The 144179-nt window shown below is 32.4% G+C and overlaps 13 protein-coding genes, 2 long non-coding RNA genes and 1 pseudogene across 33 annotated transcripts in view; 10 read left to right on the forward strand and 6 right to left on the reverse strand.

Moving 5' to 3' along the window:
* The first annotated feature begins 14423 nt into the window (after window positions 1–14423).
* On the forward strand, window positions 14424–19976 carry LOC100793360 (uncharacterized). Of its 2 annotated transcripts, none has more exons than XM_006576914.4 (6): window positions 14424–14686; window positions 15382–15528; window positions 16093–16172; window positions 16314–18152; window positions 18836–18983; window positions 19099–19976. In XM_006576914.4, exons 2-6 carry the CDS (start codon window positions 15390–15392, stop codon window positions 19830–19832), a joined length of 2940 nt encoding a protein of 979 aa, XP_006576977.1. In that variant the 5' UTR covers window positions 14424–14686; window positions 15382–15389; the 3' UTR covers window positions 19833–19976. The 2 variants fall into 2 exon arrangements, with proteins under 2 accessions (XP_006576977.1, XP_040870038.1); XM_041014104.1 differs by lacking the exon at window positions 14424–14686 and adding an exon at window positions 15055–15169.
* A 7030-nt stretch (window positions 19977–27006) lies between these two features.
* On the forward strand, window positions 27007–32054 carry LOC100793890 (GDSL esterase/lipase At4g28780). The gene is made up of 5 exons (XM_003520574.4): window positions 27007–27139; window positions 27370–27515; window positions 27693–27914; window positions 30984–31236; window positions 31822–32054. Exons 1-5 carry the CDS (start codon window positions 27007–27009, stop codon window positions 32052–32054), a joined length of 987 nt encoding a protein of 328 aa, XP_003520622.2.
* Window positions 32055–33213: 1159 nt separating this feature from the next.
* Window positions 33214–40254, forward strand: LOC100794405 (uncharacterized). 6 transcript variants are annotated; one of them, XR_001387556.3, is made up of 15 exons: window positions 33214–33460; window positions 33563–33622; window positions 33719–33835; window positions 33925–33998; window positions 34730–34832; window positions 36074–36116; window positions 36590–36652; window positions 37244–37473; window positions 37886–38006; window positions 38089–38189; window positions 38585–38698; window positions 38781–38951; window positions 39032–39175; window positions 39345–39435; window positions 39717–39858. XR_001387556.3 is itself a non-coding variant. In XM_003520575.5 (15 exons), exons 1-15 carry the CDS (start codon window positions 33285–33287, stop codon window positions 39880–39882), a joined length of 1815 nt encoding a protein of 604 aa, XP_003520623.1. In that variant the 5' UTR covers window positions 33214–33284; the 3' UTR covers window positions 39883–40254. The 6 variants fall into 6 exon arrangements, 4 of the variants coding, with proteins under 4 accessions (XP_003520623.1, XP_014629333.1, XP_040870039.1 ...); XR_001387555.3 differs by having other exon boundaries at window positions 39731–39782; XM_003520575.5 differs by having other exon boundaries at window positions 39290–39435; window positions 39731–40254.
* A 7696-nt stretch (window positions 40255–47950) lies between these two features.
* On the forward strand, window positions 47951–64473 carry LOC100796697 (CLIP-associated protein). Its single transcript, XM_003521279.5, has 21 exons — window positions 47951–48508; window positions 52779–52934; window positions 53032–53094; window positions 53443–53511; window positions 53675–53837; window positions 54662–54823; window positions 56310–56407; window positions 56712–56786; window positions 56864–56932; window positions 57017–57102; window positions 57182–57299; window positions 58247–58345; window positions 58430–58787; window positions 58927–60716; window positions 61217–61318; window positions 61523–61627; window positions 61800–61874; window positions 61956–62024; window positions 62143–62211; window positions 62828–62929; window positions 64063–64473. Exons 1-21 carry the CDS (start codon window positions 48176–48178, stop codon window positions 64222–64224), a joined length of 4323 nt encoding a protein of 1440 aa, XP_003521327.1. The 5' UTR covers window positions 47951–48175; the 3' UTR covers window positions 64225–64473.
* A 2668-nt stretch (window positions 64474–67141) lies between these two features.
* On the forward strand, window positions 67142–68805 carry LOC100794931 (two-component response regulator 24). The gene is made up of 3 exons (XM_003520576.5): window positions 67142–67624; window positions 67746–67988; window positions 68113–68805. Exons 2-3 carry the CDS (start codon window positions 67776–67778, stop codon window positions 68296–68298), a joined length of 399 nt encoding a protein of 132 aa, XP_003520624.1. The 5' UTR covers window positions 67142–67624; window positions 67746–67775; the 3' UTR covers window positions 68299–68805.
* Window positions 68806–77510: 8705 nt separating this feature from the next.
* Window positions 77511–78039, forward strand: LOC100795467 (two-component response regulator 24). The gene is made up of 2 exons (XM_014774304.3): window positions 77511–77657; window positions 77845–78039. The coding sequence occupies exons 1-2, from the start codon at window positions 77511–77513 to the stop codon at window positions 78037–78039; spliced, it is 342 nt and encodes a 113-aa protein (XP_014629790.1).
* A 16046-nt stretch (window positions 78040–94085) lies between these two features.
* Window positions 94086–94431, reverse strand: LOC102668899 (uncharacterized). The gene is made up of 2 exons (XR_413665.4): window positions 94291–94431; window positions 94086–94203 (listed from the first exon to the last, which is right to left on the reverse strand). It is a non-coding gene; the product is annotated as an uncharacterized lncRNA (long non-coding RNA).
* LOC100797225 (transcription factor PIF1) lies at window positions 94119–99940 on the forward strand. Of its 12 annotated transcripts, none has more exons than XR_005890780.1 (9): window positions 94119–94264; window positions 94390–94471; window positions 94553–95297; window positions 97650–97745; window positions 97834–97899; window positions 98000–98065; window positions 98317–98709; window positions 99115–99737; window positions 99821–99940. XR_005890780.1 is itself a non-coding variant. In XM_006576915.3 (8 exons), the coding sequence occupies exons 1-7, from the start codon at window positions 94359–94361 to the stop codon at window positions 99187–99189; spliced, it is 1554 nt and encodes a 517-aa protein (XP_006576978.1). In that variant the 5' UTR covers window positions 94280–94358; the 3' UTR covers window positions 99190–99193; window positions 99821–99940. The 12 variants fall into 12 exon arrangements, 3 of the variants coding, with proteins under 3 accessions (XP_006576978.1, XP_040870040.1, XP_006576979.1); XR_413659.3 differs by lacking the exon at window positions 94119–94264 and having other exon boundaries at window positions 94280–94471; window positions 99115–99193; window positions 99641–99749; XR_001387558.2 differs by lacking the exon at window positions 94119–94264 and having other exon boundaries at window positions 94280–94471; window positions 99115–99193; window positions 99641–99707.
* Window positions 99941–100072: 132 nt separating this feature from the next.
* LOC121174601 (uncharacterized) lies at window positions 100073–100889 on the reverse strand. Its single transcript, XR_005890782.1, has 3 exons — window positions 100713–100889; window positions 100518–100557; window positions 100073–100407 (listed from the first exon to the last, which is right to left on the reverse strand). It is a non-coding gene; the product is annotated as an uncharacterized lncRNA (long non-coding RNA).
* Window positions 100890–101262: 373 nt separating this feature from the next.
* LOC100795993 (espin) lies at window positions 101263–104245 on the forward strand. The gene is made up of 2 exons (XM_003520578.5): window positions 101263–102019; window positions 102448–104245. Exons 1-2 carry the CDS (start codon window positions 101408–101410, stop codon window positions 103717–103719), a joined length of 1884 nt encoding a protein of 627 aa, XP_003520626.2. The 5' UTR covers window positions 101263–101407; the 3' UTR covers window positions 103720–104245.
* Window positions 104246–109455: 5210 nt separating this feature from the next.
* On the forward strand, window positions 109456–113284 carry LOC100797046 (ankyrin repeat-containing protein ITN1-like; annotated as a pseudogene).
* Window positions 113285–114231: 947 nt separating this feature from the next.
* On the reverse strand, window positions 114232–119003 carry LOC100798835 (26S proteasome regulatory subunit 4 homolog A). The gene is made up of 6 exons (XM_003521283.5): window positions 118437–119003; window positions 117054–117299; window positions 116541–116710; window positions 116164–116380; window positions 115910–116050; window positions 114232–114497 (listed from the first exon to the last, which is right to left on the reverse strand). Exons 1-6 carry the CDS (start codon window positions 118917–118919, stop codon window positions 114414–114416), a joined length of 1341 nt encoding a protein of 446 aa, XP_003521331.1. The 5' UTR covers window positions 118920–119003; the 3' UTR covers window positions 114232–114413.
* Window positions 119004–125686: 6683 nt separating this feature from the next.
* On the reverse strand, window positions 125687–126416 carry LOC100306542 (uncharacterized). Its single transcript, NM_001249564.3, has one exon. It carries the CDS (start codon window positions 126353–126355, stop codon window positions 126041–126043), a length of 315 nt encoding a protein of 104 aa, NP_001236493.1. The 5' UTR covers window positions 126356–126416; the 3' UTR covers window positions 125687–126040.
* Window positions 126417–128872: 2456 nt separating this feature from the next.
* LOC100799886 (glycine-rich protein 5) lies at window positions 128873–129615 on the reverse strand. Its single transcript, XM_003521285.5, has one exon. It carries the CDS (start codon window positions 129531–129533, stop codon window positions 129186–129188), a length of 348 nt encoding a protein of 115 aa, XP_003521333.1. The 5' UTR covers window positions 129534–129615; the 3' UTR covers window positions 128873–129185.
* Window positions 129616–136736: 7121 nt separating this feature from the next.
* LOC100799357 (uncharacterized) lies at window positions 136737–139104 on the forward strand. 2 transcript variants are annotated; one of them, XM_006576918.4, is made up of 2 exons: window positions 136737–137009; window positions 137374–139104. In XM_006576918.4, the coding sequence occupies exon 2, from the start codon at window positions 137459–137461 to the stop codon at window positions 138944–138946; it is 1488 nt and encodes a 495-aa protein (XP_006576981.1). In that variant the 5' UTR covers window positions 136737–137009; window positions 137374–137458; the 3' UTR covers window positions 138947–139104. The 2 variants fall into 2 exon arrangements, with proteins under 2 accessions (XP_006576981.1, XP_003521332.1); XM_003521284.3 differs by having other exon boundaries at window positions 136760–137009; window positions 137423–139104.
* A 3039-nt stretch (window positions 139105–142143) lies between these two features.
* LOC100798307 (heat shock cognate 70 kDa protein 2) overlaps window positions 142144–144179 on the reverse strand; it is a 3020-nt gene continuing 984 nt past the window's right edge. The window contains exon 2 of the mRNA XM_003521282.5: window positions 142144–144138. Within this exon, the coding sequence (XP_003521330.1) occupies window positions 142391–144138 (1748 nt within the window). The 3' untranslated portion in view covers window positions 142144–142390. The remainder of the gene's footprint in view (window positions 144139–144179) is intronic.

A 144179-nucleotide genomic window follows, 5' to 3' on the forward strand; every position in this document is an offset into this window, starting at 1 on the left:
TACAATACCAAGCCTAAAACAATAGCTGAGGCCTAGAGTCTTTTTTTTTTTCTTTCTCTTTTTGGATTACATAGGAAATAAAGTGAAAACACAGACTAACAAACAAAATTATACCTAATGGATATGCTAATAGCTAGTGTTGAAGTTCGGCAGCAGTAGGGACTAGTCAATCCAACGCATTCAAAGCTAAGACCGAGGACAAATTGTTTAATTTACTGTATAAAACTATAATACAGTTCACAAAGACAAATTACACAATTTAATGTTCTGCCCAAAATGAGTGTGGAGGTAAATTCAGAATGTAATGCTACAAACTCAAAATAGGCTTCTTTTTTTTTGGATAAGTAAATGTTAATTGTTAGTATTTTGTTAATGGATGGAATCAAACCCATAACTTTTTTCTCTCTTCCTTCTTCTTTTACCACCAAACTTGACATTTTCCTCCCTCGAAGTAGGCTGCTGGCCGACTTCTCCAAATTCAATGGAAGTGAGTGGAAAATTGGACAAGCTGAGGCACCAGAATGAATTGGTGGGGACATGCAAAAATTCTCTAAACTTAAGTCATTAATGATCATATTAGAGTGACAAGATATTTAATGCGTATATATTATGGTGATATTCACTGTATAATTAGTTATATGTTGGCATGAGAACTGGGTTGAGATCCTTGGCCCAAGGCGCAGGACTCCGTTTCGGTAATTATACATTGTTTTGGTTAGAATAGCTACTCGCCTACTCTTAGCTAAAATATTGTTATATATCCTTAGTATTGGTGTTAATGTTGGTATCTTTGGGTTCTTTAGTATTTGAATTTGAGACTATTGCTTTGGGCACCCAACATTCTTCTAGTAGACCCAGCCAGCAAATTATTGTAAATTTCAAAAGTACTCCTATTAATAAATATAGGGATTCATAATTCGTAAGAGTAAGTAAACGAATTCATAACCCGTAACATGTAATCCATATACAGATTACAGTTTTCTTTTTAAATGTTTTACAAATTAATGACTCATGCAGGATTTAAATCTGTAACTTTCATATTATTAGCACGACGCTCAAAGCAACTGAGCTAATTGGTCACTTATGTTATAAAATAATTAATGTCGTCATATATAACACTAAATTTTTTAATATATATTTAATGTACATGTAAATTTACATAATAAATTTTGTGATAATTAATTTTGATCTAATAATTAATTTGTTTATATATATATAAATTTTTATGAAACCTATGATTTTTATTTAAAATTTATATATGCAAAAAAATATATTATTATATCAAAATTAATTGTAATAAGGCCAAAAACTTGTTACAATTAATTTTTATCTAATAATGTACTTTTTTACGTATATAAATTTTAAATAAAAATCATAGGTTTCATAAAAATTTATATATGTAAACAAATTAATTATTAGATCAAAATTAATTGTCACAAAATTTATTATGTAAATTTACATGTGCATTAAATATACATTAGAAATTTTAGTGTTATATATAACGACATTAATTATTTTATAACATAATTGACCTATTAGATTAGTTGGTTTGAGCGTCATGCTAATAATTTGAAAGTCATCCGTAAGTTTATGGATTACATAAACTTATGGAATATGTATTTGTAACTCAGATTATGAATCCGTATGTTTTAACAGGGATACTTTTGGAATTTTCAATAATTTTATGGGTGTATTAAAAGAATGCTGGTGCACGAAGCAATTTCCTGAATTTGAAAGAGTTGTGATATAAATTGGGCTTAAGTTTGGTCTGTAACAATTAAGATGAAGAGGCATTTAGGGTTGAAAATTACAAAATTATTGGAGGAAAAAAGGTGGGGGAATAGAAAATAAGAATAAGAGAAAGTGAATTTTAAAAATAATTGATGATATGATAATTAAAATGAGTGTCTCGCTATTTTTTGTGGAGTGTGAAATGAATATAAAGAAGTTAAGTAGAAATAGAACGAAGATATAATTAAAAAGAAATAAGGAAAAAGTGAGAAATGTGATTAAAAAGAAGCAAAAGGATAAAAAAAATGTAAAAAGGATTTGAAAGAAATGAAAGAAAACCAGTTACATTAAATCATTAATATATCCAAAATATATTGATTTAAGTTATTCTCGTGTATGTGATTGACGGAAAATAATGTTAGTTTGGATCTAGTCCATTATAGAGAAGCAAGTTGATTGAATTATTCCATGGCAAATAAACCTCGTCGTCTCTTAATCATACTTGGGCCAACGTTGAATGGGAGAAAATCTCCAATAGAAGAAACCAAGAGTTGATAATGGAACTAATAATAGAAATGTGAACACCTGTGATTGACGGAAAATAAACTCAGCTTCGTGTCCACATTATAAGGAGAAGCAAATTGTTAATTTCATCCATGGACAACCAAACTCCTTTCTTAATCTTACTGGGGCCAACCATTATTGTGTTCGCGAGAAAATTTTCCATTACAAGAAAGTTGATAGATCAAATAATACACATGTGAAACACTTGCTCTTTTGAAATTAAAAAAATAAAATAAAATCATTACTTATGTATATATATTATCATCCATTACCACTTGTCCACCTGTATGAGTGCTTCTAATATTTTGATCATATCTCACTCATAAACAGGTTCTAACTCCTAACATCATTTTTCCAGACGCGAGAAAATTCTTAATATTTATTTTAGGGAGAAATAAGTAATATAGCAAAAGTTAATTGCTGTAAAAATAGTCGAGACCGAACGTTACCTTGTGATTTAATACGTAAGAAATTTCTTATCATGAAGCAATTTATCTTGCCATTTAAACATTTGTTGATTATAGCATTACATTAAAAATAAAAATAAAAGGTATGTGGGGGTGAGATAGCAAAACGTGGGTAAGAATAAGAACTCTCCACAAGTTGAAATAAAAAATAAAAAATATCAACCCAAAATATCAGACCCACAGCCCAAAACGAATGAATTGTCTGAGTAAAGCTTCAAACAATAAAAAATATCAACCCAAAATAAAAAAGATCTATTCTTTCTTTTGATTAACTATTTTTTTACTTGTTTAAAGAAAACTATTTTTTTATTATATATTTTCTCTTTCTCTACTACATAACGATTTCTATACAAAATTTGACAGTGAAGTTGATATTATAAGATTTTATAAAAGAAAATAGTTTACATTATTATTATTATTATTATTATTATGAATATGTTATTAATTTAAATGTATATTTAAATAAAATTATATAAATTATTTTTATTATGAATATATTATTATTATCTTTAAATTCAAAATAAATCTTACTTATATAATTGCATCTGTAATGACATGATCTATATTGAAACTGTGTAACTCCATTGGTTATTATAATTTTTAAACCAGTCCCCATTAAGAAATGTCGCTTCTTTTTACTTTATGCAATTGCAACTTAAACAACTATCTATTCTCAAATTACCGTTTCTTGTTTCTTGCATTAGATTTTGTTTTCTTGGTTTTTTTTTACTGGGATCCGTACATATAAGACGCCTTTTTCTAGTTTCTTGTTAAGCAATGGTAGCTTAAATATGTGGGCTTTATAGCCATATTAACTTTTCGGCCCTAACTCACATCGATCAAAGCTGAATAGGTTTTTTTTTTCTTCTTTAATTGCGAATCGCCATTTCATATTTCAACCCCACAACATCGACAACAAAAAACTTTGTGTCATTATATCTATTATTTTTTACCATGTGTAATGAGAATATATGTTACAGCTAAGAACTTAATATATACAGTTATCCAGCTCTAAAAAATTAGAACTCAATTTTATTATTCAGTGATAAATATTTAATTATTAAAATAAAATTTAATATTAATGTATTTTCAATTATCATCTTTTTATCCATTTTGTAATTTATTGAATAATATTTCAAAACTGTAGTTATTTAAATAATGCCTATGTTTGACTTAAACTTTTTAAAAAATACTCCTTCATATTTAATATTCTCCTCATTCCATTTTGATTGATGAATCAAACTATAGTCTATAGCTCAAGTTTAACAATTGAAATTTTTAACTTTCCAGTCAAAAATTTTTTTAACTCAAATTTAAGTTTTTTATTAATGAACCGAATTAAATTAAAAAAATAATTATTGAATAAAATATTAAATTAATTTAAAATTGTTTCAGTTTATTCTCAATCCTGTTCAAATTTAAAAATGGGGATTAGAACTTTAAAAATAAATAAAAAAGTTATTATTACCGTTAATGTATCATGATTGACTTCGTTTGTCATTATCAGTACTTTTTTCACGAGGAAACACCATCCGTGTTTGGGAGCCTAAAATCACACTAGTTATTTATTTATTTAATATTTATAAAACATCTACATCTCTATTATCATCAACCCCAACTTTTTCCTTTTGGTTGAGGCTACTGTTATTTTTCCATCAATCGTTACTAAAACTTAATAATGAGCAAACGTTTTTGGAAAAACGACTATTATGAATACTCATTGGGTTGTTAATGATTTACTTTATGCTTCCTATTAACAACTATCATAAACAATTACTTAAAGAATTAATAAATATTTTCTTAAAAACAATAGGATTATTGAAATTAAATCACGACCGAATGTTAATAACACTTTTTCATAAAATAGTTTCGTTTTTAGTTTTCTTAATTAGTGAGTGTGATTAACTCAAAGGATTAACTTTTTGACTTGTAAGGTCAAGTTATATTTATAGGTGAAAAAATAATTTATCTAACGGAATAATTTGTATATAGCAAAATCCTATTGAGTTAGCGAGAGACATTCTAGTGATATTAGTCTTTAATTCAATGAGTTTGATATAAGATCTTTTATTTAAGACAAAAAAATTAATGAGCCGGATTAGTATTCTTATTTTTTTTATTAGTATCTTTAGTTCATTTCTTTTAATTTTCATCATTTATTAGAATTTTTAATTTTTAATGATTGAGAACAAAGGTAGTGGGAGCTTAGCTTTCAAGGATGAAAATGGCATCATAGCCTTAAAAAAGTTATAGAGAAAAATCTAAAGATTAGGAGTGAAGGGGCATGCGATTGTTGAAAGTGTTTATATTTAGGAGGATTAGGTAGGATAGGATTCAATGATTAATTCCATTGCTAAAAATCAATTAACAAGATCATGCTGAGATATTATCTCCTGTAAGTTACCAATTGATGCTCCGCACATGATGTTATTGATTACTCGGATTTGTTGACGAAAATCATTTTTTACATAAGAAGGCAAATATATATAGGTGACTTTTGGACCAAACATCATTTGTTAATTTCTCTACGTTAAGCCAAATAGTAACTTGGATTCAATGATCTTCAATCTCTTCTTTCTCTTGAATCCTTTGGAGTGGCTTCGTCTTCTTAACATCCATGGTTTCATGCTTGGTTGTTGTCTTCTCTCTGTACGTTGTCGGCAAGCAACATGCATGGCCACAAGCTGTCAGAATTATATGAAATATTAATATCATTTGTTTTAGGAATAAATATATGCAATTTGTTTTAATTTTATATATTATTGCTAATATAAGAATGTTATCTGCAAAAATAGAAAAAAAAAAGAATAATGTTATATTGATAAAACTGTATTCGATAAATTAAATTAAGGTTTAATTTTGAAATAACTGGCTGATAGTATTAATTATAAAACTCATGTTTTTTCCATTGGTTAAAAAAATAAAGTCATTTATACAATAAGGAAATTCCAATGTCATGAAAAACAAAAGGAAAAAAAAACTGTTTGTAATAATTAAATAAGTAGTTGATCTCAATATAATGTTATTTTTTCTTAGTGTAATATAAGGCGAAGTGAAAATTATTAATTAGACCTGAATTTTGCATGCAGATTTTCGGCTTAATTAATTGTTTGTTTTTCAATTAAGAAGACAATCATGTATACTTGTTGGTACATTATTATGCATAATAATTTATTGATGACATTTAGATTTAGTTGTTGTGTGGTATATAGTTGAATTATTATTAGACTTTAGAGAGCCATTTTTTATTGCATGTGCACCTTACACGCCACTCGTTGACAAAGTCAAGAAAGAGATATGTATAATATTGTGGCCCGTTCAAGATTTTCAGTGCCGATTAACGGCTAAGTTATGGTCCATCATTCTTTGTTTTCACTCACCTGTAAACCCCCCCAAAGTTTTTTGTTAATGTTTTGGCGCATTAGGGTAGGTAACATCAAACTAAAAATTAGGAAAAAAATTAGGTTCTATGTTTACTTGTTTCCATCCATCCTGCTTATCTACTTTGAATCAATATACGTTGTATGCAAAATAAATATCCCTTCTCCGTATAATGCTAATTATCGGCCAATCATTTATGTATTTGTGCTGTATGCCAGGTGCTGAAGGTTGAGGTGACCAGATTCTAGTATAATTTTGATCCATTTTTTTTATTATTATTATTGAGGTTTGTGGTTGGGTTGTAAAAACTTAATAGGCACTTTAACCAACAATGTTGGACATAAATAATAATAGTTTGTGTCTCTTAACCAAATAATTTAAGATTTAAATTATATTTAATCTTTAAGTATGAAATATATGGTATTGGAAGAAAAATATGCTCCTAACGAAAATTAATTATCACTTCTAATAGAGATTACTCCATATCAATATCATGATGAACAAATAAAATAAATAATTTAATTTATTTTTTTAGGAAATGTAGTAGGCAATTTAACGTTGAAGTCGATAGATGTTAACAAGAGTGACATATATTATATTAAGTATCATTTGTTATAATGATAAAGATAAATATATATATATATATATATATATATATAAAATTAATGTTGTACATATATTACATCTCATCTCATGTAATAAATGTGTATCTGACACTGTTGGCATGAGTGATATTTATAAGAGTATGAGATTATTTGAGTTCTATATGATATAAGGCCCATGACACATTTAAAAGAAAATATTAATTTATTTTGAAGTAAGACATTATCACTTTATTCTGGATCGAAGATCACTCATGCATTTTTAAGTATATTTATTATACCAAATTGTTTTCATATTGATAACATTGATTTCACTCAACATTTGATGAGTGAATTAATCTTTATTTTGGACCCTGAGGTCTTGTTAGACGTATTGAGCTTTGAGTTCAGCATGGAGCAATTGACTTTTCAAATGCGATGATTGATCATTTACTTTAAATTCTGGTTTAATTAATTTTGATAGAAATAATTTAAAAATGATTTGTGTTTGCATATGAAATTTTAAAAGTTGAGAAGAATCTATTTTGTTTGAGTGATGAAATAATATAAGCTTTTATTTATTTTTTATTTGTAAGCCTCGAACCATTTATTTTACAAGAACAAAATCAAATAAATTCTTATCGCTTGGAACGTCTAAGTGTTGAATAATTCAGCAAAAAAAGTCTAAGTGTTTAATAATTAAAAAACAAATATTATTTTTATATATTTTTCTTTCATAAGCAACATCTCATTAATTATTGATGAGTTTACATTTGTTTTACAAGGATTAAGATAATGCATGGTTTTGGCTAATAAGGGCAAAGATTCAAGTCTAACCAACCACAAGCTACTAAGAAACAAAGATAAGCAATCATTTTGCTTTTGGGTTGCATAATCGTTTGCTTATAAAAGTGTATAACTTTCCGATCCCATTGTTTATTAAAAAGGTAAAAACAAAAACTGTATTTATACAATAACTTTGTAGAATATTTGTATAACAAAGAAATAAATAAAATAAATAATGTAATGAATTTTTTTTAAAAAAAGTACTATATAAATAATATAATTATTAAAAAAGTGTACAACAACTCATTTGCTTGTTCATTCAATGATTAATTTTGCAATCAAGGTGTGCAAATATTTTTATTAGTTAGTTTAACAAATGGTTTTATCAAATCAAATACTTTTATTCAATAACATAATTAACATCTTTCAACATTTAGTTAAGACTTGTTTTAGACCAAACTTATTTTGTTGAGTTTTTTTCAGTTCAATCTAAAACTTAGATGTATAATTTTACAATGGACACTTTTTTGGCTCCCTGGATTGATTGCTTAACCCTTTACATAAAGATGATTGGCTTAACAAATTAAATAGCCTCTCGAGTCAGAAAGTTGGGCAACGGAAGTTGCTACTAGCCAGGTGTAGGAGGAAACTTTGTTGTATTATTAAAATTGTCGAGTGTAATTAATAGATGTTGCTTTTTTATTTTGTTCTCCCTGTGTTAAGGTTTCACAGTTATAGTAATTTGAACTTTCAAGAGAAAGAGGACCGTTGGAGCAATTATCACCAAGTCCACCTCATTGTTATGTAAAAAGGTCATAGTAGTTGGTGGTAGGTTCGGTCGCTACCATCCCAAACATGTACTGTGGACTGTGGTCATTCAGATTTTAACTACCCGCCAATTTCTTTGACAAAAAGCATTATCACAAGCACCAAATTTCTCGCAATTCATCAACTTGGGAGTTAATTAACGTTTTAAAAAAATTAAACTATGTAAATTACTAAGACCCTTCATCATTAACGTAATCCTAATGACTTATGACTTAATATATGCATACTTTCTTATAATAGAAAAAAAATAAATCTATTTTTCACATCTTTTGATCAAGTTTAATATAATTGTATTCAATATTTTTTCATTTTAAAACTAAGTATACGTCCTTCTTTCATTAAATAATTAAAGTGTTGAATGTAAAATTAATAAATAAAAAATAAGAGATTATATACAAATTTATTCAAGAATAATAGTTTTTGATTTTGAGATAAAAGTCATGAGTTTCATTCAACTCATTGAATAAAAGATTAATTTTATTCATAATATGTGACTATTATTAATTTAAGAAAATTTTACATATAAAAAAAAATTAAATTTTTTTTTTCTAATAGATCATTTCCACTTCCCACACATATGATTATATATGCTTTTGGTTTTCTATATTTTAACAATTTTTAGGGAAACTTCTCGTCATGACTCAAGAGTCCACGTTTACACACGCACCACAACGATAGGAACCTTCCCCGTTAGATCAGTGCAGCAGGTGTGATTTGTGTACTAAAATGAGTAAGGCCCAATTATTATATACTCAATTTGTCAAAATATTTAATTTTGTTTACTATAAGCTAAGCTAAAATATTCTCCCGGTCTATATTGTCTCCAGCTATTTAATTATATCACAACAGATTGTCCTGATTTTTCTCTTCGTATTAATTATCAAAAACAGGCCTTCATTATGGTGCAGACTAAGATAAAAATCTGGTACAGACTATATATCTTTTATAGTTATTTATTTGTTTTTTTTATCATAAAATAAATTTATTTAATAAAGTGTTTCTAGCATGACTCATATAATATTTGTATTTGAACTATATGAGGGATTGACCTGAGATGACTTACTATTTTTATTGTGAGCAAAGCAAAAAAAACCCAGCAGTTTATTATAATTATTTATTATCACACGTACATTATCAGGAAATTTTACGATTCATCTAATGATATATTAATTAAGCATTATAATTTATAAGTCATGACATAACTAAAAACAATATAAAAGTTCACACAATAAATTATTATTATTGAAGTTGATTTTTTTTTTACATAGATGAAAACGATTTATTCTTATTCAGTATAATGGTAATTATATATACTGTGAATGAAAATCACTCCTAACTAATAAAAAAATAAAAGACATGCATTTATAGAGTGTATGATATATGATATTGATTGGTCATCTCTCTTTGGTGTTCTGCTTTATTATATTTGGTGGAAGCGCAATAGAATTGGGAGGGCCAAGAGGTTATTGATAAAGCTCTCAGATAATGCTAGTATAGTTATTCATAAACCTATTGGGGAAGGTGTGTTGCTGAATCACAATGGCTATCCTTTATCTGTGGATTTCGTGTTAATCTAGGTGGTTGTTAAGTCTTTGTTGCGGAGTTGAAGGCAATTTGGTTTGGTCTAGGGGATTTTAATAGATTTGTCTGGACAATGCTTCATTGTTGGCTGTTAAGCTTTTGTCTAAAGGATGTTGTATGTTACATTCATGTTATGTACTCATTAGATAAATTCATTCAATTCATAGCAACGGAAAAAAAAAAAACATTATTTATAACAATATTTTTCAATAAGCCAACCAAGTAGCTCATGATATGGCAAAACACATTATGAAAAAAGATTTTATTTTCTGGGTCTTTGATTTTATTCATCCAAAAAAAAATTCACCTCGTCAAAAAAACTCAAATGAGTAATATATAAATGTTTGGAGATTAAAAAATAAAGATAAAAATATTACTTTGTCGCCTAACTGTATTTTTTGTTTCAATTTTATTTTCTAACTTTTTTAAAAAGGTTGCTCTTTTATTTCTCTCTTTTTTGTGTTTTTATTTGATCTTTTGTCAAGTTATTAGCTTTTTGTGTATGGTGGCAAAAAATGTCACAATTTTTTTAAGAAGTGTCACAATTTGCAAAAAAAAAATAGATATAGGATAATATGAAATGGAAAAATGATATAGAATAAATTTTAGAAAATAAAAATGATATCGAAAAATGGATAACTATTACAAGTATTTATTAAAATTTGTGATGTAAGTGTATCGTACAAATGACCGTTAACATAATGGACCTCTTTGTTTAACTAAAAAGAGAAATGTAAAAAAAGAGTTTAAAAAATGTTTTTTAAGAAGCAGACCATAAGATTTTTTTTCTTTTTTCTATAAAAGAAAAAAAAAATAATTAAAAAAAACAATTTAGACAAACATATCAAAAAATTCAAAAATTACTTATTTTATAAAAAATGCTTTAAGTAAACCTAAACACATGAACCCAATATCTCATAATTTAAGGGTTAACTTTGTTAAATTACTATTCTGTGAGAAAAAATAAATATAATAATTAATAATCATTCAAGACTCTCTCAAATTTAATGGGCAAGGATAACTTATTTTGAAAGCAAGTATTGTCAAATTCGATTAACTTAATAATTTTCTATAGACAATGAATTATATTAATTTAAATGTTTAATAGAAATTTTTTTAGTGAGTAAATTAAGTCACTTCTAATTATTTTATAAATTTTCATAAATTATCATAAATACTTTACGTAAGTACTTATTTGTAGTAGTACATCATAAGATTAATTTAAATACTATATGTTTTAAATTAAGAAAACCTACCCTTAATAACCCATTCTTATGAAATTAACTCAACAAACTTGTACTTATTGCAAATAAAAGGTTGAAGTCAACCATCGCTAGTCAATAGACTTGTTCTAACGTGTGATGCGCTGGTGAGTGGTGAGGACTTGATATGATTTATTTTTTCTTCGTATGACTTAATTGATATGATATTGGTATCGGGTGAGACAAAGGTGAATTTTGTCCTTTTTAAAACAAAATTAGATCGAGGTTTCAAATATAAGTTAATTTTAAGAAAATAAAACTTCGTTTAGTAGAATTTGTATTTTCGTGACAGCAATAACCTTTTTTTTTTTTTGCTTAACTTCTTAATAGAATAATTTCAAAAAGAAAATTTAAAAGAATCAATTTTAAAAATTTTCAAAATTAATTTTACTTATTTTGAAAGTTATTTTTATAAATTATTTTATCATCTTGTTGTTTTAGGATTTAGCTCATCAAACTACATAATCATTGCATAATAATCTCATTTTTATAATCTAAAACGTGCTTTCAGTATCCATCCAACTGATCACAGATGATCAAATTTCATAGAATAAAGGCTAGATCAAAATTTAGTATTTTAAACAAATTAAAATGACTTAGAGCATTTCTTACTCTGAATATTATCAGCGGTTCATAACTTCTTTTTATGACTTCTAGTCTTCTATTACTTCACATCAGCTTTTAAAAATTTAAGTAATTTATTTTTTTTAATTAAATGGTGCGATTCTTTGAAAGCATAAAATATGTCCAACAAGTTATCTCACGTATTACATTTCTTTACATCCTGAATATTTTTTTATTGGATAAAAATTGGCACTTATAAAATAACGATTCTTGCAAATGATTCTATGTCGTCCTTTTCCAATAGTAAATCTAATTAAAAACAATTAGTTACTTTAACAATCCATCTTCTTTTAATCAGTAAAAGAAACATCTTCTCTAAAAAAAAAAACAACCCACCTAAAAATAAGAAAGATGCTCTTACAAAGATTTTTTTTTTTAATTTTACATTTCATTACTTTAAAAATAGGGTACGTTTGGTTTAGCTAGAAAAGAAAATAAAAGAAATGAAAAAGAAAGAAAGAAAAAAAGAAAATGGATGATTTTGTTGGCTATTTGATAAGGGAGAAAATAAAAGAGAAAAAAAGAAAAAGATACTTTTTTTTGTTTGATTGGATAGCAAGTGCAAAAAAAAAAAACATCTGTATGAAATAACATAGATACCCTTAGTTAAAAAACTACAAATATGATTTTTAAACTAGTTATTAAGAAATAATAATAATATAATATTTTTATGATTAAATGATAGTGTAATTTTTTTATATTATTATCTTACAATATAAAATAATACAAAAAATAATAGTAAATGAACAACATCATAAATGATAAACAAATAACATAATGAAAAGTATCTTGACCTTAAAGTCAAACCCCAAAGACCATCTACATGATAGGAATAACACCTTGGTCATGGATGGATCTAAGAGTAAATTAAAGGGGTAGAATTTTTTTACACAGGTATTTAATATCTAATTTCTAATAAGTTTAACTAAAATATTTATTCTTAATTTTATGTATAAAACTAAAGATATCATTTACTAAAAAAATACACAAACATAAACTCAAAAACCTTTTTTCTTATATAATTTTTCTATATTAGTATTTTTAATTTTTTTTTTCCACATATATATATATAAAAGGTTTTTGGGAGGGACAAAGTACATCCGCCCTTGGTGTTTTTACATATGTTAATTGAGAATCATAACTTGTTTGTTAAAAGATATGATAATATATTCTAATTTTATATAGCTATTATATAAAATCAAATTTATCTTTAATTATATTTTTAGTTATTAGGTTTATCTTCAATTTTATAATTGTTATATGTATTAAATTTATTTTTAGTCATATTTTTAACTTATATATCTTTAACTTATAATCTTATAGATAAACGATGTTTAATGAATTATTCAAGGAAACAATTTCTTTTATTCTTAAATATCAGGCTACAAAATGATGGAAATCTGGCACCTGCGTGGTCGATTACAATTGCCCCATCAACCACGTAAACATAACAAACTGTTAAGTAATATAACGGGTTTTTCCGCCAAACAAAGGCTATATGGGTTATGTTCTTTAGGTAAGACAGAACCTTGTCATTCACTTCCTTGATCTCTCAATAATTTTAGAGTACTTTTAGGTGACCACCATCTTTCTTCCTCATTGTCATCTGCCTAATAACACCGCTACCTCGTCAGATCGGAACTCATCTTGTAGTTTTAACATGAACAATATTCAATGATGCAAATACATAAAACTACCCTAGGATGAAAAAGTTTGTTGCAAGAATACTTATTCATAAGACCCAATATATTTTTTCTTTCCTTTGTGGCACTTTGCCTTTTGTGTGTGTTCCAGATGATGAATAGAATTATCCGCATGTTTGGGAAAATATTACTTTACCTCGTCTAACCTTAAAATCACATCAAATATGTGAAAATGACAGCAGAAGAAAGAATTATACACATTAAAGAAATACAAATCCAAAAGATGTGACGCTGAAATCAACATACACTAAATTTGTTTTTTTTTTCTTCTCCCTCTAATTTTCTTTGATACCAAACATATCAAATATTTGATTTAAAGTGACGATCACAATATAAAATCATACAGCACCAAAAAAGAAATGGAACCTAAATACGTAATCATGCATGCAACAGCAAACATGGAACCTAATGTAAGAAATCCTACCAGAACAAGCATGCATATCACATAGCCAAGGAGAAACGTAATCAAAATGCAATAACAAATAAATTTGCTGAATCGAAAATTTACAATCTACATCCTTTTTTTTTTTATCTTTTCTTTTCATTACCCTTTTTGTCAGTTAGACTTGTGACTTAGTGCCCATTTCCACGACTTATTTGCATAATTTTGCTAGCTCAAGATAAATAAATACATTGCTCAAATCTTACATGAAAGGGAAAGAAGGAAAAAAAGAAAAACTAAAATAAAACAGTACAAACTACAAAGAAATCTCAGATACAATAAAATTCTTAAATCAAGAATCTGAATCTGAATCTGAATAATAAGAAGAGAGAAAACTTTCAGAAAAAAATAAAAACAGTACAAACTACAAAACAACGTTAGTTAAGCTCGATATTCACCCCGAAAATAAAACTTTCAGGAAGAATCTTCCTTTATGGGATAAACCGAATTAAAAAAGAAAAGGAGCATGGATTGGTTTATTAATGAATAATGAATTAATTAAGCAGATGAAGAGGAAGATGATTCTGCGTAATCCAAAAAGTGATATATATTATGAGCCGTAGTTCCAAAGAAAGCCTTTGAAGTCCGACAAACAGAGTCGGTGAACGACGCGCACAGCTAAACCACACCACACCACACACACCAACAACATTTCTCTCTCTCTCTCTTTCTCTCGCTGTCGCTTCCGCCACCGTCTCCGCCGCGAATGCCACCGTCTCCGGCCACTGCTCTCCAGGTCCGTTCTCTCTCACTTTTTTTTTTCTCTCTGCGCTTCTTCAGCCACTTTCTTCCCCTTTTTGCTTCTCCTCGATCTCGCCGCTCTCGGTTCCTCTGCGTTTCTCTTTCTAGATTTGATTTTCTCGCAGCTTTTCAATTTCCCCGACTGAGATTCCGCTTTCATCATTTCCATCTTTTTTCCGCTGTTGGGATTCGGGAAGAACAACCCCCTCTTAATATAGCCCTTTCAGTTTCATCACTGTGCTCTTTGTGTTGTGTTTGTTTCTATTCTAGCGATTCTTTTTCTTTTATTTTATTCTGTTGATGACGCAAGAGGTGATTTGATTTTTCATGTCAATTCGCTGTCGTATTTGAACACTATGGCTTATTGTGCTTCTCTTCTTACTCTCTCCTTCGCGCATGTTTCTGTTTACTGATTGAAAAAACACTTCAAGTTCACACTGTATCAGTTCTAGTAGCGCTTGTTCTAGTTGTTTTCTAGGTATCCCTAAATTTGATTGCATTAGTGTTTGGATCTTGTGGTTTTCTGTTGATGAGCTCTTATTCCACTTTTAATGCATTTGGCGTATGCTTTTTTTTTTTTTTGTGTGTGTGTGTGTGTTGTATTTCGTTGTTGTTCAGCTTACAGATCTAGGTGATTGATCTAGGTGTTGTGTAGGGATTGTTTTTAATCTAGGTGATTTGTGTGTGCAGCTGTTGAAATGAATGGAGTGCAGAACAGAAGGGTTCACAATGTTGAGAAACCTTTTCCAGGATGCCTGGGAAGAGTGGTGAATCTCTTTGATTTGACCGGGGGTGTAAATGGAAACAAGCTACTCACAGACAGGCCTCATCGCGATGGTGATCTCCCTCTTTCTCTGTGTTTACTCTTTTTGGTTTTTCATGTTGTCCTTGAGAGTTTTCTTTTTTAATCCCCCAAAGTTGTTGCTTTGCTTGGTAGAGGATTTTCTGGATGATCTGCTTGCTTTGGCCATATTGACTCTTTGGTAGTTGGTATTGTAACTGATGGTTTTCTTAAATTTGGTTTTTGGCATTTTCTTGTTAGTTTTGGGGTTTATTAGCGTGAAGGATTGAGGTGATGACTAAGAGGGAACGTAGAAAAAGAGTAATTTGTGGTTTGACTGTAGTTCCCTTTTTGCTGCATATAGTTTTTATTTGGAACATATTTCCTTTGGGTTTTCGTTGACCGAGTTTTGGATAGACGCATCTCTCTTGGTGATCTGTCTGATTTTATATATTCTTGGGCAATATGAAACCAGGCCGGAGGTTTCTCTTAATTGTCAATTGCTTTTTATACTTCCAAGTTGCATGTAATAATTGTACTTATGATTTATGCTCTTGAAATTTCGTTATGCCATTTTATTATCCAATCTCACTCTTCACTGAATTGTACCTGGATTGCAGCATCTTCACTCTCCAGAAGTCAATCAGATGTTGCAAGGATCATGAGTCCTACCTTGGGTGATCAGATAGAGGATAAGCTGGTAATTTGGAGAGGGATTATTTTTTATTGTCATTCAAGCTAATTGGCATGTGGAATGTTCTTTTCATTTTCAATTTGTTATATGATTTGTTGTACTTGTTTTTGTTTATTTACTTATATTCCATTTTCATGGACTTTGCAGATTGTTTCTGACTCAATGAGAGCTACAAATAAGAAAATAAATGGAACACCCATCAAGATGCTCATAGACCAAGAAATGTCCAAAGAAGTTGTTTCCAAGCACAACCCACCACCAAATGTAGTTGCAAAATTAATGGGGCTTGAAGCCCTCCCACAGGGTGAGCTATCTGTGGAGAGAAGCCATAGAGGAGATTATTCTCAACATATGTGTGGTCATTCAGGGACACCATTCAACCACTGGAACCTGGAAGATAGGTTTATGGACAAGGAAATGCTTCATGAAGTTCATCCAAACACAGAACAGATTGCTTATAAAGATATTTATGAAATATGGCTGCAATCACAGAGAACAAGCAATGTAAGAGACAAGACACCGGAGAGAGAAAAGTGGACTGAAGATGTTAATGGGAAGAAAATGGCTCTTATTCGCCAGAAATTTATGGAAGCTAAACGTCTGTCTACAGATGAGAGACTACGCCAGTCCAAGGAGTTTGAAGATGCCTTGGAAGTTTTAAGTTCCAATAATGATCTGTTAGTCAGGTTATTGGATTCTCAAAATCTTTATGAACTTCAGTCTACTCCAGTAGCAGAGACAAAGCGTATTACTGTTCTTAAACCTTCGAAGATGGTTGACAATGAAAATTCTGGTGGAAAGGGGAAGAAAAACGACAAGCAGATTAAGAAACCAGCAAATGTTGGTGCTGGATGGGAGAAATACAGTCCTGCATACTCCCCAGCCAGTCAGAAAATTGACGAGTTTGCAGTTCAACCTACTCGAATAGTGGTATTGAAGCCTAGCCCTGGGAAGGCACATGAGATTAAGGCTGTGTCTTCTCCTACTATGTCATCACCTCGAAATCTGCAGAGTGGAAATTTCTACCAAGAACCTGAGGATGATGATGATGTACTGGAATCAAGAAAAGTGCCAAGTCAAATTACACAACAAATGCATGAAAATCTGAGGAGCCATCAAAGAGATGAAATATTGTATTCTTCAGTATTCTCCAATGGCTATACTGGTGATGAGAGTTCATTCAACAAATCAGATCATGAGTACACTGCTGGGAATTTCAGTGATTTGGAAGTTATGTCCCCATCTCCAAGACATTCTTGGGATTACATCAATCGCAGTGGCAGTCCTTTTTCTTCATCATCCTTCAGCCGTGCATCCTGTTCTCCTGAGTCGTCAGTTTGCAGAGAGGCCAAGAAACGACTTTCTGAAAGATGGGCCATGATGTCAAATAAGGGTTCTCAAGAACAAAGGCATATGCGTAGAAGCTCTACCTTGGGTGAGATGCTTGCTCTTTCGGATATAAAGAAATCTGTAATATCTGAGCTTGAGGGTATTCATAAAGAACAGGAACCAAGTGAATCTGTTTCTTGTAGTCGAAATTTTAAAGCGGAAACATGTATGGATGGTTCTCCTAGAAACCTTTCTAGGTCAAAATCTGTTCCAACATCTTCTACTGTCTATGAAAATGGGCTCAACGTTGAAGTTTGTGATAATGATGCTGGCAAAGCACATGGGTCTGGGGAGCTGACAAAGTCAAAGAGTATGAAATCATCATTTAAAGGGAAAGTTACAAGTTTCTTCTTCTCAAGGAATAAGAAACCATCCAGAGAAAAATCTTGTCTATCTCAATCTGTTGATGAATCCCAATCCACTGCCATTGAAACATCAGATTCTCCAGTGAATTCATCTAGAGTCCTTAGGGATGATGTGTCTCAAAGCTTCGACAGTGGATCCATCGGAGAGTGTTCTCTTCCAGCTCCATATGAATCATCAGGCAAAATTTTATCAGATTCTATCTCTAATGGACAAGGTGCTGTACCACTGGAGGTAATAGCTTCTATTATTCTGCATATTTTGATCCACTTTTTTACAGTGCATTATGCAAATTTTCTTTCAATTTATTGGCTTAAGGTCACTCATTAATGCCCTCTAAATTTCCCGCCACCTCTCAGTCCCTTGTGTCTCTCTCCCCTTGCAAAGAAAGGGAAAGAATGGAAACAACAACAAATAAAGAAGGGAAAAACAGTATTGAAAACTTCTGTTTTTTTTCATTTTTTATCTGTACCAATATCTTGCCATGTAACTTAGTCTGTGCCTTCTCTACCTAATAAAATTAGTCCCTTAAAACTTATGTTACTATAGATATGCTTGCATGAGTTGGAGGCTGCATGGTGTACTGTTATGGAAATTGGATGATGTGGTGGCAGGTTCTATTTAAGCAAAATCTATTTACTCGACCAATTGTTTAGGATTTTCTGCTACTGCTGGAATGGTGAAACAAATGAAAACTTTACCTGGTTTATGAACGTCTGGGTCCTAATTGCTACTTGATAAATAATAGAACTAGCTTTTCTCAGTCAGCATTAGTAGTAGAGCACAGTACAACCTCTTTGGTTTCTTGTTGTTGCAGATTATGGAATGTTCTAGGATCATACATGTAAAATCTTGTTACCGAAAATTGGAATTAAATAGACTGGATGATTCTGAGACAGTTTTGTTTGTTTTTACAGGCTGGATTGACTCTGTCAAAGTCCATGGTGCCTGGGATTTCAAGCGAAAACCAGGATCAGCCCAGTCCAATTTCAGTTTTAGAGCCTCCATTTGAAGATGATAATGCTGTTGTCGAGTCCTTGGGCTGTGTGAGGGGTGGTCAGCTGGGTAATGCTTACTCCTTTCTCTCACTTTATTATTATTGCTTCTGTTTCAGGAAGTTCCTTTTTGATATTCCTTGCTTCTTTACTGTTTTATTACCTGACTGTGAATTTTTCTGTAGGATCACGGGTGTCTCTGAAGTCTAATTTAATTGACAAATCACCACCAATAGAATCAATAGCCCGGACCCTCTCATGGGATGATTCTTGTGCAGAGGTGGCAAGTCCATACCCATTAAGGCCCTCATCGGCATCCTTAGACACTAAGCAAGACTGGCTTGTCTTTGTCAAGAAACTTCTATCAGCTGCTGGAATTGATGATCAAGTGCAGCCCGGCTCGTTTTACTCGAGATGGCATTCCCTTGAAAGCCCATTGGATCCATCATTGAGGGACAAATACGCCAATCTCAATGACAAGGAGCCTCAGCAGCAACTCCACGAGGCCAAGCGAAGGCAGAGGAGGTCCAATCAGAAGCTTGTATTCGATTGTGTGAATGTCTCACTAATAGAAATTACTGGTTATGGATCAGAGAAGAATTACTTGATGGGTAGTAGGTTGTGCAGTGGGAGCCACAGCAGGGTCCAAGTCCCAGAAGCTGCATCTCCCCCATTGGTGGACCTCATTGTGGCACAGATGAAGGAGTTAATATCTAGTGCTATGAGTTCTGTTTGGGTGGTGGATTGTGGGGACAGTAACAGCCTGGTGGTAGAGAGTGTTGTCAGAAAAGAGGTTGTGGGCAAAGGGTGGGTTGAGCTTATGAGATTGGAGATGGATATTTTGGTGAAGGAAGTAGAGGGGAAGCTGCTAGAAGAACTTGTGGAGGATGCGGTGGTTGATTTGACAGGCAGGGCCTGAATGGTTGAAAACCCTGACATGGCTTTCCGCTTTGGCTTTGCTCTTTTTTATAATATATATTGTAACTCTACTATTGTTGTATTCGATTATCAACACAAGGCCCTACTTACTAATTTATTAAATGCTACTGAGAAATTGTTTCAACTTGCAGCTATTTCATATTAGTGAAACTGTAATATATTAATCACCCCATTCAGCTGCTCAAACAAAGAATAGAAGGAATTACACAGGTTATAACAGACCGTGCAATTAATCATGAATGCAAATTGGCTCGTGTTTAAACTTTAAACAATTGTTTATTGTTCAACCATTGAACACTAGACGTCTTTCCCCCTTTTCCTCCCCCACAATAAGAAAATAGATTTTGTTCTATGACTAGCTGAAATTTGGAAAGGTTAGAAGAAGTTTGTTAGTGTGGCGACTTGAAGATTCTATGGTCTCAAACTTTAACCCAGAAAAGGAAATCCAGATTTTGCAAATCCGGAAAAGGCTGAAAGAGAAAAGAACAGCAAAAGTAGATTGATACACATACACTGTAACAATCTACTTTGCATTAAGTGCGCAATCTAATTCAGCCCTATCAGTAGAGTAAATTAGTAATACATACACACTCGGGTTTTGAGTACTCAATCATCAACGTCTCAACTCTCAACGCCGAGTGTATTTGTATTATGTAGTCACGTAATAATGTCACACAGTCTGTCTCAAAGGGTACATACACACAAGCGTAGACATAGCTGTGGGCCTATGGTGCTGCACCATCTGTACAACCTGTATGGAACAGGACCCACCATAACCCTAAACAGTTCAATCTTCTCTTTCCTGTCTCCTCCATCTCCCATGCAATGATCTGCTGGCTCCCATTAAATCATGATTCATGATTAATGATGGATTGGATTCACAACCATGACAACATAACGCATGGCCAGACTAATAATGATGGTTTGTTTTTCCCTAACGTAACGATATTTTGTTCGTTCCTAAAACCATAGAACAAAGCTAAATTGAAAGCATGTTCAACTTGCTTGGTCTAATTGAATTGATACACACCTTTTTGGGATGACTGATACACTACACCATTACTAAGTTACAAAAACATATATTATATAGCAGCTACGTTGTCCAATCAGCTTGCCATTTTTGGCCCAATAGTTGTCTCCGATCTTATCATTAGGGGAAAACCTAAATCACTCTGTTGTGTTTTATATTTTGTGTTCTAAACTATAATAGAAGACATCTTGCATGTGCAAATTATGAGGGATTTTTTGTGTGTAAGCTTTCGGTTTTATATTTTTAAAATACATCAAACGTATGTGCAATACAGTGAAATAAAATACAAGGAAATTGTTGCTTGTTTTATTCATAGTATTATATAACTTTTCTATCTACTTGACTTCCATTCTTTTTTATTTTTTCTTCTAGCTATATCTTAATATAAGATTCTCCTACATCCCTACAACTCATCGAGTGTACTAAGAAAAAGTATGTGGTCCAATAAACGAGTCACAAGTTGAAACAAGTATCTCGTCTTTTTTCTTCTTTTTTTCCTCCCATTATCTCTTGTCAAGTCCCTTGTAGAATTTGTCATATTTGGACAAAAGGGGTCACTCATTCGCAAAACATTACAGTTTCATTGAACATGATAAAATGAGTACAAATTGAGGTCAACAATTGAATTTGAAATCAATACAATCATGGCATATTCGTGCCAAATTAATTTTGCTTGGCAAGTTGGCAAATTGTAAAACATTCCTTGAAAAATAATGATAACTAATCCAAGTCTCACGAATAATCAGGAGGAGATAGAGGAGGTGGTCAACTTGTATTATTTTTCACTCGTGGAATGCAATGAAAGAGAAATAGATCAAAAAGATTCTAGGGTGCATATGCTACGAGTCAGGTAATACATAATAGACATAGCAGCTAAGTCCGAGACCTGAATCACAATAGGACAATTATTTTCAAAAATGCAAAAGGATAGCTAGGGGCAATATTTGCCAACACTGAAGAAAAAGTGAGAATATTCCCTCATGGCAGCCAGTGGCAGGTGTTACTGTGCAAATTCTAACTAGACTAAAAGCCAAAATAAAGGCATCTTCAACTTAAAAAATTGAAGCATAGCCCAGAAATCCCGTGACAGCTCTATCTCTATTAGTCTGTGTGTGTTCCACACAAGATAAGCTTTTATTATATATATGATCATAGCATGTAGAATAATCAACTTCAGCCCATCCTTGAGATCCCAAAATTGCACAGAGTAAGCATGATTCTTGAAAGGGACTAAGGTTTCTTTCTCGCTATTGTCATTTCTCTATCAAATTAAAAAGAGAAAGAGATATGCCTCAGAGTGATACGGATTACAAAATGCTTTTGCTTTTTGTTCATATTAAGGACATAAAATGGTTTTTGTGTCTTACGTCTATTTGAGCAAATGGCTTGTCTTGGTGGAATCTAACACAGCAGAAGATGTTAAGCACCCAGTTGTGTCCCCAACCATTTTCAGTTCGGAACCAATTAGATTATATGGGAGTTACTTCAAACTTCAAAGACTCCAAAAATTAACTCCAATAAAGCTTTTCCAAAATTTATGCGGTAGTATAATACCAAATGACTAATATGACGAATTTCTCAGAAATTTAATGATAAAAAACGGGAAAATTATATAGTTCGTAACACATGCTTGCTACCTGTGCTTATTACCATTGTAATAACATTGGTCAAACCATTCATGATTCAGGCATGCTACAACAAACATGAGACAATGATAACCTACGAATTTAATTGATATCAAATTAAGAAAAAAATGATAAATAACAAATTGTAATAATTTGTACTCCAAAAACCTTCGAATTTAGAAGATTTCACAATCAATTAGCTCTTTCTCTATTATAATTTCTGTTATTATTATTTTTTCATTTTCAATTAAATTTTTGCACTTTATTTTAATTATTATGAAATATTTTCATTGAAGATATGATTTTCAATATTATTAATAATAAATTCTAAAAAATACTTTAATATAAAAGAAATTATTACTAATAATTATTATTGATAGTGATTAAAGCCAATTAAGGATGAATTTTGAGCACGTAAATTTATCAAAAAATTTATATGGATAAAAGAATGTCTCATCTAATCCATCTTTTCTTGAAATTTATTTGAGTTAAATTATAAATATTTTATTATAAATATGAAGTATTTTTTGTTTTTATTAAATTTAATTTCATTTTTATTTTTATGGTTATTATTAATATTATTTAATTAATATATACATTTACACAGTTTTAAAATATTTTGATTTTTATTAATTGTTATTTTTTTATTTTGACTCGGATATTATTTTATTACTTTTACTAACTTATTTTTTTTTATTAATCTCTACATAAAATCTAGATTCAAATATTGATGCCAAATATCTTCAATTTTGCAAATAATAAAAAACTACTAAGACAGGTCAAATTGCACATGTACCAGAAAAAATTTTAAAAAAATTGCACGTGCAAACAAAATGTTGGAAATATTGGACTAGCTCAAACCGGATCGAGAACAAGGGAAAGAGAATTCTGCACCTCCCTTATTGCATCCTGCACCTCCAAGTTTTTTAAAAACCCCAACCTACTCCTTTTATCTTCTTTCAATCCTCTACTTCCCTTCTTCCTCTTCTTTCTCCTGTAGTCAATGCAAGTCCAGATCCTCTCCTTTCCTATTCTTCTCTTCTTCTCAAGCTCAACTCAACTCAACTTTTCTTCCTAGAATTAGAGTTCCTATTTTGAGTTTTGGATCTGTTTCTAGAACATGCGTTTCGTAAGGATATAAATATTCTTAAGGAATGACCTTTTTTAAAGGAAAAATCTTATAGAACACCTTTTTCGTAAGTAAAAATAGCGCTTCTAGAACAACCATTCCAAAAGATACAAAATGCACTTTAGAAAGGCTATTATGGATTGCAATTTTTGCTTATGGAATGGTTCTTCCATAAGTTAAAATAGTGTTTTCTAAAATGCCTTTTTTGAAAGATACAAAATACACTTCCAAAAAGGCTACTTCGAATTGCAGTTGTTACTTTCAGAATGGGCTTTCCGTAAGCACAATAATGATTTCTAGAAACTCCCTTTCTAAAATATACAAAATATACTTCCAAAAAGGCTGTTATGGATTTAAAAAAATTGCTTCCAAAATGGTCTTTTTGTAAGAAAAATCGCTTATGGAAAGACTATTTTGGAAGCATTTTTTTGCTTTTAGAAAAGTCATTCTAGAAGCATTTTTGCTTATGAAAAAGCCATTTCATAAGTTTTTTTATAGTTAATAAAATTTGATAAAGGGAGAAGGAGGAGAAAAAAAAAAGAGAAGAGAAAGGTGAAGGAGCTTCTTACCTTCACGGACGGAGAAAGAAGGATGAGGGAGCATGAGAATGAGGGGGCGAGGGGAAGGAGGAGTCGTCGCGGAAGGGAAGGGTGTCGTCACTGTGGGTGTGCCGTCGAGGGAGATGTAGTCGTGGGTTGAGAGAAGGAAGATGTTAGGATTGGGAGATGGGAAATGAAAATTCCATTAAGGGTATTATTGTGTTTTTACTTAATAGTGAGAGGTGCAGGATACATAAGGAGATGCAAGATTCAAGTCCCTAGAACACATCAAAACAAGGAAGTTGGGCTCGGCCCACGTACACCTTCAATAGACGCAACAAATAAGGCCCAAATTGGTCACAATCATGTTTTTCCTCTTCACACCATTTTTTTTGTTAGCTTAATTGTATTTTTAGTCTTTTGAATTTAGGATAAGTTTATATTTGGTTCTCTAAATTTAAAATTAATCTTTAGTCTCTGTTATTTATAAAAAGTCTATTTTAAACCCTTTGTCCAAACGCCGTCTAAATGAAAAACATATGTTTGATAATAAGAATGTAAAATAAAAGTAGGTTTCCATGTGAACTACTCATAATCCATTAGCCCAAAATCTCTAAAAGCGATTGGATAGAGGGACTAAAACAAACTTCTTCTTCTTCTTTTTTTAAAAAAAATTTGGGGATTAAAATAATTAATTTTAAATTTGAAAGACTAAAAATAAATTTACCCCAAAATTTAGGAATAAAAATAATTTAATCCTAATTTTTTCTTTAACTCTGTTCCATATAAAATTTATTGTTCAGCATAAAATAATATTTATAGTATTATTTTAAAAATTTAATTAATTGTACCTATAAACATTATACTAAAAAATTATTTTCAAATTTAATAATAAGGCATAAATAAAAAAATTTAGTCCTACTCATTATTAATTTTTCCTATAATAATACTTTTTTCTTTTATAATAATTTTTTTTAAAATTTCTTTACTTATACACCTAATGTGTAGAATAGAGAAATTGTACGTAGTTGGTTTTTTGAAGAAAGAGAAATTGTAGTTGAAGTAAAGATATATTGAGAAATTTACAATTCATACTATTCTGAATTTTTAAAAGGACAGGTAAATAGTATTTTTTAAAATATGATAAAGAAAAATAAATGAAAGGAATAATTTTATAAAATTCAAATACTTTTTAATTATCATATCAAATAAATATGATAATACAATGAAGGTAATGTACCCAAGGACTCACATTAAAACTCCGTCAAAATTATGTTTTACCCTAATTTAGAGTAATTAATCGTAGGTTTTAACTAGTTATAAGCTTCATTTTATGGAGATAAACAGCTATTATTAGAAGTCTTAATGCAATATCCACATACTTGGTTAATGAATATTGAATGATACCATTAAATGGCATTACAAGGGGTAGATGTGCGTGAAAAGTGATGTATATGGACCCTCTTATAAAACGACCAAATTAAGAGCATATATTATATGCTTGCTCGAAATTAAAGTTCAGAAATTTTCAGTGTAATCAAGTGCACTTCTATTAGTGGTAGTAACTTGCGTTTCTCCTATGATGTGGCTTTTAATCGAACATTTTTTTAAGGTCTACATTTACCTTGGCCATTTATGCAATTCACATGGGAACTTAATTAACTTCATATGTACGTTCCTTTTAAAAAAAAAAAAACTTCATATGTACGTATCAACCTAATAAATTGAACTGTGTGTTTGGAGAACATACCCTTAAAAAGCAAGGCGCCTGGTGACAAAAATTTCAAGTCAATGCAGCGTGATTGTTACGCTTTGATTATGAATTATTAGAAAAAGGGACTGCAATGCACACCCCAAGCATTCAAAATTATGGGTGTACGTTCATCATTTGTCTTTTCTTTTAATTTGGATCCAAGTTTTAAAAGTTATATTCGATATGTTTAAGGATGAGTTTGTGTTATATTTCTAGTTGTCTCAATTTAATTCGGTATTTCATATTTTTTTTACTTATATTTTTCTTTTTTCTGATCATATATTAATATAGATATAACATTTTGCATAACATAATTGTTTATCGTAGATATCTTTCTTTTCTTCCTTCCTGCACAATTGCTTTGAGTAATTGTACGTCATGAGTGTGTGATCACCATTAGAATGAATGACCATGAAAATAGAGCTGGTCATTCTACATGCTAACAACAGTTTGTCTCTTGTGCTATTAATTGCAGATATATATATAGTTTATGGTTGGCAAAATATACAGAATGTATATACTAGAATAATAAGCAGATTCCCTTTTTGTCCATCACCATTATGTTTAAATCTGGGCAAGGCACACGAACCATCTTAAATGACACCAACGTTTTCACTTCTACCCCTATGTAACACGCCTTGGATTCTGCCCTTCTTTAAAAATATTACTAGTATCATGCCATTTTTAGAACAATCAGATGAACATGAATGGAGGTTCATTAACTTCCCAACGCATTGAACAAGTTAACTGGTGAGGCATATTAATTCTTACAAGACAAAATTAATGTTCACCACTAAAGTAGTAATTATAGTAAATTAATAACATATCAACAGTACAGTTATTATATAAGAAATTCTGGACAAAAAGAGAACAGATATTGCATAGGTATTCATTAATAATTAAGAGTTGTTGAAAATGTTGTATTTACATAGGAAAAAAGATAAAGTAAGAGGAATAAACAGTTATATAAAACCAATGATGCAAACCTAGGATTTCACTACTATAGTTCCAACATTTGGAAGAAGGGAATAATAGTGCTAACATAACTAAGCTCATGTCAATTAGTACTATAAGAATCATGCTGGTGCTGGCCACAGTTGTTGTGGCAATAATTGTGGTTGTTCCAAAGAGAGTAAAAGCAGTTCGAGCGTTCTTTGTGTTTGGGGACTCACTGGTTGACAGTGGCAACAACAATTACTTGCCAACCATCAGTACAAATTAATTTTATCACAATTTAATCTTCATCGTCATTCCTATATAATTTTTTTTAACAAATAATAGTGTTAATCCATGAATTGTCTTTTTTTTTCTTAATCACTAAGTCAACCTCATAATTGTATAGTTAAAATTAATTGTTTTCTTTTTTCACCTTCTCATCTATAGTATTAAAACATAAGTGGTGGCATATGAGGATAATGTTGATTTATATGGGGTGTGTGAATTTTGAATGTGATTTTAGGCAAGCGAATTGGGTCTGAACCCACTTTGCCTTACATGAGCCCAAAATTAAATGGACAAAAGCTTTTGGTTGGGGCCAACTTTGCTTCTGCTGGGATAGGAATCCTCAATGACACCGGCATCCAATTTGTAAAGTTCAACTGACTATAATACTAATTTCTTTGTTATATTATACTATCATATTATGATGCACTGATTTATTATTTTTGTTACCTTAATTAGTCCTTATCCACAAAACTAAAAATTTGCCACTCTTTGGAAGGGTGAAATTAAGGTTGTAGATGATTATTATATTACATTGAACAGGTTGGCATTATCAGAATGTTCCAGCAGTTTGAATTGTTTGAGCAGTACCAGCAACGGTTAAGTGCAGTTATAGGGGCTAAACGAGCGAAGAAGGTTGTGAATGAAGCTCTGGTGCTAATGACATTGGGTGGTAACGACTTTGTTATTACTCCGAGGTCTCGCCAATTCACAGTCCCTGACTTCTCTCGCTACCTTATCTCCCAGTACCGAAGAATTCTAATGGTAAGTGATTCATCTCTCCTGCTTATTTATTTACTTTGCCCTCTAATTCTTCAATAACATGATTTATAATGTGTTAACGATAGTTTCAATTTGTATAAAAAATTAAATAATATCCACGCATGCATTAATTATTAGTACCTGTCATACCCCATTTTTGACCCGTTTTTTAATTCTTTTTTCTCGTCTTTTAAGCCAGAAGTTTCCGTCGTTTCAGACGAAATTTCGACAGGGAGGTATTTTAAAATACCTCATTTTTGTTTCGAAGACGACCGTTTTTTTTATTTATTTTTTTTTTATTATTATTATTATTATTATTCTTGTTTATTATTTTTCTTCTCTTTTTTCTTTTATTAAGTGTTTTTATTATTTTCGTTTTTATTAATATCATTATTAGTATCTTCTTTTTATTGTTTTAGTTTTATTTTATTTTATTTTATTTTGCTGTTTTATATTTTGTTTTTTTTTTTTTTCTTTTCCTTTCCTTTCCTTTCTTTCCTTTTTCTTCTTTTCGGTCTTTTTTGGTCCAGGCCCAGAGGGGCGTTTCGTTTTTTTATTACCCTAATTCTGTCCTTTAAATACTGCATTAATTACTGTGCGTGTCAGGGGTGAATACAGTACCAATCAATCAGAGTGCCGGAATAGCCAAGCCACCACAAACCACCAACACAGCCTCCCTCAGGCCACCACCTACCACCATTTCACAAATCCGTACAAATCAACCACAAAAAAAAAACCAGCAGAAACAAAATCCAAAACACATTCAACACCACAAATTCGTATTCCATAACCACAAATCACACGATTTGTACCCCAATCATCACACAGATCACGGAAACCGAATCGGCATAAACCAAAATAATACGAATCCAGAACCATACACTACACGGTCCTAACTCACCAGTTACCAGCCCAAAACCATTTCAGCCCAGCCAAACACGAAAGAAAAGGGTAGGATTCTGTCCGTTTTGAGTTTAGATCTAGGCTTGCCGTGTCGAGTTTTTTTTGAAAACGAACCTCAGATTCATAATGAGTGAGTGAAGAGGGTTCGAGAGGTTTTTTTTTAAAAAAAAAGGGGGACTTGAGCTACTCCGGCACGGTGGCGCCGCCAGCGGCCGCCGCGCCGGGGGGTGTTCTTGGCCGCAGAGAACTTCGGAAAGGAGGAAAGAGAAGAGAGAAAGAGCTTTTAAAAAATGAACTAAACCGGCCCCCTAGCCCTTATATAGAGGCTGGACCGGTTCGGTTTTTTTCCTTGAACCAAACTGGTCCGATTCTCCCCTCTTTGGCTAGTTGGACTCATCTCTGGCCCACCTTCTTTTTTCTCTTCTTCTTCTTTTCTGATTTCTGCTCTCACCTCCCCTCTTCCTTACTGCACCCCCTTCTTCTTCTCTATTCTTTTTTTTTTACGCACCATATTTATTTTATGTCTTGCATTTTTTATTTTATGCATCATATTTACTTTTATGCCTCGCATTTTTTTTATTTTCTTTATTTATTTTCCAGCACCATATTTAATTGTTTGTCTTGCATTTTATTTTCCAGCTCCATATTTATTTTTGTCTTGCACTTTTATTTTCTTTTTATTTTATGTACCCTATTTATTTTTGCCTTGTTTTTTTTATTTTATTTTTTTTTCTTTTTTCATATTTATTTTATGTCTTGCATTTTTTTTTAGCATCATGTTTATTTTCTGTATTGCATTTTTACTTTCGTTTTATTTTATTTTCAGCATCATATTTATTTTATGTCTTGCATTTTTATTTTTCTTTATTTATTTTATGCGCCATATTTATTTATTGTTTTGCATTACATGCATTTTTATTTCCTTTTTAGCATATTTACTTTGATGCATTTGCAACTTTTAGTTTATTATTTGTCATTTATTTTATTGCCAATTAGAATGTATCTAGGTCCAATGTAAATAAAAATGAGAATCTGCACCGACACTCACATTTATTCTTATGTTTTCTGCCGAGGACGATAATGTAATTTGAACCGTATCCGAGGAAAAGGATCCTCATTTGATCCAACGTCATTTTGAGGGATCCGGCGCGTTTAGACTTATCTCTGCATAACTAAAGATAAAAAAAAAAAGTCAAAACCCAAAAACTTTCTATAATCAAAATTTCAAAAAAAGGGGTCAATCTTTATCCTTTCTTTCTTAATCAAATCTTTAATCAATCTCCAATCGATCAAAACCTTTTTTTCAATTTAAAATCAATCAAACTCACTTCTTTTATTTTCTTTTATGCCTTTTCGGCCTCTCTTTCTTTTTTTTTTTTTTTTTTTTTTAAAAAAAACTTTAAAATCAATCAAAACCAACCACTCGGCTTTTTACCCCGAACTACATGATTTTGATCCCATTCGGGTATGTAGGCAAAAGACTTTGTCTTTCCAAATCAATAAAAATAACAAAAACTTTTTTTTTCTCCTTTCTTTTAAACCTATCTCTTTAATCTTTTCACACTTGAGCATTTATTTCCAAACAAAATAATCAATTTAGCATAAAGATAAAATAAGCAAGAGGTTCCTATAGAGTACTATAGACGTTTAGGGTGCTAGTACCTTCCCTTTGCGTAACCAACCCCCGGACCTTTGATCTCTTAAAAACTAGGGTTTTTCGAGCTTTCTCCCTTTTCCTCGGAAAAATAAAAGATCGGTGGTGATCTCAAATTGCGAGTCAACGCTAATCAATAGCTTGATATCCAAAAATCACCGCGACAGTACCAATATATGTGATAAGGTTGACAAATAACCTTGTCCTTTAAGCAAGGGACGACTAGGATTAGATTCCTATGGAAAAACATCTATTGAAAAGCCAGTCCTTTAAATAAATCTCCGTATCGACCAAGAAATATCCCGGGTTAAAAAAAAAACTACTAGCATGCATGAGCATGATTTTGTTAATATAGAAATTAAAGGATCTTTTTACTATCATGATATTTTGAAAAACAATCAGATTTGAATGAAGTTATTAAAATACCAAGCCTTCTAATTCTCATAATATGTTGTGTAGCTCTCAATATCTTGGTGAGAGTTGATTGAATTGGCACTAAATGTTAATTAATGCAGAGGTTGTATGAGTTGGGGGCACGGAGGGTGCTGGTGACAGGAACTGGTCCATTAGGTTGTGTTCCTTCTCAGCTTGCTATGAGGAGCTCAAACGGGGAGTGTCTGGCCGAGTTACAACAAGCCACACAAATTTTCAACCCTTTGCTCGATAACATGACCAAAGATCTCAACTCCCAACTTGGTGCTCATACTTTTGTTTCTGTCAATGCCTTCCTTATGAACATCGACTTCATCACCAACCCCCAAAAATATGGTGGTGGATCAGCACTTCAACATCATCTAATTAATTTTTTTTTATTCTTAAGAATCGAAGATAGTGTTAGAAGATTTACAATAACTTACACATTTTGTTTAATCAACTAAATTAAACCCCCTTAATCATCATCAACTAATGAAAATGAACATCATCTAATTAATTTGCTAGTATATATCACTTAATTTCTGAATACCCTTTTTTTCTTTTATGAGTAATGTTTATATGTTTATGTGTGCTTATTTATCTTTAACACAATTGTTGAGAACTTGATAGGATGGGCCTATCATTCATTAGGGTTATTAAATAATTATGATATTATCCTTTTAATATTAGCTTTACTTTTATATTTTCTAAAATCCTAGATGATGATAAGTATATGATTGTCATTCATTAGAGTTATTATATATTGTAATATTTGCACTCTATTGAAGAATTAAGAAAGAAATCTGAAATTTATCTTGTTTACTTCTTTATAGTTTTTCTCTAGTCTTTTATGGTATTTTATTAGGAGTATTCTTTTATTGTGTTTTATTAGGAGTAGAAGTAGAATAGCTTTTTAGCACTTTAACAGAACTAATGCAGGTTTTGTTACATCTAAGATGGCAAGTTGTGGACAAGGCCCATACAATGGGCTGGGCCCATGTAACCCCTTGTCTGACCTGTGCCAAAACCGGTATGCTTATGCATTTTGGGATGCTTTTCATCCAAGCCAACGTGCACTTGAGTTCATTGTTGATGAGATCTTCAAGGGAACCAGCAACCTTATGAGCCCTATAAACCTCAGCACCATCATGGTCCTGGACTCAAACATTTAATGTAATAACACTTTAATTTACAGCGTGGTTATTTGGTATGACTCCCAAATACAGATGGGGGGATATAATTGCCCATATACTGTATGTGTGAATGTGATATGTTCAACAGTCAGTAATTCAGTATGTGTGTGTAAACAAAAATGTAGTATATACATTACTTATTATAATTATAGTTAGTTACATTGCTATGCTTTGAATTTCACCTCCAATGCATTAATATACACTAAGAAAATGGAAAACTTGTGAGAATTTTATTTAACATCATTCTATACATTTCATCAACTAGCATCTCTGCCTTGCTTTCAAAATCTCTAATGTTTGTTCCTTCATCTCGTTTCTCTTGGGTTGCCGCTACTTTCATGCAGTTTGGTCTGTGGTTATTGTGTCATGGGGGTTACTTTTTGTAAAACTTTTTTGTTTCTTCCTTTATTTAATATATATATAATTTTTTTACATATGTTTGGTGGGAGAATTGGAAAATTGTTAGACGATTACGTTGCATGTGACGGGTTGTTACAGTCATGCGAGTTCCTAATGAAAAGAGAAGTCAGCGACCTGGCCAATGAAGGTCAACTTTGAAGAATCGTTTCTAATTCAAGTTGGTTGTGGAGGCCATTCCAAGCCTTCAAATTAATGGCCACAAGGTATAAAGTAAGGTCAGCATTTCATCTTTATAAGGCCGATTTACATGTCCGTGAAAGATGGAAGATATACAGTGGATTCTAGAACAATGAAAGTATGAAACTATACATTCATCAATAAGAATATTGTTAAAAGGAATACGATAAATTTGAACGGGTGTGATTAGGAAAAAAAAAGTGTTAAAAGTAGCCCTTTCAAACCATATATCATATTCCTAAAGAGCCTCCTTCTCACATTCTTTCATTTTTTATAGAAAAATTTCTTTTCTTTTTTAATCATGTAATTAACATTATATCTCCTCTCACGTTCTTTTATATATATATATATATATATATATATATATATATATATATATATATATATATATATATATATTTTCCATACATCTTCTCTTTGTGGTATAATTATGTTTAAGATAGGATCTAATAATAAATATGGATACCCAACTCCTGTTGGTTGATTTTGTAACTTTAAAAATATAATATTAATACTATAACAGTAAATATAAAAGAACAAAGAAAAAATAATAGTTTAGCGTTGACCGTAGTAGACTCGAATTGTTGTTGTTGTGGTGAGTGTTTGGGCACGATGGCGGAGGCTCCTCCGTCTCTATTATCTGTGTGCATCGACGCTCTCACACAACAACTTCTCCGTCCATGCGATGATGATCTTCTTCCTTGTATCTACGATCTTCCTTCTCACTTACTCGACACCTTAATCACGCGTTTGCCCCCTCTCGCACTCCGCACATTCCACCACCACCTGTACCTTCCCTCACTCTATTATTATTCCACCATTTCAAATTTCAAACAAACGCTCTCTATTTTCACTTCTAACTAACCGTTTTCTACTTTTTGTTGGAACAGGCCATTCGACGAGGAAGGGTTTTCTCACGACGACTCAACCAAAAAGCGAAAACGCGCAAGGTTGGTTGGTTGCACTTGCACACAATCGAATGCATTTTATCTGTTGCTTATGGAAAATCTTGTTTTTTTTTTTTTTTGTTTTGTTTATTGTTTCAGGGATTGGAATTTAAATTCAGCTTGGCAGAGGTTGTTTCAGCTACGCTGGCCTGATCGCGTTAAGCAGATTCATAGAACGGATTGGGAGCAACTCTATTGGGAAACTCATTTGCAAGAGTATATATATGAACTATAAATTAAGTGTTGTGTTATGTTATGTTTGTCACTCAATGTTGGTTTTGTTCTAAATTTACTTGAAATGACAGTTGTTTAGATGAAGCAGTGGAGGTAGCACTAATTCCATCTTTTACTGGATATATTGGTGACATACAGATTTCAGGTACTATGATTATTTGCTTTTTCTTTTATTTTTTTATTGAAAATTTATGTCTGAAGTTGCCTTCTACTTCTAGCTTCGGCAGAAGTCTGTTCACTTTTGAAAGTTGTTGTAGAATGATTTAATTTTGCTTCCCCAATGACCCTGTTGCCGATGTTCTTTTTTTCCATGAAGAGATGTGATTGTCACATGTGAGAATGAAATGTTAGTATTGCTTTTCATTTTAAGTGTATAGATAATCTGTGAGGTTTGACATATTTAAGGCAATTCAGGATGCCATTGGCTGATGACAAAGAATTGTCAAGTAATATGGATGATTGGAAGTTTCATGAATCTCTTGATCATCCTTTTTGCGTACAGCTGTAAACCTTTGGTGCTTTAAATATTTTGTATGACATGCTCGTTTGGTTCCCCATCCGGGATCCACGTTTAATGCGAAATCACAAAAGCTACTATTAGTTGCTTTGGGGGTTCCATATCCAGCAGCGCCTAGCTGTTTTCAAACACACTAGACACCTACTGCAGTAGAGCTTTTGAGTGAAAAACCAAGTTGCAAAGTATTTGCTTTTTCATCAATCTCATTATAATGTCTGTATATTTAAGGTGTCCTCAACTTTGTGTGTAAACAATCTTATTATTGGGCTGCACAACCCACTTTTCTCTCCCTTTCTATTACTTTAGTCTGTTATGGACAACTTACTGAGTTTTCTTTACTTTAACCTTCTCCTTTTCAGATAGCATACTGAAATATATTGGCTTTGTGGGGAATACAAACCATTCTACTTGTGACCATTCAAAATTGTCTTACCATTGCCTACAATTTGGCAGCCATGTGAGGTGTGATGTAAAATTTAGTGTCATATTTTATATGGAAATGATTAGTTAGGGTTGCCTTTAAATAATAAATATTAAATGAGAGAGTCATGGATTTCATTTTTATGTTCTTGGATATAATAAAATACTTACTTTTCTAACAGCTAAACTTAAGTGTTGAATAGTTAGTTTCATCTTGCTTTCTTCATCAGTTTCAGATTCAGCTCACTAGTTAAGCTGTGTTTTCCATCAGTGTTGTCACCAGGTGATAAGAAGGTTGTGGTGGCTAAACCCCCAAACTGCATCATTTTGATGTGGTGAGGCAGTACAGTATATCATTGTAGTAATGTATATATTAAAGAAAAAACTAAAATACTCATAATGACAATTGACAACCCAATTACGATTTAAGTGCAAATTAAGTCATGACAATACTTTAAAAGCATAATATAATCCAATTTGACTAGAAATATAACTATGTTCACATCCAAATGAAAGTCGAGAGGCCAATCAAGTTGCAGTGGCAAATATTGGAGAATAAATGGAGATGTCATAGACCAACTCTTCTAAAACATTATTTGTTAGGTGAAGGCTCATGAATGGTTTTAATCTTACACCCACTCACTCAGGAGCCCTTTAGGCTACAAAAGTCCACCCTACCTTTGGGCAGTGATGATCAAACTCTTTAGGCTTTAATACTATGTCTCAGATCAACTCTCCTAAAAGCACAATATATTCAATGAGGGGTCATGAATGATTTTATATCTAACTGGATGTAAAGGGGGAAAATCAGTAGTTTTAGTCGAAAACAGATGTGGCTATGAATAAAGATCATGGAAATAACATGATAAAGGGAGCTTTGACTTCTGGATTGTGAGTCACACACAACAGATAAATTCAGATCCTGTTTTTAGGGTTTTTAGACCAGAATACCCCTTTATATTAGATATCATTGGCTACTGAGTGTTTTAAGCCATAGTGAATTAGCAAGTTATCTGAAATTGCAGGATCTGGTCCCATAGGTGCATCATCAAACTTGCTTCCCTCAGGCTATCTGAGGCAGTGTGGCTGTTTTCTGCCCTGCCTAGATGACCAGATGAACCACTTTTGACAACACTGTTTTCATTAGTTTAAAGTTTAATGTTGTCTTTTTTCTATAGTAACAATGTATGATGACTATAATCATGCTAGTATATATGTTATATATTTCTGCATTTTATTTTGTCCAAGTATTTTGTTCCTTATAACACTTTGTTTTGATGCAGTTGCCTGGGGCTGCAAAATGTTCTATGTACTGCAGAAACTAGTGTAAGTTGTGTTTTATAGAATATCACGAACAACTCCTTGAATATTTGCATCATTCATTTGGTTTTATCTTTTTTGGAGCTATGGCCATTATATTTTCATCTGGTCAAATGCATATGTAGCTTTTACAAGCTTACAACAAGTGTTAACAGTTACACACGTTTATTATATTTAACTTCTATGCATTGTCAGTGTTAGAAGTTTTACATCATCAATTAATCAACAATCACCGTTTGTATGACTTTTAAGGTAGTTATTATAAAAGGTAGCAAACTTACCATACATGACAGCTTATGATTGGATGACACTGCAAAAAAAAACCTTTACACGATTAGTGCATACACTATTTACTCTTTTTATATTATAAGATTCATAACTTAATGTAGTTTATTTCATTGGGCACTCTTATAATTGACAAATTTTCAATTGAAGTTCTGTCAGTAACACAGTCTGATGTCTTATACTCTGACTTGCAGGTTTTGTTGAGGGAATGCAAGCTACAGAGTCTGGTACTTAGATGTATCAGATCCAAGGAACAAGTAAGCTTCCTTCCTCCTATTGATCTGTATAATCCGTATTAAAGAATTTGTGATTTTGTACTTGTCTATACATATTATATCTTTCCTAATCTTTACTTAATTGTATTTTTTTCAAGTTTTGCTCATTCTGTGATTGTGCTAAAATGAGCTCAAACAATATGTACTTATGGCTTATGTAGCATGATACTAGTATCTTGGGCATAAGCTTTTTGGGCCATGTGTATATGGTTCGGTAACTTAGGTTAGTCATGTTCAAGTTACTTGAATTACTTGGGTTATCGCATATATTATATAATGATTGAAGTTAAGGTGAGATACCATGACCCTTTTATGCATAGTTTCCATAGAAGGTGACTAACAAGTAACAAATAGAAAAAAATATATTTAGCTCTAATATATGTTTCTCTCTCAATGGATCCTGATATGATTTATAAATCAAAGTATTCAGCACCTTTTGAGCTAAGAGGAGAATGTTTAAGTTTCATACTTGGTGAAGCACCTTCTAGATCTGTGTGTTAAAATATATTTTATATATCAATGGCTTGTCCAAGAATAAAATGCATCTTTATGACCTTGTTTATGGTTTCACAGATTGATGGATTATGCAAACTTCTTGCTCAACATTGTAGAACGTTAACGTCTCTGGAATTTGTTCACTGTGCACTCTCAACAGATTTTATTAATGCAATATTTGGCTCTTTAGTCATAGAGAGAGTACAAAAACATGGGATCCAACATTTGTCAATCATTGCCACAAGTTTTCTGGAACCATGTACAGTTTCTTTACCTAGTGGACTCGTGTCGTTTTTGTCTTCGGGAAGGTACATGGGCGTAAATTCACCTTTTTATTTTTTATTTTTTGTTTTATTGTTGGCAACTTTGTTCACACTTTGTAGCTTTAATGGTGTTTGACATGTTCTCTGAGTAATCATAACTACTTCAAAGACTTAATTTGATTTTAATATAACTAAAACTAAACAACTGCTGGTGCATCTTCTAATTTGATTTTAATATAACTAAAACCAACCAAATGCTGAGTGCAATTCACTAGAGCAATTTTACAAATCCTCTAAGTTTCGTAATTTCTTCAGGAGTTCCATTTTAATCATTTACAATCGTTTGCATAATGATTTGTTATGCTGTTAGCCGTATTTCACTTGCACTTATATAACTAGATAATAGCTTTTCTGTCTGTTGAGTATTTGCCTTCTTTCATGCTAATGCTGCTACTAGGTCCTTGTGCTCATTAAAATTATCTGAGAACCACCATGGATGGACTTTTGCCAAAGATCTTTTTGTGACTCTTCTCAATCTTTCATCTGGCATATCTGTCCTTGACCTTTCTCGGAATAGAGTAAGTTTTTCATCAGCGTATGCATTCTGCATTTTGTGGTTGTTATTGTAAGCTGACAAAAGTTCTATGCACATGCTTCAAGATATCAGGATGGCTTTTTTACTACAGGAGATCCTTGAGTGGTTCACATCTGTCGTTTGGAAATGGAAAGTCCTTGAAACTGTTGCGTGTACTCAATCTGAGGTAGCACCGTACTAAATATACATATATTTTTATCAGTATTGTGAGAACTCTTTAATAGCCAACTTTTATTGGCTGTGATTAATAATAGAATGTGTACCGAAAATGAATGAGGTGGTTTCTCTATAATTAAGTTATCTTTTTTCTTTAGGATATATAAGGTGGGTTGGATGGTGAAGGAAGAAGGGGAGAGGAGAAAGGTCACGGGTTCAATCTCCTCTGCTAACAAAAACTAACATTTGCCGATAAAAAAAATTATTTTTCTTTTGATACATCTTGGTGCAGTGTGTTAGTGTGAGCTAATGTAAAACAGTGTTGATAAGCTTGTTGCATTTATATTTTCATTGCCATCAGGGTTTGGTGAAGAAAAGATTTTTAATCTGTTTATATTCTTATAGGGAAAACAATTTAGGAAAAGATGATGTACAACATCTTAGATATGCTCTTGAACATGTGCCTAACTTGGAGGAGCTGGATATAAGTGACAATTCAATTGAAGATGAAGGAATCAGGTTAATTGTATTTCCTTTTCTAGGTATAGTTTGAAGACATGAAATTTAAGGAGTCTCTAATTGTGTATCATCAATCTTACAGGAATTTAATTCCCTATTTTGTTGGAGCATCTGAAACCTGTCCTCGCATAACTTGTTTGAAATTAGAGAACTGTGATCTGTCCTGTGTTGGAGTGAATCTTCTCCTACATTACCTTTCTACTTTCAAAGGACCATTAAAGTCTCTTTCTATTGCTGAGAATTACCTTGGCAGGTTTGTGTATAGCAATAAAATCTCATTTCAGCACTAAGTTCATCTCTCCATCTGTATTTTGACTGGGTTTTCTTATATAGACAAGTAGTTGAAGCATTGGGAAATTTTTTTCACACCCCAATCGAAGTACTTGACATTGCAGGCATTGGATTGGGTTCTGACGGTTTTCAAGAGCTTCAAAGTCTAATAAAAGAGGAGATTAAGCTGGTGAAAATTAATATAAGGTCAATATTTGTACTTAATGTATTGTTCTGTTTTAATGTAATGTTGCAAGTCACCAAAAAAAAAAATGTAGTGTTGCATATACAATCGCATGACATGTTTTCCTATTTGTTCAGCAAAAATCGTGGTGGGACTGAAACTGCCAAATTTTTGTCCAAACTCTTGTCACAGGCTCCACAACTAGTTGATGTGAATGCAGCCTGTAATCTTATGCCAATAGAATCACTGGCCATCATCTGCTGTGCATTAAAGTTTGCAAAAGGTGTGTTAGTGTTTGTTCTATTGGTGACCTCTAGACTCTTACATGCTGATAGGTGGTTGTAACTTTGTGATTATTAAGTTTGACTAGTTGCTAAAGCATGCCCACTAAACTCCCATTTTTCAGTTTGGCAGATGCTGGTAATATAATATCTTAGTCAAAAGAAGCAACTAACTTCAGCTAGAAGATTACTACTAGTTCTACCTAGGTGTTTACTAGAAGAGAGAGTACTTGATATGCTTTGAAGTCAATAATTTATGCTTTCTTCTGATTAACTGTTTTAGTTATCTTGCTTTAGGTAATGTTCAGCAAGTGGACTTGACAGGACATATATGGGACTATAAGCCAGAGCATGTTTCCCCTTACGCTGAATTTGTACATAATGGATTACCTATATTGGTTCTTCCATCACCATCAGTCTCTGCTGCTCCTCACGACCATGATCCTTAGAATTAAAATTTTGTGCGATTTCAATTTATGTTGCATGGCATATGCAGTTAATAGTTCTCTTTGTTTCTTCCTTCCTTTATCATTATGTATGTTAGCATAGTTTCATACATAATGCTTGCAAACATTTTATTGGCTGTACAGCAAAGTTAGAGAAGGGAAATTTAACTTGTGTTCATATTGATCAATTTTTCTTTTGTGTGTTTCAAGCAATGTGTTTTTTTAACCTCTATTTTTGGGGTTGTTTTTCTTCCTAGTTTCCCTTGTGTTTTGTAATTTAATGTAGTTTGTAGTTCATTAGATGCTGTGCAACAGAACATGGACAATCTGGTGTATCAACTATGAAGATGCAACGAAAATACTTGTTTGGGGTTACTTTTGTATGAACAGTTGTCATAGTGGTTCGGAAATCTACTGTTCATTTCTATTGGAATGATTACCCTCATTGCATTACTTTTGTTTCAAAAACATGTAACTGATTTTCAATCTCCCAAAGTTGCAATGGATCCCCTTCTGGATAGCAAATCAGTCCATAAACTGATTTAGAGCAAATTGCAATATGTCAGGTTTCAGGCTTGGATCCATTTGCATTGGAATGCTAGTTTCAATGTGGTATCGCTTTTAATACATGTGAATGTGGCCCTGCTTTGTTTTTTTGTGTTTTTTTTTTTGCGCGGATCGTTGAAGTCTTTTCTCTCCTTCCCAATACTTGTATTTGGAAATACTCATCCTTGCGTGTGATCTCAACGCATATTTGGAAAGTTTTGGAAAATCTAGTGGAAATTTCGCAGGGGTTTTGGCTTGGGATCAATTTACAATGACTGAGCATGCACCAACCAGGCCACCACCACTCATGCAATAATTGAATTGCTTCAACTAATTGATTATGACATTTTGGCTATTTAGGAAACTTAATCAGTGACAAATTGAATTTTTAAAGAACTAATTGTGTGATTAAATTCTTTTAAAAACTGATATGACAAGTGTAACATTTTTAGAAGATTAAATTTAGGGATTTTTCAAAGTTTTTAGTACAGTAATTATGTCGGAATCTAAGTTTTTTTTCCCTCTGGGGGAGAGGGATATCTTAAATGTTAGTGTTAACTTCAACATTCGTGCGGGTCCACCTAAAAGTAATTGGTTTCATAATAGACCTCATCTTATCCTTCATTGTCGGACCTGCATCATCACAGTACCAGAAGAAAGTAACCATCTTAGTCATTGTGATATGAAAATATGAAAAAGACATCCCACCCAAGAGGTGGTGGACAGTGTTGGGTCTTCTTGTTATAGAACGTTAAAGAACAGTACGAGGAAGCAGGTGTAGGTGCAGGTGCACTATGACAAATTTAATTATGTTCTTACTGTTGGCTCTCTCACTTCAGTTACGGTATTTCAATTTAAACATTCTTTTGTTAAATTTAATTAAACTAAGTCAACTACACAAGTACCTAACTTTTATGTGTCGTCCTTTTCTTTTTAATGTTTCATCTGTATTTTATGTACTATAATGTACTAGTATCATTCTTTAGCCACTCAAAACAACTGAATTACATGAAGGCTAAGCTAAGAAGTAGGAATATCAAAGGTCAATAAGGTGACTTTTGACCCTTGTAATACCATCAATGTGTAATTTTGATCTCTTAATTTTTTTCCCATAACAAACAAATCTCTCCATTCATGTGTCATTGTCTAATTACCAATATGGAAGTAACAAATAATAATAATTATATATGTCACATGATAGTGGACTGATTTAACATCTTAATGGATTCACTGGAAATTACAAATATAAAATGAGGTTTTTACATATATTAAGGGTGTGTTTAGATGAATAGTGAAAAATTTGATTTTGAAAAAAAAATAGTTAAATTGATTTTGAAGTGATGTAAATTATATTTGGATGTTTTTATTATAGAATTAAGTTAGGAATAAAATTTAATAAAAAAAATTATTCAATGTAAAAGTTATTTAAAGTTATTTTAACTCAGAATCAATTCCGAATTCAAAATTAATTATGAAATCTTTTATAACAATAAAATCAAATATGTAAAATTCAATTTAAAATTAATTTTGAAGTCAGAATTAATTTTCTAACGTAAAACCAAATACATACCATATAGAGTCTTTTAGTAATTGAACAACGGAGTAATATAGAGATGTGATATTACAAATAGGAAAATTAGAGAATTTGATTTCTGTAAAAGATTATTGAGGAATAATATTTGATTAGTCAATGGTATAATGAAGTCATATGATTTTTTCTGTGTTCGTTATATGATTATTTTATAAAGTCCATATTTCATGTATAAAGGTTTTGGATCACAACTTACCAACTGTATAGATTCTTAAATCATAAGGAATTAGTTTAAATATAGTAGACAAATGTCTCATTCCAATTTTACGAGATGCCACACAAAACTTTATAAGCTGGTGTCCCTACAGCTTAAAATACACAAGACTCCCTGGAACTCGCATCAGGCCAACCTGTAAAGATTGAAAACAACTTTTTTTTTTTTTAATTGAACTTGATCAATGTTTGCATATAAAACCTAATGACTAACGTGATCATGCAAAAGCGAAAGTGGACAACTCTTTTTTCTGAAAAAGAAAATCATATATTCTTTTAATTATTTTTTTTCCTAATCTTGAACTATGTCCAAAACGGGTTGTTCACAAGGCTTTGTCATGAAGCTATCCCTCTCTTTTTTTTCTTGGTTGTTTTCATCATCCAATGCCAAAACTAATCCCTTCTCAAAATCCGATCCATTTAACAAACATTATATAATAATGCCATTGAAAGACCCGTGAACAAACAATTTTTAAGTTTTTTTTTTTTTTTATCTGGTGGAACTTCTTATCTGTTTTAATTGGAGTCTTAAGCATCATTACGTTGAGAAAATGTGAAGATGATGCAATGAATCATGGGACCATCTTAATGTCTAGTTTGCACGCTGCCATTAGACGACAAGAGCAAGTGAGACTTTTTATTTTCCATGTTTTCATGTTTGAATAAATTTCTTAAAAATGATCACCTACTAGAAACAGTCGGAGATCATTCACACACTTGTCCCTTATAAAGTTTTCTTCTATTTTCCAATGATATTATGAACCCGTTTCAACTTGTCTTGGAAATAGAAGTTACACCACAATTTAAGAGATGTGAAATCTAACATCTCCAAACAACGTGTGAAAGTAGTATCCTTGTTTAGTGATGCCTTTATTTCAATTCACTCTCCAACAAAAGCTTGCTTTCAAGCCTAGTTTTATAATATATATTAAATAGTTCATCATTTACGCGATGGAAATCGGTTATTCTAGTGGTGTTGACTAATGAGTTTTTACTTCTAACTACTAGTTCTTACTAATGCGTTGAGAAAAATGCTGTATTTAGGATCCACTTTGTAACAGATAATTTAAAAAGAAAGATCGAGAAGGAATTATTACACTGCATTGTTGTTAAAAATGTCAAATAAAATAAGTAATGTTATCTAAGATGTTGTCCATTGAAGTTAAACTAGTTTAACGTGTAATAAGTTCACAAAACACGTTCCACAAGTTTATCCGATGGTAACGTGAAATGTTTTGATTATCTCAAAATCATATCTCAAATTTATATCAAATTGACAACAGGAATTAATTCAGTAACTATTTATATCGAACTGTTTCTTTTATTTTGCCATTAGTTTAAGTCCAATATGTGTTCCTGGACTAAACCCCAGTGAGATTTGAGTAATGAGGAATTAGGTGAGGCTCTTTAGTCACATGTTGTTGATAAATTGATGTCAACTATTGTCATCACAATTCTTACTTCTCATCAGCTTAATAATTATTTTGGTTCTGTAATAATAATTTTAAAAGTCTCGCGAAAGCAATTTGAAGAGTGAACCTTATTATGTGTCTGTAACACTTTAAGAATTGCTCCTTATTTTGGAAAACACATGCCGGTAATGCAATGCTGACATGCATCTAAAAAAGAAAATGTTATATCAACCCCGACAAAAAAATTGGAGTGACAGATTTGACAAAAGGTACAACTGTGAACAAATATTATTTGGAAACTGTTTTTTTTTTTTGTTAAAATGAGTGTACATGATTAATTTTATTAGGTGAAATATCATTTGTTGATTAAAAAAACTTGAAAATCATAGGGTTAAATCTGTTGATTCTATAAAATATCATTTTTAGTCATTTAAAATTTATTTCTTTTAGTTTAGTTTTTATAAAATTTCAAATTTTAGTTCGACTATATAGTTAATTAATAAATATTATTAAGTGTTGACGTGATTAATGGTGATGCCATAATTATGTCATGCTATCAAATATTGACATTATCAGCTTGTATGTCAATAAATGAATATGACATTAAAAAATATTAAACAAGAAATGATAATGTCATCATAAACTAAAATAAAAAAATAGCAAATTTTTAGGGATTGAAGATATTACCTTCCCCATTTTCAAGTCTCACGTAGATGTACAATTCAAATTTTCATTTGGTTCATCTAAATGAGAACTTACATTCAAAAATAATTTTATTAGTAGTTTTTCGTTGTTGTGATTTGATTAATTCTTCTTCTTTTTTTCCATTTCCAACTAAATTCTTTTTATATAACATCTTATAGATATATAAATCAAAATTATTTGGCCTCCTTTCATTCATAATCTAATATGTCAATGCTCATCTAAATCATATCCATGTTTGGATCTTCACTAAAGTTATTGTTACATTTACTTGTCTTAATGACTATTATCGTTGTGAAAATCATTTTTTTTCATCAACAAATGATATTATGATTAGATATTTTTAATAGTTTGTATCGTTGTGATAAGATATTTTTTTTTCTAATAAGTAAATTTGTTAAACCTAAACAAATTGTTTTTTCTCTTTTTTTCTGAATCAAAAAATGATTTTCTCAATAATTCATACATTGACTATATTTTTTTTTTATCAAAATTGTTAAAAATGTCCAAGAAAAAACTAATAATTAACAAAGAAAACAATAAAAAAGATATATTAAATTTTACTGACAATAACTTTACATATAATAGTTAATTATCAAAACATCATAGTACATAGTGTCAAATGATAAATTGATTGTTGGCAAAAATTTCTAGCATCATTCAATATAAGCACTACAAGCATAGTCTATCCTAATTTTTAGGACAATTCTATCCCATCTATCATATAAACAATAAATTTGGGCATTACCCATGACTGATAAGTTAGATTACAGGCATGATTCAGGGATGGAGCAAGAAGTTTTTATCTTATGCAGGTAAGTTAGAGTTGATCAGAACAGTTATTCAAGGAATTGTAAATTTCTAGATGGGGATTTTTTCTTTGCCGCAATCTGTTCTGGACTGGATCAACGCTTCGTGTCGTAATTTTCTATGGGGTAAAGCGGATATTGGCAAAAACAAGTCATTGGTTGCTTGATCAGTAGTTTGTTCTCTGAAAAAATAAGGGGGTTTAGACCTTTTTAATCTCAAGGGCTGGAACCTTGCGCTTCTTTCCCGTATCCTGTGGGACTTTCATTGTAAGAAAGATTCTCTATGGGTTCGATGAGTTCACCATTACTATTTCAAAGGGAGCGATGTGTGGAATTACAATACTTCTTCGTCAGATTCAGTTTTGATAAAGAAAATCATTCAAATAAGGGACTTTATTATCTCAAAAGAGTTAAATACGGAAGAGGCCAAAAAGAGGATTCAATCTTGGAGCACCAATGAACAATTGCTTGTTGGCAAAGTCTATGAATACATTAGAGGTGTCAAGCCTACTGTTAGTTGGTGTTCTGTTATATGGAACTCAGCAATCCCCCCAAGATGTCTTTCATTCTGTGGCTTGCTAAAAGGAACCGACTGCTTATTCTTGACAAAGTTGTTTTTTTGAACAAGGGTTCCCTTTGCCCTTTATGTTCAAATGAGGCTGAGTCAAATGCTCATTTGTTATTTTCTTGTAGGAAATCTCTCCAAGTTTGGGCTCACATTCGTGATTTGACTCCTTTCCGCAGGCGTTTCACTTCTTTAATTAGGGGCAGATCCACATCAGGTGTTCAAGGAAAATTACGTTGTCTGACTACTATAACAATTAGAGTCTACTGCATCTGACTGTCTAGGAACAAGCTGATTTTTAAAGATTATCAATTTTCTGTAATAGAGGTTATTAGCAAGATTAAGTTTCTTATATATAGACAAGTGCACCTGTTACATTTATTTTAACATCTTGATATAGGTCTTCTTGTATTAGGGAGATTTTTGATTTTTTCTAGCTGCGGAGTATATCCCGTTTATTGTTGTATCATTTTGAGTTTAATATAATTTACATTTTTCTCAAAAAATAAATTTGGGCATTACCCTTAATTTAGCCTCCACGCATCATGTACTCCCTTGCACCATCTTGTGATTCCCAAATGAGTTTATGCGGTTTTGAGTAGTGATTGCTTCACGTTTTCAGCCTATCTCATGCTAAGGTTGAAGGAAAAAATGTTTAGAAAAAAATGGGGCAACTACCGTCAAACGAGAAGGAAAGCAAGCTCATGTTGACAAAAACATCAATCTATTTATATGTGAGACATCAATTACACAGTCATGAAAATAGACATATGCATTAAAATATGTCACAGACAACGATAAAAAAATATCTTATACTGCTATTTTAACGGCTCATTTCTTATACTATACCCGCTGTCAAGACATTTCTTATAAATGTTTAAATTAATTACTGCTCGTCTGGTCATTAAAAATACACTATTTTCAAAATTAGTCTTTTTAGTTTACTACTATTATTTTTGTTAATCTTTAAAATTTAAAAGAAACAATGTATTTTTGATCTCTCATAAAAAATAAAATAAAAAGCATTCCATTTTATTAAATGAATAAAACTTTGAACAATAATTAAAATAAAAAGAAATATATTTTTAAAAAATGAAAACAAAAGAAGGGCGATAAAAGGACTCTGGAGTCTTGAGACATGACTTTTCTTGTGAAAATACACGTTATTTTGTTCATGTAATCAAACCTTTCTAAAATAAATAAATAAATAATAATCAGACATAGGTCGTTTGAGTGGATTGAGGTTACTAAGAATTAATTTTTTGTTTGGGTAATATTACTATAAATTAATCTATTTTGTCATCTCTATTCTTTATCAATTGTATTCCATTTCATAATTTAAACTATATTCTAAAAAAAGTTTTTAATTATAAAATGTCACTTTTAAATGCTGTATCCTATATTCATTTATTTACATTTTTTTTATACTGTTTTACTTTTTCCCCAGTCACTAACTCCACTACGTAATTTTTTATTATACTTTAAAACTCCTTTTTTTCCCCTGGGTACACGCACATCAATAATGCAGTGTGGTTCTGGTATACCAAAATCTCCTAAATCAATCATGATCATTACAAAAATCATTTTTAATTTTATTTTTTTTCTCTATATAAGTAGTTCCTTTTACGGTGCCTTAAGCAAATAGTAGCATTTAAAGGCGCTAGCAGCTCCACAAGTACTTTTACTATTTTACGTTTGCATTATCTCATTGTGTAGTTAAAATAGTAATTGGGAAATTTTTAGAAATGAATACAAACAGTATTTTAATGAATAAAAAACAGAAATTGGGAAAATTTTCATAAAAGTAATAAACCCTTGAAATTAAACAAAACCTAAAGGATAATCTATACCAAAAAAGAGAATACTAACTACCTAAACTTTGTAATACTTTTTTTAATATTAATTAAAATTGATTGAAAATCACTAATTTTAATGAATTACACTTGTTATTTAATGATTTTTTTCTCCTATTTTATAAGTGAGACAAAATCTGTGACTTTCACTAATAGTAAAAAGTGTCTAACATCTAAGAAAACCTAAAGGATAATTTAACAGACCTAAAGGAAGACCAGATGAAAAAAAGGACTGAACTTAGTCAAATAAGTCAATTAATAAATATTATGGTTTAGAAATTAGGTCATCGAGGATAATTTAAAATATGTTTGAATTATGATTATGATTAATTATTTTGGGATTGATTAATTTTTTAATTAAAGGGAAATCTGGAACAAAAGGATGGTTAAAATTTCAAGCACATAAGCAAGTTTTGATTTTCATTTCATTTCAAGTTCGTCTTCTTCCCCCGTCAATCTAGCCACTCCCTATCTTTCTCTCTCCTCTTCTGAATTTGACGGTTGCACCGCGTAATCTCATCGGATTCTTCTCTCTATCCTCATCGGTTTCAAACTCGCTCACTCTCTCACTCAGTCTTGTTCAGATCTGATCAAAGGAAGAAGAAATGGAGGAAGCTCTGGAACTGTCACGCGCCAAGGACACGAAGGAGAGGATGGCGGGCGTAGAGCGGCTGCATCAACTTCTAGAAGTTTCCAGAAAGAGCCTCTCCTCTTCCGAAGTCACCTCGCTCGTCGACACGTGTATGGATCTCCTCAAGGACAACAACTTCCGCGTCTCCCAGGGCGCTCTCCAGGCCCTCGCCTCCGCCGCCGTCCTCGCCGGTGAACACTTCAAGCTCCACTTCAACGCCCTCCTCCCCGCCGTCGTCGACCGCCTCGGCGACGCCAAGCAGCCCGTCCGCGACGCCGCCCGTCGGCTCCTGCTCACTCTCATGGAGGTACTGTCCCTTATCCGTATTTAATAACTCGATAGTGATAGTAATCGAGTGTGGTTCTTACTAACTGGTAGCGGTAGGGTGCTGTAACTGCTTAGGAATATTTATTAGGATAATAATGACTTCGATGTATCGGAATTGGTCGCTGTTTCGCTGTAACACGGCGACGAAATCGGAATTGGTCGCTGTTTCGCTCTTGCATGACCTGTCTTATGCTTCTGGAGAATGAGAATCGGAATAATATCGCGAGATCTTTAGTCGTAGGATCTCTTGCTGGTGTGATTTCATCGTCGTCTGTGTTTGGTTTCTCATTTAAGATCCATATATAGAGCAAAATCACGTCAAAGACAACGCAACGCAAAAGCAACTATTAGTTGTGTTAGGGATCCACGTCCAGTAGTGTCAAACGTGTGTCCAAACATTAGATGAACCTAAAGCCTTTCAGATGCTGCGTTTTTAAATTGTGGTGTCTTGAACCCAAATGAATTAATCTTTCACCGGTTAATTTTTTTTATTTGACTTTAGATTCTAGAGGAGCATTAAGAAACATGTGACAAAATGTCTGCAAGTAGCTTCTGCAGAAGAAGAAGCTCGGGGAATTTCTTTTTTTGGATTGATTTAGTATCCGTGAAAATAAAATTCATAATTTCTGATTGACTCGTTTGTAAGCAAAACCAGATTTAAGTCTGTTAGCAGTTAATTGTAACTTTATAAGTGAATGCTTTGAAGATAACTGATATAACGCTTTGTTAACTTGATAATTATACTTGAAATGTTTGAATGTGAAAATATGCACACAAAAAGGATCCTCAACCTCAGTTTTGCTTATATAGATAGTACAAAAAATAGTTCATGGTGAAGGCTATAGCCTAGCCTATGTTGACAGATTACAGGACAGCTTCTAAGAGCTTCTACAACAAGCTACAAATATAAAACATTAGCAAAACATTTCAAACAACAACTTTAACACTCCCTCTCAAGCCGGAGCATATAAATTGTGTGCTCCAAGCTTGGAACATATAAAGTGGATCCGAGGACCTCTCAAGGACTTGGTCGGGATATCTGCAAGCTGTTTGTTGGAGTTTATAAATTCAGTACTGATTTCTTTGGACTGTAGCTTTTCCCGAACAAAATGGCAATCAATCTCTATATGTTTAGTTCTCTCATGAAATACAGGATTAGAAGCAATATGAAGAGCTTCCTGATTATCACAATACAACTTCATCTGTTGAACATCACAAAATTTTAATTCTTGAAGAAGTTGTTTAATTCACACCAATTCACAAGTAACAAGAGCCATAGCTCTATATTTTGCTTCTGCACTTGATCAGGCAACAACAATCTGTTTCTTGCTTTTCCAAGAGACAATATTTCCTCTAGGGGATACACAACATCTAATGGTGGATCGCCTGTCTATGGGACAACCTACCCAATTGGCATCACAGTACCCACAAATTTGGGCATTTCTATTATCTTTATACAACAATCCCTATCCTGAAGTCTTTTTGATGTATCTAAGAATGCGAACCATAGCATTCCAATGGTCAATGTGAGGATCCTGCATAAATTGACTGACAACTCCGACTACAACTGACAAATCAAGTTGTAATTGTGAGATAAATGAGTTTTCCAACCAGCCTTCTATACCTCTTTGGATCTGGAAAAGGTTCACCTTGATATGACATTAACTTCTGATTTGGATTCATAGGACTATCAATAGGCCTACAATTAGTCATACCTGTTTCTTCCAAAATGTCCAGAGCATATTTTCTTTGTGAAATGACAACACCTTTCTTTGATTGAGCCACTTCAATACCAAGGAAGTACTTTAGGTAGCCAAGGTCTTTGGTCTGAAAATGACTGAATAATTGTTGCTTTAGTTAGGAAATTTTGGCAGCATCATTCCTTATAATAACAATGTCATCAACATAGATAATTAGATAAACACACTTCTTGGGAGAAGTATGACAATAAAAACAAAGTGATCTGCTTCACTTCGCTTCATTAAAAAATTCTGAAAAATATGACTAAATTTTCCAAACCAAGCACGTGGTGATTGTTTGAGCCGATAGAGAGATCGACACAATTTACACACCAAACTAGACACCCCCTAAGCAACAAAACCATGAGGTTGCTTCATATAGATTTCCTCCTCTAAATCACCATGGAGAAAGGCATTTTTTTATGTCTAATTGATAAAGAGGCCAATGACGAATAGCTGCCATAGCTAGGAAGAGCTGAACAATTGTGATCCTGGCCAAAGGAGAGAAGGTGTCACAGTAATGAAGGCCATAAATCTGAGTGTAGCCTTTGGCAACCAACCGAGCCTTAAGTCAATCAACCTCACCATTAGGTCTGACTTTAACAACATAAACCCATCAGCAGCCAACTGTCTTCTTCCCAGGAGGAAGAGAAACTAATTCCCATGTGCCATTGTTCTCAAGAGCCTGCATTTCAACAATCATGGCTTGTTGCCAACCAGGATGATCGAGTGCCTCTTGAACATTTTTAGGAATAGTAATAGAAGACAAGGGAGAGTCTTCTTTTCATTTCATCCATAGAGTCATATATTAGGAACTTCTTTAATTCTTTAACAACAACTTTGGCTATGTGTGAGGTCATATCGTGGTTAGTCTGTTTGAGAGAAAATGCATGGTTTGCTGAATCAAATAAACTCTGGATGTCATTAGCAAAAATATCTTGAGCATTTTTCCAAAATGAACAACAAGTCTTGAAGGATTTGAGTATTTCCAACACATCAGGTTCTACTGATTGCCATAAAACAGTGCACAATTGAGAAGTCAAGTGGCTTCCACTGATTTCTGCTCTCTGATGGAATTTCACTAGTTTCTTTCTCCAAATGATCATAGTGCCCTTGACCAAGGAACCATAACTCAACTGAGGCAAACCAAGATAGATAATTTTTCCACTTGAGTTTCTGAGTAGTAATAGTGGGAGTTCTAGAGAGAGGAGAAGGAGTAGAAGTGAGAGTGGAATTTGTAGATGTCATTTTGAGAAATCAAGGACAAGTATCTAGTAACAGACACATAGCACAAAACTTGTGGAAACCAGGGACAGAGGTGTACAGACCCACTATCCAGACAATACCAAAACGACGATTTGATGGCTGAAACAAAGCAAGAAGAGGCCGGCGACCAAAACCCAGGTGTTGTGTTGGAGTTCTGGTGATTGGAGACGGGCACATGGGATGCATGCGCTTGAGAATGACGTGGGAGCGCGTGTTGAGATGCGTTGAAAGAGACAACCCAGATTTGGGTATTGTCTGGGATAGGTGCGACAGCGGTGGCTGGTGGCAAACGACGGCACTGGTGACAATGGCCGGCGATAGACAGAGATGGAAGTGCAGAGCAGGATTGTCCCACTTTGATACCAACCTGAAATGTTTGAGTGTGAAAATATGCACACAAAAAGGATCACTTCGAAACCTCCAGGGTTGGGACGCGTTGAAAGAGATGACCTAGATCTGGGTATCGTCGGGGATAGGTGCGATGGCGGTGGCTGGCGGCAGACGACGACACTGGTGACAATGGCCGGCAATAGACAGAGATGGAAGTGCAGAGCAGGATCATCCAACTCAGATACCAACCTGAAATGTCTGAGTGTGAAAATATGCACACAAAAAGGATCCTCAGCCTGGCCAGTGGATGGATGTAGATCTATGAACAGTTTAAACAGGAAACTATTTAAGCAGAGTAGTTTGTGTTTGGTTTCTTGCATGGCATGAATGTTGGCATAAGCTTTTGGTTTATCTCTAAACAATTAAGTGGAGTTTCACATGGCTAATCTGTGATCAAATTTATTTATCTATATGACCTTATTATAGCTTGAGTGTTTCTTTTACACTTCCGTTCTGTATCTTTACCTAGGCTATGTTTGGACTAATGGAAGGGGCTGGGAAATAACTTGATGGCATGATGCTAGGTTCCACTTATTGGATTGCTTGAGAATGGATTGGAATGGAACCTGATGGAGTGCATTCCTTTCCATCCTATAGCCCTCTTTTCTTACCCACCAATTTCTGGAGTAAGGGACAGAACTAGTCAGCATTCCAGTCCATTCCATTCCACTCGTCATTATCCAAACTTAGTTTAACAGTGAAATGGATAATGCTTCCGCATGTATCTTGGTGTTTATTGTCAAAGAGTAAAAGTGAAGTAAATATGTCCTGATTGTAATTTTGAAAATGATATTTTTTTAGTCCTTGCGTTTTGCATTCATTTTGGATTATTATTATTATCATTATTATATGCAGGTTTCTTCTCCTACAATAATTGTTGAAAGAGCAGGGTCCTTTGCTTGGGCACATAAAAGCTGGAGAGTCAGAGAGGAGTTTACACGAACTGTCGCAGCTGCAATTAATCTATTTGCAGCTACTGAGCTTCCACTTCAACGAGCTATCCTCCCCCCTGTATTGACTTTTACAAATAAGCAGTACATATCTTGTGTACATTTAAATATTCTCGGCATGTGATAATAACTCCTTCCAAAACTTGATTGATTGTCAGGTTTTGCATTTGCTTAATGATCCAAATCCTGCTGTTAGGGAAGCAGCTATTTTGTGCATTGAGGTAAGCATGCTTTATCTTTCAGTCATTTAGTATTTTGTATATATTGGCTAAAGGACTCACTTGCATTATCATGTTACTTGCCAAAAAAGGGGTTCATGCCATAGCAATGGCTAATTTCAATTCTTGAATTTCTGAGCCAAAAGTAAAGAATTGCTAATATTGCATGTTGCTTTTCGCCTTATGTTAATCTTAATGGTGTATTGAGCATTTTTATAATTGATATCATGATGCCGTAAAGAAAAATTGATTTATTATGTGTTCACAGTCATACCTGAGGATGGTGATTACGGATTTAAGATAGGATAATGTTATTGTTAGTACATTTCTTTGACATTGTCATTTTTACAGGAGATGTATACACAAGCTGGACCTCAATTTCGTGACGAACTTCACCGCCACAATCTTCCTTCATCTTTGGTAAATATAAAACACTTTCCTCATTCATTGTTATTCAATATATTACAAATGCACCAACACACTTTTAAGCTCATGAATTTGGACCTTTGCCATTTTACATTTAATTAGCATCTACTGTGACAGTTTCTTATGTCTTGTTCATTGCATCATATGATGGTTTCAGGTGAAAGATATTAATGCCAGGCTCGAGGGAATTCAACCAAAAGTTCGCTCTTCGGATGGTCCAGGTGGATATATTACTGGGGAAATTAAACATGCAAGTGTTAATCCCAAGAAAAGTAGTCCAAAGGCTAAAAGTTCCTCAAGGGAGAACTCTCTTTTTGGAGGTTAGTACATTTGTAATTCTTCAATCATACATGTTTATATTTTAGTTTAGTATCAATTCAATTTTATACATGGCATTATGATTTATATCTTTGTAATTTCCTTCTCATACTGGCTCTATTTACCTTACAATTTTCTCTGTAATTAAAATTTACTAATTTGAGATGAGCTGCATAGTTGCCACTATACTGGAACATATTGTCAAATGTTTAAATAATGTGGAGTTATGGACCCTATGGAGTTTGGACATGTTTATTTTTGACATCACATTTTTGTTTGAGTTTAGATTAGTTTAAGCTCCTTTCTTTCTTATCATTAAACTAAACTTTGATATCACGATGTTAGAATTTTTAGCTTTTGATTTTAAGTGATGCTATTTCAGTTAGCACTAATTGTGGTGATTTTGTTTTTCTGTGTCATTTTTTATTTAAACTTCCGCATATTGTAGCTAACATGTATCCTTCGGTAATTCCAGAAGTTAAACACACTTGATCTTTGGGGTGCTACCTTTAATTAGATGTTGTCCCTTGGATCTAACTGTTTTTAGTTGTCATTTGGTGGATGTTTTCTTCTGCACTTCTTCAATGATAAAAATTTACATGCGATGCATGTGCAAAATGTGTAAAAATTGAGATAATTTTGATGGTGGAGGCAAAATGATTGAAGATAACATGATGTGATTCAAAGAGATGAGTGGCATCTCAAGTTGTAAAATTGTAAAATTAAAAAAAAAAATCCAACATCACATATTGTTAATATACTGCGTATAGTTGGATGAGAATATTAACTATTTAAGTATGCATTTTGTTTATTAAATTATGAGCAGGAGAAGGTGACATCACTGAGAAACCCGTAGACCCTGTCAAGGTATATTCAGATAAGGAGTTAATCAGGGAATTTGAGAAGATTGCATCTACCCTTGTGCCTGAAAAAGACTGGTCAATTCGAACTGCTGCTCTGCAGAGAGTTGAAGGTCTTGTTCTTGGAGGTTGGTGGTTCTGAATTCCTTTGAGAAATGTGTTCAGATAAATATGTGCTTAGAGTGCAATGATAAGAGCTTATTCCTATTTTGAGTCTAAAAGGGAAAGAACGTTTGCAGTTGTGGAATATCTTTACTTGAAGGATGTTTGTGGTGATCTTTTATGAATATGGTGTTGGATTTTATTTGTTGACGTTGATTCAACACAAGCCATAGTTAACTGAGCCATGGCATTAAAAGATTATCACAATTAGACAATAAAAAGGAAAATTAAATGCTGGTAGGACCATTAACTACCGCCGTTTCAGCAATAGAGGCGCAGTTTTTAGGATCCTAGTTCTACTAAATTGTGGGCAGGGGGTGACTTAAACATTATTGCACTTTTTAAACTAAATTGATCAGGGCCAACATTTTTATAAGTCTATTATTATTTGGAGAGTAAATTACTCCAAAACCTTTCTTGTAATTTGCACTTAAACTTAAAAACCTACACAAAAGCCCTCTATATTTTATAAAATTATAAACATGTTACAGTTAAACACAATTTTATTTTTGCATGAAATTGATAAATATACTGTTATTACTATTTTGACTCATTTTCATTTCTTAAAAAAGTTACGCAAACCCTATTCTATTTTATAAATACATTATGATTAAATCCCCTGCAATAGTAAAACTTTGAAATTATTAATTACTTAAATGATAAAACTTGAAGATAATATTATTATAGTGGATGAGAATACATAATGAAGAAATTATAATTTCAAATATTAAAAATAACAATACCTATTGTAAAAATGTTGCTGTAATATATGTACGAAAAAACTAAATCTCGTGAATTATTAATAAGATAGAATAAGACTATTTTAAAATCAATTTTATAAATAATTAAATAATAAAAAATAGAACCATGCTTTATTTTTTAATATTTCATTTGATTAAATTTTTTATCATAACAATTTAAAACAATTCTTGTTATTTGAAAATACAGAATTATAATTTATTCTCTTATATTATTTAATATTATCTTCAAAATTATATTGTTTAGGTATTTAATAATTCCAAATGTAATATATTTATAAAATTGAAGAGAATTTTTGCAATGTGCAAAACTTTTTAATGAGGATATTTTTGTCAATTTTATATTATACAGAAATAAAAGTGCTTTAGTTTTAAGTGTAGTATATTTATTAAGAAGAGTTTATAGATTAAGGGATTTTATAAATAAGAAGAGTTTTGTGTCAGTTTTAGAAATAAAAGGGATTTTATACAAAAAAGTGCAATATAGAATGGAGATTGGAGTAATTTACACTTATTTGAATCATGTGCGTTGTTTTTCTCCTTGTAATATGTATTTTTGTGCCTATTGTTTAAGCAAAAAATGGTTTTATGTATGATTAATTGTAATTTCCACTGAGCCAATAAATTAAATGTAATACATTTTCTTTTCCTGTGGCATGATTATTGAATATCTTCTTATTACTTTCTTCAACAGGTGCTGTGGATTATCCATGTTTTCGTGGGCTCCTGAAGCAACTTGTTGGACCTTTAAGCACACAATTGTCAGACCGAAGATCTACCATTGTGAAGCAGGTGCTCTAATATTATTATTGTTCTATATTCCCTTTTATTAATTTGTAAAACGTGTCTAGGTGAAAGTTATAATTTCCTGTTCCTTCTTTGCTGTTTTGGGAACTTAGGAGAATGGTGATTTTTTTCTCTTGAAGCAATCCTTCTTTGCCTTTGCGTATGTTAGAATGAAACATTCATTTGTTTTGATGAATTCCTTCTCTTAGTATGCTTGTTAGTTTTCTCTCATTATAATTACTGAAGGACCTGTCCATAGGTTAGGTTCTTATACCCAACTGTTTCTGGCTTGTTGTTTGCTTTCTTCTAGGCTTGCCATCTATTGTGCTTTTTGTCAAAGGAACTCTTGGGTGATTTTGAGGCATGTGCTGAAATGTTTATACCAGTAAGTTCGCCTAGTTATCTCGGATTTATCACAATTTTGATGCTTTTGAAATTATTAATTTTTGATCTGATAATCAGGTCCTTTTCAAGCTGGTTGTGATTACTGTGCTTGTAATTGCAGAGTCTGCAGATAACTGCATTAAAACGGTACTGTAATATGTTCATTTAATTACCTTCATTTTCGTATCCCTCTTGCTATGTGTCATTTTCACCTTTGCCTCTACTTTGCAGATGCTGCGCAACTGCAAAGTTGCTCGTGTGCTTCCCCGTATAGCCGATTGTGCAAAAAATGATCGCAATGCAGTACTTCGTGCAAGGTATATATTATCAACTATTGAAAAGACACAAGCTAGAGTTTTGGTTTTTGATTAATACCATTGGACATTTGTACTGTAGGTGTTGTGAATATGCTTATTTGGTCCTAGAACATTGGCCTGATGCACCTGAAATACATCGATCAGCTGATTTATATGAGGATCTGATAAAGTGTTGTGTTTCAGACGCAATGAGTGAGGTAGCTTTATAGTTTTAGGTTATTTGACATTTGGTAAATATATAGTGCATTAAATTTGTAAACTCTGACTAGCTTTTCCATTGGGTTTTCTCTTCTTCCTGAACTATCAAGAAATTGCATCACCTTGATAGGCGTGTTGGTGTGTGGGAAGTAAAATTGATTGTCCTTGTTTGCGTATATTTTAGTGAAATTTCAGTTATCATAAAATGTATAATTTGATAAATCAGTAATGATAATTAAATTGTGAAATTCCATAATTTTTTTATTTATTGGTTGGCTTTATGTCTCAACGTGTCATTGTGTGGTAAGGAATGATTACGGATATGAAACTTAGCATAATAGAATTTATGTGGAATGATGCTTCTATTATGGTTAGCCAAAGAACAAGGCCTCTGCCCAATGCTTTCTCTCTGTGTGCACTCGCACGTGTGCATCATGCCAAAATAATTTAAATTTCCTTTTAGAATATGATCGTGGGGAGAAAATAAGTATCCAAGAGGCAGTTGTGTTGTGAAAAACTCACTGCTTTCCTTGTATCCCTTCAGGAACCAAATCAGTGACACAAATCATCCCTTTTTTTTGCATATATCTATTGTTTTTGCCCTTTGTCACCCACTTGCTTAATTTAATTTATATTCCTGAAGTTTTGGTTTTTAACTGTGCCAAATGGTGTTGTGAGATTCATGTAGCCAATCTTACCTAGTGGGATAAGGCTTTGTTGCTATTGTTTGTTTCATTGTATAATAATATTTGGTAAGATGTTTCAAAAATGGTTTTGCAGTATGCGGTAGAGTTACTCTGTTATTAGTTATGATCATTACTTACTCTTTTGAGCAAATTTGTTTATTTATCATTTTTCATTGATTTAGGACAGAAAGTCTTTAGCATATTCATTGATTATTCAAAGTATATGGAAGTGAAAATAATTACTGTGTGAAAATTAATAGGTACGGTCTACTGCAAGGATGTGCTACAGAATGTTTGCAAAAACTTGGCCAGAGCGTTCTCGTCGCCTATTTTCATCCTTTGACCCTGCGATTCAACGGGTATACACTTATGATTTTGTGGATGTCATTCTTCCTTTTATTTTTGTTGCTCAGGTCATCTTTTAAAGTGAATGTAAATCGCAGTTAATAAATGAAGAGGATGGAGGAATACATCGACGACATGCTTCACCTTCCATTCGAGATAGAGGTGCACCGACGTCATTATCTAGCCAGGCCTCTGCTCCCTCTAATCTACCTGGTTATGGAACTTCTGCTATTGTTGCTATGGATAAAAGTTCAAGTATATCATCAGGGACATCTATCTCATCTGGCATACTTCTTTCACAAGCTAAGTCACTTGGTAAGGGTACAGAACGTAGTTTGGAAAGCATGTTACATGCAAGCAAACAGAAGGTTTCTGCTATTGAAAGCATGCTTAGAGGCTTGGATTTGTCTGATAAGCATAATTCATCTTCTCTCCGGTCAACAAGTTTGGATCTAGGTACAACATAAGTTTTCCTGTTATATATTTTTATTTTTACCTCAATTTTCAGGACTTGATGCCATTCAATGGTTGATCTGTTAGTGTTTTTTCAAACTATTTGAGCGGCTAAATTTTTCTCTTATTGCCCCTAGTGCAGGAGTTGACCCTCCATCATCTCGTGATCCACCTTTCCCTGCAGCTGTCCCCGCATCTAATCATCTGACAAGCTCTTTAACAACAGAATCAACTACTTCCGGCATCAATAAAGGTAGTAACCGAAATGGTGGTCTCGGTTTGTCTGACATAATCACTCAGATTCAAGCTTCGAAAGATTCTGCCAAGTTATCCTATCGTAGTAATGTTGGTATTGAGCCTTTATCATCATATTCGAGTAAAAGGGCATCTGAAAGACAAGAAAGAAGTTCTCTCGATGATAACCATGATATGAGGGAGACTAGGCGATATATGAACCCCAACACTGATAGACAGTATTTGGATGCCCCTTATAGAGATGGAAACTTTAGGGAATCTCATAATAGTTATGTGCCTAATTTCCAGAGACCACTATTGAGAAAGAATGTGGCTGGACGCATGTCTGCTGGCAGGAGGAGTTTTGATGATAATCAGCTATCTCTTGGAGAGATGTCGAATTTTGCAGATGGACCAGCATCTCTTCATGAAGCTTTGAGTGAAGGACTTAGTTCAGGTTCCGATTGGTCTGCTAGGGTTGCTGCCTTTAATTATCTTCATTCTTTGTTGCAGCAAGGTCCGAAGGGAACTCTAGAAGTTGTTCAGAATTTTGAGAAGGTAATGAAGTTGTTTTTCCAGCACTTGGATGATCCCCATCATAAAGTTGCACAGGCTGCTCTTTCAACACTTGCAGATATTGTTCCAGCATGCCGAAAGCCTTTTGAGGGTTATATGGAAAGAATATTACCCCATGTGTTTTCTCGGTTAATTGACCCTAAAGAACTTGTCAGGCAGCCGTGTTCAACAACTCTGGAAGTGGTCAGCAAAACTTACAGTATAGATTCTCTCTTACCTGCATTATTACGCTCACTAGATGAACAAAGGTCTCCAAAGGCTAAATTGGCTGTTATTGAATTTGCTATCAATTCCTTTAACAAACATGCTATGAACCCAGAAGGTGCTGCTAATATTGGCATCCTAAAATTATGGCTTGCTAAGTTAACCCCTTTGGTTCATGACAAAAATACAAAGCTTAAAGAAGCAGCTATTACATGCATTATATCAGTGTACTCTCACTTTGATTCAACTGCTGTTCTTAATTTCATTCTGAGTTTGTCAGTTGAAGAACAAAATTCCTTGAGACGAGCATTGAAACAATACACCCCTCGCATTGAAGTAGACCTAATAAACTATCTGCAGAACAAGAAAGAGAAACAACGTTCTAAGTCTTCCTATGATCCATCTGATGTTGTGGGAACATCCTCTGAAGATGGATATGTTGGTTACTCTAGGAAAGCTCATTACCTTGGTAGGTATTCTGCTGGTTCACTTGATAGTGATGGTGGCAGGAAATGGAGTTCCCAAGATTCAACACTGATAAAAGCCAGTCTTGGTCAAGCATCTTCTGGTGAAACTCGGGAACATCTGTATCATAATTTTGAGACTGATCCTAATAGTGGCAGCCTTGGTTCAAAAACTAAGGATCTTGCTTATGCCGTCAATCCAATGGGTCAAAACTTTGGCTCTCAAACTAGCCAACATGGACACATGGACAGTAGCGTGAGCTTAGAGGGTCTTTCAACTCCTCGTCTAGATGTAAACGGTTTGATGTCATCAGAGCATTTAAATGGTGCTGAAGGCTATGCAAATGACAAAGAGCATCCTTCTGAATTGGAACTTAATCATCACTCAGCTGAAGATGTAAAAATTAACACCATGACACACACAGGACCCAGCATTCCTCAAATTCTTCATATGGTGAGTTATGCAACTAGTATAGGATAAGTTGGTTTTTTAATTTTATTATTCGGAAAACCAAAAGATCCTGTAGAAAGAGAAATATTGTGAGAAAAAATAGGATGGTGATAAACCATTCTCCAAGGATGGAAAATTGCAGCAGAAAATAATAGTAATAATCAACTCACAAAATATCAGTCAAGTCTCTTTGCAAGAAAGATAAAGAAACCCATTTAAGCATTGACAAAAACACGAGGTCAAGAATAAAAGCCAGTCAAGGAGAAATGATGACTATCATCACTGTTTAAAACTATAACAAAAAGTTCACTTTTTCCATACATTTTTTATATCCTCACCCTTCCCAAAACCTCGATAAGGAGTTGTAAGAAAGTTGTCAAAGGTGGCAGGACAAACCCAGAACTCTTTAAAATCAGAGAAGAGATTGTTGCAAAACTCCCCCCACCCCGTCTTTGACATCTTTGTGATATATCACTTCACACCTGAAAAATGTTGTTTTGTAGATATGCAGTGGGGGTGATGGAAGCCCTATTTCAAGTAAACGGACTGCTCTTCAACAATTGGTTGAAGCTTCTATAACAAATGATCATTCTGTTTGGACCAAGGTATGCTTGATTTTATTTACACTTTCTTTTTCTTTCCAAGTTGTATGGTTGTTGGTCATACTTATTATGATTCAGGAACTGATTAAAAAGTGAGAGAAACCAGGGAAACAGATAAAATGTTGAAAGAAAATACTTATGAATCTGAATATGATTTGTTTTAACCCTAATGTGCAATCAATTGTTAATTTGATAATGTACTTGCAGTACTTCAATCAGATTTTGACAGTTGTGCTTGAGGTGCTGGATGATTCAGATTCCTCAGTCAAAGAGCTTGCTCTTTCACTGATAGTTGAAATGCTTAAAAACCAGGTTCCTACTCCTTTTGTCCCATTTTAGTTTTGGGGATTATGCTCTTGATCATGTCAATGCTTACAATTGTGCATATTTTCTTTTTGTAGCATAAGGCATTATTGGAAATTAAATTTATATCATAAAGATTTTTCTGATTTTAAAATTTAACTTCTACTTTTATTGTTCACAGAAAGGTGCCATGGAGAACTCTGTTGAGATTGTAATTGAGAAGCTGCTTCATGTTACAAAAGATATCATTCCTAAGGTAGCAAAAGTCCCATTCTACTTTGTCTTTTATACATTTGCTTTCTTTTCCTAATCTCAGCTTCTTCCATCCCCTTTTTAGGTCTCGAATGAAGCAGAGCACTGCCTGACCATTGTTCTATCTCAGTATGATCCATTCAGATGTTTAAGTGTATGTATTTCTTGATTCCTTTACTTTGTGGCCCCTTTACTCTCTGTAAAATTTTTGAGGAAAGGAATGGGGTTTTACTTTTTTGACAATCTAATCCTCAGAATTTAAATCATTTCAGGTCATTGTCCCTCTGCTGGTTACCGAGGATGAGAAAACACTCGTTATTTGCATAAATTGCTTAACAAAGGTAAACTGTCTTTAGAATGATCTATTGCTCTATTTTGGAAAGAAGTGCCCAATGAATCAATAATATTTCAAAACGCAGCAAGTATTTTTATGTCCATATCCTATATGCTTCTGATACTTATAAAACATAGGTAAATGCTAACCAATGGACATAGGTCACTTGTTAAGGATACAAAAAGATATTTATTGTAAAATAAATTATTTATTATATTAAAAATAAAAATACCAAATCATTTAAGCATTTGTTTTTTTTAAGTAATTAGAAGAATTTAATAGGAGGTATTAAATGCTTCTCAACTAGTGTTTTTAGGCAGTTGTTAACGAGACACAAAAACATATTCTGAGTGTATCCTGCATTGTCTTGGTTAGTGGTTACTCCTGCCAATATGCCATTTCACTGTATGAAGTGTATTAATATCACTAGTATTGTAGCACATGGGAAAAAGTTTTTTCTTTTTCTTACGACTGTCTTTACATATTCTAGTTGTATCATATCCCATGTTTTTAAGAATTTACTGTATCCTTATTCTGTCATATATAGTACCTGCACCACATCATACAATTGCTTAACAATTTATCATGTTTAACAATTAACATCATACTATTCTTTTCTTCAGCTTGTGGGGCGGCTTTCTCAGGAAGAACTAATGGCTCAGTTACCCTCGTTTCTGCCTGCCCTTTTCGAAGCTTTTGGTAACCAGAGTGCAGATGTTCGGAAGGTACTTAAGATCTTTTTTATCTGGAGTAATTTATGTTCCATAGTGTCGTACATCTTAAGAAATGTCTGATGGTAAAAAACACTGTAAAGTGGCATATGTAGTTATAACCTCTGAAGCACGGACATCGTGCAAAATATTGGACACCCCGACATGGATATATATATATATATATATAATTCAAATATAACATTTTCCTATTATAATGAGTAAAAAAAAATACACTTGGAAACAGACATCATTCACAATTTGGGCTCAATGTTCCCTTAAGTTGAAAGGGATCTAATCCATCCATCTAAAAAGCAAAAAGAGAAAGTGATGACTTATATGGCATTTTGCTGTCAATCTATCACACATACGGCACAAGTTCTACAATTATCTTGACACTATATGGCACACATACAGCAAATATCAAATAGAGATACTGTTGTCTCATTATTAATATGACACGCACACGCACATAACAAGAAGTAAATTAATATCATAGACCACTGGTTTCCATATGTGAAATAAAATCAGAGTTAGCCACTTCTATAGAAAAAAAAGACAATGGTGTCACTAGATTGAAACTTCTTTTCTTGGGATTATTGAGCTGAACTTGCTATGGCTCATTATAAACAATTAGTTCTTACTATATTCCCTGTATAATTTGCCATACCAAATGTATGAACAGAAAGGGATGATCATTTCATTCATACTAGCAGTGATTATTCCATAATCCATTCCCTCATTAGAACACAATCAATGCAGCAAACCATTTATAAAATAATACCAGGAAGTTTGTCCTTTGTATGTGTCGAACTCTTGATTTCAGCCTCGATGGTTTGATATATATACTAAGCCACCTAAACTTGCGTTGCTCCTACTTCACCGTGGGCAAATCTGACAGTAGTCTGCTCTTAATAAGGTTTAAATATAGTTTATGTGATTAACTAATATTAGACACTATAAAAGGATGATAAGTCTGTCTGGCTTAGAGGATCATAAATGTAACTGGTTCTATCTATAAACATTTTCTTTGAATGAGAGGATTAGGGTATTATTTATCACTAATAATTATATTTTTGTCTGTCCTTTGTTCCCTTTATATATTCTGTTTCATTATTCTTATTTTATGTAAATGCGGATTGTTACAGACCGTTGTTTTCTGTCTCGTGGATATTTATATCATGCTTGGGAGAGCATTCTTGCCATATTTGCAAGGGCTTAACAGCACACAGTTGAAGTTGGTCACCATTTATGCAAATCGAATCTCACAAGCCAGGACAGGCAAAGCGATTGATGCCGTTCAAGACTAGCAGGTTTATTGGGAAGAAAAAAGTTGTGGCTTTTTGGGTGTTGTCTATTCATTGTTGTGTATTTGTATATCTGCGTGCATGAATTTAGATGTGGGTTCCATTGTCTTTCCTTCTCCTTGGGTCTCTTTAAATATATAATTTTTTTGGTCTTTCCTTTTTCCCTGGCAATGTTGGAATTTGGAGAGTTCTGATGGTGAAATACGAGTAAATTCTAATCTACATATAGTAAACATTATTGATTGTCGTAAATGGTTTTCAAGAAAGTCATTGATTCAGTTACATGAATATTTTGGATATAGGCTAAGTTTTCGCAAACTTATTTTCACGCTGCAGTTCTTGTTCAACAAAGATGTATTTTCGTTCCCTTCATTTTTTGTTGGGGGGTGTTCATATTAAGACCAAAGTCTTTTGCCCTACGAAACCCTAGCCATAGTGTGTGATACGTGAAGTCATATAAACGATTTCACTACAACTCTTAGCACGGTTATTCGTGCAATAGATTTCGAAATTGAAGTGTGGTTCATAGGTTTCCTTCATCGTGTTTTGAAATTTTCATTTATTTAGGACATTTAGAAATATAAAAGTCATGTATTATAAAATTTTCATTTATTTAGGCTAAGTATTGATATTATGTTTTGAAATTATTATCTAAAAGTTAAATTGTGTTTGGGTGGAGGTTAATAAATTTAATTCTGGATGATGTTAATTTTATAAAATTAATGTTTTTTAAAATTTTATTCAAACAATTTTTGAGTGTAAGATTGTTTGAATTGAAAGTGGTTTTTCTTAATTCAAAATAACAATACCAAACACTCATTTGGTGTCCCTCCTAACCAAACATAGCCGAAGTTAAGGGTAGAGTTGCAGCTTTTAATATGTGGATAAGTATGCCCATTATAAAATTAGCTTAGGAAACTATTTCCTCGTCCCAACATAAGCTGCACAATAATAAAGCTTTGGATAGTCATTACATGAGCTGCGCCTCCGAGTATTGCCATTTAAAAAAAAAAGGTAAAATAATTTAGCAGCCAGTATCTGAATTGTTTAGAAATTTTTTAAATAAGCTTTTATACTCTAGAAACTTGTAATTGAGTCATTGAACTCATACATCACTTTTCATTGAATCTCTTGGTTATGATTCCATCAAAGGTGGATGATAATTTTTAATATCTGTTTGAATCTTAAAAGTACAGAAACTTATTTGAAAATTCTAAAAAATTCATAAACCAGGTCACTAAGTTTAATAACTGACTAGATCCTTAAACTATTTTAGATTTTTAAAATAGTTTTGTATTTTTAATATTCGTAATAAGTTTCAAGAATAATCTGTAATTTTCATTTTTTTTAAAAAAATAATCTGTAACTTTAACGAAACATTATTCCTGAAACTCAATTAAAAAAGAATTATAAGTTGAACAACTCAATCATAAGTTTTTTTTTTAAAAATAAAATCTTAAATATAAATATTTAAGGTCTTTCATGTTTAGTTTAATTTTAATTTTAGCAACAACAATTAGAGTTTAAAAATTGGCCAATGACAACTTTTAGCCCCAACAATGACAAAACAACTACTGAAGTTGAGATAAGGCAAATGGTGGAATGTTTTTTTATTGGCACGGTCACTTAATTGAGGTAAATAGTTATTAGGGAAAAATTATATAAAACAAGAATTGATTACACTGTTTAGATTGTTTCAGTTATTTGGTTAAAAAGACATCATAATTTATGGATAAAACATTCCATGGGATTGACAGACCATATGGAGTATACGATGTTTGCCACTGAGGTTTTTACACAGTCATTTTGAAAAGAATTTTTCTATTATAATATTTCACCTTTAAGCAAAAAATTATAGGGATTTAATTTAGTTTACTGAACAACAAAATCGTTCTATCGATTAATGCGCGAACCTATTTGAAAATAACTTAAATATAATGTCGACTTAAACCTACGCTATGTGAAAGTTATAGCTAGTTTGAAAAGGTCAAATTACCTGATCGCATTATGAATGTTAGGTTGCTTCGGCTTGGTTGACACTAATTTAGATTTGGTTTTGACAGACACTAAATTATTTGTTTCAAAATATGCTTGCGTCAAATATTAGTGTCGGTGTTGAGGCCAACACTATAATTTGGACGCTATTTTTTTTGTTACAGTAAAAGATTATTGATTGTTTCAGGGTTCCAATATCTTTCCCAAACAAGTAAGTTTTAGTGATAATTTCAACTTTAGTTTTTTTATCCTGTCGTTATAATTATCAAGTATATTATTAATATGAACGAATGTTCAAACTTTGTTGTGTTAATGTGTATATTTCACTTATTTGTTTTCTTTTGGATTTTATTGTTATTATTTTTTCTTTTGGATTCGGTTTCCTTATCCGTTTTTATATTAACATGTATATATGAATTGATTAACGGACTATTCATCAATATATTTTCTAAAAAACTTGTTATTCTATTGAACAATCGATACACACATTGTTAATCAATAATTGACTCATAATCCTTAACTAGAATATGGGAGGTATAACATTTCAGGTGTAAAAAATAACAACAACGGAAAAAAAATAAAATATGGAAACAACTAATTTTGAAGAGATATATACTACGTACAGAACATGAATTGAGAATCTAATTCTATTTATAAGCAGGACAAACTATGTAGTAGCATTCTGTGATTCTAATAGCAGTGTTGTAGACACCACGTAATGTGTTATTCTCGTCCTTGTAAACAAAAAGTTGTGTGGACATACGTGCTTACTTCTGTTTTATATTCTTTTCCTTGCATTGTAAGGTATACATATATACATGTACGTAGTCGCGCAATGGCTCAATTAGAAGGAAGTTATAACTTATGAGTTTGGCATACTTGCTCGTTTTTCATGCCAAGAAACGAAAGGCAAATAACGAAAGGACCCCAAAAATATACTTCAAAATTTGATTGTCTTCTTGTCTAGTTTAAAATAGAAAAAAGGTAGCCTACGAATTTATTCAAGATAGGAATCATCCCCATTTTTGGAAAAATATCACTCTCCCTCAGATTTTTAGATTGTGAACGAAATCCAGAGACACTTCCCACAAATTCAATGTTGATGCTAACTCACATCCAATTTGGTACTTCTTTTTTCTTTTCTTTTTTTTTTGAACAGCTCCAATTTGGTACTTTGATAATTCTTTTCGATCCATTAATTTCCTTTCAATCTTATATCACACCTTACTGAATTATCCACATCACATGGGAAGGATATATACGTATCATTTCAATATTTTTATTTATTTATTTATCTATATATATAGCACCCCAACTAGCTAGCTATACATCATCCATTTTCATTCTTCACCTCCTACTCATAATAGTGAATTTAGTCTCAGAATTTTGAGAAAGAGTTCTCATTCAGGTTAGTGATATTGCTACGTTATCCTTAAATCTACACAGATATTTAACAATTAATATATATTTATACATAATATATTTGATGAAACAAATTAACTCACTGTCTTTTTTTTTTTTTCAACTAGTGGTGTTAGGGGACGTAAAAAAGTTACGGAATGGCACATCAAAACTTGGGCACCAAATTAACAGCACTTGTAGTAGATGACAATAAAATCAACCGAAAGATTCATCAAAAGCTGTTGGAGAGTGTTGGAATGAAAAATCAAGGAGTGGAAAATGGCCAAGAAGCAGTGGACATTCATTGCCATGGACAAAGATTTGACCTGATTCTCATGGACATGGATATGCCCATCATGAATGGCATTGAGGTGCTTATTAATTAATTACATTACATCCAAGTTTACCATTATAATTTATTGTGGCCAGGGCTAAAGTTGAAATGCAAGTATTTAATGCTCTTGTTTTTATTTTTATTTATTCATTTTTATATAGGCAACAAAGGAACTTCGCTCAATGGGCATTGGTAGCATGATTGTTGGTGTATCATCACGCTGTACGGAAGCAGAAATACGAAAATTTATGGAAGCGGGACTGAATGACTACCATGAGAAACCCTTGAACAATTCTAAGCTTAGTTCACTTCTTGATAAGATCAACCCCAGTTTTACTCGTAATTAGTGGAAATTTCAACCGGGTAATGTATGAAAAAGCAAAGAAGAAAAAAACTTAACCTTACCCGTTCCTTGTTTCCAAATTCCATGGCTAGTTTTTCCTCTCTTTTTTTCTTTTTCTTTTGGTGATTCTGTAGTTCTTTTTTTACTATGGTGAAGTCTGTGACTACGTACGTGACTATCAATGTTACACAAAAATAAAGAAAAGACTTGAGGAATAACTCTTGTTCAATTCATCAATATGGCGGAGTTGGAAGGAGATTAGGTGTCCATTGTAAAAATAAAATAAAATTCCTATGGCACCAAGTTATGTATTCTCACTTTTTTTTTATCTTAATTTATTGTTTATTATTGCTACTTTTTTTTTTTGGTTACCGTGCATGTATGAACTTTGGCGGTCAAGTCTTTGCTACATGCTGCTGTTATAGAAGATGCATGTTGTTACACACTTGCGCTCACATATTAAAATGATTTATAGGATAGGAAATTAACCAAGCTTACCTCATGTTTCAGGATGCTAAAATCAAAGAGAACTAAAGACTAATAATATAATTAGGCTACATATAAGCTTTTATAGATAGAACACAACAGATATATATATATATATATATATATATATATATATATATATATATATATATATATATATATATATATATATATATAATTAAAAAAGGTTAAATGCTTTTTTGGTTTAATTATTTAGCAGGTCTCTATTACTAGATTTTTAATTAGATTTCTGATTTCTTTTCCTTTTATTTCGATCTTTAAACTTTTATTTATTTTTAATTGGGTCATCTAGTCTATTTGTTATAAAAAATTAACCACAGAAATATAATTAGAGGTGCAATCAATTGACTGGTGCTTCTAGAGTATTTTGTAAGCACAATAAAGTCAATTGTAAAAAAATTTATGGAGTTTTATAAGCACAATAAAGTCAATTGTAAGAAATTTTATGGAGTTTCAATCTTTATAGGTTAATTCAATTCAAATATTTTTTTTCCATAAAACTCTCACAATTGTTTGGCTTGGCAAAATCTTAAAATTTTATAAAAAAAAGTCTCACAATTGATCTTGTTGTGCTTACAACACACACCAAACTATCCTTCATGGAGTTCTAGAGTTTCAACATTTGCAAGTTAGTTCTACTTAAATATTCTTTTACAAATCTTTTACAATTGTTTGGCTTTATAGAATGCTAAAACAGAAGATTCTCAATTAATTCATTTGTGCTTACAACATACTTCAAAAATATCAATCCACTATGTGCACCTTTTATTAATTGTTTGTCGTTAATTTTGTTCATATATAACAACAGATATATTGAATGGCTCAATTAAAAGTTTAGCTAGGGACCTAATTAAAAATTTTGGTAGAAATATGAGGACTTGCATATCAATTTAACCTACTTTTTTTCTTGAAAATATAAAGCTTTTTTAATTCATACAAAATATTTTATTTATCTGTCATCTTTAAAAATTATGATTCGTTAACTATTACTAATTTTCTATGCTTTTTTCTTTAACTATCCAACATTGATCTTTACTCTCTCTCTCTCTCTTTCTCTCATATTTTTGCCTTGAAGAATAACCTTTCAATCTTCATCACTACGCTCCACAAAACAAGCAAATTAATGTGCTTCAAGTTTTATTAAGTGTTTGAGTTAGTTCTTTAAAAGGAGAAATTTGGCCAACAAACACACTTTCTAAAATGCTCTTAAAAAATTAAATAGCTTATTTTTATTAAAAAAAGGTAAATTTTTTTAAAGAAATCAAGGTCAATAAAATTTTAGAAGAAAAAAATCAACTTATCTTGTCTTTCTCTCATTTCTGACTCTCTCTTAATCATTTTTTAGCTAATGAAATAAAATTTACTATATAGTTTGAATTTTATTTTTAATTAAAACTCTTATTTTTAAACTTTAACTTTTAAAATACAAAATTTAAGACTAAATATAACTTCGGCCACAAAAATGAGCCCTAAATTGGTCAAGGGCACAATAATTTTATATATATATATATATAAGAATGTGGAGTAAAAGGCACACCAATTTGAAAAAGAAAGTTGGTACACTGCCTAAAGAAATTTAAGAGTTGAGTAATTCTAATATATTTTATAACATATATATTCCTTCTAATGTACTTTTATTATTATTCAAAAATTATTAAAACTAAAAAATTAAGACCAAGACATATTGAATGAGAAATAAGATTAATATATAAAATTTATGAGTTTTATTAAATGTTACTAACTAATAATAATAAAAAGATATTAAAAAGATATCTTAGAGAATCTATTGTTGTCATTTCTAAAGTATATTTTTTTTGGACTAACAATTGAATGAGTTTGAACATAATAATTAAAAAAAGGAGATCCTTAAATTATAGAATTTCTTTGAAAAGGAGATAAAAAGCGCTGCCAACATTAGCAACAAACTAAATCATAAATCCAACATTTATTATGAGATATAAGTCAATCACTTAAATAAAGTGTGTGAAATTTTATAAATCCTTTAATATCTATCTTTAATTTCTAAGAATAAAAAAAAAACTAAAACCAACATCTGACCTTCATTAAATCTGTCAACCTAACATAATCTACCTTCTCATGTGTAAATATAATATCACATTATGCAGAAGTCAAGGGGACCAAAAAAAGCATATGCGAAAGAATATTTCTAGAGCTTATTATCTCTTTTTTCCTCACATAAAACTTCTACGTTGAAGGTAGTCGGCATACACACTAGTCCAAACATTATATGCAACCATGCATGTAACTATCAAATGTAGGAAATTTTCTACATGCATGCAGAGAATATAACACACATAAAAGGCCTTGCCGGGAAGAAACTAGAAAGCACCTTCCTCTTACATAAATTAATTCTGTCTAGTTGAAATTCCGTCCACCAAGAAAATGCTGTATGTATAATATTTTTGGAAGGGCTACAAAGACTTCTAAAGAAGCTTTAAAACTATCGAATTTGATGCCTACGTGCTTCAACATTAATCCTTTTGAGAGAAATATTTTTCTAGAAAAGCAGCATATCCTGATCTTAATAAACAAGGAATATACTCTTAAACTGTGAACAAACCATAACTATGTGTCATCCTCCATGTTGTGACGGGTAATCGAGTTTAGCATACTTACCAAATACCAATTGAGTTCTCATTTTTGTGATCTTCCTACTGACCAAATATCTCTTCATGCCACTTTAGTGGCCATATCTGCCCAAGATCCCAATTCTGAAACCTTATTCTTGTCCTCCGAAAATTTGAACAGCCTAGGAAAGGAATCTTTCAAAGGGGGGCTTTTCAACCAAACATATCTTCGAAAAGAGAGGATATATTGTTGCCATTTCTTTCCCTTTTTTTTCGGGCAAGCTAACAACAAATCATCTTCTGATTTTATTTTCCCATTTTTGCAAACTAACATCCTTCCTCCAAAATCCCAAATTGATTTTTGCATAGGAGAGCTATAAGAACCACCTCCTTGGCAATTTAAACAATTTGTCTTCTTAAACATTAGTGTATACCCATGATAATTTCGGCCTCAAAGCTTCCAATACAGGCTGCCATATAGCTTCTTTCATGGATTAGGGCCTATAAAGAGTCCCAAGTAATTTGAAATTAAGGGAGGCTACCTATTTTGTAGTTTGGGAAAGATGAAACTGATTTTAATTAATAATAAATTATCCTCAACACTAATTCCAATTACGTTGCTTTTGTGAAAGTTTATTTTTAGCTCAACCATTAATGCAAAACACCTCAAAATCTTCTTTGTGGTCCAGAGGGAAATTCCCCAACTCGCCTCTCCTATAAACAAACTAGCTATCACATGCACGCTGAAGATGAGAGATTTTTGTCCCATCTTTTCCTAACTTAACACCTTTTTAGCTTTCCAATATTTATTGCTCCACGAATTAACCAACCAGGCCCACTCAACCCCTCAAAAGCTAGAAGCAATTCATTCTTATCAACCTAAATCTTTTCGGTTTGATTTTCATTCACCAAAAGAACAGATAGATTGTCTAAAAAAACACAAAATCTAATCCAGGATTTCCATCATCCTAAAGTGCCCGTCATGCAATCAAGATACTCTTGCCCCATCATTACAACTTTATAAGATTATATAAATATTCATTCACTTTTATGTAATTAAACAAAATTTTCTATTAAAAGAATTTAAGAGTATTTTTAGTATAATGTTTTTTTAAAAGCTAACCTAAAATAATATATATTATTAATATATATCATAAGTATTAGATATCAAATATAAACCTTTATTCACACATAGTGAGTGTAAAGCGTAAAACGAGTAAAATATTGTTTTTAAAATAAAAAAGAAAGGATGATACATCAATTTAAATATCTCTTAAAGAAGAAGAGTGTATTTTACTCTTAAAAAATTATATAAATAAGAAAAATAAATTAAGTTAAATATTTTTTTCGTGTCATCTAATACACTAACATAGCATAACAAAATAAATTAATTAAATGGCATTTTGTGCTTCTCTTTTAATTGATTTATTTACACAACTTACAAGTACGTACGTATGTAAAACTATAATCAAAAGCGTACACAAATATTATAATAAAAAGAATATAAATATTTATAAATATGTGTATTCATTTGTTTAGTATTTAAAAAAATTGTCACTTTTTCAAAATTATTTTAACTATTCTTTTAAAATAAAAAAATGTCTTAAAATTTAAACAAATGAAATATTTGCTTACTAAATTAAAATAATTGGGGCGATACGTGTGGTAAAAATTAAAATAACTAGCTTGTAACTAATTTACATCAATTGCCTCGTATTTATTTAATTTTTAAAAACTTGCTGTTTTCTTTTTAAAAATGCTTGTAATAAAAGTACTTCAAATGGTATTGCAGATAAATAAATAAATAACTTTGTATACTATTATTGTGGATGGTTTCTTTTAGTCCCAACCGCCAATATCTTTCATTGTGACACCATACTCTTCCTTTTAAATTTTTTGGGTTCATTGTAGGTGCAAAGAGCTAACCTAAGAAGTTAAGGTCGTCACTTGTGCGCCATTAATAATAGAGTCTATGAAGATTCAACTAATGACAATATAGAAAGGAATGAAATTGTTTTTAAGTAGTGTTGCATGTTCATAAATTTCGTTCTATCTAATCTATTATTTACAATAATTAATATCATAAAAGTCATACGTATCATAATTTTTTATAGGTTGACCGTGTAAAAAAATTTAGATTGATATTGCATAAAAATTAAACTCTATTTATACAAATAATTTAAAATAATTCGTTAACATAATTATTATTTAACCAACAAAATGGTTCTAGTGATAGTAAGTATAAGTTCAAGGACAATTTAGTAACTAGACTAAAGTGATAAGTAAGTACTTGTGATGAATTTAATATTTCAAGAAATTAAAAAATAGTTTTAGGTTAAAAGGATGTAAAAAAGTCTGAAAAAATAATCATTTATTTTCATTTTGTAAATTTCATAATATAGCTATATATTCAGCACTTATACAAAAATATGTCGTCAAAATCATTCACATAATTTGATAATAGTATAACCTTTCATTTTCTTCTTTCGTCCAAAAGAGGGACATTGGATCGAAAGCTAAATGAGGACTATTCTAGGAAGAAAACAACAAACCAAATATCGGCAACCGAAAAGGTCTAGGTTTCCGTCTTTCCGAGGAGGTTTAGCAATCTTGGGCATGCAGCATAACTCTTATAATACACAAATGTTTTTTGCACCAGATTTTTATGTGCATAAACTTTACTTGGAGGGACGTCGGAGAAGAAAGTAAAGGATCGAATAAAATAAAAATAAAAATGCATCGAATGGATTTGATAATAAGATACTTTATTTGTGCGAATTCATAACTGTTCCCGTAGCCATATGTTAAATCTTACATATTTATAAATATTTTATTTTCTTAATCTATTGAGACATCTTTTATATGATTCTTCGAACACTTAAACTGACAATAACCTAAATACAAACATAAAAAGACAGAGAAAAAATAAAATACTATAGAAAAAGTGTTACAAAAATATATATAAAAAATACAATTCCTCTTTCTAGAACGGATTAAACGGAGAGTGACGATAAATTCATGTGATGCCACTTTTTAATTAAAGTAGGATATTTGCTTTTTTATTTAAGGCCCACGCTATCAAAGTCGCAACCTCTTACTATTTATATTTTGGTGACATCAGAGATAAGGTAATCAAAGGGACAACATATTGTGCAGAATATACAAAGTTGTTTTTACTTATTTTGTTTTGAAAAAAAAAATCACTTCTCCAAATATTAGAAACTTATATAAGAATAAATGGATACTTTCTAATTTGATCAAGATACGTAAAAATTTATATAGAAGCCTAAAAGGTCAAAGTTTGATACCTAAGAAATAAATAATGTTTTTTTTTTTATAGAAAATAATCTTTAAATCAAGCACGGGCATATGTTAATTAGTTTAATTTATAAACAAACATATTTGGATTTTGTATTTCTCAAGTTTTAAATACAAAATAATCCATATATGGCACAAGCTTCACTTGCCATTAATGTAATTATAATAAGAAAGAGAAGAAAACCAAATTAAAGTTGGATTAAAGAATCTAGCTAACTTGTAAGAGATGTACAGCGTATAAAATGCAAAGAAGATCAACAAAAATAGATAACGCCACAAAACAAAGTAAGAATCTTAGCATACCATAACATTTTAGGCACTAACATTAACTTACAGCTAAATGTACGTGTCAGTCTGTGTTGCTTCATCACCACATGAGTTGCAAATAATAAGATTAACATCTAGTGCGATAAAATTAATTGAAGGTGACACGAGTTATAACAATAAGCACAATTATTAAACGACAATGAGCCAGTGCAATATTTTTTTAGCTGTCACCAAAATCGGTTTTCACTTTATACAAACATGTCCAAAATCACATAACATCTTTCCATCTTGGTAAACAAAATTAAATATAAATTAACTGCATTTTGAATAGAAAAATGGAATGAAGGAGTGGCTTTGTTTTCTTTTTTGCATTATTTGTACGGTATATAGATAGACTTGATTCGATGGCCTAGGAAGAAAAGTAAAGTTTATAAAGGTTTAGGCTTAGTTGTGATTTGTACTAATGAAAAGGAGAGGAATTGAAAGGAATGACGACCCCCCCTCTCCTTGTCAACAAAAAGAAATAATTTCAAATATTTTGTCTGCTTGTCTTAGTCAAAATAGGAAAGATGCTCCGGGAGTTTAATAAAGGTGGGAATCAAGCCATTTTAGGAATAAGAATACAGTACTAGAGATATTGAGATTTTGAACAAAATCCTATAAGATACTTTTCCGAATCCAATACTGATGTTTACATGTTCTTTCTTTATTTACCTTATGCTTTAATCAGCAGCACATAGGTCTATGACCTTTCGAACCACGTGGAGGGAGTATATATAGCTCAACTTGCTTGTCACTTATCCATCTTTAATTTCACTCCTAGTGGCTGTTGGATAAAGAGTTATCCATTCAGGTTAGTGTGAAATTAAACATTAGTTGTTATAAGTGGGTCTACAAGATTTTATAGACCATACATGCATGCTTTACTGATTGACACCTGAATTATTTTTTTATATGAACTTATATTTTCAAATGATAAAATTGTAAATTTGATTCTCTTATTTATCTTTAATTTTAATTTTGATTCCCTTTTAAAATTATTCACGCATTTAGTCCTCCTTTTATATTCAATCATTCAATTTTGGTCTCCCAACCTAGATTTAGACATTGACTGTTACAAACTTATGTTGATTGACAAGTGTCAACTACTGATTCTCCATTAATGGGTCGACATTCTTGTCCATTCAATCTCTCTTCTCATCTTATATCAATCTCTAACTCACCCTTCCGTTGAATCAAGTAATCTTTCCTTATATTCTTCTAGCTTTGACCCACGATCCTATGATCCAGTATGTTCTAAACCTCTATGTCAAACTCTTTTTTGTGATGGGAGGGACACGCTTGTCTTTTTTAGTTTTTATAAAATATCATCATCTATATGCAATGATGCAACATAAAGGATGGAGGGCATTAGGGTGGGGTGTAGTTAGGCATGATTTTTTTGAGCCTATTAGCTATGACATTTTTTTTCACCTTGTATGCCACGTTACATAGACTAGATTAGGGTTAGCGAGGTTCCGATCTAGGAAAATTATATACAGATCTAGGGAAATAGGTTATGAGTTACCTCTAGAGACGAAGAGGGGCTGGGAGTGGTGGAAATGGATGTCGTGCTTGTCGAACTTGTCAATGAGGGTTCCCATGTGTTGGATGACACCGCTATGGAGACTCGCTAGGATCCATGGCCCTTCGAATGGAAACTCAAACCCTTCACTCTATTACTCTTCATATCAAATTTTGTCAACATCTTCTTCTAATGTGGTTAGGGTTAGGTTTAAAATGAGATTAGAAAAGAAGGACAAAAGGAAGAAAGATCCATGGCCATTGTGATGACGAAATTTTTTCACCTTGTATGCCTATTAGTTAGGCATGATTTTTCTAAGCCTATTAGCTATGACTTTTTTTTTGTCCATTAACGGACGAATCAGCCATTGACACGTGTCAGTCAACATAAATTTGTAACAGTCAACGTCTAAATTTAGACTGGGAGACCAAAATTATAATTGAATATAAAAAGAGGACTAAATACGTGAATAATTTTAAATAAAGACCAAAATCGAAATTAAAAATAACTAGAAGGATTAAATTTATAATTTTACCTTTTCAAATTGAGTAATGATACATAGATATTTGTTATAATATAAGATTTTATTTACACTTTTTTTTTCACGTCATATTATCTATTATTTTTATATTTATTTTTCTCTCTTTTGGTGCATATGAGCACTAGTCACCAGGTGTGCATATAGATTACTTTTGTTCAAATTTTATAGCATCACATCAACGATTATGAATCTGATACCAGTCGTTCAAGTAATGATAATTATACATTTTATTATCTTACAACTTACCTTTCATTTCATTTTTCTTCTTGTTTCGCTGCCTTTTTTTATCATATTACATCTTATATTTATTATTTTTTCTACGCTTTCCTTTTTATCTCTATACACTTCAATCCACCAAAATAGGGTGGAGGTAACATTTCCCTTTAGTATATATATATATTGTTGACTAAGTAGCCTTAACTGAGAAGGAAATGGTTCATCGAAAGATGCTGAACAGTGTTGGATTGAAAATTCAAGTCGCGGAAAACGGAAAAGAAGCTGTAGAAATTCATCGCTCCGGACAAAGTTTTGACCTAATTCTCATGGATAGGGATATGCCTGTTATGAATGGCATTGAGGTAACTTTTTTTTTCTTTCTTTCTTGATAGTTTATATACAATTCTATAATGAATCGTGGGTCAAGTATATATGCATGATTCTTATTGTTTCATAGGGAACTAGAAATAATCATGACAGTTATATATTATAATATGACAATTGAATAAGAACCTTGTTGATAGAATTGATTTTATATGTTTGTATTAGGCCACAAAGACACTTCGATCAATGGGGATTAATAGCACGATTACTGGTGTATCAACACGCTCAGTGACAGCGCATATACGAGAATTTATGGAAGCAGGACTAGATGACTACCTAGAGAAGCCCCTGACCCTTGTTAAGCTTACTTCGATCATTCACAAGATGAACAAATTAATTAAGTCAGATTTGAGCATGTAATATATATATCTTTTAAGGTAGATCAACAATAATCTATATATCTGTAAAATTAAAAAAAAATCTATTCTTTTATTCTGTGACGATTTTTATCTAGCTAGCTAGTTTCATTTCCTTTCATTGTTTAGTATTAATTGTTGCCTACGAGCATGCATTTTTGTAATTACGATAATGCTCTCACAAATAAAATTAATCACACCCAAATAATAAACACAAAAATTTATTATAATTTGACATCTTTTACATACGTCCACAAAACTGTTTAAAAAATATTTTATTATCACAAAAATGATTACAAGATTATAACTCACCCCAAATAGTATATCAATTTACAAATTTGAGTGTCTCACTTAATGATGACAAGAAATGATAACAGTTTCATACAAGGATATTTTTTTCTCAACAAAGTGACTTTAATTTACAATCTCTCTTCTCACATACTCTCTCTTCATGTATTATTTTTCTCCACTAATTCTCTACTCTATTTACAATGAACATTGTTATCAACTATAGTAAATAAATTTTCTTAGGAGTTGAAACAAAAAACAATTTACAATACATTCATTCAACTAAGATTTATTTAGTAAATTCCAATCTTTTACTTTACATTTAAATCACCTAAACATTAATAATAAAAAAATTCAATTATCAATATATATGCACTTTTTTGTCTTGAAACTCTAGAGACAAGAATTTATCTACATATATTTCTTCAAAATATTTAATGAATAATATACAATAAATTTATTTGAATTTTATTCAGGTCGATTATATATCAGATTCAGTGGACTTTTTTTTTTTTTTTGCTGGTAATATTTTTACTAAGAATTAATGTATAAATTCCATATTATTTTATACTACTAAAAAATGGGGGGTATCCTGTTAGATATATCTCAATTATATTATCACGTTTTTTTGCGATTACTAATTTCATTTTATGAATAAAAAGTGAATGTGATATAACCGTACCATATCATGATCAGAGGCAACGGACCACTCAATCCAAGTATTTCAACCATATCAATATCATTACTCCAAAGTTATTAATAAATGAGCTATTATTTTATGTACGTTAAATGGGTTGGTTTTTCATTTTATTTTATTTTTTAATGGGCTGAGCAGCCTTTAAAGCTAATAAAATTTTAAATTGAAAATGATTTCTTTTATAAATTTATAAGTATATACTAAAGAATCAACTAAAATCTAATCAAACCAATTTAAGAAAACGATTAACCAATTTGAGTTTTGTCAGTTTTAAAATCTAATCAAACCAATTGATTATAAGTATATACTAAAGTGTGTATTGATTTTTCTTTACAAAATTGATGTAATTTAATTTGTTAAACCATTAGATATGACGTACTAAATTGGACAAAATTAAAATCTCAAATCAAAATTTTCAATACAACGGTATTTTTTTCATTTAATATTATATATTTACTTAATTAAAATATAATTATATAAAATACGAATGCAATGAATGCTCATTTCAGTCATAATCATTACACATGATGTCGATTATTCTGTTGAGTCTCAATTGACATTCTTGGTCTAGAAACCCCATTAAAAGAAGCATACGGCCCAGGAGAAATGGGGTAAATGTCCAAAAGCAAAAGTAACATAATAGGATCAATTGGGCTCACTATAAGATAAGAATATAATGATGGCATTGGTTCCCTCAACTCCATTTTTGCTACTTGCACCTCCTAAAATTTTAATATCTCCCCCACTACCCTTAACTTGCTCTTTCACCTTACCTTAAGGAAGCGTTTGGTAGCTCGAAAGTTTTTACTTTCCCATAAATCTTATATTGGAACGCTATGATTCCCATGGTTTGTATATAAATTATTAAAAAAAATATTCTTAGGAAACTATGATTTTCGAGAATCAATTTTAGCATACTTTCCCGCAAAAGCATTCCCAAGGGGATTCAAGCTTCTCGAGTGGAGGAAATGTTTTAATTATGAAAAATGACTACATTTTTTCCTTACACTTTCGTGCAATAGATTAATATGGATGTTTAACTTGTGTAAAGAAATTCTTTCCTAAGTGGAGGGAAATTTTTATCACTTTTGAATTAAACTTGAAATTATTATATCACCACTTTGATTTAATATTTTTTTTTTACTTCATTCTTTCCTTACGCTATCGTGCAACAGATCAATGAGAAAAAGGATTATACACTCACAATGTAAACACAGTCATCCAATCACAATCTCATCATGTATGGTAAGTGATGCAATCTTATCCCTCAAGGGCATTGGATAGAAGACTCCAAGAAGATTGGACTAGAGCTGCTGAAGAAGGTCCTAAGATTCTCATAAGCCTTAGGGTAGATTTTTGGCTCATAGACTAAGTATGAGCACACTTATCTTTATACATATTAGATTAGGGTTTCATTATTTCTGGACTTTGTATTTAGGGCTTCATAGTGTAGGCAGGATACCATAGTAGTATAGGATTTTTTAGTCTTTGTATTTTAAGGCACTTAGACTAATTTTTGTATTGGAGATACTTTTGTAATTTCACGTGCTTTAAGTGTACTATTTGAGGCACTTAGACTAGTTTTTGTATTGGAAATACTTTTGTAATTTCACGTGCTTTAAGTGCACTATTTGATGTGTATGTTAGGGGAAAAATTTAATTGAATTGAAAGTTTATTGACTTTTAAAATAATTATCTCATAATAATTCAAATGAAATTTTTTGATTGAATAACAGTATAAATATTGTTAATGCATAGACATTAAACTATAGATTGATATGAATGTTTAATTTGTGTCATGCTTGCTGGTTGATGCATTGCATTCGACATAATGTAGAATGTAATTTGGGAGCTCTAAGGTAGACAAATCAAAATATAGTTTTACTTAATTTAATAGCATTTAAATTAGACATAATCAAGAAAATGAGTGCCTAGTAGATGAAAGTGACAAAAGTAATGCAGCCATGGATGCGTTTGTATGTTTGTTGATATAAAAAATTGATTTAGAATGAAATTAACTATAATTAAAACATAATTTAGTTTAGAAGATTTTGTAAGATGAGTAGTAAAATTATAAAAAAAACATCAAATTTAAAAGTTATTTCAATTTAACATTAAATCTAGATTTAAAAATAAATTATCCAATATGGAATCATATTTTCTCTCTATTCATATGTATAAGACTCAATTGTCTAATTCATGATTAAGGAAAAATATTAATTTAGTTGATAATAATAAATTTGTCTTAAATTTATAATTTTTTTCGAAACTATCCTTATAATTAATATTTATATTTCTTCTAAAATATATTTTTTCTCTTCTTTACATCAAAGATATTTATGATATAAAATTATAGATTGAGTCTTAAGAAACAAAAAAACACTTTAAACAACTTATAGATAAGAACGGAGGAAATATATAAAGATTTACACAAAGTTATATCAATTGATATTTTAACATGAAGTTGAATGATTCAATGTATATCTAAATGTAAATCAATCATGTGTTTTCCCATCAATCAAACATATATTATAACAACTGTAATGGATTCTGAACAAGGTTAGAGCTAAAACTTCAATAATCTTAGTATAAAGGTTGGAGCTCTAATATTGTTTTTGTGTCTCGTGGAGTCGTATTGCCCTTAAAAATGAAAAGATAGACTCGTCTTATTTCTTATTGTGGTCTTCTTCAAACATGTTACATAATAATGTCTTGATAATGAATATCACGTGTGGTTGGAGAAGAGTTGGGTTGCATGGTTCAGTGACGTGACTGTACTGTAAACTATGAACTACACAATATTACATGTGAGATAAATAGGCTAAAGTGATGAATGTAGGTGGGTAGGTTGATGGTTCATATGCATGGGCGTGGGCTTGGGTATGGATGGAGTTATTCCAATGGGAAGTAGAGTGGTTGGGGTTTGATTCAAGATAAGCCTCATAGATGGATATAGACAAAGGATTCTATAAAGAATTTATACAGTTAACTCAGCATATAAGTGTATCATGGAAAATAAAGAAAGTAATGATAGCGATGGAAACATGTGCTTGAAGAAACTTGGTGGTTCCTTTGAAATGAATTCCTACACAACATAATTTATGGTGTAAGGTAAGGGAGGATATTCACGGGTAGATAAGGTGGTTGGGATGTTATACAGTATTACATAATGCGGAGGTTGGTCATTGTGGAAGACCCATAATGATAGGGTGTTTTGAATATAAAAATATGCAAATCAAGTAAGTATATTATAAATACAATAAAACTCAAGTCTTGACCTAACTTAGAGCAAGAAAGAAGGGATTTGTATACTCGCTGGGATCATGGATATCAAATCCTTTTTTCTTGTTTAGGTTCAACATGATAATTAGTAGGGGGTCTGGAGGGGAAGCAAGAACGTTGGGCACACCTGGGGAATGGTCTAATTATGTACAAGGGGTTGGGGTTTTTAAGTCTGTTAAAGTAATAAAAAAAAAATAGTGTGGGAGCTAGGATTAGTATATATATGAATGTTGTTCAAACAACCAAGTTTTGCGTGAAGCCGTAGTTGGTGTAGTTTTAAATTTGTGATCCCGAGACAACAAATTGGATGCAGCATGAATGTAGATGTGTTGGATATCGGAGTAGATAGTGTGCACATAAGTTTGGGGATGACTGCAAGTACTGAATCCTTTGGTGAATACATGTATTTATTGTAGGCTTAAATCCGCTTTTAATTTCTCTAGTTTTGTGAATTTGTAATTTTGATCCTTATAAGAATTTAGTTGCACATTTAATCCTCAACGTTTCCAAAAACAAAACAATTTTAGTTTATTGTTACTCTATCATAAAAAAAATTAAATAATAAATATTGATGTCATCATGAACATGTGTTACGTACTAATCTATTTAGATAGGAAATTAATAGTATCAAAATATAATATAAATTTTCTTTAATACATTTCAAAAAATATTTTTTTAAATAACTTTTTCAAATAATTATTTCTCATTTTTAAAATGTATTAAGAAAATTTTATTTTCTATTTTTAATATTATTAATTAAAATCCTATACAAATGAGATAGTCACACATGTTATCAATCATTTCATGATCATCTTAGTATTTTTTGTCTAATTTTGAATGATAATAATGTTCTACTAAAATTGTTCAATTTTAAAAACATTAAGAACTAAACATGCAATTAAATTTTTATAGAATCAAAATTGTAAGTCGGTGATACTATAGGACTAAAGGTGAATTTAAGTCTATAATTATTTTAGCATGTGGGTAGTTGCCCTGAAATGTCAACTTGCAACCTTGTTGTATTAGTATAGATAAATGGTTTCTAAATGGACAAACCTTCTATTCTTTTCTTTTGAATAATTGTTTTTGGTAGACTAAAAAAAACTCTAAACTCTAACCTTTTTTGTTCAGAAAAAAAAAACATTTAGCAAGGAATTCTCCCCGTTCCTTTTTAATTGTCAAATTTTTGAAAAAAATTTGTTCCTATTTATCTTACATTCGTAAAATTCAAGATTACATTAATTTTTTTTTATCAACTATACCTTATATGTTTTCTTATTTTTAATTAATTTACACATGCATTTATTTATTTTGAAGTGAAAAGAAAAATAAGTGAAATAAGAAACTCGACAATTATTTTATTAGAATAAAAAAAATTATAGTATTTCTTGATTTTTACAAAATAACCTTAAACCAAAAATAAAAAAAAATGGAGGTAGTAATGGTTAATAACTTCGAAAAGTGTGGTTGACTTGTTAAACAAATACCACTAAATTAATAGCAAACCACTCTTTCGTTAAATTAATTCTCATAATTTAGAAGCATCTTCGGTTAGAGTTTCTAAATTAAATTAAAATCCTGGTTCCCGCTAATCTTTATAGTCATAGCTAGAGTATAAGCTAGGGATGGAATTAGAGAAGCAAGGCATGTGAATAGGAATAAAGTTGACCCATCGCATGGGTTGCACAAAGAACCTACGCATCTCCTTTTATGATATGGGATAGTTTTCCCTGTTTCTAGGTGGGGTTATGGTTTCTTTAATTTAGAAGATATTCGTTAGAAATTTCTTTTTTTTTTTTTACTTTCATTTTTAATTACACAAATGTCCCCGTGTTTATAATTTTTTTAATAAATTTGCATAAAATATAGTGAAAAAATATAAATACAAAATAAAAATAAGAAAAAGTTATTTTAGTTGTTTCTTATAAAATTTTAAATAAAAATTGGAAAATAAAATGAAAAAAAGAGACATTTTTATATGGGTTCATGTAGTATACCAACTTGATTTTTATCGAAACACATCACTTTAAATTTCAGTGTTGTTTGGATGAACCTAACCCAGTCAAACTCAATCACCTCTAGTTTGGGTAATAGGTTTTTTCTTTTAATTATTATTTACATAATTTATTTATTTTTTGTTGTTATTATTATTATTCATTGTTTTCTATAAATTTAAAACAAAATTTAACTTCTTTTGATTCCATAGAGCTATAGACCTAAATTGACCTGTCATTGATCGAGTTGATTCTATTTGGATTTGACAAAAAAATTGTACAAACATGGCCCAACTTAAACCAAGCATTTTAATTATTTTGGGCAATGTAATTGATTTACCGAGAATAAAAATATGCTTATAAAATATACATAAATGAGAGTTTCAATTGTGTTTAATTATAGATGTCGTGTATTTTTTTTCTTTTTAATTAACTATCACATGAAAAATTTTTAAAATCATTGTATACATGAAGATGAATCAAATAGACTATAATATTTTTATTTTATAGGAAGACCACGTCCCAAAGTCAAAGATACGTTATATAATATATCACGATAGTATAAATGTTAACCTAAAAGTATTAGTTTAGTCTAACGGAAGGAATTAGTACTTACAATTATGTGGAAAACCAAGGTTTAAATTCATCTTGGGAGAAATGTTCACATTTTATACTTAATTGTATTTTGAATATTGTATTTATAGCAGAAGATCTGTGGAAAATGTATTCTTTTAAAAAATTATGTATGATCAGGGCATAAAATAGGAGAAATATATATTCTTTAAAAAAATATAATGATAAAGTATAAGAAATAAAATAATTAAAGGAAGTAGGTGTAATTTTTTTTAAAAAATATGTAAATATAGTTATGGTTAATCTCAATAAAGGCCCATGGTATTATCTACATCGCTATTTGTATTGATATTGATATAAAAATAAGAAAATAAAATATAAAAAATACATTAATCACAACATGTATCCAAAAGATATATGAGGAGCATCAATATTATTAACTAATACAGTCAGATCCAATATATGGCAACCAATTTGAAGTGTCAATGTTTTATTGTTCTCAGAATAACTCTACTTCACCGTAGACTTCTAGTTCTTAACACATTTTGTAGAACAACTCCTGACATTTAAAAAAAAAAAATGGGAAATTTTCTTCTGCCATTTATTAGGAGCATGTGCATATGTACATGACAAAAGTAGAAATTCTTGAAGCCTTTTTGTTTTTTTTTTTTTCTTTTCTCTTCTTCCCTTATGGAATCTTCAGCTACACATGCAGTGCATTTTGCATTGATGACGACAACTAAGGGTGTTGTGATAGAATTTAGAACTTTCCAATGACAAAATAAAAGGAAACACCGCAACGGGATCGGCTGGCATGGGAGAATTGGATTAGTAAAAATCTTCACCAGCACGTTGGTATTTTAATTTTGACCAGACAGGTTAGAATGTTTTTTTTTTCTTTTTTCCTTCCAAACATCATAGCTATTGTTTTAACATCATACAAACGTCAATATAAACATGTTGGGAGATCAAAGGCAATTGGCAAACCAAAGATTCTTTTTCCATCATTTTTTTCTTTTTCTCATTGTAAATTATAAGCCATCTTTTGTACCCACGAGAACCTTAATTGGTATGGTCGTTCTGTCGGTCGTGTTAGAATTCATAGTATAGAGGAGAGAAAAGAGAGGAAAAAGGAATGGAAGAAGCTTTGATTAGCATAGAATGAATTAGCTTACAGGAGTTTGTTGTTACAATAAGTTATATAGTTAGTTACAATAATAAGTAACTTACAATTAACTAAGTTAATTCTAGTTACATTATGATCAAGCCTATATTTATGCCCCATCCCCTGTTGCCTGCCCCCATTCAACCAAATAATTTCTAGACTATTGTAATTTACATTTTCACTATTACATCCTGCACCTTCATATATAATCCAGGTCTACTACGGGTACAGGCCTTATATTCCAAAGATTTTGTTACAGCGCTGATTTTTATTTTTTTTTAGCCAAAAAATGTAATTTTAAGTCTACATCTTTGAAGTCTATAATAGGTAATCTCTTTGCTAAATCTTGTTTTTAATACTTTTTTTCTTTTTGTCAAACTTTTCAGTTTTTATTCGGATTTTCTTAGTGTGTTCATAGATAATAGTCTTGTTGGGGTTTTCCTTAGATAACTTTTGAGAAAATCTACTTCCAAGCCTCAAGCTAATTAAAGAACCAGATGCTAATGTTAATCAAGGTCGACCATCTTTATCCCTACAAAATGTAAATTGAACTACTCCTCATCCTTTATCAGAGTAGTCCCCACAGTCTCTTGTGGATAATTATATGTTGTTTTGGTGTAACCATAGGTTAATTTCACTCCTAAGTCCTAACCGAGATATGATATGCTATTTGTTCGCATAAGTTAATTAATTATCTTGCTACTGACGTTGACTTTGATAAACACTTAAGATTTTGGGCCTCCCCAAAATATTTGAGGTTCAAAGAAGTATCAGATTGAGCCCTGACCCATTCCGTAACAAGTACTATTCAAAGTTGGAACATAAAATTGAGAGTTGGTTATTCTATATATATAGCTCAAATATTGACAACTTTTTTTAATTATATCTATATGAATAATCGATGAGTATCGATCACTTCAGCTACGTCTTTAAAAGTGCATATTTTAATCACATAATATATTATTTCATCTTCCAAATTATAAGTGGGGGAGTACCTTGCAGAGGGAGCATCTATTCGAAAAAGGTAACAAGTGGGATAATAATGAATAGAATTGAAAATTGGAATAGAACAAGCAGAAATGGGTGTCGAGGCTACAGGGAACCCCAAAATGTTGGTTAATTGGGCAACATGGCATGCTTACACCCTTGCCACGTCCCACTTCTCACAATAACATATTAATGACACCTGTGCCTCTCTTATTCACCACTTAACAGCACTAATGATGATGCAAAGCTAACATCAAATTGTAAAGTTTTCCAAAAATTATACATGTTATGAATTTGTTTCTCAATTATTGCCTGCAATTTTAAAACTAAAGTTTAGATCATGATAGATATGATTGTACAATTTGGATATTTGATAGTATGATATTGTACCTATTTTTAAAATTTGTATTTTATTTATTTTAGTAATATGTGGGGTGAGTATTTTACAAGAAAAAAAAATCACCATGATATTAGTGTGGTATCCTACAACTTCACCATATATATAAAACAAAATTTACTCATATATATAAAACAAAATTTACTTATATAATCTTTACATCTCTAAAGAAATTAATCTTCAATTATGATCAGTTGGAAAATATTTTTATTGTAAAAAAATAACTTGCATTTTATTTTAAAAAGGTCCTGATATAGTTAGTGATGTGTCAAGATATTTTTCTTTGAATAATACAAAGGAGGGAGGGAAAGAGACAGAGAGAGATGTATATTGAGAGATGAGAGTGTGAATAGAAAATATCAACCGTGTAATTAAAATAATCATAAACATCTATATTTAATTATCCATATTGTGGGTTGAAAGATGATATTTTAGGTAAGATGATTAATTAAATTTTAGTAAAATCGATCGATAGTTTACGTAAAGATGATATTTTACGTAAATACTAAGTAGTATTCTTAAAATATTGATTAGAGAATTAAATGAATTTTTTTTATTAAAATATACAAAATTATGTTATTTATGATTTTTTATAGGCTCTTTTATCATTACTACAATAAATATCTTTTTCTTTTAGTTCTTAACTAATGTTTAAAGACAATAGTTAATAAGATCCTAAAAAATAAAAATATTAATGTTGGAAATAATTAAAAGAGTTTTAGTGTGTTAATTTCAATGTCATCCAACTCAATTCACGTTTATCTCGACTTAATTACTTCTCTGTGTTCATTGAAAACTGCAATTCTTTCATTCAATGTCGTTGTAAGTGATTTCCAAACACGCCCGTATTAGTTTCCTTGGGAATGCTCTCTCTTAGGGAGTATTATGTTTTTGTTAATTTCGATGTAACGAAAAAATGAAAGGAAAAAATATTAATTTTTTTTATTTAAACCAAAAGAAAACAGAAAATTGATAATAAAAAAATTACTTAATTGTAAATACAGATAAAAAAAGTAAAAAAAATAATAATCACGTTAAATAATTTTTATATATTTTTAAAATAGTAATTAATAGATTAAAAAATAAATAAATCAACAGGTGTTTATTTATTTTTTAAAACTTTTTCCTTAAGTACATGGTCTTAAATTAGATTTTAAGATTCATGTACATAATATAAAAAACATTTCTCCATTTTAGTTGTACATACGGTGAGAAATTGAAAACATGGGTTTCACTAGAATGCATTTCCACGTTGGGCTGAGAAAATTTGTGAATAAATTATTCTCTCTCTTCGGCTACAAGCTGCTGCCCTTGCACCCATTGATTAAAAAATCATCTTTCTCACTAATTCTCTCTCATGCAATGCTCCTAACAATAAAATAAAATAAAATAATGTATCAAACTACTTTAATTTAAATATTTTTTATTTTTCACATATTTCTCTTTTACCAAATAATTTTCATTTCTTTCATTTGTTACCTATTTCTCTTCTTATCTACTTACTTCTCCTCCCTCTTTCAAACACATCTTGCACCTAAAAGTATTTTTAAAATTGTTAATGAAGCATTTTTTTGTTTTTGTTTTTGAAGTAATCAAGCATGCCCTAACTCAGCACGATAACTCATTTTATATCAACTTCAATTATATGGACTGATTTGTAGTGACAATTTGACAATCTGACCTGTTCATAGTAATAGTACTAATTAAGCACTAAGAAGAAGATACTTTTTCCTAGTTCAGCACAATCAACCACAAGACCTGTCCTCCGATTCTATGATTTTTCGTTGAAAAAATAATGACCGAGTTGGCTTGACATATTCTTCATTTAATGGTTGAGATGAAAGTCCCTTTTGAAGTAAAAGGTTCATCAAACTTTTACACTACTATGATTGGAGTGGAAGAGAAAAGAGGAGAGGACATCCTTATACCTTAGACATCACATCCACTAAATAGAAATCAATTCATTTACTTTTTAAATACAATTAAGTTTATAAAAAGTTTTGTTCACCGATTATGTATATATCTTGCCAATTTTTTATTTAATGAGAGATTAATCTTTAATTATTAACTATTAAATTAAGAAATTCTCAATATTAGAGTATGTAGTATGCATTATTGTTGGAGTTGCGTCAACACAAAATCTAATACACCTTTAATTTAAAAATAAAGAATATGTTTTTGCAAATCGAGGTTGGAGTTATCGAAACGATAATCCGAAAACACAAAACATAATAAAGTGAACATATTATAAAATAATAGTACATAGTATCATTTTAATTGATTTTGTTTATAATATATTTTAATAAGGAATATTTATTATTAAATTTTAGTAAAATAACATTACAATGTGTTTTACTTTCAAATATAAATAAATATGCATTTAATTATGCACTGTGCAAATAAATTATTTTCAAGAGTTTTTCAAAATACAATAAAGATATTAAATAATGATTATCTTTTTGAAACAATGACTTTGAAAGGTCACATTGTAGGCACCTATTGGATTTGACAGTAGAGTCATCCTAATCTTTTTATAAGTATTCGTGCACCGTTTATATTATGTGGTGAGGAATTATGGATAAAAAGAGAGAGAGAATTTAATTCTATACAGTATAATATGAATACAGTTTTTTATATTAATAATTAATTAAAAATACGTTTAATATAATTTCAAAATTAAATTTTATAAAAAAAATTATCAAATGTAATAGTTTGTAATTGAATTATAGTATAATTTTTTTAATTATTATATTATAATTAAATTAAAATGTATAAAATAATTAATTATAAATAAATGAATAAAAGGTGTATATTATTATTATTATTAAAAGAATGTATTTATACATAAAAGGAAATCATAAAATTTAGATAGATTCATCAAGAGACAATGATTAGATAAAATCTTTATAAAAAAATAGTGCCTTTACTATTTGAATTCCTAACTTCATAAATAGAAATTTTCAGGAATTATATTTATTTTCATTGCAATTAAATATCGTTAAGTAAAAAATAAATATTTAAATTTATTTTAAAAAAATTTATAAAAATATAATTCAATCCTTAAAATTATTAAATGATGTGGATGAAATAATAGTATTTTTATTATTTTTTAAAAACTAAATTGATTGGTACTCATGATTTTTTTTTGCTGGCGATACTCATGATGATAGAAATTAATTTAAAATAATTTTCTAAGTATTTAATTTAAAAACTAAATACTATGGATATAAAAATGAAAAATTAATTAAAATATACTTCACAAATTTTATTTTACACTTTTATCTGACCATAAATGATTATATATTATAAGTTTTTTTTTTTTACTTTTACAGTTATTATTTCATTTTTTATCTACCATAAATGGTTATATATTATAGGATTGGTAGGATGGGAAGACATTTTTAATATTATTAATTATTATAGAATAAATCACGGATACTCTTTTTAAGCTTTTAGAGATTGCACATAACTTCCTTTTTTTGTTAACGTTTAGATCATATTCTTTTTTTTTAGGCGAGTTTACATCACATTCTTATTCTTATGTAGGAGAATATAATAAAATATTTTTCAAAAATTAATAAAATTTACTATAAAGGTAAAATCAAAAGTGTCGAAAGAATTTTGACGAAACTTAAAAAAAGGTTTATATAGTTTGCTTACCGGCCAAAACACATTACGGCTGATTATAGAGATTCATTAATTCAAAGAATTACTTGATAAACCTAAATTGCAAACAATATTATCACTCAATTAGCCATAAACACCAAAAGATCACCAAATGATCTTTCTAAAGAAAATTATAGCTATTACTCTAAAAATTATATTTAGAATAAATTTTAATTAGTTGGAAAAAAAAATTTCACACTATGAAAGCTAAAGTAACAAGGACTAATGAAAATGATAAACACTGTAATACAAAACAAAAATCTGTACTGTAATAACGCGTGATTGGTTATTTATTCTTCTCCTTCGTACCCATAACCCCAAACTCCTATCTTGATTGATTAGTACTGTCATTTTATTGGTCATCAATTCATCATTCAATCCATTCAGTACAAATTCGTACCAAAACTTTATACGTACCCTCCGAAGTTATAAAGAAAAATCCAGACATGCACGAGGAAGAAACGATTGAATAACTACTGGAAGTTTTTAAAAAATTAAATAAAATAATGCTTTGCTTTGATGTATTTTGAAACCGTTTGTTAAGTATTCAATACATTTTTTGTTAAATATTTTTAATTATTTGAAAAATGAAAAATATTTTTTAATAATTTTCATATATTGAATGTTTTTTATTTTACTTCTTAATAAGTATTATATTATCAAATTGTTTCCAAACATTCTAATAATGGATTATATAATGTGATAAAAGAATAGAAACAATTTGAGAATGTGCAGTAAGTAAATGTTTCTTCTAAAAAAAATTAAGTATTTAATATATTAAAGTATCCATATATTAATGTTCTTAAACAAGTATAAGGTATAATTGTATTTTTTATCTTCAATTTTTTTTATGAATTTTATTTCAAACAAACTAATTGATGTATTTTATTACTTATTTTTAAGAAATTTATCTTTTATCAATTTTAATAACAAATGAAATATAAAAATATAGAGACGTAATACAGTTAATGAAGGATATAATTCTTGATGACAAGAGAGTTAATGTGACATAAAAAGATCTTATAGAATAAATTCTATAAGATTAAGGATTAGTTTGTATAAAATTAAGAAAAAGTGTTTTAGAATTTGTGTCTTAAAAGAAGCATAAAATTAATTTTTTTAAGTAAAAATAATTTAAATAAATACACCAAATAAACAAAAATTACCTATATTAATAATAAAAAAATGCTTTTTTGACAAATAAATTTAAACAAACATATTTTAACTTTATCATGTAAGTACTTTTCAAGTTATCGTACATAATATCTCTCTCTTTTATCTTTTTTTCATTTACAACTTATCAAAATATGTTTTTATTGTTTTTAAAAAAGTTGTTATGTTTATTATATATATAATTGGTAACATCGACTTATCGAAAAATGATCTTCCACAAAATATTGAGAAATAGTTTTTTAATAGACTTTTTTGACTAAGTGTCAAAATATAGTTTTTTGACTAAGTGTATGGTGATAGAAAAAATGAAGATTTAGAAAGCATCAAGACATGAAAAACATCAACACACTATAAGATACTGACAGTGGAGATTGAAGATACAAGTTATCAAGGGTGAAAATCGAAGACTAAAGTCATCAACGATAAAAATTGAAAACAAAGTCATCAATGGTACAAATTGAAGACCAAAGTTATCGATGATGAAGATTTAGTGAAAGTTTTGAGTGATTAGGAGTGGTTATAATTTGTATTCTACAAATATAGAACTTGTATGAAGGGTTGGAACATGTAAGTTGTAACACCCTTGATCCTTAAGTTCACACAAGTCCACCTAATATTAATCAATTGATGGGTTACAACAATATTTTCAACCAACATTTCAATTTTCAATCTTATTTTTTGTAAAGCCTTTCACTTTTTTCAATCTTTATTTCTTTTCAAAAATTTTACCATTTCAATCCATAGTTCTTATTATTATTGAAATTTTTACTATAATTATTATCAAAATAATATTAAAATTATCATTACGTCAATATTATCAAAACTCGTCACTTTTTATTTATAATTTGTTTCAATGATTGATTTTTTATATTAATAAAAATTTAACACATAAATCGAAGGACCTACCAGAAAGATAAAAGATAAAAGATCTCTAAATAAAAAATTTTCTCATTTCTTAAATATATTATAAAATTATGTTTGTTAACGAAAACAAACACAAATTTCACGATTAACAATCATGTTTTTATTTTAATTTTTAATTAATTAATATAATATATAATTGATATAAAAAATAGAAAAAAGTGTACTACGTGACATTGGAAAGATCACCCTGTACATACTCGAGAGTCAAGACTTAACTACTTCATGATGATGTAGCAAAAACAATCCTATTTTAATAGAATTTTTGGTATAGAATTTGTGATAATTTTTATCATTATGTTTAAGTTAGGTAAGATTATCATGAATTATATTTTTTTTAATATTTAATATAATTATATATTTAGGCATTAAAGTCAAAACCTCCGCCGCTTTAAATTAAAATAACCCCATACCTGTTAATTCTAACGTTCGATAGTTTGCAAGTTGGATTTGGGCTATGTGTACTTTCAAGCATAGTTATCAATTACGTAAACCAGATTATTACCAATCATGCTTAATGACGAACACTAATTATTATGAAACAAACGAGCCACTACAACAATATGGCCAAGTCTTTTTTCTCTCCGTGTCCCTTGCAATTAATATAAAATTTGTGATTCAGTGGAATTCACACACACAGAGAGACAAAACAGAATATATGCAAGCGAATCAAAGCCCTCCAACTCCATATTCAGAGAGCCTGAACCTTTGAGTTAGAAGAAGTACACGTGCCAATAGCTCTGTAATTAGAATTAGGATACTAAAATTGATCAAAATTGAGAAGCAACAACTGAAAGAGTTAAAGTAATTATATTACAAGATCTTGATGTCATTTAGAAAAGAATAGCAGTGATTATGGAGATATATATACTTTATGTTAAAAAGGAGGAGAAGTGAACATGGTGCAAACCGTCAAAAATCCCTTTCGTCCTTTAGCTTGGCATTATTCGGAGGGAGACATCTTATCTCTGTGAATCGTGGCTGCTCTCTCTTGTTACAAAAGCTACCACACGTTCTCCTTCGATCTGCAACACAAAAAATAACTAAAATATCACAACCGCCATGCTCAACTAGCTCCAACTGTATGTAAGTAATTACTTGTCCTCTTTTACCCTTCTTCACCGACTTCCCTTCTTTATATTCCCCCCTCTCTGCTCATACTTACGACTTTTCAGTCAATATGACCAATAATCACAATCACTGTGTTCCAGATTTCGATATTCAAATGGACCACGACCACGAATACCCTATTCTCACGCCTTCAGCCTTACCTCGCCAAAAGAAACCCTCCATGTAACCTAACTTCTCTCTTTCTTTTTCTCTTTATTATTTTTATTATTTTTTATTGACGGTGAGTGATGAAAATTGAAACAGTGCAGACGACGATATCATGGAGCTGCTATGGCACAACGGCCAGGTCGTGGTGCAGAGTCAGAACCAACGTTCTCTGAGAAAACTTCCGCCGGTGACCAACTCCCACGACGCCTCTCCCGCCGGTCCTTCAATGACGAGAGAGATTCGACCGCTGGTGGAGAATTTCAATCAGCATCTCTTCATGCACGAAGGCGAAATGGCTTCGTGGCTTCACTATCCTATCGACGACGACGAGCCTGCGTTGGATCAAAGCTTCGGCGCCGATTTTCTCTATTCTCCGCCGACGACGGCTAACAACAGCAGCTTCATGCAAACCCTCGGCCACACGTCTCAGCTCACGGAGCTCCGGCCGATGTCGGCGAATCCACGGCCTCCGATTCCGCCCCCGAGAAGGCCGGAACAGAGGACGCCGAACTTCGCGTACTTCTCGAGGCACAACACGAGAGCCGCGGAGCCGAGCGTGAAGGCCGCCGCGAGGGAATCCACGGTGGTGGATTCGTGCGATACGGAGGCGGCGGCTTCGAGAGTTTCGGAGACAGTAAGGAGCGCGGCGGAAGGAGGTGCCGGCGTTGCGGCGCCTTCGACGAGTGCCGGCGGTGGAAGGAGCACGATGATGTACGATTTGACGATGACGTCATCGCCTGGCGGTTCGAGTAGCTGCGACGAGCCGGTTCAGGTAGCGGCGGCGGAGGAGGATCGGAAGCGGAAGGGACGGGAGGCGGAGGAATGGGAGTGTCAGAGCGAGGTGAGTGACTTGACTCAGCGTTGTTTCTTTGTCTCTCACATACACATATCACATTACAGTTACAAATTCCCTGTACCCTGGTATACGCTAACGTGCGCTGGGTGAGTGACGTGGGTTTACGTGAGCACTCCCCGCGCTGCTGCATTTATTTCGGTGCTGTGGCCTTGTGCTCTTTTGGTACGGTCATCACTTTCACCGTCGTGGCTGCGCACGTGCGTGACACGTAATTGGATGGTGATGAATTCCCAATTTTGTTCATGGAAGTGTTGGAGGATATTTTAAAAATATAATTTTATTTAAATAAATTCACAATGTAGCATAATAATTATAATTATTTTAAAATTTTTATTTAGAGTAATCTCTTATATATAAAAAATATTCTAGAAAGTGTTTGAGACGGCTGAAATTTGTTTCATTGGGGTTTACCAATAGAGCATAAAATCGCAATAATGTGAACTATTCTTATTAATAGCCCTTGGGATTGGATGGGATTGGCTTACTGTATGTTTGGATTATAATTTGCAAATTATGATTTGATTCAAGGGAAAAACAATATTTTCCACTTTCACTCAAGTCAAGGTTTAAAGAAGAAAAATGTTCATATTGCATATGGAACATACTATGTGTGCTCTAAAGTGGGTTTTGAAGTCTGGTAACATGTGATCCAGACATGCTATGCTACTAACAGGTAAGGAGGCGTGTTGCTTGTCTTGAAATTGACAAATGATAGGTGTGGCACAATTGCCTGAGCCACATCAGTTGATAAATGATAACATATGCCGTTCTTTAAAATGCAATCTTTGTTTGGCCTAGTTTAAGAATTTGAGTAGAAATGGTTATATAAAAAAATTATACTTGTGGAATGAAAATTGTTGGTTTTCTTTCCTGCTCAAATTTAACGAATTTGAAGCATCAAATTTAAAAATAATACAAAAATGAGCATTTACTTTTAACTTAATATTGGCCCACTTTATGGATTTACCTCTTGGGTATATGACTAGGGTGAAATTTGAGTTGATGTCAAAGGTTTATTTATAGTGAACGAGAAAAGTCTGGTAGGCTTGAATCAGATTAGAATTGGTCTTGGAAGAGAGCTATGGTGAATTTTGAATTTGTAGATTGGAGAAGGGTATTGACCAGAGGAATTGACTTTGATGAAGTTTACTTGGCTGTTTGATGGCAAAACCATTACGAAAGCTGCATAAGTTTGGTTCTAAAGTAATTAAGCAGCCACGATGCTGAATGTGAGACATTATATCTGGTCTAAGGTTCTCTGCATGCATAATATGTTACATGGAAAGGTTATGCAAAATAATAATCAGATATTTACAGAAGTTATTGCTAAACATGGTTTGTGCCATAGAAGTTAGTAGTTCAACTAGGCAGAAATGACCAAACCTATGGGTGGATGATTTTGTGATCAGAAAATGTTTGATTAGAGCAATGCAAATATAACAATTGCAGCTATTACTATTAGCTAAGCTTATTTACTTATCAGGTTATCAACTTGAAATTTCCTGTCCTGATGGTGTGAGATGATTACTCGTTTATTACCCATGACTCACATGTTTAAAACCTTTATGGAAAATTATGAAATTGTTAACCTTTCCCGGCCCTTTTAAATTTTAATGTGTTCTTAAACAAGAATCATATCATGATATCTTTCATGAGAATTGATGGGGCTAATATTTAGTATTTTCCCAAAAAAGATATTCCATGTCAACAAATTAGGTAGCCAAACTTTGAATGCATAGCATAAAGGTTGGCTAGTTGCACTTAGTTGCATAGTTTGAGCGGGCAGTGATTTAGGTAGCAGTTATGCTTCCCACTGTAGCTGAAAGACAGTAGGATTAGAGGTTATAAATTTATAATTGCTGTGTATTGTGAATAATGCAGGTAAATTCTTGCTAATTGCTAGATTCCAAACTAAAAATTGAAATCAATTTGGACATTATAGTCTTGGCCAAACATGGGAACAATAATGTTAGTAAGTACATACCTCGAGACATAAATAGATTAACAGACAATAAGTGTTTTACTTTTTATTTTTTTATTTTATTATTTGAGAAGAAGATATGAGAATGTTTAAATTCTCTAGTAGCTTTGGATCTCTTCTAGGTAGCACATACTAATAATGTAACTAATGGTTATTTGTGTGGTTGGGAGAAAAAATGGGAACTTTTACATTAACAGATTTCCCTTGTTTCTGATCAAAGTTGACATATCATGCATGAGGCAGGTCAATAGCTCAATAGCATTTTTTGTTCATTCATTAATATTCTGTAATTTATTTAAGTTTTCACTATTTACTTCTTGTATATTCTTATTTATTTTTTTGTTGCTGGAAAAAAGGATGTTGATTTTGAATCAGAAGCAAAGAAGCAAGTTTGTGGATCAACATCTACAAAGAGATCCCGTGCTGCCGAGGTCCATAATCTCTCTGAGAGGGTCAGTACTTTCATTTCTCTTTTGAGTTCACATCTTTTATATCCTTTTTTTCTCAGAACATAAAAGTTTTCACTTGGCATTTTTACAGAGGCGTCGCGATCGGATTAATGAAAAGATGAAAGCTCTGCAAGAACTTATACCTCGTTGCAATAAGGTAAGCTGATTTTTTTAATTTCTAACTTCTTAAGAATGTATAGGGCATGATTTTAGATTTTATTTCCTTCATATTTTTGGTTCCTATTTTGAACTCATAGTCGGACAAAGCTTCAATGCTGGATGAAGCAATTTCGTACTTGAAGTCATTGCAGTTACAAGTGCAGGTAGATTCTCCTTTTTTTCTTTATTTTTTTTTAACAGATTCTTTATTTTTTGTACATGGAAATTGTTTTATAAACTCATTTCCACAGAAGATGTATTGTACCTTGTGTTATTTAGATGAAGGGTTTTAATATTATTTATTGAAGTGTACACAAGTATTAGAATGTTCATATACCATCGAGTGTATCAAATTATTCACATTCCATGGTCATATGCTTTCATTTCTTACACACACAGTCTGCAACTTATGCAGATGATGTCCATGGGATGTGGAATGGTACCTGTGATGTTTCCTGGAATCCAGCAGTACATGCCAGCAATGGGAATGGGGGTTGGAATGGGTATGGGTATGGAAATGGGAATGAACAGACCTGTAATGCCGTTTCCCAATATGTTACCTGGTTCGGCTTTGCCAGCGGCAACTGCAGCTGCTGCTCATTTGGGACCAAGGTTTTCCATGCCTCCTTTCCACATGCCCCATGTTCCTGCTCCTGATTCATCTAGAATGCAAGCAGCAAATCAGTCAGATAATAATATGGTCACGTCAGCTGGTCCACCTGATCCAAATCAGTCACGTATCCCAAACTTCACTGATCCTTATCAACAATATCTTGGTCCCCACCAGATGCAGTTCCAATTAATTCAGGTATTTTGTCCTCTAATGCTATTTCTGGTTTGGATTTTTTTGAACGATGTGTGAAGTAATTTGTTGCACGTGAAGTCCATTAGATTTCCTGCCTCCACGACATAAATTATTTTACTTTGGCGCATCTTATAGTGCCCTTTTGGAGATCACTGGGAATGTTCTGGTCACAAGGTCAAGGACCATAAAAAACAGACCAAAAGTTTTCGTTTATGTTGTGTAAAAATTTGTGTTCATGATACCTCAGATATTGAATTCTGAATTTACTTTTAACTCACTCTTAATTGCGAGGAAAAATCTCTCAAAGAACTGTAAAGAAAACCCAAGTTTTGCATAGTTGCTTATCTTTTTTATTGTTTAATTGAGCACAAAGATATGAACGTTTATGAGGTCCATTTCCGTGTGTAGAATCAGGCAATGAACCAACCAAATGTTAGCAAGCCAAGTAACAATGGGGGCCCTGCGAATCCAGAAAACCATTAGTCGGGTGAATTACTTTATCTTAGTATTCTATTAATAACTTAGTTATTTTTGGTGGAAATAAAAGTGAGAAATCCTACTAACACTTTCTAGCACACTCTTTCAAACACATTTTCTATTATGGCTGAAATTGATTAGAAATCACTAATTTTTGTATGTTTGACTCATTTAATGACTCTTTCCTAATTTTGTAGTTTTGAATAAATTTTATCCAACAGTGAGTGTGTGTTAGAAAAAGTTTGTTGCTAGCATTTCTCATAAAAGTATACTAGTTTTTATGCAATCTGGGTCTCAATGATTTTAATTTGTGCTTACTGTGTTCTTGTGTCCTAAGCTTTTGGAGCATGCTAATTTCCTGCTGCTTGCTACGCATAAAAATTATACTGATTCTTTCTGAATATATAAAGCAAATATGGCTACTTCTAAGTATTTCAATTATTTTTATGACATTCAGGAGAATAAATGATTCTTTGATAGTTACAATGAAGGGATGGCTATTCAAATGGTGCGGCAAATAAATTGTATAGCTTTAACCAGTAGCACTCACAATGGTAGTGTGCATTGTAAGTCCTGAATACATGACATTGAGCAAAACAAGATAACCATCATTAACAATGGATCGTGTGCTTTGCAGGTTAGATTTTCCGGCTCCTATACTACAGCTGCAAAGTTTTGTAGTGTTAAGAGAACGAACTTTTTAGCTGTTCTCAGTAGCAAGCTAATCGATACACGGCTATCATGTTAATTATTGCAACGAAGTTTTCTCCCTCTTTTATCATCCTTTTTTCCCGTTTTAAAATTTCTCTTTTCGAGATTCTTTGATGTGGGAAGAGGAACTCGATAGATGGCACAATAGATGAACGTGCATTCTACACCAAACGTGGAGGCCACTTACGTTTAGTCCAATTCCTGCTTCAGATTCTTGTTATGTTCTTCATTTACCATCAATTTTCTCCTATTAGGCGTTACAGCAGCCTGTGAACCTCATCGCTGTTATTTATGGAGTGAAATTGAAGCAGTTCTTGATCTACATGCCCAGATGGCTCTGTTACAATGCACGATGTGCTTAGTCAATTAAAGAAAGGAAATTGAATTATTAAAAATTTAAAATTTATAGTACTACACATAGCAGAATTTGTACAATAGACTGTGGGATTAAGAGATTACCATAAAAGTTATAGCTATTTGTATGGCGGGTGCGCCTCAGGGACCTTGCAATCTCTTAATTTAAAGTTAAAATAATGATGTATTGGTATAAGAAAATTAAATTAGTTCTAATATAGACTTCTGGGTAATTGCAGCTTGCATCATAAAGGTTTTTTTTAACTCACCTCAATTGCAATTGCAACCATATCAACTATATTTAATTTTCTGCAATGTCAAAATTTACAAAAAACTGTAAATTAGACGTACTACAACTGCAATTTAAAATCATGAATACAACCGTTGCCAACATATTTGTCCAGCATTAGCAGCACGAGCGTTTGGTTGCAAACAGAATTAAGAAAGGGAGATAAAAGACTTACGATAGAAGACCGAGTATCTGATGTGAACAGTATCATATCCAAATCTTGGGCTTCAAATTACAGAATAATAATTGAGTGAGTCATTCTAGAAAAATCAAAAATGAAAATTGGATAAAAGAAGTACGAACTAAAGACTTCCTATGCAAAGCATGTTTTTCGGAACATTGATAATATATTTGGTGAAAATCAGCATGGAGTCCAGCTCATGCTCAGCAATTGAATTATGTCTCATGACTCTATAACACAAATTTCAAACGGCCCGTGATAATACTCTTTATTGTTTATTAGTTTTGTTTTTGTTGAGATGCCATTTTTAAATTGGGAGAAAAAAGAGAACACAAAAAGGCAACAAGTAATTAGGATCCGCCAATTATATTGCTAGACTATAATTTATAGATCAACAGTAAACAGATTGTTTGCTAGACTATAGTCATATTGCACGATAAAATAAAATAATCAGCTAGCCGGCTGGCACTCATCAACATAGTTTTGGGCTTAATTATTTAATCATCCAAGCATTGTACATGACCATCATACAATGATACAATGCTTCACTATGGTTTTTTTTTTCTCCTTGTCTTTTCTTCCATAAGGTCATTTATTATTACATCGATTAATATTTGTTGGATATATTAACCCGAGAGATCCCAAGAACATCAATATTACTTGGTTTGACTTCCATCATTCCTGCAATAATGGAGATTTTGGAAGATTCAAAACTACGGGAAGATGCAATGAGAGAACTCTATGAAGTATCATTAAATGGATGCGTGAGTACCTTAAACACACTGATCCAAAAAGACCCTCTTATTCTGAGCAGAATTTCACTCTACCCCTACACTGAAACCCCATTACACATAGCCTCTTTGCTTGGACATTTGGACTTCTGTGAGGTTCTTCTTCAGAATAGTCCCAGTTTAGCGACTGAATTGAACTCAGAAGGACGTTGCCCTCTTCATTTAGCTTCAGCTAATGGGCACACAGTGGTTGTGAAAGCGCTTTTGAGGACAAACCCTGAAATGTGTTTGGTTGGTGACAAAGATGAGATGCTTCCTCTCCACTTTGCTGCAATGAGAGGGCGCGTTGGAGCCATCGAGGAGTTGATCAAAGCCAAGCCAGACTCCATTCGAGAGATGACAAAGACTGATGATGGTTCAGTTCTGCACTTGTGCGTTCGCTATAACCATCTTGAAGCCTTGAAATTGTTAGTGGAATCATTGAGAAGTGAACATCAATTCCTATATTCACTCAAAGACAAAGAGGATAATACTTTGCTACGTTTAGCAGTGAAACGCAGACAAATCAAGGTACTTTTTATTCACAACCTCCTTGATAACACTTTCTATTTCACGCAGACAATATTCTTATGTCAAGTACTTTAATTAAAGGTTTTATTTGCATTTTTTTTACATGGTAATGATGATCTTTTTTATTGGTACATGATGAAAATAGACATCCAGTGTCACACTCTAGTTGAAGTGCTTGAAATAGAAATATTACATGATCACTGTATTTGAGTTATAAGGACACACATAGAAACAATTCATCATAACTTCATTGACTAAGTAAAAAGGAGCACAAAAACACTCGCCAAAAATTATTTAGATACTATATATTTACCAAATTTCTAAAAGAATATAACGGCATGTCGATATGGACGTACATATAATACAAGTAAGAGATAATTTGACACAAGATATATAATATTTCTGCATACTTTGCTATAACTTTGCAGATCGTTAAATACTTGCTATCACTATCCGAAATGAGTACAGAAATAAATACTTTGAACAAGGAGGGTTTAATATCTATGGACACATTGGGGCAGTGTCCAAGAGAATTCATCAGCCAACACATTTTAACTGAAGGAGTTGAAAAGTCTGAAAATGAAGTTATAACACAAGAAGCAGTTTCCTCAACAACCCTAGTCAGCAATCATCAAACGACTCTGTCAACATCTAGACAAGAACCAACTTCCTCACAAAGCAGCATAACTATTGTAATTGTACAACCGGATCTTTCACTAGCATCATCACCCTCACAAACCAACAATGATCCTCCTCCACAAACATCATCATCATCCTCATCAGAGTCATCACCAACCAACAATGATCCTGAACCAGCACAAGTTTCTCTTCAACCGACACAACCATATAGACAACAACAATCCTCACAAACACAAAGCGTAACTATTGAACTTGTACAACTAGATCCTCCTCCACAACCCTCACCTCAACAAATTCCATCACCATCACAAACCAATATTAATCCTGAACAAGGACAACCCTCAACTCAACAAACACCAACAAACAATAGTAATAGTATTCCACCAGCAACACCGAGCAATGGTCAAGTCCAACCACTAACATCAGAAAACATCATCACAAGTGAAAACCAAGGACATCCTAATAGATGGAACAGGTTCGAGAGGTTCTGCAGAACGTATCTGCTAGACGACGGTAACTGGATGATGGACATAAAGACAAGGGAGCAACTAATGGTAGCAGCCACTGTGATGGCAACCATGACATTTCAGTCGGCGATAAGCCCACCGGGCGGTGTATGGCAAGGTGATACAACACAAGATGGGTTTGCTTGCCCTGACTATGGTTTCTGTCAAGCAGGGACCGCGGTTGTGGGCTATGCTTGGTCACCTGATTTTCTCAAATTCATTTTTCTCAACTCTTCTTCTTTCTTCGCGTCTCTTTGCGTGATGCTGGTGCTCATGAGCGGGTTGCCGCTGGAGAACAAGGTCGTGATGAGGATCTTGACATTTTTTATGATCGTTGCGGCTTCGTGCATGCTCCTCACGTACATGTGGGCGTTGGGGATGGTTAGTCCGAATCATATTTATTATACAACTAAGAAACTGGGGTATCTTTTGGTTGGTATGTGGGCTTTCTTGCTTGCGCTTGTTATTTTGCTTCATGCAAGCCGATTAGTGTTCTGGTTTAGGTCACCACGCACACCCTCCTCCACAAATATTGCTCCGCCGAGCCTCCCTTAATAATGCTTGCAACATAAATTTTTTTGGTATCTTAGTATTATTGCTCTTTTATTTTTTGGTCTAAATTACATGTATGTGCTCTTAGTTAGAAATAATCTTGTTTGAATCTTGTTTGAGGTAAGTAAGATTATTATGGACAATAAAACTTTTTCTTTATATTTTTAATCCAGTTAGATATTTAAAACTCAAATAATCTTATGTCAATTGATATTAATGAAACGAAGTAGCATGAAGAAAAGACACGTAATCAGTGAACGTAAAATGATCAGCCTCAGCTTGCTCGTTTATTCATTAATGGTGGAACTTATATACATCTGCAGCATGAAATTATTATAACCGACTAACTAATCTAACCAACTCTTTAACCACTAACTGAAAAGTCGTTATAGTTGCAGTTATACTGTTAACACGCCCCCCTCAAGCTGGGAATGTATGTTTATCATTCCCAGCTTGTTACAAAGATGCTGGAAAACAACCGGGGTCAAGGGTTTAGTAAAAATATCCGCGAGTTGCAGACTGGACGATACGGGAAGAAGCTTGATGAACCCTGAAGTGACTTTGTTACGAACAAGATGGCAATCGATTTCAATATGCTTGGTGCGTTCATGGAATACGGGATTTGTTGCTATTTGAATTGCGGACTGATTGTCACAGTACAAAGTAGCTGGCTGAACGAATGTTGCGCGAAGATCCTGAAGAAGATATGTCAGCCATTGAAGTTCACAGGTTGTGGATGCAAGGGCGCGATACTCAGCTTCGGAGGAGTTGCGGGAGACGGTGGATTGTTTCTTCGACTGCCATGAAACGAGGGAAGAGCATAGATACACAAGGAACCCTGTGGTGGATTTTCGAGAATCTTTGCATCCTGCCCAATCCGAGTCACTGAAAGCTCGGAGTTGTGGTGTACCCGTTGCTGCGAAAAAGAGCCCAGACCCTGGTGTTCCTTTGAGGTATCGTAGTAAACGAAAAGCGGCCTGAAGATGAGCAGTTGTAGGAGCTGCCATGTATTGACTGAGTTGCTGGACTGCGTATGCGATATCTGGCCGCGTGTTGGTCAGATATATGAGCTTCCCTATTAATCTTCGATAAGAGGAGGAAGATTCGTTCGGAAGAGGGTTACCCGAGCTCTTTTGCAGTTTTACTGAATAATCCATTGGTGTTGAGTGCGGTTTGCAACCCAACATGCCTGATTCGGATAAGATATCTAATACATACTTACGCTGACATAGATGAATTCCTTTAGAGGTTCGAGCAATCTCCAGCCCCAGAAAGAACTTCAAGTTCCCAAGATCTTTAATTCTAAACTTTTGGTCCAAAAGAGTGGTTATAGCTTGTATCTCTGTCAAGCTGTTCCCTGTAAGAATTATGTCGTCTACATACACTAAGAGTATGGTAATGGTGGATCCGGTTATTCGCAAGAAAAGAGAATGATCCGAGTTAGACCGTTGGAAGTCATGGGAGGTGAGGAAGCTTGACAACTTCGTGAACCATTGCCGGCTGGCTTGCTTAAGGCCGTAGAGAGAACGCTGAAGACGACAGACCAGCCTCAGGTTATCAACTGGAAGTCCCGGTGGAACTTGCATATATACCTCTTCTTCAAGTTCCCCATGGAGGAACACATTGTTGACATCCAGTTGCCGCAGGTGCCATTTGTTGAGTGCGGCCAAAGCTAGAAGAACTCGTACGGAGGTGAGTTTTGCTACCGGAGAGAAGGTGTCGAGGTAGTCCAACCCCTCCGTTTGAGTGTAACCCTTGGCAACCAAGCGTGCCTTGTATCTTTCTATGGACCCATCGGCTCGATATTTGATCTTATATATCCAGCGACATCCGATAGCTGTTTTGTGAGGAGGAAGAGGCATGAGTCTCCAAGTATTGTTCATTTGCAAAGCTTGTAATTCGGCTGTCATAGCTTTAATCCAACAGTCATGGCGAGAAGCTTCGACGTATGATGCAGGTTCTATGGCTGATGATATAGTCATTACAAAATTTCTATGTGCAGGTGAAAGCCGTGAGTATGAAAGTACCGAGTTTAGAGGATAGCGAACAACCATTGAAGCCGTTGATGTAGACGAAGCAAGGCTTCTGTGATAATCTTGGAGATAGGTTGGGGAACGTTTTGATCGTGTTGAACGCCTAGATTGTGAAGGAGCTTGTTCTCTCAAATGATCATTACAAGGTGGATGTGTTGGTATTGAGGTTTGGGGGATTTGTCTCTCTTCCGGTGGGTCAAGTTCTTTGCCGAAAAAGGGTATCGGCGATGGCGCTGAGTTGTTTTTGTTCGAAGGTTGGGTTTCAGGCAATTGTGGAAAATAATTTTCGTAAAAAGTAACATTTCTAGATACTGCAACATCATGTGAATGCAAGTCATACACAAGATAACCCTTCGTATGTGCTTTAAAACCAATGAAAATGCATGGATGTCCCCTGGGATCAAATTTTTGTCGATTTGCTTTGAGTGTGTTAATATAACACAGGCATCTGAAAACGCGAATGTTAGAGATATCACATGGATGTTTGTGCAGTTTTTCATAAGGTGAAATATTATGCAAAAATGGCGTAGGGATACAATTGATCAAGTACGTAGCGTGTGGCAAAGCATAGCACCAAAAGGTAGGTGGTAAGCTTGCCTGAAACAGAAGTGATCGTGTAACATTAAGCAAGTGTTGATGCTTACGTTCTACGATTCCATTTTGTTCTGGGGTCTCGACACACGTGGTTTGGTGTATGATCCCCTTAGACGCATAATAATCATGCATGAAGAATTCCATTCCATTATCGCTTCTTATTATTTTAATCTTGCCGTCATATTGGGTTTCAATGTAAGCAATGAAGTTGGTGATGATGTGTCGCGTTTCGGCTTTAGTTTTCATGAGGTATACCCATGTGAAACGCGAATGATCATCAACGATGGTTAGAAAATACTTGTGACCATGCATGGATAATTTTGAGCATGGACCCCATATGTCCATATGCAGTAAATCAAAAGAATGCAATGCATGTGATTTGCTAGAAGAAAAAGGCATTTTCTTGTGCTTTGCATAATGGCATGTGTTGCAGACAAAATTTGTATCATTTCTTGAAAGGGAATAATAGTTTCTCATACATTGTAATCTCTCAATTGATGGATGTCCCATTCTAAAATGCCATAGGTCTATGGGGATGATATTACACTGAGGATGAGTGATGATCGAGTTTGCAGCTTTAGTGGGTATTTGGTTTGGTATCAGGTGATATAAGCCATGCCTTGCTTCAACTATACCAATCTTCACATGGTTGTTCGTTTCCTGTAAAACACAAGATGTGGAAGAGAAAATTAATTCGTAATTATTGGAAGAAACGAGTTTTGAGATTGAAATAAGATTGAACGTGAATGTGGGTAAGTAGAGTACATCGTGTAGGATTAAATTGGATGAGAAATGTACTGTTCCTGAGTGAGTGGCGTGAACGTGATGACCGTTAGGGAGTTTCACCGTGATTGATTCGATTTTTGTATATGAATATAGATTATGTAGAGAGCAGGTGACATGGTCCGTTGCTCCTGAATCTAGAATCCAGGAGGTGGGATATGTGTGTGTGGAAAGTGACGTACCTGGGTTTAGTGATGTATTAATAGTGCTTGAGGACATTGACGCCACCTGTTTGGGTTGATTAGACGCCGAGTTTCCTGCCTGTGGCTGTTGGATTAAGGCCAGTAGTGCCTTATACTGCTCAGGGGAGAAGTGAACAACTTCTTGTGACTCGTGTTGCTGAGCATGATCATCAGTGGTTCTTCCTTCTACTGCCATTATGTTATTCACGGTGGTTTTTCCTCCGAACGGTTTGTAACCCGGCGGATATCCGTGTTTACGATAGCAAACGTCCACTGTGTGTCCGATCTTGCCACAGTGTGTACAAGTTTTCCTTCCATTGTTGTTCTTGTGCCTTCCGTCATAAGTTGCAGGTATCCCATGCTTTTTATAGCAAACGCTTTCTACATGACCAACACATCCGCAGAAGTCGCAGATGGTTTTTGCCGCGTTAATGGAGACATCTTTGGGTTCGAAGTTGATTCTTGGACCTGTGTTGCCTAACAATTGCCTTTCTTGCTGAGCTACATAAGAGAATATTTTGGAAATGGCAGGTATGGGATCCATAAGAAGCACGTGTGATCGAATGTTAGTATATTGATCATTCAAACCTCGTAGGAATTGCATGGCCCTATCTTCAAGCTTGCGTTGTGCGATGATGGTGAAGGCATTACAGGAACATCTGATGTTGCACGAGCAGATTGAGTCGGGTCTGAAGTTCTCAATCTCGTCCCATATTATTCGTAAACGGGTGAAGTATTCCGTGACTGAGAGGGTCCCTTGTTTCATCGTAGACGCCTCTTGTTGAAGATCGGAGATTCGAAGAAGATCTCCTTGCGAATATCTGGACTTCAGGTCACGCCAAATTTCCTCGGCTTTGTCCATCCAGAGGATACTTTGTCGTATGGAGGTGGCCACCGAGTGAACTAGCCATGACACGACCATATTGTTGCACCGGCACCAAGCCCCATAGGTTCTGTCCGTCTTCAGTGGTTCAGGTGCACTCCCGTCTATGAATTCCACCTTATTCTTGGCACTTAGCACAGTGACCATGGATCTACTCCATGAGTGGTAATTGGTTGAGTCTAAGACTGGAGAGACAAGGGCTATAGCGGGGTTCTCGCTTGGGTGGAGATATAAGTAGCTTTCTGCGTTATTGATCGAAGCTTCATTCATGGTGGATATTGGAGTATAAGAGATGAATAGTATGCGCAGCAGAACTCTTTAGTAGAAGAGCTCTGATACCATATTAATGAAACGAAGTAGCATGAAGAAAAGACACGTAATCAGTGAACGTAAAATGATCAGCCTCAGCTTGCTCGTTTATTCATTAATGGTGGAACTTATATACATCTGCAGCATGAAATTATTATAACCGACTAACTAATCTAACCAACTCTTTAACCACTAACTGAAAAGTCGTTATAGTTGCAGTTATACTGTTAACAATTGATTCACGTGTTTGGTGGTCTCATATTATTGCTTTAGAGAAGTAGGAATGATTTGTATGCCAAAATTAATGCTTCAGTTAGTATGTTCTTTCAATTTGTGGTTGTTACTTTGATTTCATGCTGTTATTAAGTGTGATGCACCTCCTTGTTTTGGGCCATTTTTTAGTGGGGTTTGCTACAAGTCTAAGCTTTTTGCTTGAACTTTATTTACTTTTGATTCCGTCAACAAATCAATCAAAATGATTTGTGTTGAGAGCGATAAATCTTGGCAGCTAAATGTAACAGCAAAGAAAAGGAAAGGGACAGTACAACGCTGCATGTATATAGTATAGAACATGCACAATATTGAATTTTTTATGACGTACAACATAATTAATAATCAGGTATCCTGAATGTTATCGAAAGTCAGGGTGTTGATCACAGATTTGGCTTCCTTAATTGTCCCTTCTTATGCTGTTCCTTTAAAATCATAAAATTTTTATGATTTTTAAAATTAAATGTCACCATTAAATATTAACACAGATGTTATTCATTGTTATTTTGATGGGACAGCACAGAAACAGCATGGGAAGGAACAGCAACAAAATCAAATTCGTTGATCACACGTACTTATTGTTTACATTGAAACTTATTTTTAAGTCTTTCCAGAGAAGTTCAGCTAATAGCGTAATACTTTATATTTATAGATACTTTGTAGATCATTAAATACTTGCTTTCACTTTCCCAAATGAGTAATGAAATAAATAAGCCAGGTTTGACAGCTATGGACATGTGAAATAAATAAGGCAGGTATAACAGATAGATTATGTGTGCCTTTAACTTCCTGACTTGAGTAAGATACTGCATCTTGTGCATGCAGTTTCTCAATCCAACGGTTCATATTTATTTAGCTATGTTTAGAACAAAAAAATTGGCACATAGAATTAAACAAATTGCATGGTTGAATTCTATCTTGAAACCGAAAAACTGTGGACGAATACGATCTTGCTGATCGGAGTATGTCTTGGCATGGTGTTTGCAATTCCATGGCTTTTATGTATCGTATTAATTAACGAGATACGATAGGCATTGGTATTTGGTGGCTATAGCCACCGTGATTTCTAGTTTAATTTGCCGAACTTTATATTTATAATCTGCTATATGCCAACCGGGTGAGGATAAGAGAGTACGAATCGTTTATCTAAATTGCATCAGCAGTAGGCGAAGCTGCTTGTGAAGTTTCTCAATCGCAAAAATAATACTAAACATACACTTTATTCATCAATTAACGGTCGATCAATACTAAACAGATCATCCAAGCATATAAATCATCAACATAATTTTTGGCATAATTATTTAATTGTTCAAGCGTCATAGATATATATGTCCATCAAACAATGTTCAAAGAAACATAGTTGTCTTGTTTTTTTTTTTCTTCCATAGGCTCATCGATTAAATCGATCAATATTTGTTGAAGATATACAACTATATATAGTATTAACATGTGAGAGACCAAGACCATCAATATTACTGGGTTTGACTTCCAACATTCCTGCAATGATGGAGATTTTGGAAGATCCAAAACTACGGGATGATGCAATGAGAGAACTCTATGAAGTATCATTAAATGGATGTGTGAGTACCTTAAAAACACTGATCCAAAAAGGCCCTCTTATTCTGAGCAGAATTTCAGTCTACCCCTACACTGAAACCCCATTACACATAGCCTCTTTGCTTGGACATTTGGACTTCTGTGAGGTTCTTCTTCAGAATAGTCCCAGTTTACCGACTGAATTGAACTCAGAAGGACGTTGCCCTCTTCATTTAGCTTCAGCTAATGGGCACACAGAGGTTGTGAAAGCGCTTTTGAGGACAAACCCTGAAATGTGTTTGGTTGGTGACAAAGATGAAATGCTTCCTCTCCACTTTGCTGCAATGAGAGGGCGCGTTGGAGCAATCAAGGAGCTGATCAAAGCCAAGCCAGACTCCATTCGAGAGATGACAAAGACTAATGATGGTTCAATTCAGCACTTGTGCGTTCGCTATAACCACCTTGAGGCCTTGAAATTGTAAGTGGAATCACTGGGAAGCGAACATCAATTCCTATATTCACTCAAATACAAAGAGGATAACACTTTACTACATTTAGCAGTGAAACGCAGACAAATCAAGGTACCTTTAATTCACAACCTCCTTTTTTTATGTTAATTCACAGCCTCCTTGATACACAAAAAAAGGTGATTGTTTAATTCATAAAAATATTGTAATACAATATTCTTATGTCAAGTACTTTAAATAAAGGTTTTATTTTGGTTTAAATATGTCTTTTTATGTTTGTTTGTTAGTGTTTTTGTATTTTTGGTCTGTTAAAGTTTTTTTTTTAATTTTATTTCATGTTGATAATTTTTTAATTTTGGTTTCTATAAGTTTTTTTTTTCCATTTTTAGTCTTAATTAGTTTGTGTTTTTTAATTTTAATCCCTTTTAAGATTTTATTTTTTATTTATAATTCTCATAAGTTTACGCTTATAATAACCAAAATTAAAATACCGTAAATTTATAAAAACTAAAAATTAATAAAATATTTTACAGAAACTAAAATTAAAAAACTCAAACTTACAAATAACTAAAAATAAACAAAAAAAATTTTAAGAAATCAAAATTAAAAAAAGATATATAAACTTACGATATTAAAAATATATTTAAGCATTTTATTTATATTATTTTTACATGGTATTATCTATTTTTGTGATGTAATATTTTTAGGAATATCAGTGCCACACTCTTTTTGATTGGTACATGTGAAAATAGACGCCCCGTGTCACACTGTTGAAGTGTTTGAAATAAAAATATCACATTATTGAATGAAGTTATAAGGTAGGTTAAATGGTAAAAGAAAAAAAAAACAAATTACAGATTTATTTTTTTTCTAGTAATAAAAATTAACATTTATCTTTAAAAAAAATACTCTATTTGAGTAATATTTGAGTGATAAGGACACACTTCTTGCAAGACACAAATCATCAAAATTTCATTCACCAATTAAAAAGGAGCACCAAAACACTCCGAAACTAGGTCACCAAAAAATAATCTGTTCTAAAATAATACAATGACGTGTCGATATGGATGCATATATAAGTAAGAGATAATTTCACACCATATATAATATTTCAGTATACTCTGCTATAACTTTGCAGATCATTAAATACTTGCTTTCACTATCCGAAATTAGTGCTGAAATAAATAGTTTGAATAAGGAGGGTTTAACATCTATGGACTTCATCAGCCAACACATTTTAACTGCAAATGAAGTTATAGCACAAGAAGCAGTTTCCTCAACAACCCTAGTCAGAAATCATCAAACGACTCTGTCAACATCTAGACAAGAACCAACCCTCGCAAAGCATAACTATAGTAATTGTACAACCGGACCCTCCAGGAACATCATCACCCTCACAAACAAACAATGATTCTCCATCCTCATCAGAGTCATTACTAACAAACAATGATCATGAACTAGCACAAGTCTCACTTCAACAAACATCAACAGGCAATAGTAATCCTCCATCATCACCAGCATCACAAAGCAATGGTCATGTCCAAGCAGTGACATCAACCGTAGTCAGCAATCAGGAAACGACTCTGACAACATATCCACAACAACAACCAACATCCTCACAAACACAAAGCGTAACTATTGAACTTGCACAACAAGATCCTCCTCCACAAGCCTCAGCACAACTCTCACAGCTTCAACAAACAGCATCACAAAGCAATGCTCCTGTCGTCCAACCAGCAAACATCACAACAAGTGATCAACGACAACAAGGACAAGATGATACGTGGAGCAGGTTAGAGAGGTTCTTCAGAACATACCTGCTAGAACAAGGTAATTGGATAGACAATGGGTCAAGGAAGCATTTGTTGGTGGTAGCCACTATGATTGCAACCATGGCTTTTACGTCGGTGATAAACCCACCGGGTGGTGTATGGCAAGGTGATACAACACAAGATGGGTTTGCTTGCCATGACTATGGTTTCTGTGAAGCAGGCACCGCGGTTATGGGCTATGTTTGGCCACTAGCGTTTGTAAAATTCCTTTCCTCCAACTCTTTGTCTTTCTTTTTGTCTCTTTGTGTGATGTTGGTTCTAGTCATAGGGTTTCCGGTAGAGAATAACAAGGTCGTAATGTGGATGTTGGCTGTTTTGATTATCGGTGCAGCTACGTGCATGATGTTCACATACGTGTGGGCATTGGGATTGATTAGCCCGAATCATATTTTTGATAGATCTAGTCAACTGGGCTCTCTTATGAATACTGCTTGGATGATCTTGCTCACCATTTTCAGTTTGATTCAAACAAGCCGAATAGGATTTTGGTTTAGGTCACGCTTTTTATAAGAGTTGGCTCTTACCAAGGCTTTTACGACCAAGTGGTCAAGAATTCAATCCTTGTCACCACCTTTCTTCATCATTAAAGTAAATTTTAGGATACAGTAAATTGGGTTTGTGCATTTTCTACACTTCAAACTTGAGATTCTTTTGCTTACAAGGTGGCCAAGCTCTGTAATCATCGTGAAATCAAGCTGACTTACCCCTTGCATGTACTTAGTATTGATCCATAATAATAATAATAATTAATATTGTTTATAAAAAATATATAATTAAAAATTATTTATATTTTTAGTTAGTAGTAATTACATTTTATATATAACATTTTTACATATTCTTTAAAGTTATTTATTTCATAATTGTTAAAAGTCATTGAAAGGATATAGAATTGTTTTATTTGCAATGTTTTAATCATTCAATGAGCATGAAAAAACAATATCTTGTTATAATTACTTTTGTAGATAAGTTTTTGTTTCTTATAACATCAACTCTTATGACTCATTTAATAACACTTTTTATACATTACTTATTTTATTAATTGCTAAAATCAATTCTATATGTAACATATAGATGCCTTTTGCTAATATAAAATAATTGTTTTACATTTTTCAAACACATCTTACAGTTACTTTTATATCTCCGTTCTAGTATTGGAAGGCTTATCCGATTTGAACCTATGGTTTTTTTTCTTGTTGATGAATCTTATAATCTGCTACTAGTTTATGCCAATCGGGTTAAGAGACTGCAAATGTTGATCTAAATTGCATCAGCATTAAACGAAGCTGCTTGTGCAGTAGAATTCGTGCCGTTTCTCAATCCCCAAATTTATGCACTTCATAATTAATCCATCATGAGGATTGGCCTTCTGTATAGGCTAGGAAGGCAAGTCAAAAACAATCTCAAAGACAATTTGGTCTTATGATTAATCACATTTGTCCATCACATGGAATCCCCAAAAAACTAAACAAGGTATATCTCCAAGGAAATTAACACGCTGTAGTCATGATCCTGTTAAAATAACTCGACTGGATTGGGCAATTTCTACGTAAGCTTGCATCATCATCATCGTCGTCATAATAATAATAGGCAGAGAAAGCTTGCACAGTATCAACAAGAATGAAGAAATGGTAGGAAATTTTTTCCCAATTTTTTAAAATCAAAGAAAGCTCTATAGTAACCATAGTTGAGATTAAATCCCCGTGATAATTTAGACCCATAACCGACCGTAACAAAATACAAACATCCTTTCACAGAACAGAAACAGACCGTAACAAAGAAAGAAGACCGGGATAATTGATGAAGATGCTTCACATATACAGTCCTTCGGGCACTCCTTCTTTCTTCTTAAACATAACTTTATCCTTTGCCTTCTTAAAGTCGGCATGCGTCACCTGAAGAGCAAGATAAAAAAAAAAGCATTTGGTCACGAGGGTACACACCACTCAAAAAAGGTGCAAAACAAAATAAAATACAGAGAAAATTGAATATAAACAAGCAGAACTGTAAAATAGGAATCACTTCAAAATAGAGTGCAATTAGGTTCAAACAAATGTGAAGTTACCAATGAAATGCAAAGTAAGATCACACATATGAGCAAGTAGGCTCGGGGCCTCAAAAACCAAAGTTATGAAACCCGGTCCGATCATCAACCCGCTTGAGGTAGTGGATCAATAGTCCAACCGGTGGGTCAATAATTCATCTGGTATATATTAAAAAATTTAAAATTATATATGTATCTATTATATATAAGTATATAACTAACATTATTTGATTAAGAAAAGTTCATTCATACTCCAAAATCCAAAATAACAATTAAAGTATTAAAGTTAATAACACAAGTCCACAAATAATAATTCAATAACACAATTACACAAGTACCAGGCTATTTTTGGAGCATTTTTTTTTTACGCGAAATGGGTTTTAAAATCAGGCTTGGGTCGCCATGTTTACCCCAAAAAGGCCGGATCTAACCGGGCCAAATGCATGCCGGTCCAATAAATCAAACTGGCCCGGTTATGCCACCGGGTCCCGGTTGGACTGGTCCAACCAACCTGGTTAACTATGTAAAAAACAACTAGACCAACCAACCGGGTCGAACCGGGTTTTTTAACTATGTAAAAAACAACTAGAGAATCATTCTCCGCATGATTCTAAATGCTGACTTGGCCTGATTAAATTGCATCTTGCATTTATTGGCCTGTTTCTTCTGCTTCAGTATTAAAAGCAAATTGACAGATTCAAATTCAGTGAAACCCTGTTCTTGCAAGGAAAAAAACAGTGGAAAATCTAATATCTAGGAGACGTTTGTTTCACGGTATAATTTTGCATTTCCAGGAATCACATTCTAAGGAATATAATGCATGGGAATGCTATTCCCATGAAAATGTTTGATTAGAAACAAACGCTTTCCTAGTCTACGTTCAGGGGAAGCAAATTACCGATGGTCTCCCTCCAACACCTTGTTTAACAAACACATTCTCTCTAAATTACAAGAAATAGATTTAGGCAGAAATGTTTTCCAATTCCATTTCCTTAATATTTCCAATATCTCAAGTCCCTCCAATTTTTCCTGCCACTTTCTTCAATGGTATAGACTGAGAAAGTATAGTATGTCTAAACTTACAATATCTAACCAACCTATGACATATTTTGTTATCTTAATATATAATTTGAGCCATAAAATGAGCTTGTCCGTGTTACTAACTTTGTAATTCCTTACAGCAACTAAGTTCCATAATTTATTTCCACAGGATCAACATTGTTTAGGCTATAACTGTACAAACATATAGAAGATACTTCTAACCTTCATTCGGCGTTCTCGTAAAGCAAGTAAGCCAGCTTCAGTACATATTGCTTTTATATCAGCTCCAGAGAACTCATCCTTGGTCATAACAAATTCTTCTAAATTGACATCATCAGCTAATGTCATCCTTGATGTGTGTATCTAAATTTCAGAAGTATAAGACCTTTTAGTCATATAATTAAGTAGAATAAGCATATTAAGATATAACAGTGAAGCAGTGAAACTGAAAACTTGCTTTCACAAAATGTGCCTACCTGGAAAATGCGTCTTCTTGTTTTAATATCAGGGAGAGGAAATTCAATCTTCCTGTCAATTCGACCAGGTCGCAGCAAAGCTGGATCAAGGCTTTCAATTCTGTTGGTTGCAAGAATAACTTTTACGTCTCCTCTTGAATCAAAACCATCTAACTGGTTCAGCAACTCCAACATAGTCCTCTGAATTTCACGTTCTCCACCAGAGTGGGCATCATACCTGCAATGCATAAAAGAGACATATACTAAGAATTGATCCATGATATCACTCTATAACCAGTCCCGCATCCCCTGCCCCCTCCCGGAAAAAAAAATCAGAAAAAAGAAGATAGAAAATGTCTTGACACAGTGACTCCTAAAGCTGATGTTCAATAACTTACCTCTTAGTACCAACAGCGTCTATCTCATCAATGAAGACAATAGATGGGGAAAGATCATCAGCAACTCGGAAAAGTTCCCTTACAAGCTTTGGACCATCTCCCAAGTATTTTTGTATTAATTCACTACCAACAACACGCAAAAAGGTTGCTGATGTTGAGTTTGCCACAGCCTGAAAGTAAAAGGGTTTGTATTAGACTAAATTGATTGTGCTGTGTGTAGTACACGATACACAATAATAAAAACAAAGTTGACACAGTGAGATGTGGATCAAAAAATGTGTATCATAACTGCATACTGATCAATTTAAATCAATTTTGAACCAGACACATCCATTAAAAAGAATACTTAGTAATCCACAAACCATATAAACCAGATAATCATTTAAATCTCTTTTCGTGTGACTAGACATGAAAAAGAAATTCAAACTTCGTATTAAACATAGAAAATGAGAAATAGAAAATATGTTGATAATATATTTCAACACCATATAAGAAACCCCAAAAAATGCACACCTTTGCAAGCAATGTCTTCCCAGTTCCTGGTTCCCCATATAAAATAACTCCCTTAGGAGGCTTGATACCAATGTCTTCATACAGTTCAGGATGTGTCAGGGGAAGCTCAACTGCTTCTTTAATTTCCTGTATCTGAGCATCTAAACCACCAATATCAGCATATGATTCCAAAGGGGCCTTTTCGACCTTCATAACAGAGACCATTGGATCAACTTCATCTTGAAGAAGCCCAACAACAGAGAGAACCTAGTAAAGAACAAGACATAATGAGAAGCATTACATTTCCTGCATCTAATCATATCAACTGAACACAAGAAGTGACAACTGATTCAAATACAAAAACAATTATGCCAACCTCCACATCCATTTGTTCCCAAAAAACATATGGTTCAACAAAATATTTTATTCACAGTTTTTCTCACCCTCTTTGCAGGTTCTGGTGTTCATAAATCAGTTACAAGGTCGTAATGTGGTACTGGTACTGGTATCTCACTCACATCTCTCATAAAGTTTATCACTTCTTCATCAAGCTGGGAACACTTACTCATTTATGTTTTTTGTGGATTATGAGACAATTTTCCCTGACAACCAATCCCAGAACACATCACAGAACAACAACACATAATATTTGCTCCAACATGCTAGGACAACAGAAAAACCGTAAACAATCTTAAAATATACATTCAACAGTTTTCATGACCCCCTCCCCCCTGGGCACCCATTTAAACAAGCACCATTATCTATGAAACTTTTACTTCTTACTTCTTCCTAATACAATATATCAAAAGGTTATTAAATGTGTTCATGTTTTCAACATACAGTCAATTTAAAAATTATGACCGACCTAGTGTATGCCTTGATTAATTTATTAAATTTTCAAAAACAGCTTATAAATTACAATCAAAACCCTATTGAGAGGAAAAAAGTGACATTTTCCTAAAAAATAATCAAACTCAAACATGCACCTAAACAAGCCTTGTATCCAGAGGTGCAATATAACGGTCCTCTCCCAATTAAAATTGCAATACTTGAAAGGAGACGGAGTCTCGTGAATTTGAAGTTCCCAAAACATGGGTGTATGGCATAGGAAGGGAGATTCTTTGAAAGAAGACCATTTTGCAGAGGAGTGCACTTCAAATATCTCAGCCTTTATTCAACACATAATTCCTCTCCATACCACACAAACTGAAACACCATTCCAAATTTTCCACCTACTTTCATTTGACTTCACTAATCATAATACTTCCAGCAATTCAATCTAAAATCACAACAAGACACAATCTAATCACTAAACCCTAACCCAAAATCCATCACAAACTTAGTGCATTCAATCAAAACGCAAAAACAATTCAACCAATCAGCAAAACAAAACCCTAACCCTACCTTGTTATGCATCAAAATAGCGCATCCAGGTTCGAGCTGATCCTTATCAACGAAAGACAAAATACCAACATAGTACTCGGGCCCCACCGAGGACGAAACGATGGCATGATTCTCGTCGATGAGTTCCTCGAGGTTACCAACGCTCATAGGGGAACCTCTGAGATCATCGACCTTGGATCTATCTTCCTCGGCCTTCTCCTCCTGTGGTTTCAGCCTCTCCTGGTTCGCCACAAACTCCTCCTCCATCAAGAGGTAGTCCTTTATGCGCTCCAGCTTCAGCAGCCGCAGCTTGCACTTCGACAGCGGCGTCACCGTCGGCAGCCGCGCCGCCGCCTCCGGCCCCTTCTGCTTCCGCTGCTTACGCCCCACGCGGGCCGGCGGGGCCGCCGGCTCGAACTTTTTCTCCTTCTTGTCGCCGCCGTCCGGCTTCCGGTCCCCCGGAAGACCCTGCCGGTTCAGACCGCCCGGTGTTCCCTGACCCATGCTTTTGGTTTTTTTTTTTTTTAACGTGGATGCTTTTGGTTTTCAAATACGCGAAAGTGAGAGAATACAAAATTAGAATGATTTACATTACTTGCTACTTGCCTTTGTGCACAAGTTTAAGCCACCAATTGGGCCCAAAAGGCCCCATTCGTTCAACAAACGGATACTCCCGTGGGTAGCCCAACGAGAACCAGAAACTGCTTTCCTTTCGGCCTGGTGGCCCTCTATTTTCATTACCTCTATACGGATGGCCAGAAAAAAAAAATCTAGAAATTTTTGTGAAGCCAAAAAAATATTGTCTCTGAAACTGTTGGATGACATAAAAAAAACTCAACTCTCCATTGAAATAAATTATCATTTACGTATACATGTGTGCTAGTAACTAAATTTATTACAATATGATACGATTAAGTTTACAAAATTTGTACTATCACGTTATTTAACAGGACCGTGTAGAAATTTTGGGGCTTAAAGCGATTTTTTAAAATTTTTAAAAAGACTTGTCATTAAATCTTTTAGAAAATGAAATTTGAAAATTTTCTTGTCTAATTGGACTGAGCTCTTTTTTTATCATTAAATCTCTAAATTTTTCATTAATATTTTCATTGTCTACTCTTGGAAGTTGGATCATGAATATTTTTAGGAACTTCATTTGATCGATCAACGTATTTAACATTTGCAATACTTCTTACCGCCCCTACTACATCTAGTTTGTGGCAGTGCTGTGAAAACTCATCTCCTCATCAATCCGGTTGAGACATTGAATATATTATATGTTATTTAATAATTAGTTATTAATAATTTTGAAATAATTCTTACCGTTTTGTTTTATAAAAAACTTCATGGGAATATATATATATAGAGAGAGAGAGAGAGAGAGAAGAGAGAGAGAGAGAGATTTCAAATCACAAAAAAGTTCTACTGGAATACTATGAATATCAAAGCATTCAACATTTGAATTATCAAGTTTTTGTCATGGGTTCTAAATTTTAAATGATACCATGAAAAGAATTTCAATTAGTTATGTCAGTTTAGGAAAGAAAAAAAAAACTCTACCGGATCAAAACATGCCAAATTGTTAAGAATCATCGATTTTTATCTGAGCCCGACGGATTAAACTGAGTTTATCCGAGTTGATTGCATAATCATAATTAATGGAAACTGAGAAGTAAAAAATAAGTAAATTTTAATGTGCATAATTTATTTTTTTTGTAAAAAGAAAAGAAACAGAAAAAACTAACTACTACCTGGGAAACGCAACTCCTGCTGCATCAGCAAGAAGCCGCAAGTTGAGATCAGTTTTTGGTTTATGTTACCCACCCAATAATGTGCATAACTGTATAATAGAATACAGTTTGCAAATTTTATTTAAAAAAACTAGAGTTTTTAATTTGAGTTTAAATCTTCAATATGGACTTATGTTAAACATAAGGTAAGAGAATTTTATTGTTTATAAGTAATAATGGTAGTGTTTTACTCGAGTGAGATTACATCCTTAAGATACATGTGAAAGGGGCTGGACCATGCCCATGAACTGCACCCAAAACAGTGTACTTCTTACCCTAAGAGAACAATGAAAATAAAGTATGTAATTTTTTTTAAAATGGTGGTTGTAAAAAAAGTTGGCAAATTTTTTTATCAAACTTATTAAAATAAAATTTAAGAAATTAAAAACGGCATTTTAAGCTCAAATAAACTTTATATAAACTCTTTTGAACATCATAGTCAAGTTCATGAATAACCTCTTTTTTTTAGAAAAAAAAAAGTGATAACTTATTAAATAATATTTATAAAAAAAGTGATAAACTTATTTTAAAAAAGTGGAAAAAGCTTTATATTACGTTGGTTACTAAAAAGTATTACAATAAAAACAAATAATATATTAGTATTATATTATTAATTTATATTTATTTTAACAATCTAATTTGACTAATGCTGATTAATCCAAGTGACAGGTTGAGATGAGTTAACGCAGGAGAATCGAGTCAATTTGTACAACCGGTTTTTTATTTTTGAAATTTATTCATTTCATTCCTTTTTTTTAATTTCCTTGTTATTTTTTATTTTATTTTCTTATTCTTTAAGTTTGTTAACTGTTATCGAGTAAAAAAATGTTAACTATTATGAATTAGGATGACTATTGAACTTTTTATATTTATGCTTTTTTCCATTTTTTATTTTTTAAATTAGATAAGTTTTTTTGTATACGTACCAAGGTATATATATTTTATAATAAATAATCTTGTTTCAATCATATTAGACTACGAGTTGTTTAGTTTTTTAATTTGCTCACAAAAATAGTAAACCAAGTTAGATTAATTTACTTAATTAGCAACTAGCGATGAGTCAACTCAAGTAAATGGAGTTGACTCACTTTAAAACATTTACCTATAGCTTAAAATAAGTAAAATTAGCTGATTTTGTTGCATGCCTCTAATTGTGTACAGTACTGTAAACTGCAAACACACTACTGCTTATATTATACGTAATAAAATTTTCCTTCCATTAAAATATCCTTGAATCGTTTTTTAACCATGAAAATTATATTATACAGAATACTCAGACTTTTTTTTTATGATCATGTTTTTTCAATCACATATTTTTCGTTTCTCAAGATTTAAATTTAAGATTTTAATTAAAATAAATAAATTAAATATCACTTAAATCAATGATTTGTTATGTTTTTTATCTTTTTTTTATCACATTAATTATATTAAAAAAAATCTCTTCTATGAGAATGTACATGCATCATATATATCATGACTCATGAGTATGTACATGCATGATGCATCATTTTTGTTTTCCAATTGCGGGGAAACAACTAGTAATACAAACATGCTGTTGTTAAATATTGTATATAGAGGATAGAACAGAAGGTAGGTGATGGTTATTTACTACCGTTGACGACCCAGCAAGTTCTTATTCAATTGGATCATTCAATTGACGTGCTACTTGTTACTAGCTGCAAGCTGGGCCACAGTACTGGAACTAGTAAATGTAACACGGAGCTAGAGCCATCTGCACACTTTTAACTGGTCCTGACAAACTTCTTCTACTCCATTCAAAGCTTCACCAAACTCTGACATAACTAGCTAATACTTAATACATGTAAGCATTCAGCAGCAGGCACCACACCTGCAGGAGTAAGAAACTAGTTTATATATGATCTATAAACTTCTTGATAAATTTTTATAAGAAAATAAATTAAACTTTTTTCATAACTTAACTCTTATATAGGTAAGTTAAAATTTACGTGGCTATTGTATCCAAGGAATAAGAGTGTGTTTGGATAACAAAATTTAAAATTTTAACAAATTTTAAATTTTTAGAATTTTAAATATTTCAATTGAAATTTTTTTATATTTAAAGTTGTGTTTGGATAAAAAAAATTAAAATTGTCAAGGTGAAAGAAAATGAATGTAAAGAGAAGAGAATATATGGTTGGTGTGCTTTCAAAGAAAATAATATTGATGCGACATGAAGAGTCGTAGAGAACCAGGATACGACAACGTACACCAACACACCCGACCACAACATTCAGTCAAAGACATAAGACATGGCCTACTACGCCCTTTGCGCCGACGAGCACCTCCGCCGCGTGATAGGCAGCGGCGATTCCTCCCCTGACTGGCGGGTGCAGTTCCACGTGTCGTCATAACCCCACACGCGATCGACACTCCGCGAGCTTGGACGGTGCTGCTCGAAGAAAAGGATCGTCGGCGTGAGGAAAGAGTCACGAGTTTGAGAACATGATTTTGAGAACTTTCAGGTGAAAGACAAGATAGAGGTGATAAAGGAAACACACCAACATCTTGAAAGGTTCTTCTATCAAGAAGAGAATTTCAATTTCTCACCTTTTAGAATGAAATTAAAATTTCACATTTTTAATTGTTTAAAATTCTAAAAATTTAAATTCTTCGTAAAAAAACATTCAAACACTGAATTTTAGATTAAAAAAATTTAAATTTTCTGATAAATTATTTTTCTCACTCGAAATGGTGGGAGCAAGTTTGAAAAAGGATCTTAGAGTGTCTAGGGTTGTGTCAGGAGGGTCTCTTAATGTCTTCCTTTTTCTTCTCATTGGAGTTATTTCACAAAGCACACTTGGAGAGCGCAATACAACGGGTAGTTGGATGCTGCGTTCGAGAAGGATGAATCGCTCCCGAAAAGGAATCTATTGATTCTCTCCCAATTAGTTGGACTGTAGGTGCGATGATTTACTTCACGGGTGAGGTCTCCGGTTCAAGTCCAAAATGGTCCAGCTACGTCAATGAAAAGAATAGAAAACTGATTTGACTCCTTAATGCATGTTCCACTCGACTAGAGGGGATATAGCTCAAGTTGATAGAGCTTTACTCTTACAATTAAATGTTAAAATTCTCCATCCAAATACTCTTTTAGTTAATTACTTTGTTTACTTTCCTCATGCCTTGAGAACTGAGACCACACCTACTGAAAGAGATATTATTGATTATATTTCGCGATGGATCGAATTATGTTGTGGACCACCTTATATATATATATATATATATAGCTAGAAACTACGTGGAGGAAGAAAGCTGAGAGCAGAATATTAATTCCACCCTTTAAATTGCAATACTGATAATAATTAATCCAGTATTTTGAACCCATGCCTTAATTTGCTATATGGCTCGATTAATTAATAGCGTAACGTGTCTGTCTATATATTTTAGGGAACTTCCAAATGTTTTACTCTAATGTATATTTTCTTTCGGTCCAAACTATAGCTGGCTGGCCATGTGTGAGTACGTATAAATTCATAAATAATAATAAATTTTTAATGACCTTCCAATTAATTCTTACAGAAAAACGTTGCACTATTAGATTCCATAGTCAACACCATTTTCTATTCTCTTTTAAAAATTGAAGTGCGTACACCAAAACAAACAAGATTTTTTTTTTCTGATTTGCTTCTATGAAGTACATCCATACAATAAAATTAAACATGTGGCTATAAAGCTAATGTATGGCCCTATTATTAACTTTCAGGCCTTTGTGCAGGAAAGGAAAGGAAAAATATTTCATAGGTATACAGAAAATGACAACCAAGATGTTCAGACATGTACAGTTGCAGTATTTTTACCTCTTTTATCTTTTTAAATTAAGAATAAAACTTAATTGTAGTTCTGTTTAAATATTTTTTGACATTGTTCTTCAATTAAAATTAAAATAAAGTTTTACTTATTATATATACATATATTCAAGTTTTACATTAACAATTCAGACAGAACCTTCAATTCTAATCAGAAAATTAGACCAACAGAAAAAAAAATACTTAAAAAATTAAGTCTAAATTATGTCCCTATGTTACGTGATCCCTTCTTCACTTTCCACTACATGTCTACATCTTTCATTTTTTCTCTCATGTTGTACGTGTTTTATTTTCCCTTTGTATTATTATTTTCCTTTCCTTTCGCCTCTTAAATAAAAAAATGGGTCGATACTCATCATTTCCTATGAAAAAGGCTAGTGATCAGTGTATGTCTGATTTATAATCACTTGCATAGGTTGATTAATTATTTTAGCAATATACACCTGTTTCAATTTTATAAAGACTTCCAAAAATTAGTAAAAAAAATAAATTAATTGTTGTTATAATAATAGATCCTTGTATTTTATTTATAGTTAATAAAGTACACATATATACATTTATATTAGCAAGTGCATGTATTAAAATAATTATAAAACATAAAATATTAAATATTAAAAAAATTGATACTATAAGATTAAGATTTCTCCTCTCACTTATATATCAGATTACTACTCGTATGGTTGAAAGAAAGTTAAACATATTCATTTAAGCTTATTCTAGAAGATTTTGAAACTAAATCTATTTAATAACTTTATATAACCTTATTAGCTTAATTTAATAATTAAATCATATGATAATATATTATACGCATAATTAATAGTTTAAATATGCATAATTAATAGTTAAATTTATTTGTATATTATTAAAAATGTACTTCATATTAATAAAATTGATTGATAAGGTAGTAATTAGATTTAAAAGTGTATGAAGTTAAGAGGAACCAGGTCTCCCCTGTTATAGAATATATGGGGGTGTAATTGTTAATTATAAAAATTAGGATAATTGTGTTTGCTGTGTGGTGTACTGAATGTTGTTATAAATTTCACCCACTTGTTCTGTCAAAAAAAATCCACCCACTTGGATTGTTACACGTTCGGTCATGTGATTTATATGTACTATAATATAATTTTGTGATAATTAACTAAATGCATCATAAATTAATGTTAGTAAACTTTAATAGTTGTTTCATTTTTTAATTATTTGTTGTTCTAGTATATTTTTATACGATATTTTAATATTAAAAATAAATTAAAAAAACTATAGTCCTAACTTGAATTATTGAGAGCATATATCTAATCATTTTTTCGATGAGATGTATCATATATGGCAAAGGAAGTGTCAAGACATCACAACAAATGATGTGAAAGAAACATTTTTTTAATTTATATACTTACATTACCTTCTTTTTTGTCATTTTCTTTCTTTTCTTTTTATCACGTCACTTGTTATATATATATAACTTTTCTTCATCATTTCTAGCTATGTTCTTTTAATTTCTAAGAGGCGTTGGAAATTTTTAGTTTTCCAAAAAAATCTAAAGTTGGAAATGTGTATCTTCAATTTTTCTTATAAGTGTTTATTTTTTTTTAAAAAAAAAAAAACTAAAACATTTGAAAGTTGAAACTAACGTCCAACAGCATGGAGATATAGAGAGAGAACGCGCAAAAAGCAAGTAGCTAGCTAGTAAATTGAACTCATATATTGATTACATTACTTCCATGCTAAATATAAATATTCCATAAAGGAACCACACGTATATGTATGAGTACTATGGTTGGCACTTGACACAACAAAACCTAAGCAAAGATCGACGGAAATGACATAATACATTACAAAGATATACTACTATTTTTTTTGCTTATTTTCAATAGGCGATAATAAATTAAACTCTAAAATGGTTGTAAGATAAACGACACGAACATAAACCACAATTATTTCCTGACACAAGGTCGTTGACTAGGGTAATCCAAAGAAACGAGAAGAAATTCCATATGCATGCATGTTCATATCAAGGGGTAGGATGAGGTATGCTACCACCACCAACACCACCGCCACCAATGGGACCTCCGAATCCTCCCAACCCACCTATCCCGGTGGTGCCGCCGAGGCCGCCACCAAGTCCACCACCGCCAATACCACCACCTATTCCGACACCTCCAAAAGGTAGTCCATTGCTTCCAATTCCAGAATAGCCACCAACTCCACCATAGCTGATGAAGTTCTTCTGGTCATTGAGACCAGCATCCTTGGGATTGGGAACATCTCTGGCACTTGTAGCCACAGCCAGAGCAAGAACCAACACCAACATACACCACTTAGCCATGTCTCTCTTTGTCTCCCACACACTTGGACTCTCCTTAATTTAGTTAGTTACTCTGTTTAGTGACTGTGTCGTGTGGAGAGAGTGCTTTTTATAGGGGGGAAACATAAACTAACCGGTGAAGGGCAGTTGGCAATGGTAAATGAAACTTTAATGTCATTGCAGACTGCAGAGCCAGGAGTTGGGTCGATCTTGATCGATATATCTTCTTCACTTGATTTTTTAACTGCACTATTCTCAACTGTTGATATACATTTTTGCTTTAACAAGATATTTATTGAAAAATAAAATAAATAAGAATTTGTGGTGCGTGGAAGATTGAACTGCACCCATGAAGTTATTTTCCAACTGTAAATGATCCATATGTATTAGGAAAAAAGCTAGTGCATGTGTATATGCCTGACTTTATAATCACTTGACTGGTTGATTAATTATTTTAATTAACAACATATAACTTTCAATTTTATAAATACTTTTTCAATAAATTAGGTAAAATTTATTATTTGTTGAATTACGTAACCTCTATATTATTACTATTATTATTTAAAATTTTGATTTTAATTTATAAGAAAAAAAATCTTATTTTCTTTTTCTATTCAGGCGGTTTATGAAAAAAAATATTCAAACGGAACCACCTTAATCATTTAACCTTATTCTAAAACTAAATATTAAATATTAAATCTATTTAATAACATTTTGTAGTTAGAATATGAAAATTTAATCATTGTATCAATTCATGTGAGATAGTGTATGATAATCATACATATGCCAAATTTTAATTAACTTAAATATTCATAATTCATAGTTGACATTAATTTATTTATATATGTTGAAATTTTATGAAATTAATGGGGGAAAAGGCAAGTCTCCAATTTATATAATAGATTGGGTAAAATAGTTACAAAGAATAGGATAAATATTTGTGTTTATTGTGCCTATTGTATTGAATGATGTTGTAAATTTCACCCCAATCGGTTGTTACACGGTTCAGTTGTTTAATAGACTACGTACTATATATGATGTTGTGATAATTAACTAACGCGATGTACTATAGATATTAGTAAATTTTAATATATTCTTAAAAAAAATTGAACTATTAGTTATTCTAGGGTATCTTTACATGATATTATGACATTAATAATTTAAAAGTTATAGTTCTAACATGAATTCTTGAAAAAGTAAAATATCTTATATTACAATGACTTTTTTCATCGGCATATATATAGTGTAAGGAAATAATATGAAAGAAAATGTAAAGACATCAAAACAAATGTTTTTTTTAAAATAATTAACTTCGATTTTTTTTTACATCTTAATTTTACTTACATCAAATATTTTTGTCTTTTTATTCCTTTTAATTTGTTACATCACTTGCTATACGTACGTGCGTATATCATTTTTTTTCTCGTATTATATATTTCTCTCTTTTCTCTGAGGTATATATACACTGGAGGCTATCTACGTACCCAACACCCTTTACTGACCTCTAGCACTACCTCCTAGCTTATGCGAAGGCTCTGCTTACGAAAGGTGTATATATGTCATGTGATTTTTTTTTAGAATTAATTAAAAACTTTACAAATTAAAAGTGACGGCACGGATAGAGACAATCCTTTTAATTGGTTAGTTTTTTATATTTAACCATTTATATATAAAATATTTAACAATATTTGAATTTAATATATATATATATATATATATATATATATATATATATAAATCAAATTACACCAATATAATTTAAACAACTATTATATTATTCAATAATTTTTAATTAAATAATATTTTTTAAAAAACTTTATTATTGAATTAAAAGTTTTTTTACATAAATTATATATACAAATTTTAAATTAATATAAAATTATTTTTTATTTTATTTATTTGGATTAAAATTAATATAATATAACTTTTTAAAAATATATTAAAATATAAATTATTTAACTACTTACCGATTAATTTTTATTTTTAATAAAATTTTGACACAAACATCTTAATAATAATAAATATAATATAACGATTAAATTGATAAAAATCATAATTTATATCAAATTATTAAATAGATGTATCAGTTATTTAAAATTATAATTTGATTTCTACTCACTCCTCCTCGCGTGTGTGTATATATATAAACCATCTTCTGAATTCCGTCAAATGTGAGCTATACTTGTTGCTCCTTTAAAAAATAACACGTATAGTTTCGTATGATATTCATTACCAGCTCGTGTTGTGTTTTATGGTTAAAAATTGACGTGATAGATTAAATGAAGTAAATCTTGATCACTAATATATAATTTTATGGTTTATATTAATGACTCTTTCATTCATGAATAAAAACTATTTTTTTACTATATATATATATATATATATATATATCAACATTTTAAAAGAACTTTTAAAATAAATATTTATTTTTCGTAAAATATTGATTACCACAACGATATAATTAGTATTAAACATTTGAAAGAATGAAAGTTATAATAAAAAACGTGGAGGCATAGAGAGAGCGGGCAAAAAAGCAAGTAGCAAATAAATGGAACTCATATATTGAGTACATTACTTCCATGCTAAATATGAAATATTCCATATGTAAAAGAACCACGTATATGAGTGACTATGGCTGACACAAAACCTAAGCAAATGAAAGACACAGAATGACACATTACAACTATTTTTTACTTTCCACAGGCGAGAGAAACACTAGAACAAAGCTTGAACGATTAACGACACGTACAAGCACAAACCACAATTATTTCCCGAACGAAAAATAAAGACTAGTGTAATCCAAAGAAACGTGACGGAGCATATATGCATGCATGCATGCATGTTCATCATTTCAAGGGAAAGGAAGAACACCGCTGCCACCACCAACGCCAGTTCCAACGCCACCACCAATACCGCCACCGACACCGCTACCGGTACCGCCAAACCCTCCGATCCCACCGGTAGGACCGCCGAGGCCACCACCAAGTCCACCACCTCCGCCAAAACCACCACCTATTCCGGCACCAGCTCCTCCAAAAGGCAGTCCATTGTTCCCAATCCCGGAATAACCACCAACTCCACCATAGCTGATGAAGTTCTTCTGGTCCTTAAGACCAGCATCCTTGGGGTTGGGAACGTTTCTGGCACTTGTGGCCACAGCCAGAGCAAGAACCAACACCAAAACACACATCTTAGCCATGTCTCTCCCACACACTAGGAATGTACAACGAGTTATTGCACTCTCCTTTTGGTTACTCTACTATGAGTGTTGTGCTGAAGTGTTAAGAGGAGCATGTTTTTTATAGGGGGGGGAAATAAGCTAACCGGTGAGGGGACAGTTGAGGATGGTAAATGAAACATTAATGTGACTGCAGAGAGCCTTGCTGTCATGTCCCAAATACAATTTAAGACCAATTTCGTACACTGCAGGCGCATACGTTTATTATCGGTGTGTACGTATAAATTTTTCTGGTAAAATTGAAGACGGTATCCTATAGCTATTCCTATGAGTAAGCAAAAGAAAGAGACAGATTAGTCATGAATGGGATCCACCAGTGAGCTGTGTCATGTGTCATTGGGTACCTGCAGTAGTAGTAGTGGACCGAGTCCAAAGGAAGCAGGACCATACATGCATGCTACATTATGTAAGTTATTTACATTTAATTTTTTTCTCTTGTCAGGAGCAGCAGAGAACCGCATTTACCCAAATATCTTTGGCCAAAACTTTGGAAATTCAGCTGCATCAAGTAACTTATGGAAATTCAGATTGACATACAGTGACGCGTCAAAAAGTTCTCTACAAAAAATAATAAAGTATTTTTTTTTAAATTCAGTGTATTTTTTAGATGCATGTAAACAAAATATCTATATATATAAAAGTGAAACATATATAAATATAATTATATATATAATAGCATGTCCGGTGTTAATTTGTTCAACGAATACAACTGTTATTTTTCTAATCAAACATAATTATATATCATGCTTTTGAATGCCTAATTGCACGACCTAAACGACCTAATACCAAATTTCCATGAAAGAATTTGTTCTTCCCTCTAGTCTTGGTTCTTGTAATAGGTTGCAAAGTCATTACCTCATTTCAAACGTAAGTAAGATTTTAGAAATTAAGAGAAACTTAAATTTTAATGCTTTGGAGTAAAATATGATATTTTGATTAGTAAATTTTGAATAAATAGAAAGGATTTGTTAAAATAGTTTAATTGCTTGGATTCATGGACATTTTGACAAGAAAGTAATTGTTTTGAAAATTTTAAGAACGAAATCCATAGAAATAATTTAATGGGTAAAAATATTCAGAAACTAAGTTCCAATGAACATTAATTATAATAGAAAGGACCAAAACTATGATTAACATAATTAATTAATAAAGTGGCACATGGCGACACACACTAAACTTATAATAATATTTAAATAGTAACGTGTGAAGTTAATTTATACTCAAAATTAAATTCTTACTTCCATTTTATTTGGGCATGCACCCGATTGTTAGCACTAAAGGAACAGAGAGGGGTTCTTAAAATCAGACGCATAAATCCAAGCAGAAAATAAGGGAGAATTCGTAATTAGGTGTGGTTAGACACTATTAAAACATGTAATTAGGGAGTAAGGACGTTGTATGAGTTATAATTAAGTGCTTAATTAGTATATATATGCATCAGTAAAAAAAATAGTATATGCAGTGTAAACTTTTTTTTTTCTGGACGAATAAAAACATGTAAATTAGTACTGCTGGTGGCCGATGGGTCATTCCGAATTGAAAAGCTCAGAGAAATTAACCCACCAATATTGAATATGGTAACCCATCAGTCATCAGTACCATTAAGGATCCAATTCCAGTTATTTGTTAGTATTAAGATGTTTGATTTGTAGAAATTCGTCATAGAATAAAACCTAAAATTAAGTCGAACTCTAGTCAATCAGCTGGCAATTGGCCCAAGGCCAAGAGTCTTTTGTCAGTATTAGTAAATTTAATAAGTTCATGTGCAATTACCAATTGTAAAAATTAATATAAACGCGACACATTTTATAGGGTGCACCCCTGAGCCATATGGTCTACGGTGCATCACAATTCCTGGCCTTCGGACTAATCAATTCTTCTCATATTGTTATGGCGCCGCGGCGAATATCTGGCTTTGGATTTGTGGCTGTTGTGAATTGTGGGATGGGTTTGTTTAATTTGTCGTGCATTTTGTTGGGTCTGATTTCTTATTTGTAGTGGTTTCGCTGGTTTGCTATGGAGGTTTTCAGTTTGGGTGGAGATTACCGTTAGAAAGAGAAAAAATGGAGAAAGGAAAAGAAGAAGAACAGAGGAGAGACGGTTGAAAACCAAACAGGGAGAAAAATGGGAGAGAGAAAGAAGAACAAAAAATCTGGTAGGAAGGATATATAGCAGCATTGTGCTCTACAGATTTGTGAAAATTGGTGCATGGTGTTGGTGGACCACCTATGATGATCCACCTTAGAATCTGCCTATAAATGCGCGTTAAAAGTTTATTAAATTGATTAGAATAAGAAAATCTAGTAAATAAATGAAAAAGTATAGCAATTTTGCCAAATTAATTAACCTTGTTTTTATAATGTTTTTTTTTTTAATTTTTGTAAAATCATTTCTCTTACTCCAATGGTTCATTTTCAACGAAAATAATTCATTTTCTTTATTAATTAAAATCGATGTAGCACAAAAGCAACATTCTAAAAAACAATGCTTATTTTAGAATTTATGTTTCTTCTAAAACAATATTTATTATGGAACAAAGAAAGTATAGACGGTTAATTTGTTTGACCTAATATGTAGGACAAATAACCTACTCACAATTTATTAAAAAACATTCATTCATCCATTAATAAACATTTATTAAGTATAACTCCTTAGTAGTATTAATGAGATAACTTCTAATGGTTTATTAAACCATGATCACTATTAATTGACATGGTGTCTCATCATTTATCGAGCTTGACTATTAAAGATTCAATAAAATGCATGTAATTGAGCTTAGCTATAAAAAGTATAAAATATAGCTGAGAGAAGAGATGTCATTATAGGTAGTTGGTCACTATTAATATATACTTTGTACCAACAATATAATGATAAAAAAAATTACCGATGCCACCTAATGGAGGGAAAATTGTTAAAAATAATAGTCTTTTGCATGTCTCCAAAAAATCCCTATTAGCAAAAACAATTAGTTAGTACGTATTTGCTTAAGTTTTTTTATAAGAAAAAACAATTAATTTATGAAGAACAAATAAAAAAATTAATATAGGGTTAAAATTTTAGCCCAACAACTATAGCCATTCACTCGGGTTGGGTTGATTGTAAACAAATATTACGAAAATTAAAAAAAAATTACAGGATTCAAATAAGGAAGTGCAGGAAGCAAATGTCCAAAAATTGATACATTATGAAAGATCTATTATCCTAATTCTAATAGAAAATAATTTGTTTCTTTTTTATTTTGTTAAAGAAAAATTCATACGGAAGCCTAAAAGCCAGCCCAAAGGCAGCAGAAATGCTAGGGTTATACTAGGTGCACCCAATATTATTGTTGGTGCACTTAGCATTTTAAGTGAATGGACAAAAATACCCTTCACTCAAGCTGATTTGTATGAGTTATATGGATCAACTATAGATCATGTTGATCCGTGTGGTTTGTATGGACGAACTTGATCCGTATGACTCATATGGATCAAGTTTGTCCGTAGAAATCATACAGATCAACTTGATCCATATGTTTAAATTATACTTATGGATCAAGTTCATTCGTACAAATCATACAAATCAACAACGAACTTGCGTACCTTCAATGGAGGGTAATTTTGGAATTAACAAAAAATGTTGGATGCAGAGCTGGTGCAGCTAGCATCACCCAAATGCTAGGCTCAAATTTTAGCCCAACAAAGCCAGACAAATAGATTGGGCTCATTGGTAACAAAACTTTTAGGGTGTTCCTGGGTGCACCCAGCATTTTCCTATTTTTTCAATTTTTCCCTTCACTCTTACGAAAGAATACAGAAGAACTTTTTTCGTAAGAGTTTTTTTTTTTACGGAAGAACCTCTTCTGTAAAAATCTTACGGAAGAGGTTCTTTCCTAAACTCTTACGGAAGATGTTCTTCTGTTAGAGTTCTTCCGTAAGAGTGTAAGAGTTTTTTTTTTTAAAAAAAAAAATTAAATATTTTTTATGAATTAATTTAAAATTATACTTATGGATAAAGTTCATTCATACAAACCATACGGATCAATCATGAACTTGCGTACCTTTGACGTAGGATAATTTTGAAATTAACAAAAAATGTTGGGTGCACAAGCAATAAAGCTGGTGCAAACACCTAGATTGGGCTCATTGGTAACAAAACTTGTAGGGTGTTGCTAGGTGCATCCAGAATTTTCTCATTTTTTCAATTTTGCCCTTCACTCTTACGGAAGAACTTCTTCCGTAAGAGTTCCTCACTCTTACCAAAATATATATTAAATTTTTTAATAGTAAATATTTTTTATTTTTAAAAAAATATCGGATTAAATAATTCGTATGATTTATATCAAAATTAATTGTCACAAAATTTATTATTTAAATTTATATGCGCATTAAATATACATTAGAAATTTTAGTATTATGTATAGCAACATTATTTATTTTATAACATAATTGACTCATTAACTCTTACGAAAGAAGTTCTTTCGTAAGAATAAAGGGTAAAATTGGAAAAATGAGAAAATACTGGGTGCACCAACAATAATGCTGGGTGCACCTAGCAACACCCAAACTTGTAAGAAAGACTTGGACAAAAAAAAAATTGCAAACCAAGACCATTAGGGCAAAATATAAGGCTAGCAAAAAAACACCTTGACCTTTCAAGGTGACGAAAGGACAAAAGAAGAGAGTTTGGCTTCAACTCAACTCAACCTTCCAGATAATATGAAGACTGAAGATATCAATAGATTGGTGGACGACAAGAAAAAAAAACAGATCACAATAGTTCACTAACGATTAGAGGCTGATCTGGCAGAAGATTATTGGAACACTGAGAAATCATATTGAAAATAAAAACCCTGATAATTTGTATAAAAATATTCTAGGGAATTTTCGGGTTTTGAAAATTTGGGCTTGGAGAAGGCGGTAGTATTATCAACATTGATGTTTTATTTTCTTTAGCGTAAGAGTCCAATAGATAAGTTCTTACATTGGAAGTAGGAAGGTTTGTCATTCCAATTTGTAAGTTAGTTTTCAAACTCATCTTAGTTTATGTTTCAAAATCGACCAATCATAAGCAAGAGAGTATTTTGATTTTTCTTTTTGAATAAAATAAAAGTAAAGACTAATGACTATCTAGTCCAAAAAAAAAAAAACAATGTAATGACTCTCATAAATAAATATAGACGAATACAAAGTTAAAGTGGGGTGGGCTCCCCAACGTTTCGTGTGGTTTTGAGGACTATGCTAGGATAGAGAAAAAAAATGATCCACATAAACACAAGTCACACAATATGTCAAACAAAGACTAACTTCGTAAATCAATCATAAATAAAAGTTCGTTATCTCAACAAATAACCGACAGCCTCGTATGCAGGTGTCTTCAATAATTTAGGAAAAGGACTAAGTGGAGCAAGTTAACAATTAACCTGTGTTAAAAATTTTAGCTGCAATTTAAGAATTTAATTTCATTAAGTTAGCTATTAGAATGCTCCTGTTTTCGGGGCCTAGCCCCTTTATGTCACAATAAAATGTTCCTGTTTTAAAATGAAAGATGTAATTTAAGGCTTTAAGTGTAAAATTAAAATTACTGATTCAAAGTTTATTAAAGTAAATGTGTATTTGATTTATTTTATTTTATAGGAATATATTTTTTTAAAACTTCTAGATAGAGATTTAAGAAAGGTGCTTTTCTAAAAGAAAAGAAAAAGTTGTATCAATCTAAATTTCAACAACTTCATAATTAAATATACACATATGAATATTAAAACTGATAATATTTGAACCAAAAAAGCTCTTATATTATAAATTTAAATCCTGTAGGTAAAAATATTTTTATTGCACTCTTTATTTTTGTAACAGATGGCCATTTTTTATATATTAAAAATTACTTTTAGTTATTGTACTAATTTTTTATCTTGAGTATTTGTTGTTTTTATAATTATACCCTTTGGATTTGCTTGGCTCATGAAATTAGAATTGGAAATTAAATTATAATTCTAATTGCTAGAATAAAGTTGGTTTTGAATCATCATTAATTCTTGTATATGTTTGAGTTGTATAAAGAATTTGAATATAAAATCATATTTCTAAATTAAACTTTATAGTTATTAATTTTTGTGATTGTGTGATGCACAAGACATTAATCAATTATAAAGGGTAAATTGAGTTTCAAGAATAGCGTATCAAAAAAGGTAGTTTTAGATTATCTACAATCACCTACTTATATCTGAAATTTCTATCAGTTAATTAGATGAGAATGACAACCCTCACTCTCAGAGATTCCTAATGCACGACAAAGACTTCTTCTTTATCCTAATACATATAGGACCTTTGTAAATTACCAGGATCATCTCGCAACACAAAAAAAATAAAAGGGACACTTGTAGTTAGTGTAGTCAAATATGTGATTGTAATGGGTAAAATATCCTTTATATTGTGGTCACAACTTAAAACTATGTAAAGAGGTTTGTGTAGAGTTAAAACTTGTTCATAAAACTCATAAGGCTAGTTAAAATATGTTAAAGAGTTAAATTATAGATAAGGATGACAATAATAAGATGAAGAGTGGTAATAATGGTGAGGAAACAATAAAAATGATAATCAATAGTGAGACTATAATGGTGATTGAGAAAGTGGGAGAAATAATAACATTAATTGAAAATGATATCAAAGAGAATAACAATAATTGAAAAAACAATTAATTGATGAGATAATAAGGGTGAGAGTTTTTTTTACCAAAATAAGGATAGGAGTCTAGCACTTAGAAATTGAAATATAAAGAATAAAGATTAAGAATTGGAATATATTAGTTTAGTAATATGACAATTTCATGAAATTGGATTTCATAATTATGATTTTAATTTTGAAATAACTTCTTAACATTATAATTATATAGTAGACTTTTAATTTTAAATCCCAAACGTGAAAAACACATTTCAGTTAATTCTATTCAACTTTTAAAACTTTCTCTCTCTCTAAATCTAAGTTGCATATTCTTTATTAATGTGTTTGAATGAATTAGGCATGTTTCGTTTAAATTAAAAAATTAAAAGATCATTTATTTATTTCTTAAGAAAAGTAAAAAGAAATGGAACTTATATTAATCAAAATTCCAAAGTAAACATTGAAAAGAAAAGAAAAAACATTGGTTAGTTAGAATAGTGAGAAGAGAAATGAAAAATGAATGGTTTCGGGTCAAACCTTTACCGACCCAGATGAATATGTTGGAGCCGCGTAAGCTGTCGCTATAGTGAGACGGTTCCTCACGGTTCTGCTTCTCCTCTCTTACTCTATCCTCTTCCGTCTTCTGTTTCTTTTGGCATCAACAACAACAATTTGGGGTTTTTATTTATTTCGTTTCGGTCAAAAAAGGAGAAAGGAGAATATATATTATGGGAAAAAACTCTCCCTTCGCCTCTCCAGCTTCTTCTTCTTCTCCGTTTTCTGATGCTTTTTCTCGAAGGTACTAATTGAAGATCCCCTTTCCTTTTCGTTTTCGGTCTCCCCTTTTCTGACCCTCAATTTTTTTTTTGGAGCATCGTGCTGTGATAATATATATACTCTCTTCTTTTCTTTTCTTTTCTTTTTTTTTTTTCCTTTTCAAGATTTATGGAGATCCCTGGGTTAGGGTTAGATATAATATTTCTGTAGCATTTTTCAATTGGTTCAACTCTCTCTCTTTTTATTCTCTCCCAAAAGAAGAACATTTTTTTCTAGAGTAGTTGGTGTTTATTATTTTTGCTTTGGTGGTGTGTGAGGATTGTGTGGTGTGATCTGATTTTATAAACCTAGGGTTTTTGATAGTGGGGAAATTGATGTTGATGAAGGTGTGTATGAGGATGTTGTTTTGCTGAATTGTTTGTGGGATGGCAACAGCAATACAAGTAGTGATGAAGGAGATGAGCTAAAATAATGGGCGATACTTCTCTTCTCACTTGTTGTTTGTCAATGGAGAATCACCACCCATCCACGCTACTGTCCATGGATTCTAGTGCATCTTCACATGAGGAACTGGATTTAGAGATGAACACACAGATCATACCCCCCGATATCAATTTGCCCCTTTCGGCCGAGCGCAGCCCTCCTCCACAGCCATGGAATTCTGATCCCTGTGATATTCTGGATGTTGGTCTTGGCACTCAAGGCTATGAGACTGAGACTTTTCTCAACCTTCCCAAAGCTGGAAGGAAGTGCACCAAGCGCATTGATAGCATTTGGGGTGCTTGGTTCTTCTTCCGGTTTTACTTCAAGCCCGTGTTGCATGAGAAATCTAAGACCAAGGTCATCAGGGACAGCAGCGGGGTGTCGGGGTTTGACAAGACCGATCTCAACCTTGATGTTTTCATGGTTCAGCATGACATGGAGAACATGTACATGTGGGTTTTCAAGGGGAGGCCGGACAATGCATTGGGTAAGATGCAGCTGAGGAGTTACATGAACGGGCACTCTCGCCAAGGGGAGCGCCCGTTTCCGTTCAGTGCCGAGAAGGGTTTTGTTCGATCCCACAGGATGCAGCGGAAGCATTATAGAGGCCTATCAAATCCCCAATGCGTGCATGGCATTGAGGTTGTTCCATCGCCCAATCTAATGGGTCTCGATAAGGATGAGCAGAAGAGGTGGATGGAACTCACCGGCCGAGACTTGAATTTCACAATCCCTCCTGAAGCAAGTGATTTCAGTTCGTGGAGAAACCTTCCTAACACAGACTTTGGGCTTGAAAGGCCGCCTGTTCCGATCAAGAGTGCTCCTAATTCTCATCCTAAGAAATTGCTTAATGGAACTGTGCTGAATCTGTCTAACCATAGCAATGGTGATGCCATTGATCTATCTCCTGTAAATGGCAAGAAGAGGAAAGAGTTATTTCTTAATGATGAAGACTATTACTTGTCTGTTAATCCTCCATCTGATCGGATTCCAGATATAGAGATGCAACCAACCGAGCATCCCTGGTTGAATGACTTTAGTGGGGTGATGAAGAATGTTTGTGGCCCTGTTACTGCTGGAAAAACTATTTATGAGGATGAAGAAGGTTACATGATTGTTATAAGTCTTCCGTGTGTGGATCTTTCAAGTGTGAAAGTTTCTTGGAGGAATACTCTTATTCATGGTATCATTAAGGTTTCTTGTGTGAGCACATCTGGGAAGCCATATATCAAGAGACATGACAGGACATTCAAACTTACAGATCCGTCATCCGAACACTGCCCACCTGGTGAGTTTGTTCGTGAAATCCCTCTTTCAACTCGAATTCCTGAAGATGCCAATATAGAAGCATACTATGATGGGCCAGGATCAGTGCTTGAGATCATGGTGCCAAAACTTCGTGTGGGATCAGAAGAGCATGAAGTTCGTGTTTGCCTTCGCCCTCATCTTGGAGGGAATGATCTTATGTTGACTTGAGTTTTAGGCTCTTATTAAAATTGTTGGGGTTGCAAGCATGGTCCGAAAATCATTGTTTTACTAACTTTGTGCCTGTGTTATCTACAATACAAAAGTGCATCTCACATTTGTCTCCATTTTTTCTTATTAATTGCGATGGTTTTTTTGGGGTCCATAAATCTATTAGCGTTTGATTGTAATCATTCTTTATCTTTTAACATCCATCCCTAATCATTTATATGAAATTATTAAATCTGACCTTATGTATACTGGTTTGTTTTGGATTTACTTGTCTGATCTCTTAGAGGTATTTTGGGATTAGCATTTGTGTTTCTTGCCTATAAACTGAGGGAGGTGTACTTTTGAGGATAAAATGTAGTTATATCTGCCGATTAGAAAATCAACAGTTAAATTTTTGCAACTTCCTTATTTGTTAAATATGTGCATATAATCCAAACTGTAAATTTTTTAATCAGTAGTTGATATTGCATTTTTTTTCCTTTAAAATGTACCCCCTTAGCCAATTCTGAGTTTCTTGGTGCATAATAGCATCTTTATTTTGGTTTCAAAGTTTTATTACCCTGAGGAAATAAGTATACCCTTCCCATATAGGATGTAAAGAGTCTGGTAATTGTGCTTGTCTTCTGCCACCAGTTATGAGACTATTAGTTTCACACTCACTGGATAAAAAATAGAAAATGAAATATTCCTTTTCAACTCACCATGTCATTACCATCGCAATTAACTCGTTTAAATTTTCAATTTACTTTCAAATTGCCCTTTGACTAAAGCAATAAAAAAGGTAAGGAAATGAAGCCAATAGTTGGGGGTTTGATAAACCTAAAATTTAGTATAGTTCAAGATTTTTTGGGGCGGCGTTTGGGCTTTATGACTTGTAGCAAATGTTGAAAGTTGTGTAGTATTTAGTTGTATTAAATGTTTCATTTTAGTCAATAAATTGCTAAAATTAAAAAGGTTTTGTTAATAAAATAAACCACTGAAATCATTAGTTATTTACATCTTAATCTTGATTTTATTATTGGCTGACATGTGGGGGTCTATTAAACTGCTTCACAGCTGCACAATTATTAACAGACCTTATCCAAATTCGTGGAGTTTCGTTTTAGGCCTTCATATATATATATATATCCTGCAATAAGTTACGTGCTTTAGACATCATGTGTCGTAAAAGAATAGGAAAGTATAATGATGATGTGTGTAAACTGTAAAGTTTGTTAGTTACGTGATAAAAAATGAAAAATATTACATGAAAAAAAGAGTTTGTCAATGTTAGACTTTCTAGTACAGCATTTTTTTTATACTGGGTCATTTTGGAATTTTAGCCCATCATTTGTCGAAGAAGAAAAATCAACACCCATTGGAGGCTATTACTTCCTTTACTCTCTTTTTGTATTTCAGAATGATCAATTCAGAATATAAAATTATATTTTGAAATATACTTTCTTTTTTGACTTCTAGAGACTAGAATGACCACTCCAGAGAATAAAAAAACATTTTAGAAAAAATGCAGGAAGCAGTTTGGGAAGTGTAGGAAGCAACAGTCCCCATTGGAATACCTTAACGTACAGAATAATAGTAGAAGCTATACAAAAAAAGCCTCTCATAGTCCATTCCTGCGTTATCTCGAATTCTAGATAGCTAACGTGTAATGGATAAACATATATCATTTCCTTTTATTTTTTCTTGAGGTAGTCTAAGACTAAGACCTGGTCCTCATGTAGGGAAGACTGAAGAGAGACTGAGCGTAAAACAATTTCGGTAAGATTCGAGAACTTATCAGAGGACATGGTGTCTTTTTATCATTTTGTTTTTTAAACTTATAGTTAAGAGAGACACAGGTTGGGTTGGGTCAAGTTTAGTTAGCTTCAAACCAAACTTAATAGTTTAATCAAATTCAATTTTGGGCTTAATGTAACTTTTACTAATGTCTATGTCAAAATGTGAAAACCAGAACCATTCAAGATGTAGACATTATATATGAATTTAAACATTATGCATAGTTGAATTATAAAAATAAAATAAAATGTTTTCCAATATATATATAGATTAAAAAAATCACCATTAGAATAACACATTCTTCATAAGATTTTAATTTAAGCCAATTTGTACTTGAATCTTTTATAAAACAAAACAATTATAATTGACAAAATTAGTAAAATATTACATTGCGTCCGACTAAAGTTAAACATAATATAAATCCAACTGAAACCACAACTTAACCTATTCAGCATAAATTCGGAGAGTGAAATAACCCTATATACTTTTAACCTATTCAGTACAAATTCACAGAATTTAACCTATTCAGCACAAATTCAGAGTGGAATAAGCCTATACTACCTCGTATATTCAAAGAGTGAAATAACCCATACTATCTCGTATCTTTTATGTTTTAGTTTTTATTTTTATTTTTTAAAAATCAATTAGTGTTTTAGAATTTTAAATTCTCAAATATATCCTTATTTAATATTCATTACTAGTAATTATAGCTATCAAAGATAAAATAATATATGGTTGATATTTAATCCAAATATAACAACTTTTAGTTTCATTATGTGTCTTAATTAATGTGCAATAACCTAAACAAACATAGATAAACAAAAAGATAGTACTTTAGTCACAAGAGACTAGGCTAGTTCATCAATGGCAGATACTTATACAATGAGCAAGACCTTTAATGGTGGTTTCTCGCTTGTTACACCAAAGGTCTTCGAGCTTAAGTTAGTATGAGTTGATTTAGAAGTAATAGTTTTTTAGGCTGAGCTTGGGGTTTCTGCTATAATGAGAATAATAATATTCCAATTCGGGTGAATGATTTTTTGTCTTGGGCTTCTACTTTCAAGCAGATTTTCTTGAAAAAAAACGTACAAATTTAGAAACTACTTTACCACAGGTCTGAACTTGTTCTCGAAAAAAAATCATTATTTGAACCAAAAATATTCTTATTTAAAAGTCACATGTTTAGAAGGAGAAAATGTTATACGCTTACAAGGCGTGTGTTCTCTATTAATGTGATTATTTTAGGTTCTAATAATTAAAAAATTATAATATCTAGTAACCGGAGAGCTTTGAGAATAAATTACACAACTGAAAGATATGTATAAAAATATTGTTACAAAAATAATTTTTCAAGCATTAAAAACTTGAATTATCGTGTATACTTAAAGAGAATAACTTGCCAATAAAACATACACATATGATGACTAAAGACAAGATATGTCATTTAACAAGACAGAATAATTCCTACAGGTAAAGTGCATAACAATTGAGTATACCATCTAATAATGAAAATAACGCAAATAACATAATGCTTAAAGCAACGTTCATATCAGAAGGGAAAAATAGTTTGAATCCCATCCAACAAAAATCATGCGATTAAAATCCAATTAAAAAAGCATAAAGTAAAATAAGTTTTTAAAACAGGTATCTGGAGGAAAGCAACTACATTTAGTCCACTTCCTCAATCTTGGGGCCAGCACCACTTCCACCAGAAGGAGGAGCAGCATACTCATCCTCTGCTGCACCAGCACCACCCACGTCTGGACCAGCACCACCTTGGTACATCTTGGCAATGATTGGATTGCAGATGCTTTCCAATTCCTTCATTTTGTCCTCAAACTCATCTGCTTCTGCAAGCTGGTTGCTGTCTAACCACTGGATTGCTTGCTCAATTGCATCCTCAATCTTCTTCTTGTCAGCCGGGTCAAGTTTCTCACCAATCTTGTCATCCTTCACGGTGTTCCTCATGTTGTATGCATAGTTTTCCAAAGCGTTTTTGGCCTCAACCTTCTTCTTGTGCTCTTCATCCTCAGACTTGTACTTCTCAGCCTCTTGAACCATCTTCTCAATATCTTCCTTTGACAATCTACCCTTGTCATTGGTGATAGTGATCTTATTTTTCTGGCCAGTGGTTTTATCTTCGGCAGAGACATTCAAGATACCATTGGCATCAATGTCAAAGCACACTGTAATCTGAGGAACACCCCTGGGTGCAGGAGGAATGCCAGATAGCTCAAATTTGCCCAACAAATTGTTATCTCTGGTCCTTGCTCTTTCACCCTCAAAGACCTGGATAAGCACACCAGGCTGGTTGTCAGAGTATGTTGAGAAAACTTGTTCCTTCTTTGTTGGAATTGTAGTGTTCCTAGGGATCAGGACAGTCATCACACCACCGGCAGTCTCCAAACCAAGAGACAGAGGGGTGACATCCAGGAGGAGAAGATCCTGAACCTTCTCATTGCCCTCACCACTTAAGATTGCAGCCTGAACAGCCGCACCATATGCAACAGCCTCATCGGGATTAATGCTCTTGCAAAGCTCTTTTCCATTAAAGAAGTCCTGCAGCAGTTGTTGAACCTTGGGAATTCTGGTAGAACCACCAACAAGGACAACATCATCAACACTTCTTTTGTCCATCTTAGCATCCCTCAAACATTTCTCCACCGGCTCCATACATTTCCTGAAGAGATCCATGTTGAGCTCCTCAAATCTGGCACGAGTAACAGTGGAGTAGAAATCAATTCCCTCGTATAGAGAATCAATTTCAATGGTGGTCTGAGCAGTCGATGAAAGTGTTCTCTTGGCCCTCTCACAAGCAGTCCTCAACCTTCTAAGTGCTCTGGGGTTTCCACTAATGTCCTTCTTGTTCTTTCTCTTGAACTCTTGAACAAAGTGGTTCACCATCCTGTTATCAAAATCTTCACCTCCAAGATGGGTGTCACCAGCAGTGGCTTTCACCTCAAAGATACCCTCCTCAATGGTGAGTAAAGACACATCAAATGTCCCACCACCAAGGTCAAAAATCAACACATTCTTCTCACCAACACTCGTGGCCTTCTTATCAAGACCATATGCAATGGCAGCTGCAGTAGGCTCATTGATAATTCGCATCACATTTAGACCAGCAATGACACCAGCGTCTTTGGTAGCTTGACGCTGAGAATCATTGAAGTAAGCAGGGACGGTGACAACAGCATTCTTCACTGTGGAGCCTAGGTAAGCCTCAGCAATCTCACGCATCTTGATGAGCACCATGGAAGAGATTTCTTCTGCGGCAAATTGCTTCTCTTCACCCTTGTAGTTAACCACGATCATTGGCTTGTCAGCAGCACCAGGAATGACCTTGAAAGGCCACAATTTGATATCACTCTGAACAGAGGAATCACTGAATCTACGACCAATCAACCTCTTGGCATCTGCAACACAAACAAAGCATCTTTACAAAAAAGCCATTTTG

The sequence above is a fragment of the Glycine max genome, chromosome 3 (assembly GCF_000004515.6).
Source record: "Glycine max cultivar Williams 82 chromosome 3, Glycine_max_v4.0, whole genome shotgun sequence".
NCBI lineage: Eukaryota > Viridiplantae > Streptophyta > Magnoliopsida > Fabales > Fabaceae > Glycine > Glycine max.

Coding starts and splice junctions, on each gene's coding strand:
- LOC100798835 (XM_003521283.5), bottom strand. CDS start 118,919: ATGGGTCAGGGAACACCGGGCGGTCTGAACCGGCAGGGTCTTCCGGGG. Junction 117,300..118,436: donor CTATTTTGATGCATAACAAG/GTAGGGTTAGGG, acceptor GTTCTTTACTAG/GTTCTCTCTGTTGTTGGGCT. Junction 116,381..116,540: donor GACGCTGTTGGTACTAAGAG/GTAAGTTATTGA, acceptor TATGCATTGCAG/GTATGATGCCCACTCTGGTG.
- LOC100793890 (XM_003520574.4), top strand. CDS start 27,007: ATGCTGGTGCTGGCCACAGTTGTTGTGGCAATAATTGTGGTTGTTCCA. Junction 27,140..27,369: donor CAATTACTTGCCAACCATCA/GTACAAATTAAT, acceptor GGGGTGTGTGAA/TTTTGAATGTGATTTTAGGC. Junction 31,237..31,821: donor CACCAACCCCCAAAAATATG/GTGGTGGATCAG, acceptor GAACTAATGCAG/GTTTTGTTACATCTAAGATG.
- LOC100794931 (XM_003520576.5), top strand. CDS start 67,776: ATGGCACATCAAAACTTGGGCACCAAATTAACAGCACTTGTAGTAGAT. Junction 67,989..68,112: donor CCATCATGAATGGCATTGAG/GTGCTTATTAAT, acceptor ATTTTTATATAG/GCAACAAAGGAACTTCGCTC.
- LOC100796697 (XM_003521279.5), top strand. CDS start 48,176: ATGGAGGAAGCTCTGGAACTGTCACGCGCCAAGGACACGAAGGAGAGG. Junction 53,095..53,442: donor CAGCTATTTTGTGCATTGAG/GTAAGCATGCTT, acceptor TCATTTTTACAG/GAGATGTATACACAAGCTGG. Junction 53,838..54,661: donor GGAGAACTCTCTTTTTGGAG/GTTAGTACATTT, acceptor AATTATGAGCAG/GAGAAGGTGACATCACTGAG.
- LOC100795993 (XM_003520578.5), top strand. CDS start 101,408: ATGGAGATTTTGGAAGATTCAAAACTACGGGAAGATGCAATGAGAGAA. Junction 102,020..102,447: donor TGAAACGCAGACAAATCAAG/GTACTTTTTATT, acceptor ATAACTTTGCAG/ATCGTTAAATACTTGCTATC.
- LOC100799886 (XM_003521285.5), bottom strand. CDS start 129,533: ATGGCTAAGATGTGTGTTTTGGTGTTGGTTCTTGCTCTGGCTGTGGCC.
- LOC100795467 (XM_014774304.3), top strand. CDS start 77,511: ATGGTTCATCGAAAGATGCTGAACAGTGTTGGATTGAAAATTCAAGTC. Junction 77,658..77,844: donor CTGTTATGAATGGCATTGAG/GTAACTTTTTTT, acceptor TGTTTGTATTAG/GCCACAAAGACACTTCGATC.
- LOC100799357 (XM_006576918.4), top strand. CDS start 137,459: ATGGGCGATACTTCTCTTCTCACTTGTTGTTTGTCAATGGAGAATCAC.
- LOC100793360 (XM_006576914.4), top strand. CDS start 15,390: ATGAATGGAGTGCAGAACAGAAGGGTTCACAATGTTGAGAAACCTTTT. Junction 15,529..16,092: donor AGACAGGCCTCATCGCGATG/GTGATCTCCCTC, acceptor CCTGGATTGCAG/CATCTTCACTCTCCAGAAGT. Junction 16,173..16,313: donor ATCAGATAGAGGATAAGCTG/GTAATTTGGAGA, acceptor TGGACTTTGCAG/ATTGTTTCTGACTCAATGAG.
- LOC100797225 (XM_006576915.3), top strand. CDS start 94,359: ATGACCAATAATCACAATCACTGTGTTCCAGATTTCGATATTCAAATG. Junction 97,900..97,999: donor TTATACCTCGTTGCAATAAG/GTAAGCTGATTT, acceptor TTGAACTCATAG/TCGGACAAAGCTTCAATGCT. Junction 98,710..99,114: donor TGCAGTTCCAATTAATTCAG/GTATTTTGTCCT, acceptor TTCCGTGTGTAG/AATCAGGCAATGAACCAACC.
- LOC100794405 (XM_041014105.1), top strand. CDS start 33,285: ATGGCGGAGGCTCCTCCGTCTCTATTATCTGTGTGCATCGACGCTCTC. Junction 33,461..33,562: donor CGCACATTCCACCACCACCT/GTACCTTCCCTC, acceptor TTGTTGGAACAG/GCCATTCGACGAGGAAGGGT. Junction 38,007..38,088: donor TTGACCTTTCTCGGAATAGA/GTAAGTTTTTCA, acceptor ACATGCTTCAAG/ATATCAGGATGGCTTTTTTA.
- LOC100306542 (NM_001249564.3), bottom strand. CDS start 126,355: ATGGCTAAGTGGTGTATGTTGGTGTTGGTTCTTGCTCTGGCTGTGGCT.